The sequence below is a fragment of the Lytechinus pictus genome, chromosome 1 (genome assembly GCF_037042905.1).
Source record: "Lytechinus pictus isolate F3 Inbred chromosome 1, Lp3.0, whole genome shotgun sequence".
Taxonomy (NCBI): domain Eukaryota; kingdom Metazoa; phylum Echinodermata; class Echinoidea; order Temnopleuroida; family Toxopneustidae; genus Lytechinus; species Lytechinus pictus.
In genome coordinates, this window is record NC_087245.1 from 2,920,760 (window position 1) to 3,054,607 (window position 133,848).

The 133,848-nt window shown below is 35.8% G+C and overlaps 2 protein-coding genes and 1 long non-coding RNA gene across 6 annotated transcripts; all 3 read left to right on the top strand.

Moving 5' to 3' along the window:
* Positions 1 to 40,657: 40,657 nt before the first annotated feature.
* Positions 40,658 to 47,372, top strand: LOC135155888 (uncharacterized). Its single transcript, XR_010295008.1, has 2 exons — positions 40,658 to 40,960; positions 46,119 to 47,372. It is a non-coding gene; the product is annotated as an uncharacterized LOC135155888 (long non-coding RNA).
* Positions 47,373 to 52,868: 5,496 nt separating this feature from the next.
* On the top strand, positions 52,869 to 73,558 carry LOC129255800 (anion exchange protein 3-like). Of its 2 annotated transcripts, none has more exons than XM_064106155.1 (17): positions 52,869 to 52,932; positions 58,043 to 58,128; positions 58,846 to 59,044; positions 59,519 to 59,657; positions 62,423 to 62,603; positions 63,147 to 63,448; positions 63,922 to 64,214; positions 64,619 to 64,831; positions 65,661 to 65,809; positions 66,351 to 66,545; positions 67,611 to 68,012; positions 68,334 to 68,423; positions 69,393 to 69,559; positions 70,038 to 70,291; positions 70,684 to 70,853; positions 71,522 to 71,692; positions 72,257 to 73,558. In XM_064106155.1, exons 1-17 carry the CDS (start codon positions 52,917 to 52,919, stop codon positions 72,332 to 72,334), a joined length of 3,105 nt encoding a protein of 1,034 aa, XP_063962225.1. In that variant the 5' UTR covers positions 52,869 to 52,916; the 3' UTR covers positions 72,335 to 73,558. The 2 variants fall into 2 exon arrangements, with proteins under 2 accessions (XP_063962225.1, XP_063962191.1); XM_064106121.1 differs by lacking the exon at positions 52,869 to 52,932 and adding an exon at positions 53,730 to 53,936.
* An 11,441-nt stretch (positions 73,559 to 84,999) lies between these two features.
* LOC129255847 (band 3 anion transport protein-like) lies at positions 85,000 to 120,402 on the top strand. 3 transcript variants are annotated; one of them, XM_064106255.1, is made up of 24 exons: positions 85,000 to 85,310; positions 94,289 to 94,382; positions 94,748 to 94,883; positions 96,512 to 96,729; positions 99,440 to 99,543; positions 100,948 to 101,156; positions 101,881 to 102,041; positions 102,494 to 102,674; positions 103,159 to 103,294; positions 104,622 to 104,708; positions 105,901 to 105,979; positions 106,924 to 107,325; positions 107,652 to 107,865; positions 110,217 to 110,420; positions 110,928 to 111,076; positions 111,415 to 111,609; positions 112,320 to 112,476; positions 112,635 to 112,777; positions 113,146 to 113,235; positions 113,781 to 113,947; positions 114,495 to 114,748; positions 115,537 to 115,706; positions 116,355 to 116,525; positions 116,998 to 120,402. In XM_064106255.1, exons 2-24 carry the CDS (start codon positions 94,350 to 94,352, stop codon positions 117,067 to 117,069), a joined length of 3,732 nt encoding a protein of 1,243 aa, XP_063962325.1. In that variant the 5' UTR covers positions 85,000 to 85,310; positions 94,289 to 94,349; the 3' UTR covers positions 117,070 to 120,402. The 3 variants fall into 3 exon arrangements, with proteins under 3 accessions (XP_063962325.1, XP_063962425.1, XP_063962371.1); XM_064106301.1 differs by lacking the exon at positions 85,000 to 85,310 and adding an exon at positions 92,263 to 92,400; XM_064106355.1 differs by lacking the exon at positions 104,622 to 104,708 and having other exon boundaries at positions 85,084 to 85,310.
* Positions 120,403 to 133,848: the final 13,446 nt, after the last annotated feature.

The following is a 133,848-nucleotide window of genomic DNA, read 5'->3' on the forward strand; positions in this document are numbered from 1 at the left end:
CAGATATATGTTTATTACATGGAAAGATACACTACATATACAGGGCGTCCCAGAGAAAACAAAACCAAAATCTATTTATCATAACTTAATAAAATATCCTATCATTGTAAAGTTTAGAATCTCTTCTTTAATTTGATGATGTAATTCAAATGACTCCTTATTCACACATAAGTGAGTAAAAACAGTGTGAAGAAAGGATACAAAAAGTCACTTGGTAGGCGGTATCTGAGTTTCTTATATAAAATCACATAAAAGGTTGATCATCTGCTCTTTAACTTGATATCGATTACAAAAAATTACCAAGAAATAACAACATTCTGTTTATTTAAATCAAGGCTTTTTGGTAGCCTTTCTTCAAGTTTTTCCTCACTCATGAATTAGGAATAATATTGTTTATCAGATGAAAGAGAAGGCTCTAATCTTTACAGTGTGATACATGTATGTAATCTTCATTAATTCTCAGTTTTGTTTTTGTGGAACGCAGTGTATATAAGATTTACATTGTCTCTTCCTGTTCCTGTCAAGATCTTCTACTCAAGACTAGACTTTACCAACCCCATCCCATTATGGTTGCCCAATAAATCCACTGCTTACACAATTTCTTTTTTTCCAGTATTCTAAAATTTTCCCCAAATTGTTACAATACTGCAGGTGAAACCTCTTTGTTTTTCAGCCCTCAATACCATGATTCGTATGATCTCTGCAAATAGAATTCTGATAATTGTTGAAGGTCATGATCACAACATTATAATGAACATCCTGTCATTAATGGTTTATGATGTCACAATGGAATAACCAACTTGTAGTCTATGTGGGGAGGAAATTCATCATGTTCTATCCACATAATGCCATAGGTCACTGTGCTTAATAATGAGGTAATGTTATCTCCAGTCAGCAATAAAAGGTCAAATATTTGATAGAAGAAGTTGAGTTTTCTAAAGTAAATAAAGAATACTATTATTGATAACTGGCAGGATGATTGGTATTTAGCCATCAAAGTTCAAAGTCTGGTTTTACATGCATTCTTATTACCTTCACAATTGTTTTCCTTTCCTTCTATTCATCTTGTAACATTAATCAGTTAAGATTTTCATACATTTGCAGGTCTTTTACATTCAATAGGCATATGCTTTTTTTACTATCTGTCTTTCTGACTGTTTATATTTTTATCAGTAACTTCCTGGCACCTAATTTTTGTACATCTTTAAAAAAAATATTGTATTGAATAGTGTATTATGTAGGCCTACTGTAAATATTCAATATGATCTAATGGTGCACACCAAATACCTTTAAATAGCAGGGCTTCATGCTTACCTCATAAAATGGGAAATGACCTTTTTTGGCTTGTTAAATTTTGCCCAAGAGACAGAATTTCCTTTATTTTGGACCGATTCCTTTTTTTTTGCTTGTCAGATTTTGCAGGCAAATTCAAACCCTTCAAAGGCTGACTCTGGATCCGAACCTGTTATCATTTTTTGTGCACTCAGTTTAATCAGTTCACAATTAACATATAGCTTGAATATTGCTTTTTGTTGCCATATTGTAGGAGAAAATAAAGGGAAAGAAAAAATAACTGAATACATGTGTGTAGTTTACCGTACGTACGTACGAGAAGTGTGATTGCAAGGCAATATGTGTGCCAACTAGGAATAGTGCAATAACAGCAATGAATCATATCAAAATTCTCCATGGTGTGATGAATATGATACATGATGTAAATGGATGAGGTAACAACAACATTGAATGTAACTAAAACTAAATGATTTGAAAGAAAAACTGTATTACATTTCCCTACATGAACAAACACAAATAATGAAACTGTGTTCATTTGATATTGCATTGTGTCAGCCAGATTTAAGGCAGAATATACATATATATTGTGTGATAAACTTCTCTCTTTTAGGCAGTGAAGCAGTAGAAATTGACAATGAATGTTCTATTGTAGTTTTGTACAAGGACATGTTTTAAAACAGTTTAGAAAGGAATATTAAGTTGTGTGTCTGAGTCCGGTACACTAATCCTCCTTAATACCCCCCCCAAAAAAAAAAAAAACCTACTTCCTAAAAAAGAAATGGGAAAGAAAGAGAAAAATCCCATAAATATTAATAAAGTGGATGTAAAACGTAATGCATGCATCTATTAAAAGCAGAAGGAGCCCCGGGGGGGGCACTCGACCAAAAAAGTGGTAGGGGTGTGCCGCGGGCGAGACAAAAAACGGGGGCCTTGGAGCGGGCTTATTGTAAAAAGGAGGGTCCTCGGAACGGGCTTCGGAACTACAAATGTTTGTGAAAACGGGGGTCCTTGGAACGGGTCGCCTGCGTGTGCATCCCAATGGAACGAGCATACGTGCATGCAGCTAGCACGGCGCACGGGCGCCGGCTGCGCCAGCGCAGAGGCGATGGTCTGAGAGCGCTTTGCGGCCGCTTTTCACCAAAATTGCGGCTCATCGTAGCAGATCAATAGAACCGGAACGGCGTAACGGAAAATATGCGAAGCTTTGGAGCGGGTATTTTTCTTCTTTTTTTCTCGATAAGGAGAAAATGCTATGCCTTGGAGCGGCTTTCTTTGTTCTTTTTCTCAATAAGACAAAAATGCTATGCCTTGGAACGGAAATTTGAGTGTAAAAATGGGGGTCCCCTCCGCGGCACATACCCACTATGCATTATATACTGAGTGCCCCCCCCCCCCCCGGGGAAGGAGCTTAAGGAGGTAGATAGAGAGAGAGAGGGAGAGAGAGGGGGGGGGAGCAGAGGAGGAAGGAGGGGACAGAAGGAGGAGGGGTATGAGGATATTGAAGAATAGAAATTAAAGTGTACTTTCATACCCACCTGATCACAAAAATACTGTTAAATTTGGAAAAATTCCCCAGGCCTCAAAATACACCTGCCTGAACTGGAAAAATAACCTATTGTTATGAGCTTGTATTCATATACAAAGAATCTGCATTTCATCTCAAGTTCTTGCAACACTGCAAAGTTCTTGTAATTTAAAAAAGCATCTACATCTACTATACTGGTGGGTATTTGCTTTCTGCGATATTACAACTACTTCTCTTTTTTTTACTGGCACAAAACAATGTATCAGGGCTTATGTTAACATGAGGTGATGAAGGCAATTCAATTGGCTTGGGTGCCCATCTTGACTGCCTTGCTGCCCCCAAAAGAACATATTTGAAAATCTGATCTTATCAAAGCCGGGGTAATAATAATAATAACAACGTGCCTCGGAATAGAATATTTCTAGATAGATGGCGCTATATAAATGCCTATTATTATTATTATTATTATTATCAACAATGGTTCTTAGGCATTTTCCTCGGACTCTCAGGGCTTAATGTGAAGGCTGCTACAGTGGGTATGAGAGCACCTTTAGCAAACATGAAAGAATGGATAAGTTAAGTATGTTATACCCCTTTCTAACTGGCGGCTTCAATTTTCCCCCGGCGAACTTCTCCGGCGTGCATTCCTCACTTCTCCGGCGTGCATTCCTCACTTCCCCAGCGAAAGTCCTCATCAATGAGGTCAAAAGGATGGAACTAGAAGACAAACACACCCTCCTTGATACCAGTCATCAACACTCCTCAACTGTTTTGTTGCATCCTAGAAGAAGTTAAGTTGAAGTATCTTGAACCTTTCATTACAGTCTGACCATGGCGGCAATGTATAAGGGTTGTGTGCTTGAGCGTAATAATGGGTTCTAATTGTTATATTTTCCCTCCATATGATGAGAGCATTATAATATTGAAACATACATTTATGTCAACCTTCTGATACATCTTTCTCAGAATTAGAATTACCAATGATAAACTTTTCAATATGGTCTAATTGATTTAACAATTTTCACTTCAGGAATATTCTTAGGTTTAGTATGTAAATGGTGCATTTTTCATTTTGATTTTGACTGGGCAGTTGACCGAAATAATTTCTTAAGTAAAATCACAAAATTTATCTGGTTAAAAACATTTTTATTTTATATCATCCACACCATAACTGTTAAAGAGCAACACATTCAAATTATCAAGCAATGAATTAGAATGGTAACTTCCACTTTGGCCTATATATCTTATTCCAATCATTAAATTTGTAAGATAAATCCGTAACAGGCCTTTTTTTAAATTAAGACATTACCAAGAGAAGGGGCTTGATATCCCCCCCCCCAAAAAAAAAAAAAAAATCAAATTTTCACAGAGACTCGGCGCGTCCAAATAATCAATTTTTTTATTGTTCAAAATAGAAATGAGAAATTCAAATAGAAATGCTCCGAACATTCATTTTGCCCTAGATCTACATTTCTCTATCCCTTTAAATCATTGAAAGCCAAACAGGGTAGCAGCAGCTCCCATCTTTTAATACCTTTTGGTCTGATGCGGCTTGAACTCCTGACCTCATGATTGTGAGGCAGACGCTCTACCAACTGAGCCAACACACAAGTCCTGATTTAACAATATTTTGAATGATTAATTAAATATAGTTTCAATGATTCCAATAATTCCAACATTATGGAGTAAGGGGCATTGTCCTAAATTGGTTTACCAGTTATCTTTCAAATAGAAAAGACAATACACATGCTATAACTTCTTTAACTCTGGTATATCAGTTTTGAGGTGCGGTGTACCGCAAGGTTCTATATTGGGTCCATTGTTATTTCTGATTTATATCAATGATATTTGTTTGGTATCAAACACATTGAATTATATATTATTTGCTGATGACACAAGTGTTTTCCTATCACACCGTGATATTGATATCTTAGAAAACACCATTAATGTTGAACTTCCGAAACTATCTAAATGGTTTGGAAGTAATATGTTATCACTGAATGTTAAAAAGACTAATTATATACACTTTAAAGGCAGGAAGTCATGTGCTGACCATGATTTAAGATTGAAACTTGACAATGCTTTGTTGGAAAGAAAGACGTCTACGAGGTTCCTTGGGGTCTACATCAATGATCAACTTAACTGGAATGATCACTTGAAACACATCAGTAAACCAATTTCTCGAAATATAGGTATACTGTATAAAGTTAAGTACCTTGTACCTTATAAAATACTTTACATGTTGTACAATACTCTTATTCTACCTTATTTATCATATTGCAATATTCTTTGGGCAACATCAACGAGTGTCACAAACCCAATTCTTCTGTTGCAAAAGAAAGCAATTCGTATTTGTGCTGGAGTTGGTTACCGTGATCATACGCGCCCTCTCTTTATAAAGCTGCAATGTCTTACTGTTGATGATGTCCATTTTCTTCAAACTTCCCTTTTTATGTATCGATTTAATGCCAAAATGTTACCTACCTGCTTTTCCACTATGTTTCAACAAAATAATACTATCCATACCTACCACACAAGACAAGCATCTAATATGCATTTGTATAACCCTCGCACGCTGTTGGCTCACAAATCTATCAGACATTATGGTCCTGATGTTTGGAATTCCCTACCTACTAGTACTAGGAATATATTATCAGTGCATTCCTTCAAAAGGGCGGTAAAACGCATACTTGTCTCTAAGATGTAACTTTTTAGCAAGACACATTTTTGTTGTACTATACATCTTAAACTTAAAGATTGATATAATTTCAATTATTATTACGCCTCACACACTCCTTGTAAATATTTGTGGCACATATAATTTGTTTTTTGTTTTTTTTGTGCGCAATCATTAGTTTCTAATTTTTAGTATTCTTTTATATTTATGTATGTATTTTATATATCCAAAGGTGTGACAACAGCTCAAGCATCTGCTTATATTGTCATACCACTGCATGTCTGCAGCCTTGGTTTAATCAGTTGTTTAAATGATCATAATTATAAATTATTACTATGTAAAATCTAATGTATTTAATGTTGTGATGGTCACACTATGTACATTGTCATGACATGCAGAAACGAATAAATAAATAAATATCACAGATTCAAGCTGAGCAACATAAATTGTAGAAATGATCTATATAGACAAATTTGTTTTATGCCTTGAAAATACATTTTTAATTTAGAGCTTTGTGAAACAATTTTTGAAGTTATATGAAAACCAATTGACAGAAAATTAATTTGAAAAAAGGCTGAATGAATTGTTTGGTCACCAGCTGACCTGACCCTCTTATTCATCCACGTTTTATTATTGCTCCATGTCCCAAAATGTTAATGTGTATCAATTCTATGGTATTATTCCTTAAATTGGTTTGCTTTTATTGTGGTACTATGAAAAAAACAGTTATATATTCTCATCCTCCCAACCATGCTGTGAATATTATATAATCTGACAGCAAGCCAGTATGTCCTATTGATCTTTCCTTACTCCAGTGAATCATATACAATAGTCTCTCTTTAGATTCATCAATGGGAGTATTGATCAGGATAGGTGAATAACCAATGGTAAGAATGGCAATTAGAAAAGGGTTGAACCATTGAAGCAGTTGAATGCTGACACTTGCAAAGTAGGTCTCCCAAGTAGTCTAATTCTTGAGACTAAATATTAACAATATTAAAAGAAAACCAGTAATTTTTATGAATCTCATTTTAAGAGCAAGTAAAAAAGCTCCATGTAGGGAAGTGCGTGTGATGTAGATCAACCCCCTGTGATGCTATTTGCTATAGAATAGCGATGATGTTTGTAATAGTTTGAATTGCAGAAGAAGTTCTAGAAGTAGAACACCATTCAAGACATTGTGGTTTAACTTCCTCAGACTTAATTAGTACAAACCAATTGTCTACACATTTTTTTTCTTCAGATATTAAGAATTGTTATCAGCATCTTAATTCATTGCAGAATTGATGATTCAGAAACAGGGGACAGGAAAAGAGTAGTATCTTTGTAGTTTCAAGTATGTCTGTTGCATAGACTAATTAATGTCTTTGATATTCCCCGAATCAAATAGGAGGGGGGTCGGTGGTGTTGTACACTTCAAAACAAGAGTGAATGGCTATCACTCCTCTTCTATTGTGTTATGACTGTTGAATGCATTGGAACTATGCGAGACAGGTGCCTTAAAAATACGCTTTGCGTTCTTACGAAGGGATGCCAGCTCAATCAAGCTAAAGAAATACTATTTTAACCTGATAAAACTTGCAGGGACTCTGAAGACAGTCTCACAGACTTGAAGGCCATTTACAAGACTCTTCTGTTACTTTGGATTATGGAATTGCTGATTGCATTGTGATAAGATGTAAACATATGGATATTCTAATTGTCTACCCATTTCTGTTGTAAATGTGTCTATGAGGTGTTGACAGAAGGTGACTTGATCGCGGAAAATTAACAAGCAGATTGTTTTATTGGCACAGAGCTTTTGGAGGTACTCGTATTAAATTAACTCTTGCGATGTGTGTATAGAAACAAGAGCTAATATTTCTATTAAAGTGTTGGATCAAGTACTTGCAGCATTGACAAATTCTTTACTATTTGATAAAGAGCTACTTATTAATGTGATTACTGGTCTCCATGGTCTAGATTTTCATGTAATAGTCCTTGTTCTATTCATAGACATGCAGTCTAATCTTTAGATGAACATCATATTCTTCAAGATTACTTGAGATTTGAAAGGTTGACATTCGGTGGGATCACTGAGCTGTAATAATCCAACTTGGTGGCATTTCAAATGGGTCTCAATCATCCCACACTATTGATCCTTGGCATTTGTCTTTGTCTACATGGTGTGTGAAAGCTTTGTCCAAAAGGAAGAACCCATCTTCAAGAAGAAGCCAGTGTAGGAAATTGGTAGGCTGACAGGCATGGAGTAAAATATTCAAAGTTCATTATTCTCTAGGGTTCTGACTCTTGACAGGAACTTGATTATATTATCATCATGGATACAAAGAATGGTAATTTCAGAACGATGCAATGGGGTTGATAAAAACAGATTTACAGATGCTAGATGTCTCCTGGAGAAAATTGGACCAAAGATATTATTTGAACTTTAAGAAGGGTCCATCGGATGATGAATTGAAAGGATATTTTGCATTTCTGTATTTTACATTTGGATGGTGAAAACATCAAGATGAGTCTCCATTACAAAACTTTATCTCTGGTAAGTTGCACATGTATATATGGAAATGCCATGAAGTTGTTTCTTTCTGTCGATTACGATAATAAAGAAAACAAATTTTATATTCATTTCAAAAGCTGATACAAGTGCATGGGAAGACTTGCAAAGCTATATATATATATATACATTTTTTGATATTTTCATACTGCTGGCCTGCCAACTATTCCTTTTTCCCCAGGAGTCACACTGTTTTTAAGATCTTTTATCATCCAAAAAGAGGAGCACTCCAATTTTCCATTTATTTAAGATAAAATATAAATCAGCCCATTGGTATGGGTTTAAGAGTAATATAGTTTTTCAACACTTGTACTTTCTCAATGTTTAAATATAAGAATGCTAAAACATGTCTTGATTAAAAAAAGTGAGGGAGAGACACCTGACATCGAGCAGAAAAATTTGCACCGTGCGATTAGGACTCCTTTTTTTTTCATTTTCCAATGTTGGCAGGCCTGATATCATACTTGTATAAATAGTAGGCCTATACAAGTTCTGGTATTTGAATGGTTGTGAAAGGGGGCTCAGGGGGTAATGAAGAATGAGTGACTTGTATGTTTGATAATGATGTGAGATTTCCTATGGAATCTTGGAATACATGTTTTAATATTTCTAAAGTTCTTTGTATTGTGACTTTCCTCAAAGACTTCTGAGAAAGAATTTAAGGTGGTAAATCATGATAACTCATATTTAATTCATTGATTGATTGCAAATTTTAGGGGGCTTGATCCAGAAACAAACTATATTTTCTATGAAAATTATGTTTTCAACATCTTATTTGTATACAAAGCATGCTAACATTAATATTCTAGGAAATTAACAAGATCATATTCTCCATGTACGTCAACATTATACAGATAGAAAATTATTTTACCAGATTTTATTTTCTATGAAGATATTGATGATTTCAGTTGTTATTTACATGTATCTCTTCATCATCAATCACATTTATACTATAATATTCTTTTATATACTTCGTTCATACTAACACAAAACTGTTATGATGAACAAATTTGGACAAATAAAAAGTTGTGTCTTTATGTTGATGTAGCTAGCGATCACCTGCTTTTCAGACAGGCAAGTGTGGCTGTGTGCCTTCTCAATTTAATATCTAAATTATTCAAGTCATGTAATCTGAGTCTAATAAGAGAGGACTCTGCTCAAGTATTGCATAAATATTTACACAGATTGGAATGAGTCTGTAATTGATATCCTGGCAAGCTGAAGTTCAAGTGGTCAGAACTTGACCATTTTACTTATTAAAACTAAATCAGCCAACAGTTGTGCTAAAAAATATTCACCCCTCACATTTAACATAATTTTGCAACCTGCTTTTTGTGTGAAAGTTGCAATTTTTGAAGGACTTACCATTTGAATGATAAATCCTAGTGTTTATTCACCACAGAATGATCAAGTAATGTATTCATCTTGATCAAATGTTCTAAATGCGAGGGGATGGGGAGGGGTTGAATAATTTTGCATACAGGTGTATGTGTACCACAACTAGAAAACTACAAATAGGTGTACTGCATTATGATGGTGACTGCATATGTATAGGTTTATTTTAACACATTCATTTTTGAGGAGGTGGTTCCATTCATTACTTCAAAGATTGAAAAAGAAAACAATTTGAAAGAAACCCTTTGCAATACTTAATTTCTTTTGAGAAAGATTATTAAAAAGCAATATGGAAATTAGGCAATCACATCAATATTGTTGTTTTGCAATTATATAATCATTCTGAAGGATATATTCAAAATGGGTAGCCCTTCCCGTATAAAGATAGGAAAGGATTAATTAAATGAGAGATCGTTCTGTCCTGGAAGTGTGATAATGAGGGATAGGAGTCATTCCTTTTCTTATTCACACATAGGATAGGGCACCTAAAGCAATGTAACTTCTCATAATTAGGAAATCCTCAAGACACATGTTTGTGATTGGATGAAAGATATCATGTGCAAGAGCCATGGTCCAATGACATGAGGAATGGTAGGTAAAGGTGCTACCAGAAGCACATTTGCCTTCTGTCCATTCACTAGAGTCAAGCATGATTTGCAGACTATGCATTGCATGCATCCACTACCAGAGATACTACTATTGTCTCACTCATACGTAGGCCATTAGCAACTTTGGGATTCTTACTGCTGCCCACGGAGATGCGACGACTCCATTTTAGCTCTTCATTTCCCTGTGTGTCTAGTATTTAGAATTGATGACATTTGCATGGAGGATATCATAGTCATCTCAATTCTTAGATAAACATTGTCAACTTGCAAAAATGGACAGTAACTCTACCAGCTTGATGAGTTTCAGTGATTTTGAAGTAGGTTATTGGCTTTCCACCTCCATGTCTGAAGTATGTCTTCAGGAAATTAAAGATTTGTGTTCATGTTTCGTTTACAGAAGATCTTTGACGTCATGATGGGTGTTCAATGAAATTGTGAGGGCATTTAGCCAAGTTGGACGTCATTAGTGGATAACTGATTTATTATGTAATACTTTGATGGCCCATAGAACTGTCACATCTGTTTTCTTCCGCCTTTTCATGTCTAAACTTCAGGGATGATAGACCTTTTTATTCTTTCTTAAAATCCTCAGTGGGTGTAATTGCCTGTCTGAGTAACACTTGATTGGCTTTGTTGCATTCAGGATTTTCTGTTAGATGCTTTGATTTGGATGATTTATCCTCACCTTGACATCATGATCATTTCTACATGTAGATCTTCATTGGATAACAGAGTTAACACTTGCAGCCAGAGCCAAATGTAGATGTACCACTCTTACTTGCTTCCAGACGTATAATTAACAATATATTTAATTTGTTTTTGGTTTATAGGAGGATCTAGAGAGCCATGCTCCCCTTTTTGCTGACCATGAATCAATCAGTGAACTATTAGAAGGTTCCTCGCTAGGAGGTTCGTCTGCTTTTGGTGGATCAGGCGGGATGCAAGCGGAGCAACGAGATGTGCCAAGGCCCAGGACCCGGTTCATGTCCCTAGATGTTACAGGCTCTACCCCAAGTAATCTTCTTAAACGATCTCATAGCAATCCAAAGAGATCCAAACCCAAAGGTAAGAGTACTCCTGAAGACTTTATCTTTGAAAAATCTTACTATTGTATGATGAGGTGCATGTACTCCCTATTGTTTGCTCACATCTCTGTTCTAATAGGTGCTCCATCATTATTTGTATTTAAGAGAGAAAAAAAAAACATATTGTGTGCATGCTTCTATTTCAAAGTGATATTACGACATGTAGTTTTTGAGGGGCTCTTGAATTAGAGGTTTTATATAATATTTGTATTAAGGGAACCCTGCTGTAAATGTACAAGCAATTCACATTTCAAACATAACTGATGCAAAACACATATAGTTGAACAATGAATTAACTCACTTGGAATTTGTAAAAATTTTGTTAAAAAGAGGAAGTAAGACTGAGCATTAAGCAAGTACAGGTAATGAGTTAAATAATCTTACTGCAAGAAAATATTTGTTTGTACGCTCTCTTTGGTGGGATACAATTGATGCATTAAAACTGATCTTGTGGAATAAGGATTAGCTGTATGAGACATAGTTTGAACTAGGAGGACGTTTAAACTATGTTGACATTCATTCTTTTGTTTGAAGAAAGGTTTTTACCGAAGAATTAGTCTGATATCAATAACTCAATTTGCATTAGATATGAATAGAGTGCCTTTTGAATCATGCTCTTGTTTTGTCAATGGTTGCTCTTAAAAAATGCATAATATTGTTGGGGGTTTGAGGCAAGTAAGTTGCAAATCTCACCAGAAATTCATTAAGGGGTGGTGGGGGATCAACTTTTTAAAATGATATAAAGTTTTCTGAATTTGAGTGAGTAGTCACAAGTCATCGGTGGTTACCCATCTTTCTGAATGCATTGAGTGAGGAGCGTTGTGGCCCAGTGGATTAGTTTGAAACAGAGGGTCGTGGGTTCGAATCCCAGCCATGGGTAATTTCCTTCAGCAAGAAATTTTTCCACATTGTGCTGCACTCAAACCAGGTGAGATGATTGGGTACCCGGCAGGATTAATTCTTTGAATGCGTTAGCGCTGAAAGGCAGCTCCAGTTAAAGCCGGAGTAATAATGATAATAACAACGCACCTCAGAATAGAATATTTCTAAATAGATCAGGGAATACTTTTCCTGGTATCGCATCACAATTTGCCCCACTTTTTTTTATAGACTGCAAAGCATAAAGTCTTTTGTATAGCATATTTTTACATAGGACTGTACATTACTTTGATAGTTGAGAGCTTTTTTCTTATGACCAAAAATGCTATTCAAATTTGTAAAGCAAAATTATTCCCTGTAGATAGCGCTATATAAATGCCTATTATTACTGTGAAGAACAGGCATATGAACCAGATTTTATTTTACCTGATATTTAGGTAAAAATAATTTGTTTCGAGAAGGAAACTTGTCTCAATTTTCTTTCTTTTCCCCCATGCTGATAGATGTTTTTGTACTTATTTTCATTAATTTCATTTTAAGAAGTGACAATGATCATTCTATTTTTTTATTTCCTGTTATATTATACTTATTCATCTATTGCTAATTTGTTTATCAGTGATTTATTTTTTAGAATGTTTTACTTTATTATTTATTTATCTAATTTTTGTTTTTGGGGGGTCCCATTATGCAAGCGTCATGTTGGTGCAAATACATCCTTAACACCACACTTTCACTGATCGCGTGCCTGCAAAAATGTCCTTAGCAGCATGCATTTAAGTGTATTGTGTAAGTGTGTTTCTGCATTGATGAGGTGCGCAACAATGTTTTACTAAAAAGGGCGTTGTTGCACCCACATGACAACAGATAAAGACCTCCATTTGTATAATTTTCATGGATTTAGAATTTAATTATGCCCCCGCAGACGAAGTCCGGAGGGGGCAGTAAGCGTTGCCCCTGTCCGTCCGTCCGTCCACTTGGTTTCCGCGCAATAACTCGAAAACTATTTTAAAAGATTTAAAAAATTTGGGTGTGTAGGTAGATGACACCAAAATACAGGCTAAGTTCGAATTCGGAGTCTGCAGGTCAAAGGTCACAGCTCATTAAATATGCAAGTTGGTTCAATCATATTGAATGAATTTCTGATCGTGTTAAGCGGGGCCATCTGTGTCCTGTGAGATTATTCAATGTTTTATCTGATCTATGTAAGTAATTGTAAGTCTGTAGTTTATTTGTATATTTCTTTTTGAAATGTTGGAACATGAATCCCAAGTTTGAAATTTGTTTTCTTGGAGGGGTCTAATATATATGTAGGTCATTACGCTACATTGGATGAAAGACATTAGTGTATCAGTCTGATTTTCAGATACTCTGTAGTCTGTAGAGAAAAGAACATTTTCAAGTTTTGAGTAGAGTTTACCAAGTGTTCAAATCTTGGAGATGGACCGTAATCTGGTTAATGTTCTGCCATCATGCTGTGTAAAGCTTGATCATATCTCTCCAGGTGATAAAAAAAAGACTTTGAAATCTAAGATAGCCTGAAGCAAAGTGTTTAATCAGTGAAATCTGAGCCCCTTAGGCATCCATATTCTCTTCAAGCAATTCAGAGTGGATTAAGGGGAAACCCCAAGAAAATACAAACAAATTAAAGGGAGGAATGATCTCTTATCACATTCTGCAGTTGAACAAGTGATATGATAAACATTGTAAAGACATCCGATTATTAAGGTATCGGGAAAGATATTTTATTGGTTTCTTTCTATGTATTATAATTCTATCTATTTAAACTTGATTACAGTGTATATTTCTATTTCGTTCCTTTTTTGGGGGGGTCTAGTTCATGAATTGATATTGAATCCCTGAGGCTTGTGGTATCCACTACTATTTTTAACAAGTATATTCTGTACATCAATACCAAGTGTTTATCTCAATTTTTATTAAAGGTTCAATAAAGGAGTCCAGATTAAATTTACTTGAAAGAGTATGATTTCAGTATGCTACCAAATAAGATTCAATACCTCAAAATATAGTGATTCATAGAATGGTAACATGGACAACATCTGCAGTAGATATGGACTTACTGGAAATGATCATCTCCCAAAGTTTTGCTTTGAGATTATCATCCTTCCATCATCTTTTACATCTCTTAAATTCTTCACACACATATCTTTCCCTCTATAAGGCAATGCCAGTATATAATCTTGTCTGCCAATGTTGTCCCTTGTTAGTTTTTTCTTTAAAAAATGCATTAGAGATGTTTTCTATTGGGGATGTGCATCTTCCTCTCTCGTACACACATTGTTTTTCACTTCCCTATCTTGTTGTAGTGTGCCAGTATTATATGCATGATGTTACCATAATTGTAGTGCTATGTTACAGAAATAGCCGAGAGGCTACAAAAAATAGAGAACAATTGTAGAGATTGTAATTGCATTGTCCAGTCTATCATTCAATTCTGGTTAACAATTTCTGCTTTCAGACCACACCTCTTTCCGCATCAGAGGCATGCCAGAATGAAATCAGAATCAAGATTACTGAAAACCTATGTGTATTTTCAGAAATCATCTCCTTCTCTTGGGACTAATTGAAATTGGACAGTGCCATGATTGATCACATGATATCCTTATAAAACTTGTATGAAAATTCTCTGCAATGACTCATTTATGTGACTTGGCTGAAAAGCTTTTTTGTTGTTGTAAGTTTCAGCGGGAGATTAAAGTCTACTTGATCTCCTTTCTCAGAGAGATTTTGATCAGTATTCTTTTTTTGCTTGATCTGTTTGCCTTTTCTCAAGTGATAACGAATATTTTAAGGTTTTGTCTCGAGAAATTCATTTTTTGTTTTCCTATAAAAGCTGATACATCTTGCAGAATTTATGTTTTTATATCTTCCGTAATTTTTAGGTTTTTATGGTTTTTATGGTTTCATTTCTTAAATGTACTCTTTAATTTGCCTTTTGTTTGCATTGTAATAATGTAAGACCATTGAAAAAGTATCCCAGTATAAAATAAGACTTAATTAGTTAATTTGTCAATACAATTGATCAAACTTTGTATTGTTTTTGTAGAAGTTTTCACGATGGCCACTTTGTTTATTAATTTAATCCTTTGTTCAAACTAATTCACAAAACAATTTAATTGTGGATGTGGTATACATGTATTACATTACATAATATAGAAACAAAAGTTGTAAGGTACCGTATCTGAAATAAGTGTGATGAACAATAAATCAAGGTGGAGACTGCCACCATTAATGGCAAGGCTTGAACGGATAACAACTTCTGACATCGTAAATAATCTTGTTCTAGGTGTTGGTGCAGTTGGATCTGTTGATTAATATAATTTTTTCTAGAAGTATCAGACCATAACTTGATATCTATTTTTATATTTCTTCCCCTTTGAAACTTGTGTATTGCATGCTCTAATAATTTTCACATAAAGTAATCCTAGAAAATTGTTTTGATCTCTTTGAAATTGTGTGTTATAATATTCCTTACTTGCCAACTTCTTTATGCTCCCCTGAGTGCTTCCTTTTATATGCAACTAAGTTTAGATGAAATTTTGATGAGATATTATAGACCATTAGCATAATGGACTGGCTAATATAAATCGTCTGAGTGAGAGGTGTAGCATATACGTATAATCCGAGTGCTTTTAATGGAAATGTGAAGCATCAGATGATTAGGGATGTTTATCTTTGCAGCTGCTAACCTGTTGTCAATTTGTCAATTCCTTGTGATATAGCACTCTCTGATGATGTAAAAGTTATCTTGTATGACTTATTATTAACAGCAGCAGCAGTAGTGGAAGTAATAGAAGTGGTATATTTTGGAGATGAAAAACATGATTTTCATTCTAATTTATAATCATAGAAGAGAACAGCTCACAGAAAATCTGCAGATCTATGCAGTGTGGTTCAGGTGAAATAACAATCATTGTTTTGAAGCAAACCATTCTACCAATCAATAAATCAAGAATAAATGCCCCATTTCCTGAAGACTGTATAATTAGAACTTAATTAAGCATAGATGTCCATCAGGATTTACCTGTTGAAAAATAATCCCCCGCATTGAGATCGGCCTTGTGTTGATGTTTTAAAACAAGAACATGTGTATCTCTGGATATTCAGAAACTCAAAAGGATCAATTTTGTATTGTCTTGGATTCCGGTTTGGATGGTTACTTTGAGTGAAATTTTTCCCAATTGAACAATTTTGAAATGATGAGAAAAAGTTAATCCCCTAGCTAGACATCACATGTTCTTGATTCAGTCTTCTGTAATAATGTGCATTGTTTATCATGTATTGATTTCTTTGCTTTGGCTGGTGTCAAAGTTCTGGCAATATGGAATGCTCTTTTGGGGATCAAAGTAGATAATTCCTAGCCCACTAGTTGTATATGTATGCACATGAAACTTATAATTTTTTTCAAATCTTGGACTGTTCTCATGAAATCAATTTCATCTCGCATGATTACTTATTATTCCTCTCAAAGTAAAGTAAAAAATATTTTATTTATAGACTGGTAAATATTCCTTGAATGGACAGATGAACTGCTCTGAGGTATGCTAAGGAAAGGGACGAAAAAAACAAAATCCAGGAATATTGACTGTTTCATTCACGAGTTTAGAGTATAGAAATATCATTTTTCCATAGTGATAAGTGTTGCATCTCTAAGTTGAAATTTATCACATTTACTGGGTAACGTAATTGTGTCTTTCTTTTTTAAAGATAAATACCAGTTGTGGTATAAACAATTCCAAAATGAGTTCGAACAGAATCCAATCAATTTATCAGTAAAGTGTTTGTATGGTCTGTACCAAAAAGCTCTGAAAAAAAAGGTGTAATTTCTAAGAAATTAGCAAAATAAGCACAGAATTCCATCAAATTTTGGGTATTTTTTAATCAATATTTATGCACTGCCCCACATATGCTTTTCTGTGTACCCCAGTAAATGATCACCAGACCCAAGATTTTCATGACTTTACAAAGATAGGTTTACATTAATGTACCAGATCTAGATGTATGATAATATTTTGACAATCAACCTTGATTTTAAAGACTTTCTCTCGAAATACTTGCTTGCTACAACTACTGTCTTTAACCTTTAAAGCCATTGATTCAGTTTCACTTCATTGCTCTTCCTAATCAGCACCACATTGTCCGGGATGGGGGGGAACTAAACAGCCTGTTAACTGTACTGCAATCATTTAGCACTTTTAGAAACGTACGTCCACATAGACGACTGGTACGAGATGACATCATTTTTTGGCCTGCCATATGCCTCAGGTCCTCACACATGTCCACTATCAGAATAGAGAACCTCGCCACGTCCATTTTGCGGTTCTCCTAAATCATAGTCGACGTGCACGTGAGTGATGTCATTTTAACCGTTCAAGCTCAGCATGAAGATCAGTCTTTCCCTTTTAAAACACAGTTTTCAGTGACTTTTCACAAAATTAATATAAGTTGTACGATGCATTATGTTTATCATATTTGAAATTGCTTTCTTATCTCCAAAATATATATCCTAACTCGCGTAAAAAGGAATCAGCAAGTGAGAGGGCAAGTGTGCACAAGTTGCACCTTCGCATCACCCGACTCATGACCCGCTGGTTATCGCGCTGTTTCATGTGGACGTACATACGCGTACAAGTCGAGTGAAATCTAAAGCATTCGCATCTGTGTGAACAAGGGCAGACGACGACGTTGACTCTAACAATCAGATGACTGCTACGCCGTTCTCGTTCACTGGTCCTAAAACTCTCTATTAGCAATGTAAGCCTGCTATCATCAGCCTATATGCTGCTAATTTTGATTGGGGGGGGGGGGGTAAGTGGGAGGGGGGAACTAACCTGGGGGCTAGGGTATGTTTCACAAAGACATTTCCAACTAGCTGTACCATTATTGTAGGCCTACATGTGTTAGCTGGGCTCAGTAGCCAATTACAATCAAGGATTCCATGGACGTTACAATGAATTATAATGGCACAGTTGTAAGTCTTTGTGAAACGGGCACCAGATCGATTAATTATTGTGTAAGATCAATTGCAAAAAAAAAGGCCTCTTATGATCAATCGCTATATTGTGCCCCGATAGCAAAAGAAGTACTGTAGTGATTAACAGTTTATCTGTACAATTATGATTTATCATGGTTTGCATATGATTGCTCATACTGATCAAGCAATCAATCATTAAAATTTGCCCTTTCTTCCATTCTTGCAGCCTTGTATTAGTGACCCAAAAGAAGCTCTATAATTGATTTAAATGCTTTTCTTACATAGCTCACAGGAGTACAAGTACATGAATTTAATTTTTTTCTTCCAAGACTTTCCTCTGGATGTAGCAAACTCTTGCTATTCCTGTATACATGCAGGATCTGGCATAAGACTAGGTTGAGATGTTTGTGTATGTAATGGATAAATTCATTTTGCACAGCTGCTCCCAGTGCTATTTAGATGAAATAAGACGGTAGAATATTCAATGAAAAAAAAAATCTAGTTCTAATTAAGAGATAAGGGGCTTGTCTTTTGAAGGCTATGAAGGCAATTATGATGGAAACAGGCTTTTTTTTGCAGATTTTGTCAAGAATAAGCTTTGGAGCTTGGGCAATGCTCTCCAAATCCAAATACCTTTGGCTAATATGAAGATTTGATTGTTACCTATATTCTGTTTCATGTTTAATATTTATTAACCTCTTTTTTCTCCAGTTTAGCTGTATAAATCCCCTTTGAATTAGTTAAAAATAGGTATTTATGACTCAAAGCTTGCCACATTCTCTTGAATAATCAGTGTGAAAGTTACAAATATGTTTTGACATTTTTGGCAGTGACTACGAGACAGGGCCTTACATATAACAATATCAATCTTCAGCTTTAAATAGCATGTTGCCAGATAAAGATCCCTTCTGTTAGTACCTATCTTAGAGTCGAAAGTAAAATAAAGGAATGTTGCTTCCAATCACAAAGTATTCAAGTTTCATGCAAAAATCTGAAGAGTAAGTGTTGGAGAATATTAAATATATGTTTGAATTTGTCTGGGTTTTTTTTTTTTTTTTGGGGGGGGGGTTGTCAAGAAAGAAGAGGGAATTCAAATTTTATTCAGAAGAGAAGACAAGTATCTTGACATTACAGGATTGCAGTTGAAGTATTGGTCATTTCCTTTTTCAATCTTTCTCAATTTATTGTGCTTCTGAATAAGAGGTAGAGACATTCATGTTCAGTATCAAAAAGCACTTCAGTCTCCTTACACTCCACAGTAGAGACCTCAATCTTATACTAGGATGAAAGCCTTCCTCATTTTGTCTGTGTTTTTTTCTTCAGATTCAATTGTTAATGTTAAGAATTTCCAGTTAACTGAGAGTATCTTGTATTACAGTTACCATTGCCTAAAGTATTTGTCTATAATGACACTTCATTCTGTTAAACCCAATTCACAGTCAATTTCCTACACCAATTTACACTGCTTGACTATTAATGCTCGAAGCATTCCAGATTATATCAATTAAGATGTAATTAAAGAGATAAGTGCCCAACAAGATTCTGCCGCTAGTTTAGTCAGTCTATCTCCTTTAACTTCTTGATTTACAAAGAGGATGAAAGGGGTTCTAGAAGTATGTATTTGTGCAATCATAGAAGTGAGATGCGCTGAAACACTCTAACTCCACGTTCAGAGCAAGAGATGTCCTTGCACTGATATTACAAAAAGAATATTTGTTCATCATCTGTTATAAGAAACAAGTTCTCATCCATGTTTATAAAAACCTGTATGGTGTGGTGTGGTGAATCTATAAGGTTTTATTAAAACAGGGGGTGTTTCACAAAGATTTAAGTATGACTTAATTGCCTTGTTGCGTGCGGTATAAAAGGCGTGACCGCATTGGTCAGATAGTACCATGAGGACGTGCACTACTGCGTATCAATCAATAAGAAAGCGCGTTGCATTTCGTGTACGCGTCGGCCTTTAAGTGAGATTCTAAGTCATACTTAAATATTTGTGAAACACCCCCCAGGACATGCAACAAGTATATAATGCAGAGACGGATATTTATGAGAAAAGATGTGTAAATTGTAGTTTTATGCACAGCCAAAAGGCTCTAAATGCTATCTTAAAACCCCAGAGATGCATGTAAAATTAATGAACACACAGAATCTAAGCACCTTTGGTTTTTTATTTCAGTCTCAATGACATGGCTGCGATTTCTATTCGTTTTTTTTGCTTTGAATTAGATTATCTTCCTAGTACATTCACTCATAAGAACCCCAATAAAATCAAATATTTCTTTTGTAGAATAATAAAAATATTTAAAAAAATTATTAAATTTTAGGTGCACATAAATAGGGCTCTCCTTTCTACCTACTATGTATATGCCAAACATTATCCTCTTCATTTTGGACTATAAATACCATGAATTATTAAACTTCTTCCAATCTCTCTCCATATTGCTTCTCATTATTTCACCCATCTCCCTCACTTAAATCAGCAATGGGCATCGTGGGTTTTTTGTGACAGTGAAAGTCAGTGCTCCATCCCTGTGCTGGAATATGATACCAAATATTACTTTTACAGAAAAAATATGACAGCATGATAATAATGCAAAATGAGAAAGGCTCCGATTACAAATTATAACAACACAGAATATTTTCTTAGGAAGATGGTCTGTATCAAACTGTTGCGGACAGAGCTTGGGTATTTCGCAGGAGAGTTTATAGCAAAAAAAGCTTTGCACAGACTGCAGGGCTTTTCCCTATTCATTGCAAGAGTAGTGGAGTAGATCTTTCATAAATATGATATGGTTGTAAGAAATACCCAAATGTCAAGATACAATGAAATTTTTCAATATTAGTGTGATATTTTGTATTGTTACTGTTAAAGAATGCAAGACTTTTTTTATAATTTTGAGAGAAAGTATTAAAACAGCTCAGAAAGTAACATAGGACAAAAGGTAAAATATTTATTTCTGTTGTGACACAAAGTTGTTATATTGTTAAGTTAATGTTATTTCATTGCTTCCTCCATAATTTATACACTATACAATTTATGAAAAAATAGACCTATCTATTTTGATGTTAATTGGGAGAATTTTCCTTTTTCCTCAAGTCAAATTGATGCATCAAATATGAAATACTGCAAAGTGGACCGTGTATAAAATATGGATGAGAAAGCCTTGACAAACATACATTGAAAAGCCTTACATTGAAAAGCCTTAATAATAATAATAAACATAATAACGCAGTTCTTGTATAGCGCCTTGAAAGCCTTGAAATACAGATATTAATTACACAGATAGTGAAGTAGCAATATGTTATCCTGGACTTTATTTTATTTCCTGTCGAGATGTACAAGCAGTTTTAAGGGGGTTGATTTATTGTGTTTGGTGTGCATGATTTCAATAATGAGATGATTTCTATTATATTTGAATCAGTAGGGTATTATGGAAACTAAAAGGGGTAAAAAGATAAACACTTTCCATTTTAATTTTAAGTGAATTTCATTCAGGATCTAAAATACAAAAATCTCTTGTAGCTAATGCTGTAATCATAATTGCAAACCGGAATTGCAAACTGGTCAAACAGGAATCACCTGAGATTCTTAAGCTAATTATTCATTAGTCGTTTTGATAATTATGACTACAGTCATAGGCATCCATGTATGATTCTTACAAAATCAATTTCCAGGGTTGCACTGACAGCATAAAGTGTCCTGACAGCTCAGATGTGTCCTATGAGAATTATGGTCTGGATGACATTATTCCATCTCAGTGCCCATCTTGCCACTAAGTTGCTCATTCACTTTAAAACCCTTTTTTTGCTTACAACTAAACTTTGGTAGATATAAGTAATGCAGTGCTTGAAATAATGTTATAGGAGTAAAATCAAGTCTTGATTAATATGATTGTAAATTGTGTAAGAACTTTGAATTTTGTTTATGTTTTATGTATAAAAAAGTAGATTTGTTCTAGATTTGGCCGAGTTTCTTTGTTATGCTGTTGCATGGATTTTCCTTTATACTAACAAGTTTATGTGCCCTACGAGAATTATGGACTGGATGACATCATTCATTCTCTAAACTCTAAAGGTGGTTTCAGACTGCCTCGAAGTTTGTCAGTTCCAGGTATTTTCTGATCGGGAAATTTGCCCTGATCTACCCAATTAGAAAATACCAGGTAATTTTGGCAGTGTGAAAGTAAATTATGCGTAATATCCCCGAAAGAAAATACCAACTAAATAGTAGGTAATTGTTGGAAATACAAGAACCTTTGCTGGGCTTTTCCAATGTCGCAGGTATTTTGGCAGTGTGAATTACGGGAACTTTCTTAGCTAAGCGTGGAGTTGGTTGTGTGCGCTGTGGGTGGCTGCTAAGCTAACGATTTCAAATCTCGCACCTTTGGTGCTTATTGAACCTTACTGCACATGCTCACAACTTCAAGAACTGTCTTTAAGGGTATGTTTCTGGGCGGTGTGAATGCAGGAATAATTATCAAGTATTTTTTGCCTAAAAAAGTTTTTTTAATTTAACAGGGATTCTTGTGATCAAGGCGGTTTGAAACCACCTAATTGCCCATCTTGCTTCTGAGATGATGTATCTCCTGATACGTTAATTGGTTCTGAACTCAGAGGCATCGTTTGGTTTTAATGACTCTTGTTTGTCTTGCTCTTCTCATCACCTTCATAATCTATGGATATTGGGCAGAGAGATGTCAAAGCCATGAATTATGATCCCCTTAAACACTTCATAGGGGACGATACTCATTTATTTGTATTCTCTAGAGTAGACAGCGGCTCTTCTTTAATTGGGTAGGGAATCATAGCATGCTTGATTGTTCGCTGGGTGTATTAGACGTGAAACTCTTCTTTCACTCAGCGTATTGAATCAGTTTGGTAATCAAGAGACTTGCATTCAATACAGTGCTTTCTATATCTTACAAATTATATATTCGAAAGTCAAAAAGGGGCCTAAGCTTTCGATCCTAGCAGAATCTTCGTCGGAGGCAAAATGACAAACATATAAAGTGGAACAACCATAATATAGACCACAAACAAGCTACAGCAACACTAGAAACAAGGAGACAAAAGGGGCATTAGTGAGTAGAGAAGACCAATCAGGTTAGTGAATGGGATGAAAGAAAAGGAGTAGGCAGACACAAAGGGAAGTTAGTGTAAGTAAGGCCAGTAAAAGACCTCAAGCCAAGAGGGATTAAAATAATGAGGCAGGCAACATCAAACAGGATCTGGAACAAAACAGTGATAATGGGATGAAAAACAAGAGAATTAGTAAGAGGTGGGTCAAACAGGTTACAAAGAAAGGCTTAATAAACTGGTGCATAAGAGTGGGGAAAAAAAGAAAAAGAATGGGGAACAACTGATAATGTGCAAAAGACATATAAGTATATATGATAAAGCATTAAACAAACTAAGAGAAGAAGGTAAGTGTAAATATGTATCTATAAGTGATATGTATATAAATATATCAAAAAAAAGAAATGTATATGAAAAAATATATAAATACGCATATGGTGTAACTGATATTGTAATCCGCTAGGTGTGACGGGGAAAAAAAAAAAACATTAAACTATATAGTAGGGGGAAAAAAAAAAAAAAAAAAAAAAAAAAAAAAACCTGTATATGTGAAAAAGAGGAAGCAAATTGCCTAAAAAGGTAAAAGCAAATATAGAAGAGAGGGGGTGTATTATGAAGAAACCATAGTATACATGTAAATAAGCAAATGTGGTAAATCTAAAAGAGGTGAGTGGAGAAAAAACAAATATATATATATATATATATATAATAATTATTATATCGCCTGAATAAGGAAGGAAAAATTAGAGCTGAGCTTGTATGAGATATGGGAGGAAAGTAGAGTAAGAAACTATAATGTAACTATTCAAAAGAGCTGAGGGGAAAAATTATATGTATATATAAATTGAAAGTGGATAGGAAAGAAAAATCAGTCGTTCCCCTCTTGGATGTTCAGGCCATGAGGTTGGGTGGTGCGAAGTCGTCTCATCCAGAGCTTCTCCCTGCTAGTACGGACTGAGTCAGGACGGGTACCTAAAGATTCGATGCCCTGTAGCATCATGTCAGTGATGGAGTGGTTGGGGAGGTTAAAATGGCGGCCAACTGGAGTGTCCAGCTTTGCTGTGTTGACGGTGGATCTGTGCCCGTAGAATCGTTTCTTGAGTGTGGTCTTGGTTTCCCCTATGTATTGTACCCTACAAACTCTGCAAGTGATGAGATATACAACATTAGTGGTAGTGCATGTGATGTTGCCCTTGATTTGGTGAGACAGGCTGGTAGAGTTGCTGGTGAAAGTATCGCCCTCGTGAAGGTGTATTTCACATATGATGCACCTGTTGCTGGTGCATTTGAAGGTGCCATGCTGTATGGGAGAAGAATGGTTAGTGAGGGAGGGCACTTCAGCACGAACAATGAGGTCCCTGAGATTCGGTGGGCGTCGGTATGCTAGAAGGGGAGTATCGGGAACGGCCTGTTGGAGACGATCAGAAGTGTGTAAAATGTGGTGGTTATCAAACAGGATTTTGCGGAGAGGGGGTAGATTGGGATGGAAGGTGGTCACAAGCGGTATTCTGTCGGTGGTCTCCTTGTCACTTTTTGGTTTGAGAACTTCAGATCTGGGGAGAGAACGAACTTTGTTAATTGCCAGTTGGACTGCCCTGGCCCCGTGGCCCCTGGCACAGAGATGTTTCTGCAAATTCCTGGCATGGAAGGAAAAATCAGGGTCCTCGGAACAGATACGGCGAAGTCTGAGGGCTTGACTGTAAGCGATGCCGGTTTTGCAGTGACGGGGGTGGCAGCTGGATGAGTGGAGGTACTGGTGGGTATCTGTGGGTTTAGAGTATAGGGTAGTGGTGATACCATTAGACTTTTTCTGGACTGTAACATCAAGGAAGTGGGTTTCCTGTTGGGAGAAATCAGAAGTGAATTTGATGGTCCTGTGGAAGGAATTGATGTGGTCAATGAATGTATGGAGGCTGTCTTCATCCCTGGTCCAGATGAAGAAAATGTCGTCTATGTAACGCCACCAAATCCATGGGCGACAGGGGGCTGAATCTAACATCTGCTGTTCCAGCTTCGTCATGAAGAGACAGGCGAATGAAGGAGCCATCCGGGTGCCCATTGCTGTACCGAATATCTGTAGGTAGTGCTTGCCCATGAATGTGAAGTTGTTTTTTGTTAGTACATGAGACATCAGAGATTTGATATCGGATATGGGGGGACTGGAATGGCCACTGGCGGCCAAGGCTTCACATGATGCTTGGATACCTTCGTCGTGGGGAATGCTGGTGTACAGTGAAGAAACATCGAAAGTGCCGATGATCGCAGTCTCGGGTATCTGGTCCTTGATGTCATTTAGTTTCCTGAGAAAGTCTGGAGTGTCGTGGGTGTAAGAGGGTGCACGTGAGACAAGGGGCTTAATGTGGTAATCAACAAAAAGGGAGATGTTCTCTGTTGAGGAACCATTTCCTGAGAGGATGGGTCGACCGGGGTTGCCAGGTTTGTGGATCTTCGGGAGGAGATAGAAGCGGGCAGGTTTAGCATTAGTAGGGGAGAGAAATTTGTGGGCCTTCTCAGAGAGATGCTCGTGTTCTTTCATGTCATTCAGTGTCGATTGGATCTGTAGGGAGAAATTACAAGTAGGGTCAGAATCGAGGAGTGCATAGTGAGATCGATTATTGAGATGTTTCATGGCTTCATCGATGTACTGCTGGCGGTCCATAACAACGACGGCTGATCCTTTGTCTGCAGGCTTGATGATGATGTCGGACCTGTTTTTGAGTGATGAGAGAGCCTGGCGTTCTTCTCTAGGAAGGTTGTCATGTGCTCTGGTGTCGAGGGTATCTGTGGAGCGAACTTGGGATGAGACAGCTTGGATGTAAGTTTCAAGGGAAGGAACTCTATTCTTAGGTGGAATCCATGTGCTTTTCTTGTAGAAGGGCTCGGGATCAGAAGGGGGTGCATCTAAAAAGAACTCTTTGAGACGTATCCTGCGATAGAATGTAGAGAGGTCTTGGCTGAGAGCTATCTGTTCAACTTCTGGTGGCGTGGGGCAAAACTTGAGACCTTTAGAGAGAAGAGAGGTTTCTGCTTGGGAGAGAGGGGAGGATGAGAGATTAACAACCAAATGGGGGGATACATCATTGTTGTTGGTATGTCGTCTAAATCTGTTTGACCGTTGTCGCTTCTTTGTGAGGTTGCCTATTTTCTTGTTCCTGCGTTCAGTGAGGAGAGACCTGTGTTTAGAGAGATCAGATTCAATTTCATCATTATACTGAAGCCATTGGGTTTGGGTACAGCAAGAACGTAGTTCGTCTTCCAGGCTACTGATGTCAGCTGAAAAAGAATCAAGAGAAGCAATACACTGTTCAGAGAGGATGTTAATTAATCGAACTGAAGCTCCATGTAAGGTCTGGTTCCATCGTTTGCGAAGTTCAGGTGTGAGCGTACCGAGACCGGGAGTGCAATGAAGTTGGAGGCCTGTGGGTATAATGCGATTGAGGCAATAAAATCTGTAATTGTCCTGGTGAAAAGAGGTCTTGAGGGCCTTCAGCTTGATCTTCCTGAGCTGGTGAAATAAAGATAGATGGTTAGTCATGGTAGAAAAGAGACCTAGAATAAAAAAAAGTGTAAAACAAAGAAAATGGATATTCATAACAAATCAAAATATAAAGGAGAAAAGTCGAGTAGATTTGAACTGGACCTAAAACAGAATGATAATAAGAATACACAAAGTTAATTAAATCAAGCTGAAAGAGACCTAGAATAAAAAAAATAAAAAAAGGGTGTAAAACAAAGAAAATGGAAATTCAAAACAAATCAAATATAAAGAATGAGAAAAGTCGAGTAGATTTGAACTGGACCTAAAACAGAATGATGATAAGAATACACAAAGTTAATTAAATCAAGCTGAAAAGTAAAATCGACCAGACAAATTATATATTCATCATCTTTCATTCTATTCTTTCTCCTTTCACACCCTTTCTTGTTTCAATTTGTATGAGTTAATACCGAAGATTCTCTCTGATAAAATATGTCCCTTTTTCTTTTTTATTCTTTCCTGTCTGATTCTGATAAGTCCTCGCATGTTGTCTTCGAGGTTGTTTCCTAAATATTCTTTTTCAGTATGTCTTTCTCTTTCCTCTAACTCTTCTATGTGTGATTTCTTGTTTTATTTCATTGTGTCTTTTGTACCTACCCGTCCCTATTTCTCCTTGTGGCCATCCATCATCCTTTCGATCTCACGTTGCTGTCCCATTTAATATTTTTCTGATTCCCTTCTCACTACTCCTCTCTCTCTTCTGTCTCTTTCACAGAGTACATACCCAGGAATCCCACTAGAGAATTAGAGATGTTAAGCTGATTAGGAAAATGCATTGCTGTAATTTCGTGTCACAGATTGACTAGGATATGTGCAATATCTGTCAAGGTTTGACACCAACGAATAATTGGCTTTTGGCTCTGACATCATCAGTAAGCCCCAGACATTTGGTCATTTTTACAAAATTCTATCTTTTCTACAGGTGTTAGTCCTTTGGCAAGGTTCTCATCTCCACCGGAACAATCTGCGTCATCAGAGCAGGTCTGGGTTCTTGATGAGGAAAGGCGAAAGGCTGCTGATCAACCCCTTACAAGCAGCACTGAGAACAACCTAAACTACCCTTCAAAGCCTACTCCCTCGAATGTGGCTCAGCACCTATTGAACCGAGGAAGCAGTGAACGAATAAAGGGAGACCGGAGTGCCATGATGTACCCTCAGAATATCTCCAGGGGTACAAGTAGACCTCTCCGGAGCTGTTCTGCAGAGAATCTACCTGCAATCCCAAACAGAGGAATTGGTTCTGAGGCCAAGCCAGGTATGGAAGCTCGTAGCAGCTCAATGAATGACATTATAAGGATGGATCCAGCACTCCAGATTCCAGTGATTGGAGTCGAGGAACCTTCCGACCAAGAGGACCAAAAGATGTCATCTGACCGTGAAGATGACAAGATCCAATCCAAAGGGACCGAACAACAAAAATCTCCTGTCAGCTCTCCACCTCTACAGAGGTTCTTGAATCCGGAATTGGCAAAACGACTGTCACTTCCCAATGAAGGGAGTGGCAGTAGTCTATCTACTAGAACTGGAAGTGACAGTGATCTTAGTTACACTGGTAGTATTACACCAGATATTAATGAATGCAGGAGAAATGTTGGAGAGAGAGGTCAATTACGTAAAAGCAGGTAAGAATCCCAAGTTTGGCTTTTACTTTTCTTGCCTCTAAATTTAATATGTTTCTACATGATATTCATTGCTCGCTATATTTTCATCTTAAGTTTTATTTCAAGGTAGGAAATAAAGATTTAAAGTAAAAATAATTTTTTTCTTCAGGAGGTGAAGTTTGTTTAACAGGTCGCTTGTGAAAAAGCAGCTGGTGAAAAAGTCAAGTTCAGTTACTGTCCTTTCCTCACTTCACAGGTGCACATTATTATTAACAAATGTAATGTTTTACAGAATCTGTAGAAGTCAAAGGAAGCACTACTCGCCATTCATAATGTGATGTGTGTCTATTTAGTCTATTAAGATTAATCATGTCAGAACTGACTCAAGATGTATTTTTCTTCATAGCCTTTAATGCAGTTAAAGGTTCCCCTTAAGTGTCTGGTATTAGACCACGATGCAACACCAGTAATAATTTTTTTCCCATGACATCAGAGATTCAAGTCACAAAGGAATCGACCCTTCTAACTTACAGTGTTACTAATTATAACATAGAGCCTTATTTGCCATTAGCCATAAATTGGTAATCCACTCAATGCAAGTCCCCCAAGCTTACATTTTCAGAGTCGTTATTTAAGTACAGGTTCATGAGGGTCTATTCCCTTTACTCCGTTGTGTCTTGATGTGATGTGATGGAAATTTGATATTTTACATCTGTCAGAGATGAGAGATGCTATCCTGATAAGCATAAAGAAAGGTAAAAAAAAAAAGCATTTTATTGAAGTTCAAAAGGTTAGTTACATGTAGATGAAAAGATCAATGAAATACATCTTCTTGTGAATTGTTATAATGAAAATGACAATCATGGTGATGATAATGATGATGATGGATGCCATGGTGATGATGATGATGATGATGGATGCCATGGTGATGATGATGATAATGAGGATGGTGGTGGTGGTGGTGGTGATGATGATGGTGATACATTAATGCTAGAAAAAAGAAGCAAATTATTCAAGTTCCTTGAACATTAGTAGAATAACATGCAGATATCTATTTTCTTTCTGCAGAAAAATATTGAAAAAAAAATTATGATGACTCGTAGATACATGTTTGTTGAAGTTATCCACCCTCTTCGAAATTCCCCTTTTGCTGTTAGCAGGTAAATTGATGATATGTAATAGAAGTGGGTTATCCTCTAGGGAAGGAGATGTGTGGTATGAAGATGACGCTTGCTTGATATACTATTTATCCATGCCCGGAAGCATGAACACTCGTTTGTGTATCTTTAATTTGTAACTGCTCCATAACAAACAGTTGAGATGAGGGACATTCGTGTTTATCCATCAAATCATGCAATGCAAAAATTGATTCGTATCAAACTTGACTCTGCCTGACATATGCCATGACTTGAGTCATTGACAGACATTTTTTATGCCTCAATGATACAATGTTATTCATAGTTTTTAAATAGAAATTTAAGTACATGTATCATTCTGGGTTTTGGGGGATTTTTTTGTAGGGGTGAACATTTTAGAACAAACTTATCAGAAAATTGCTTAAAACAGATACACGTATAAGTTATGTCTTGAAAAATCCTATATTAAAAAAAAAATCTGTGATTTCTGTATCCAGTATCAACTTACAAGTAAAACTCAGATCAGAATATAGTTAATTCATTGAAACAAGAGAATGCTATCATGGTATACAATTTCAAATCACTTTCTTCATAATAGTCAATGTTATTTCCTTAAAAGTCCTTCTTTTCATTCTTGATATTAAAATGGATTTTTTTATTGCCATAATGCCCATTTGTTTGCCATGTTATCTTCAGGTAACACAGAGGAGGTGAAAGTGTATCTTATATCCTGTAATCTTAATATGTCAGCAGGTGGCTTGAAGCTTCTGATTGTCTGTTAGAGGGATCATCAAACCCAAAAGGCATATCAAAAATATGGATTTTCTTCATTGTCACTGCTCCTGACTGTGTCAAGTCCCCTTGTGATGACAAAAGGGGCTTAATTGGTTCATTCATCTGTAATATGTCAGGCAATACGCTGTAGCTGGTAATCTCATTTAACAATACTGAGTCAATGTTGATTGAGTTTCCCCTCGAGTCTATAGTCCTTTAGTAGATGTGAGGTTTATTTTTTGAAAGGGAAGGATTTATTCTTGATCTCTTTGATAATCTACAGAATTTTAAGATGATAATTGCTCTTTGACTGGTATTATCTGGTCATCAACCCTTTACTTGCCACTTAGTACCCATCCTAAAATAGACCTAATACACCTATCAAAGTTTTTTTGTTTGTTTGATGATTCAAACTTTTTTATATAGAATTAGAGAACAAAAGCCATTGATGATTCTTTGAAAGGTATTGAATATTGCAATTGTATCAATAACATTTGATTGATAAACAGGGATGCCACTTTTCCGTATTTATACGGGATTCCGGCTTTTTTCCTGCTATCTGTCTTATTTCCGTATTTCCGACTTTTCCTGTTTTCTGTGTATTAAAAAAAAACGAAAGTCCTCCTTTTTTCCCCCTATCTCTCCCGATTGCGATGCATGTCGATCGACCGAGTGAGAGATATTTCCCCGAGATATTTGCTTTTATACAGTACATAATTTATAAACGCGCGCACTGCCTACTACGTTCATTGAGTTATGCTTTTATCAAGGCTTTCTGATTAGAATTATCGATATCCTGGCCAATCAATGCGAGCGACAAGTTCCGAACGCACGCACATAGACAAGCGCAAAGTAGCGGCACGAATCGCGGTATAATAGCGACTGGTAAATACGTCTGTAAATATGATGACGTCATCCAAGATGGCAACTTACGATGACCAACGAAGGAATCGAGGATGACTAAGTTTTGATCATCATTTGAAAGGAATTAGCGGTAACTGCGGTCTAAGGTACGATGTTTCTGAATTTTATATATTTTCTCGTAAGTTTGGATGTAATTATTTTTTTATAATGTGACATTTTATGTACCAAAAACGATCCGAAAATCGGGTTTCCGCCGAATGTTAGATCTAACGTTACTGCTGCATGCCGATACGGAACCCAGGGAGCTCCGGGCCGGAAAGCGGGCCGGAGCTCCTTGGGTTACGTATCAGCTAGCCCTGGGTTAGCTGATACGTTGTCTTTATGTACGGGCCAACAACTCTTCAGTCTATGTATTGGTGAGTGGAGCCAACGCGGTTCAGCTGAACAACCAAAATACAGAGACTGAAGCTTTTGGTCTAGCGTTCTATGAGAAACACAACTATAACTACCGTCAGTTTTTCAAACCTAATTGACTTCAGAGTCATCGATCACAACAAGGTAAGAAGCCACTTGGTCCTCCCCCCTCCCCTAAATTTGAGGTGGGGGCGGACCCCCCCCCTCCTATTTTTTTTTTTTTTTTTTTTTTTTTTTTTTTTTTTGCTTGTCCAATTTTTACCTATGACATGTGTCCATCCCAAAATTAAAGGTGGACCCCCCCAAAAAAAAAATTTCTTGGACACTATCCCGGCCCGCGATAAGTTTCAGTATTTTTGGAGGACACCTAGTGGCATCCCTGGATAAATCAATATTGAAAATCAATAATTTTTCTAAAATGATATCAGTAGCTATGCACAAAGTGACTCCATTTTGCTAATATAGTCTTGCATCTTGAGCAATGCTAACGTAGTGTAATCCACAAATGCTGTAGGGCTCTGTTGCTGATGAAGACTGACTTAATATCAATATATGGATACCAGTGCTGGTTAGGATTAAAGGTATGAAGGATACATGCAGGTAATTATGCTGAATTATGGAGGAGGAATCAGTAGTAATCCTTAACAGAATATTCTCCAATCATATTCATTTAAAATAGGACTGAGCTACATGCTTGCTGGCAAAAATGAAAACCAAGTAGTGCCTTATACATAAAGCCAACCTTTTAGAATGACTCTGCATTCATGGTATCTTCCATTAAAACCTTGATTTTGGTTGACTGTTGAGTGATACTGTAATGGTAGAAGATCAATAGTACTACAGTTTTCTGCAATGATCCCTTAGAAGGGAGAGGGAGAGTCAAGTGAACATTGGTAACTTAAACATAAAATGTTAATGTAAGTACTCTGCATTAGACAGATAAACTTGGAAGAGAGGAGAGATAGACAGACAGAAAGAAACATAGAGAGAAATTAACTTACTAACAGACACACATAGATAAATAGGAAACTGTGCTTTCAGTCAGAGGTAGATATAAATGTAGAAAGAATAATTAAAAAGGAGAATTCATGGAATTCATTTCATAATTTAACATGGAGTTTAAGAGGAATATCATCCATGGTATGCTTTTACATGTATTTCTTTTTAGTACTGGATTGATGGTTCTGATGATAGCACAACAGTACATGAACTATATCTTGTTTTTAGAAAATTTTATGATTTTATGATCAAAGAGTTTATGAGAAAGAATTCAGTATGGTATTAAAGTTAATCATGTCATGCTTTAATAATGAAGGCTGAGATACCACCTCTGAAGCAGAAGATGACTAAAAATAAAAGTGATTATAGTTATCTTTTGAATCCAGGCAGCTGAAAATAAAATTTTGTCCGGATCAGAATGAATGATGTTGTGAAGGAAAAGTTTGATCACTACTTGGACTGGCATTTCATGATGGTTTAGATGTCTTCTTCACCTGATTTTCAGTAATCCCCAGAAAGATTCTCCATGATCATTGATTGCTGGTCTAATGTTTATCTTATTGATTACATTCATGAGGACCATTGCAGGGTATTTCGTGGTAGTTAACTACTGTTGCTGCTGATGTTATTTGTTTTTGCACCACTGCATTTAGAGGATTGATGCGTAAAAGACGTTTTTTGTTCATGTATTCTTCATTTTGGTTCCTGTATCAGAGTGTCTCGTAGAGGTAGTTTGTATTGATATTGAAAATTATGGCTGAAAAAATGGTCCAAAGAGTATCACATTCACTTCAGATTTAATAGTTTTATAGAATATTAAAGTAATTATAGTTTATATACCCAGTTTTAAGAATAGATTTTATTCAATCTCATTGTTTAATCATTGATTAAAGTTTAGATTTAGTATTGAAATTTCAGTATTATGATTCCACCGATAGTTGTCATCCAACTGTTTTTCATGTTGACTCTTAATACATGTAAATGGTATTTATTTAAATGGAACTAATTAACACAAACCTTTACCCATATTTCAGTTAGTCAATTGCTACCCTTCTTCAAGGCAGGCATTTTCAACCTATCTCACGTGCAGTGCACCAAAACACCTGGTGGCAGATTGATTGCGCTTCTTATATTTTCTTCTTTTTCTTATAGAGAGATGATCTTGAGTATTAAAGATTCTATCTTATATGCGGTAAAATCAGGCCAACTGCATCGGGTAAACCTTTGGGAACAGAAATGAGAGTTCGTAAATCTGCTGCTGCTTTGGAATTAATACTACTTTGATTGATCAAAGAGCCTCTATATTAGAGGATTTTGGTGCGGGGGGGGGGGGGGTGCGGAGTCTGAGGTGGAAGTTGGGGGAGATGTAAACCTGAAGATGACACCTTCGATGGAAGGGATTTTTTTTAAAAGATGAGATTACCTCTTCTTTAAAACTTTTGTGATCAATGAGTAAAAATTGGCCTCATTTGTAAAATTTTACAAGTGATAACAATATTATACTCTTGAATCATGGGAGGAACTAGTTGGTCATGACTCCCCCCCCCCCCTTCTTGGATTTTAATGTCTCATCTCATGAAATCACTTTGTTATGATGACACCCAGTATCTTGTCTTTTTGACTTGTCTTCATGTTGACAAAGTCCATTTCCTGATACCCAATATATCATCTTCTTGTCTATTAATGTTCACACTTTCTCATCCTGAAATATCATGCCGTCTTTTCAATTCATTACCAGCTTCCACATCTAGGAGTTAAAAGTAGAGCAAATCAGTATGATTTATGGCTATATTATCTTTGATGATGCCCATGAGTCATACATGAGTTATGGCCTGTTGCAAATCATAGAGGATGTTCTACAAACATTTCCATGACATAAACTGTCTATCCTACCATGTTAGAATAATAAAGAGTACCCTCTCCACCTACCATTTGTCTAAAATCATTGATGGAAGTGGGTTTGTTTCAAGGGGCCTGTTTCCTTTGTGCATATGTGTGTGTCTCCCCACTATATTCATTCCATGGTTACAAAAATACCAGTATATTGAATTTTTTCAGGCCTCAAATACCTGATGATTTATTTTGTGTATTCACACCTGCCTAGACCAGTTTTAAGTTGTTGAGATCTGAGTAGAAACAAGACTCTTGCATTCCAAGGATGTATATATTCTACTTGTCTCACAAGAGTCACAGCAAAAGTTCTTCCAATTTCCTTTTGCTCTCTGACAGTTTAGAGACATACCTACAGATATTCTCTAAATTTTGGAGGGGGTGGGGTTGATATTACAAGGATATCATACTGGCAGAATAACTGGTATTTCCATATTGGGTTGAACTCTTTATCAGATAATAACAAGTAATTTTGTTGTTTGGCTGGTGTGAAAGTAACTTCTGTGGTTTGGCAGGTGTGAAAGTAACTGTATGTATGAGCATGGAGCTATATAGCTCCATGGTGTTAGGGATTGAAAAGTGCTCCTTATGAAAAATGGCCCTTGTTGATAGTGAGCTTGGCATGTTTTCAAGCATGATATATGTTTTGCAAATTTAAATTCACTGTGGCAAAGATACTACAAGGGGAAGATCGGACAGTACATAGACTGCATAATGAAACGCTCGGGAAGAGCGCCCTACAGCGTTTAGTATTAAAGTAACGACCTTTTTTACCTTTGCTTATCGCGAGATGGATGTGTAAAAACATATGAGAGAAATGGTGAAGGGTTGAAGGAATAGACGATTTCTACATTGTAAATTTCTTTTCTTCAATTTTTCCCCCTTAAATTTGAGATGAATATATTTCAGAGGTTTCTTGGTAATAAATCGTGGAATTATTCCCATGTGCCACCCTTGAGCCCTCTCCAAACTCCCCTCTCATTTTCCCCATATGTTTTATACACAGTCGCACGCCGATATGCGAAGGTTTACTTAACGCTGTTGGGCGCCCTTCCCCATAAGCATTTATCAAGCCTTTTTCTACAAAAATCGTCGAAGTGTCCGATCTTCCCCTTGTAGTATCTTTGACTGTGGTAACTGAATACCTTCTTTAGAAATTCCTGAAATATATGAATAAAAATGAATACCAAGGAAATGAAAGTCAAAGACATGAAATGGCCAGTGATGCTTGCTTGGTTAATATCAATTTTCATTATTTTTTTTTCTTCAGAATTTCTCTGTATCCAGTAAATTCTACTTTCAAAACAATTTTTTCTAATTCACTTTTGGCCTTTGAGTAGGCCTATATGTTCAGTTGAATATTAGATATACAGGTGTATTGTATTAGAATATTCTTTTCTTTAAAAAATCATTCTGAGCAAGAAAAGCAAATGGAATACTTAATCCATTTTTCTAGTGACATGGGTTATAACAGCTATGCTTAAAAGTGTCTTCAAACCTTTTTTTTATTGATATTTACTTTCCCCCATCATATAAGAATAATAGGAATATGTTAAAAGTCCTGTCACCTGATATCCTCCAGATGCCTATTGCCCTCCCCCTGTCGAACGTCTCCACCTTTGCCTATTAGAGGCCACAGCTCTGGCTTCTGTCCACGTCCTCCATCCAGCTAGGGTCCTTTCTTTTTCTTCTGTTCGCCGCCAAGTTGTTTTGGGCCTGCCCCTTTTCTTATGCCCTCCCGGTGCCCAAGTCAATGCAGTGTTGCAGATGCTTGCAGGTTCCCCCAATAAATGCCTGTCTTCTTAATAATATGGTGCTCAGTTTTTCCAGTTTCTCAGAAACTGCTTGATATTGTAGCTCATGTCTATTTCTGTAATTTTGTAATAGGAAATTAAATGTTCAGCTCAAGTAAGCAGGTGGAAAGAAATCTCATTAGTGAATACCAAAATCATCAGCAGCTGTTATCCCTTCCTTTCTCATCCCTTGTTAAGTCATGAAATTAAGGGATGTGTTTTGACGTACATGATGTATTTTCTATATACTTGTGTTTACGTTTCATGATCTATTTGATGTCTTTTATCTCTTGTTCAACATTTAGAATATGAGAGTGAAAAATATAGTTTATCTCCCTTTTCTGATACTTATCAAAGGCTCTCTTTGTGCAAATCGATGTGATATTTTAGGTTGACGAAAATGATGTAGTTTAACAAAAATATTTATTTGAAGTCAGTACAAATTTGAACAAGTCCAAGAAGCGTAAGTTTACCATTACTCACCTTGTAATTTCTAGGTAAACACAGTCGTAATCCCTATTCCAGTTATTTATTCTGTCTGAGGAACCTGCCTTGACACCATGGCAACAGTTTTTTTAATACATTCAGGTAAAAATATGATAGTAAAGACTAAAGTCAATCAGAGTCTTATGGTTTCCAGATTTCTGGTGCTTTGATTATTGTTTTAATGCCAAGTTTGTTGGATATAGGAAGAATGGGGGCAACATATTGGAAAACACACTCTGAGTCAATATCCTAAATGTAATTTCATGAATTCTTTATTCTTTTTTATAAAAAAAGGTAATAATTTTGATAAAGAAGAGTGACTGATATCTTGTTTTTGTAATTGCTCTCGGTAACTTTTATGGAAATATTGTATCGTCAGGTGAATATATAAATCGCCTTGCTTGATATGATAAAGATGATGACTGATATCCAAAGAGCAAATAAATTAAGACTTGGGGGTGTATCCTTCCTTTAACTTTCCTTTCCCACTACCAAGGAAGTTATCATGTGACCTGCTAGTGGACAGGTCACTCCAGTCGGAAGTAAATTAGTCATAGAAGATATTACCAGTTTCATAAATTGTAATAAAAGTCAGTTTTTCAATTTTGTGCAGGTACCATCATAAATTCATTGTGCAACACTTCAGAAGTCATGGTATGACACTGTGCATGGTGTATTATCATGTTTACAGACATGTTGGACGTAATGTCTCCATTGTTTAACATTAAATATGGGTGGGCATGTTATAATCCAAGTCTATTCATTGATTATATTTCTAATTGTATTCAGCTGTATGTTTTGAGATGCTTGCTTTGACCAAGATTGAAGTGAAGGATAATAGGGGAGGGGATGTACCAAAGAAAGACCGGTATTGAGCCCTCCCAAAATAGACAAACTGAATATTTTAAGTTATGAGGATAAAATGATCATAGATCACTCCATAAACTATCTAATAAATCAACATAATTGAATCGCCTGTTTATTGTGTATTCATGCAAGTGTGCCAGCTAAATTTTAGTAATGAATAACATACTAGTGAATGTTATTATTATTATTAATTATTTGTTTGGCGTCATCTGAGCTAGGGAGGCATCTAGAGCGAACTGAATCACCATGACCTGCATCTCTATTATCCTGATATAACTGATTGGTGGAGTGCAGGTGGACCACTACACCGTTCGAAGGTGGTGACTCTCCTCTGCACAGGGCCTCCATTTAACATCCTATCCAAGGGACAGAATGTTTTTCACTGTAACATAGCCTGCGTCTGTGGAACAGGCGATGGGCACGTTTACAAACAGAAAATTAGCTTCAGTCATCTGCCCGGGGTAGAATCAAACCCACGACCGTTGATTTGGTTCGACGGGCAGATGCTTTACCGACTGAGCTAGTCGCTCGCTCTTATTATGTTGTTCCTCAGGTTTTATATACAATGTGAAGTTCATTGTTTATCCTCTGACATTTCTAGACATATAGCAATCAGGCATGTACTGACATTGCTCCCTGCCATAAAACTTGAGATGCTTGTAGCTTCCTGCACTGTTCATTCATTAAAATTTCAGTGCAAGGGTATTGGGAGAGGATGCTGCTTTATTATTTATTTATCATCATCATCATTGGGGTATTTGTTTTCTTTCTTTTTTTATTTTGATAAGAGTATATTACAGCTGAGTCATTACAGCTTTTATTTTTGGAACAGTATTCAAAGACTATAAATAACAACCCACTATAAGGTCTATACTTCCTTATCTAGATCAATATATCAAATTGGTCACATTATTTCCAAACATTTAATCTACCAAATAGAGCTACCAAAATAATAATACCAAGTAGGATTTCTCACTGAAGATTTTTTTTTATTTTTTTTAATTGCATTGATTATGATTGGTTTTGGAATCGGTAATTGGTTATAATAATGCATTATTGGTCACAAAAAATGTGTCTAAATATTCTTTTCCAAAGTATTGCCTCCATCTATATGATTTTAATAATGTTCAGCATCTTTCATTTACATTGTGGTTTTAAAATGCCTTTTCCTTATTGAGTAAAACCAGGATGTGATGGTTGACTTCAGATTCAATGAAGCCATTTTCAAGACTAAATTAGCCATGGTGTCATTTTCAATTCATTGCATCTCATAAGGGTGCTTTCATCAACATGCAATATTAAGCTCTGGTCATTTTCATTTTCAAGGTACATATATTTGACTCTGAATTTCCACCCCTATCCCTCTCTTCCTTTCTCCCTTTCTAGTTCCCCATCTCTTTTTTCCATCTCTCTGTTCTTTTCTCCTTTATTCCATCTTCTGGCTTTCTAGAGCAGTGGAAGATTTTGAACCAATTCTTTTCTTGCATTGCGTTGATGTTTCTTCATTTGAGCCCCATTTGATTGACTGTATTTCCATTTCCTTTAGTATTGCAGCACAGGCACTCACTTTATTTAGAGTGACTGCCTTTTTTTCTCTCAATCCCATTTAACTTGGATGATGTCTAGCGCCATCTGTAGACAGAAACATTATAATGAAGCTAATCATAATACTGGTAATTGCGCAGCATGATCAACACGACATACTCAGTACTGCTAGTGCCCATGCATGTGCATGTAAAGGTTATTATTAATTAAAAAAGAACTATTTGATGTTGGAGAATTTAATACTAGTTTACCAACATATTTCACAAATGGTGATGGATCTAAGCCCCTTTCTTAGTAAGATACATACATGTATATGTTGGTACCGTATATGTTGCAGATGTCAGAGTAGGCCCTACTGACTTCAGGTCCATTGCTGCAATAAGAGTAACAGCAGATATAACATGAAATCAGTATTAAGATGCATATATAGCAAGCACATAGCTCTAAGAGCTACACACTTTCTGAATGAGAGCCATTGTCAAGCAGTTATGTAATATTTTGTGTTGTATTAAAAAGAATCAGGCTTCTTCGTGTAAATACATGTAAGGTTCACTACCGAATGAGTATACTTCAGTGGATAAGTTGAATAGAATGTGAACACTGATTTGAACCTGTGTTAAAACATGGCTACTACTTACTATCTGGAAATGATGGCAGATAAAACTGGAATCACTTAGTACAGAAAAGTTAGAGAAGCATTCCACTTGAATCAGACAAGCACAATGCTGAAAATTTCATCAAAATCGGATGTAAAATAAGAAAGTTATGACATTTCAAAGTTTCACTTATTTTTAACAAAATAGTTAAATGAACGAGCCAGTTACATCCAAATGAGAGAGTCGATGATGTCATTCACTCACTATTTCTTTTGTTTTTTATTGTTTGAATTATACAATATTTCAATTTTTACGAATTTGATGATTAGGACTTCCTTGCCTGAAGCACAAAATGTTAAAATAATGGAATTCCACGTGTTCAGGGAGGAATGAAACTTCATTTCACATGACAATGACGAGAAAATCAAAATATTTCATATTTCATATAATAAAATACAAAAGAAATAGTGAGTGAGTGATGTCATCAGTTCCCTCATTTGCATACCGACCGAGATGTGCATATAACTGTTTTGTGAAATGAAGCGAAACTTTAGAATGTCATAACTTTCTTATTTTACATCCGATTTTGATGAAATTTTCAGTGTTATGCTTGTTTTTCTCTTTTTATTCAAATCAAGTTTTTGTTGGGGTGGACTTGTCCTTTAAAGAAGGAGAGAGCAAGAGTAGCTGTGATGTGCCCAAAACTCACTTGTATACAATTAAAAAGAAAACATAAAAAATGTACATTGTAAATATTTTTATATTACAGCCCCCATATGATAGGAAAGTGATAGACCCCCATATCGAATGTTGAGCAATTAGTTGTTCTCCAGCTAACACATAGGGCCGTACTGTGCTCAAGTATGATTGAATGCCAAATCATTGAAATAAATTTTATCGCAAACTTGACATTTTATGCATGAAAAAAAAAACAAGATGAGGGTTGGATTCAAGGTGAAGGCCATTATAGTTTGAAAATATCCTAAGTAAAGTCTGAAATGATCAGACTACACATTCCCTAGCCATTACAATGCAATGCCTGGGCTTGACCTTGTACTTATTGAACTGAGGAGAAACCCCCCCACAACAAGCACATCACCTGTGTACTGCTTCATGAATTTGACAATGCAAGCTGGGAACAGGAGCGCGGCGAGATGCACAATGCTTTATATACAGAGTCAAAGTCATATGTGTTTGTTTATACTGGTGGAAAAGAAATATTGCATGGAAACATGGAGGAATATGGTTGATAAAGATACCTTTTATGAGCTGTCTGGAAGAATATTGGACAAGGGCCAGGAGATAGTGAATGAATTTATCTTGGAATAGGCTTACTTGCTGACCTGGATGGTGATGGATGATACTGTTTAGTAAGTTTTACTTCTTGATTTCTCATGGTCTGGGAAGAGTAAATTGGTTGACAAACATAGAGCATGCATGTGCGTACTGGCACAATAGTGTAGGACATGCCCTCACAGCACAGATTGACCTCCGAGATTATGTGTGAACTACCACTACCAGTTGTGTGTCCATTCTTTTGGTCCATTTGTGAAAATGGGCTTGTGTCTTCATCCTATTCTTCTATTTTTTGTTCACCATAAAGGTCTGTTGTAGACCTGGCCATAGGCCTATAGACTTGTTTTTCAATGATCTGTCTTGTTTTATTGTATATCCAGTATCTAGAGCTGACTAGTCCCCCCCCCTTTCCCCTCCTTGTTCTGTTCTTCTCCTCCCCAATCTATTCTGCCATTCCTTTCTTTCTCTCTTTGTTCCCCTCCCCTTTCTTTCTTTTGCATGATTTACCCTTCCTTTTCTCTTTCACCCACTCACTATATGCATTAGCTTTTTAAAATTTTCACATTGCACTTGACTTTATGCCTACACATATTTTTTCCTTAATTGAAGAAGTATTCCCCTTCAAGTTCATGAGTTTTGGCTCATGAATTTAATCACAATTACATGTATTTTCAATGTCTACTTTCTAGTTCCTTGAAATAATGTGAAACTTTTGCCCTCTTTTGTTGATAATTAACTTGATGACACCACCACCATGGCCAGCATCTTGTACAGTCTGTATCTTGAAGACTACTTGCCAGATACTATAAATAGATGCAGAGATGATTTATGATTTGTGTATTTTACTGGAGTGTCTGAAGAGGAGAAAGTGTAAACAAGCAATAATCTGCCAGACAGACTTCAGCAAGGGAAATAGGAATTAAAGCATTTCATTTGTTAGATGCATGACCTATTTTTAGTCAACTTACCTGCCAGATATGCAAGACATACTATGTAGGCCTATAGTAGAAGTAAACATTTTCAATAATTGTTCAATATCAATGGATGCTACATGTAAATGAACTTGGAATATGGATTCTGATTTGAATCGTCAACAATTTTTGCTCTGGTTTTTACATCATATGCCATGTAGGTCCCACTAAACAAACTTTGATTATTTTTTTTAATGTGGAAAATATCAGCATACCTAGTACACTTGGCGGTACTGTAAGTTCATTATTTTTTTGTAGGACTGACTGGTAAAAATCATGGAAAATACCATTATAGACAATAATCCATTTTAAGCAGGAAGTTTAAGGCATTTGCAATAGACCAGAGCACTATATTTTGTTACCAAGTTTAGGCCTATATACTTTTTCTGTAGAAATCATACTGTACTCATGCCTGAATACAGTCATGTGACTTCATCCACTTTACATTGTGAACTGCTACAGCTGTGTATCCTGCACATCAGGAGAATGGATCAAATGATATATTTGACCTATATCCATGACCTTATTCATTGCACCATGGACCTATTTGTAATACTTGTAATGTAGGTCCATGATTAGTCTGCTGTGCAAACCCTTTACTTGAGTTAAGGGTCTGAATGTGCAGCCTACTCATTCCTTGAATTCTCGCCACCCCAAATAGCGATTTCGCCGAGATCCGGGAAAATCCCTGTAACGTGCATTGCATTATGGGATAGCTTTTTCGGTATTACAACTTCCTGTTCGGAAGTCCAACGCACTGTTTTGCCATTTAGATCAACAGTGCCGTCATGCACAACGTAGCTTTCGCTCGGAAAGTTCGTGATCACAACCCTCTCTTTCACTAACAGTTTTACAGCCTTTTCTGCTAAAGTCACTAATTCTGCCTGACGCTTTCCATTGCACGGTATTCATCTGTCAGTTAAGATTTTTTTAATTTCCGAAACTGATTTTTATCCATTTTGTGGTCGACGAAAAATTGAACGAAATGAATGCTGAATATATTTAGTGTCTAGTTGAATACGATCGTGATGTCAGGCCGGTCACTAAATGCAAAATTTTAAGATATTCATGATTTGTTTGATTTTTTTATAACCAAATAAAAACATGAATAAAAATTATTCTCACGTGAAATATATTTTTTATTTTTATTTATTATTCAAATGGAATCAAAACTGACCAAATGTAATAAAAATAAAAAAAATTATCTCGTCTCGCGCATTATGAGATTTTTGTTCCTATTCGGGGTAGCGAGAATTGAAACAGCAAGATTTGTATGTGCTAGTCTTTGCATGGAGACACACTTGTTGATCAAAGTTTCATTCAGGGTCTGTGTCTGCAGACTAGTCCATGATTGCACTAACTACTGATGATGCATTCACATGAAACTTTCAGACATTATAATGTCAGACTTTAGCCCTAGACATGTTTCCAATTTCTCAAATGCATATTAAAAATAAATGTAGGTCTATCTCTTTCAACTAATCATATTCGGGAACTATGACATGTGAGCTTCTCTTAAATCTTGATAAATTCCACAATAAGCGGTTGTCACTCTTCTAGTTTTCAGAGTGAAAAACGCTGATTGTTTTTTTATAGAACGCTGTCTATTATATACCTTTACCTTTACCCGAGATTCTGGAAGAATGCTGATGATCCCAGCAGTCGTGCTTCCAGTTCAAGTCCTTCATCCTTCTCGTTAGTTAGGTATCTTCATAGCAGTCTAGCTTGGAAATCTGCACCGTCCTCAATATTAGTGTGGTTTATACATCATAGGGTGAGCAGTATGAATCTTGTAGCAGTTTAAATGGTTTAAACAAGTGTTGAAACTCTTAAACAAAAAAAATTAATTGTGATATTCAATTTTTTAATAAATTAAGGATGACCGTATTAAACTGTTAAACGATTACTGCAAGGTTCATATACTGAACAGTGTTGTTTGAAATTTTGAACAGGTTTTTTTTATTATGGATTAGGAAAGTGTAGCCTATTTTGTTGTTCACTAGAGCTAGAAACTTCATCATCATTCTCTTCATCTTCAAAATCATCAATTTGGAAATCCAAATCTAGATAAACCTCTGGGTTATCTTTCATTTCGTGATCGAAGTATTCAGTGACAGTGTGGAGAAATCGTACCCTCGCAATAGGTTTTGCATGCAAGTGGAGCTTGACGTGGGAGAGCCAATCACGACTCTCGTACACTCGTGCACATCATCAAAAATCCCCAATTTCGCGGACGTAATTCTGCGTGTTTGAAGCATTCAGAGAGAGAACTCTAAAACTATCAATGAAATGACTTTCATAGGTCTTCATGATAAATGATGTACACCATCGTGTTCTTCTTATTTTCTCCTTTAATTTGATATATAATTCTCCATTTTTAGGATTTGCAATATATTTCTACTTTAAAGGAGAATGAAACTCTTGGAGCAAGTTAGCTTTTGTGAAAGCAGAAAAATCAAAGAATAAGATCAACAAAAGTTTGAGTAAAATAGGACTAGCAATAGAAGAGTTATGAGCATTTGAATGTCAAGATCACTAATGCTATGGAGATCCTCCCATTGGCAACGCAACCAAGATCTATGATATCACAGATGAACAACTCTCCCCTTTTGGACACTGAAAATATACCCCAAAACATCTCTTTTTGCTCATTCTAATCATATGACAAACGATTCATCAATGATATAATGTTGTGAAACCTCTGTACTTGTCCTCTCATAAAGATAGAACATCTCACCTTGTGACAGATTCTATAAAAGTGAGAATATAAGTGAAATAAGTACTAAAGCAATGAGGGAGTTGTACGTGTGTGACATCACAGATCTTGGTCGCATTGCCAATGGGAGGATCTACATGGCATTAGTGATCTCAATATTCAAATGCTCATAACTTTCTTATTATTCATTCAATCTTCCTCAAACTTTCAACAATGTGTTTCTTTGATTTTTCTCTTTGATATGGATTCAGCTGGTTTCAAGGGTTTCATTCTCCTTTAAGAAAAAAAATGATGTAAAATGCTCATTAAATATATACTACTAATATGTTACTTAAAACAGCATGGTGTCCTTAAAATGGTAGATGGTGGGTCATGGTAAGTTCATGATCAACAAAAGTCAATGTATACACTTGATTTATAGGGACAAGAAATACCATCATTAAATAAAAACTTTAGTGAATTAAATCATATGATTTTATTACCAGAATTGTATTGACCCAGAATGGTGCTGACCCAAATGCTATATTCACATTCAAATACTGTACTGTCTTGTTCCATATATTGTAAAATGGTACTAAAACATTGTGTATGATATTATGGGCAATTTGGGCATAATGAATTTGCATTTCAGTAATTGCAAAATGATAATGTATTGCTAATCTGATCATTATAGATAAATTATTCATTATAAATTCATTATCATCCTACTAACCCACACACTTACAAGGTCAAATGTAATCAGGTTGTAAAATATTAGCAAAGGGGCAACTTATTGCTCTCTATAAATCTACTCATTGGTCATTTATTTTATTGTTCCCATAATAAACTGAAATTAAGAGAGACAACATATAATTTGAACTCTTTCTGTCCTCATATATTGTCATCATAAATTTCAAAGTCCAAAGTCATTTACGAACTCGACTAGGGAATTTTTTTATAAACCCCAATAAAGATTTCACATATTATAAAATAGTGTTGAATTGCTGCTGTTTGTTTGAAATTTGTTTGTTTTCAAGATATGAAGCTCACGTAAGCACTTGTCTTTCCCAAACAGCCACATGAAGTGGCAAATTGTACATTGTTCTAGTAGAACTTTAATGGACATGAGATAATGTTTTCAACCCGTATTCAACATTTTATCTACTATATATAACAAGGAAGAAAGTGTGAAATCTTTGTGTTTAAAAAAGATTAGGCATCATGCATTTACTTCAGTCGCAAAAGAACAAATACTGTAAAGAAACATAAGTTATTTTTACTTTTTCAATGTCAATGAACACTGAAGATACATCAACTAATCCTGGTCATCTATTTGTATGATGTCGTACTCTGTAAGGTTATCTTCGTTATCGACTGAAACCAGAGGATGTTGGATCTATTATTTTACCTTATTCGAGGCCACTTGATGTGATGGGATTTTGGTGAATAATACAATTTAAGATTCTAGACTTATTCCAGAGACTTCTTCAGAATGTCAAGTGTTCTGATAGACTATTTCACCCCGGGACCTCTCCTCCCATCTCTTCTTTCTCTTCAACTTGACAGTTTACGGAAGAAATCAAGACCCCATGACCCCACCCGCCATGTCCAGCTGGCTCTGGATAGTGTGAAGGAGGAGGGAACTCCCCCAACGCCAAGGAAATACAAGAAGCGAGATGATGGGCGGCCAAGGGTCCAGATACGGATCGGGGATGATGAATCTGATGAGGAAGGAGACAAGGTGGACTGTGGAAGCGATGACCCGAACGAGAATGGTGAGTACAACACAATATTTGAAATAAAATGTGAGGTATCTGATGTTTTTGTAGAATTATTTCTTTGAGGAACAGGCATAAACTTCTTTTTTAACGAAGAAAAATTGGTTATTTGATAGGTACTAAATACAAAATATATAACAGTAAAGCAATTAAAATGTTTATGGGATAATGGGAGTTAGTCCTGCTGAGATATTGTCTTTGTATAATGTGGTAATGTTATTACTTCATTCATTTGGTGGTGGCAATACACCCCCTACCCATGTTAATTCGTCAAGAAATAATCTTTTGGCTATAGGAGGTTTGCCTATTTTCTTTTGCCTCTGAATGAATGCAGATACACAATGCACATCTGAATATGTGGGAAGCTTTGTTATGGTATTTTCCTTGAGCCAAGTGAACATGCAATGCCATTCAAAACCAGTGAAGTGAAACCCCAGAATGAAACCATTCCTAAATCTACAGTGAAGTTTAGTCTGTAAATCAGTACACAGTTCTCAATTGAATAAAAGGTCTCCAAGGAGCTTATCACCTCTGTATATACTGTATAGGATACTTACAATATTGTGATGCAGTAAAGCATATCAGTGGAGGTTTTTATCTCTTTGTGTTTGAGGGGATTTTGCAAAACTATGTAGTCACCTCTTTAATGGAACTTTTATCTGAGAGTTTCAATCAGTGGATATTTTTAGGTTTTGCAGAACTGGTGTTGAAAGTCCACCAGTTCTTCATTGAATTTGCTAATCAGCATTTGTTTGCACTTTAAATGGTTTGATGAACAAGTTGCTGGTACTCATGTGTTCTGTGAATGTTTTAGCCTGCGGAAGTAACTTGCTGTGTTGTTTGTGTACAATGTTTGATGGTTGGTTGTACAAATGAAGGACAAATCATGATTTTGTAATGTGACCAAATGCAGTGTTTGTAGTTAGCTTGCACTGGGATTTAACTGTGGACCAGAATCAGTGTACATCTAGATTTGAGTTCTGATCAAATTCTCATTGGAACTGATGTTTTCATCACAAGGAAGAAGCAAATACATCCTATATTAGCTCAATTAGATTTTCTTTTCTAATTGTCTATAGTATAGAAGGGATTTTCCAGTGATATTTGTTCCATTTCATCAGTTTTTAGTGGGATCCATCCAGGACTGATACAGAGAATATAATGGAACTACTCCACAGCCAATACCCGTAGCTGGATTTAATTTAGAATGCAAGGGGTATGAATTAGGTATAATCCCAATAACCTTGAACTGGTATCTTCAGGTATGAATTGAATATGCCAAAGAATTGATTCAGTAGTTTCCATGGGCTATGAGTTTGGATATATCTGCATATAGCTGCTTGAAGGATGCAAAGCTAAAAGTGGTGGTGAAAGAGATGATCAGAAACTGCTTGGAGCATTGAATAAATTACGCCTGACTCCTGAGTGTTAATACTCCTTTGACATCACAACAATAGTGTATCCTTGATGGACTACTACATGTAAATCCTCTGAATATGCATCAGTATGTATAACGTCTGAATTAAAATGAGCAAAGAGAAAAATAAAAGGAAACTTCCAGAGAAAGAAGACAGATATGGTTCCCAGTATCAGGAAGGGAATGATCTGAAGCAACGTAAGTGATATCGATTTCAGGCTAGGTTCTATATGATCGTCAAGGAGATAACATTGATGATTGTTTGTAATCATATGGAGTCTTATGGAATTTGCATCAGGCTTTAATACACTACTCAAAAAAAGTTAAGGACCACTTTTTAAAACGTACATAAAGATTTTATACAAGGTGTTTTATTTCTGGAAATACCTCAGTACAACTGTCCTAAATGTCCTTAAACACGCTGTAATCAATTTCACGCATGGGTGGTTTCAGTTGTTGCACAATGTCTCTCGCATCACTGCACATCCTGAAAAGTGGGCCCCGAGGGGTATCAGCTACCGACATGAAGTGGTAAAAACGAATGTCTGAGTGTCTTTCAGGCAGTTCAGTAACGAGTGTGACCACCTCCTGCAGCAATAACGGCTTCACAGCGCTGTCTCATGGAGCTGATGAGGCGATTGATGTCTCTGACGTCCAGTGCATCCCATGCAGCCTCCACAGCCACACCCAGCTGCTGCAGTCCAAGTGGATGGGCTTCGAGCTGCTCGAGACTCCTCCCCATCATGTCCCAGACGTGCTCTATCGGGTTTAAGTCCGGGGACCTCGCTGGCCACTCCATACGCTCAATCCCCTGGCCCTCAAGGAACTCGGTCACCACCCTAGCTCGGTGGGCACGGGCATTGTCATCCATGAAAATGATGTTTTGTCCCACATTTTCTGCAAATGGCACCACTATAGGTTCAAGGACCTCATCCCTGTACCTCACTCCTGTCATTGCTCCCCCTGGGACCACGTAGAGACGAGTACGGTTGGCGTAGGTGATGCCTCCCCACACCATGACGCTGCCTCCCCCATAACGGTCATGTTCTGCAATACAGGGGTCTGCAAATCTCTCTCCTGGTCGCCTCCAGACTCTCGAACATCCATCATTGTGGTCAAGGGAAAATCTGCTCTCATCTGTGAACAGAACTCTACGCCATTGCTGTCTGGTCCATCTGACATGCTCCCGGGCCCAGTTGAGACGAATTCTTCTGTGAGCAGGGGTGAGTGGGACACACTGAGCTGGCCGTCTGGCATGCATATTGGCTCTGTGAAGTCGGTTACGGATTGTTTGAGTGGAAACAATCACTCCAGTTGCTGCAGCGAAGTCATTGTTGAGGCGGCGTGCACTGTGAAAGCGGTTGCGGAGGCTGAGATTCGTCAAGTAGCGATCATCTCTAGGGGTTGTCGAAACTGGTCGGCCACTGCGGGGTCTCTCGGAGTATAGCCCTGTCTCTCGGTGTCTTTGATTTGCTCTGCTAATGACACTGTGTGACACGCCCATCATTCTGGCTACTCTTCGCTGACTGAGGCCAGCTTCCAGCATCCCTAGGGCTCTGGCTACATCTGTTTCACTTAGGTGGTGTCTTGGCATTGCTGTTGTAGGCAAGTTGTTGATTGTACAGACTAAAGACGGAAAATGCTTTGGAAGACACTTGTCTTATGGCCCACTGCAATGATGCCAGAGACATCATGAAAGAACTGCATGTGTGAAATTGATGTCATTGTGTTTGATGGCATTCTGGACAGCTGTATCTTGGCATTGCTATTGTCAGCAAGTTGTTGATTGTAGAGACTAAAGACAGAAAATGCTTTGGAAGCCACTTTTGTACGGGCACATTGCAATGATGCAAGAGACATGAAAGAACTGCATGTGTGAAATTGATTTCATTGTGTTTGATGGCATCCTGGACAGCTGGATAGCAATGCCAAGACACCACCTAAGTGAAACAGATGTAGCCAGAGCCCTAGGGATGCTGGAAGCTGGCCTCAGTCAGCGAAGAGTAGCCAGAATGATGGGCGTGTCACACAGTGTCATTAGCAGAGCAAATCAAAGACACCGAGAGACAGGGCTATACTCCGAGAGACCCCGCAGTGGCCGACCAGTTTCGACAACCCCTAGAGATGATCGCTACTTGACGAATCTCAGCCTCCGCAACCGCTTTCACAGTGCACGCCGCCTCAACAATGACTTCGCTGCAGCAACTGGAGTGATTGTTTCCACTCAAACAATCCGTAACCGACTTCACAGAGCCAATATGCATGCCAGACGGCCAGCTCAGTGTGTCCCACTCACCCCTGCTCACAGAAGAATTCGTCTCAACTGGGCCCGGGAGCATGTCAGATGGACCAGACAGCAATGGCGTAGAGTTCTGTTCACAGATGAGAGCAGATTTTCCCTTGACCACAATGATGGACGTTCGAGAGTCTGGAGGCGACCAGGAGAGAGATTTGCAGACCCCTGTATTGCAGAACATGACCGTTATGGGGGAGGCAGCGTCATGGTGTGGGGAGGCATCACCTACGCCAACCGTACTCGTCTCTACGTGGTCCCAGGGGGAGCAATGACAGGAGTGAGGTACAGGGATGAGGTCCTTGAACCTATAGTGGTGCCATTTGCAGAAAATGTGGGACAAAACATCATTTTCATGGATGACAATGCCCGTGCCCACCGAGCTAGGGTGGTGACCGAGTTCCTTGAGGGCCAGGGGATTGAGCGTATGGAGTGGCCAGCGAGGTCCCCGGACTTAAACCCGATAGAGCACGTCTGGGACATGATGGGGAGGAGTCTCGAGCAGCTCGAAGCCCATCCACTTGGACTGCAGCAGCTGGGTGTGGCTCTGGAGGCTGCATGGGATGCACTGGACGTCAGAGACATCAATCGCCTCATCAGCTCCATGAGACAGCGCTGTGAAGCCGTTATTGCTGCAGGAGGTGGTCACACTCGTTACTGAACTGCCTGAAAGACACTCAGACATTCGTTTTTACCACTTCATGTCGGTAGCTGATACCCCTCGGGGCCCACTTTTCAGGATGTGCAGTGATGCGAGAGACATTGTGCAACAACTGAAACCACCCATGCGTGAAATTGATTACAGCGTGTTTAAGGACATTTAGGACAGTTGTACTGAGGTATTTCCAGAAATAAAACACCTTGTATAAAATCTTTATGTACGTTTTAAAAAGTGGTCCTTAACTTTTTTTGAGTAGTGTATATTACCTCAATAATCTCAGATGTATCTGTCTACCTGTGCCATTTATCTTTCATGAATGTCCTGGAAGAAAGTACACCAATTTTAGCGCAATAGCGCCATCTCTTGGTGAACTTATGAGTTATGACCTTGCAACTGGGCGTTGTGGCGTGCGCCTGTAATCCAATCTATGTGGGGAAGTTACAAATTGATGCAGAGGTTCAAGCCCTGGTCACCTCTTTCGGATGGTGACGTTAAAGGTCGGTCCCAGACGTAAATAATCATATCTGATTGATACACGTCTGACAAAACTCAAATACACACACACACACTTCTGTTTGTATCAATCCCAAGCAAGCATGCGCACCAATTGTAACTTTTCTTTCTTCACCCTCGGAGCGTCAACACGTCTTTCGTCTGTGCTCCGAAAGCTAAGTGAAGTTGTATACTTTCCAAATTGTGTTTTGCGTTTTGGATATTTAGTTATGCTTCAAATTTTCCAGACTTTATCTTACTGTAGTTTAATTTATGACTGGTTTATAGTTTATACTTCTGTCCGCAGAGTGTGGCGTTAGCTTACATTTACATGTATAGCTAATTCTCTGTTGAGCTTGTGTTAGTTATACGTTGTCAATGTGAGGCTCTCCTTCATGCTTGCTGCTGCTGCATAGCTGTCGCTCTCTCTCTTTCGCGCTCCGTTGTTTAGCGTGATAGGGTTTTTAGAGACGACTTCTCCGTCTCCTTTTTTGTTTTCACAGTTCAGGCTGTTTGAATTTTTTCTGAATTCTTTCTTCATCTTCGGAGGTCTCTTTATTCTTATAAATTGTGCCTCTTATTTTCTTAGAATATTTTAAGATAGATTCTTGATAGCATCGCATTACATGCTTCTGTTTTGACAAGACATAGTATGTTCGCAAATCGGAACAACTCTTGTATTCTCGCACGAATCCTGCCTTTACCGCTTCTTCGTTTTGCAAGATCCAAGCGGCGGGTGCCGGCACGTGGCTATATTGATGCGAGGTCGGAGGCTCTTGATACTAAGAAGTATCCACTTGTCTTGAGCACTCTCCTTCAAGGTGTTCTCGACAACTTCAGACGCTCCTGGTGCTTTGCGTTTTCCTTACATCTTCTTTTAAGGTAAATTCCTCGGCTGAGGAGAGCTTGCGCCCTCAGCTTTGAAAGCAGCGGCCTCTGCATCTACATCTCCCTTGAACTTAGTTACTTCCTTTTTTTTTGACATACCTACCAAGGTTATCCTTGCCAGTCTAGCAAAGTAGATGGAACCATCAAGATTATTGAAGTAAATCATGAAAGTACTTGCCTGATTTTCTTATGTATGAGATAATTGGATGTATCTTTCTACTATCCTGCCCTCTGTCCCCTCACCTTGCGTGGCCACTTGTCACTTTTGCGAGTGCTCAGAGGAGGTTTAACATGTATGCTAATATGATATATGAATGTGAGCAGAAGTAGAAGTGGTCATGTGTTCACTGGGAGATGGTACGATTGCATAATAATCTGAGTACGTACATATATTCGAGGGTAGTCCATGAAACATGAACTAACAGGAGTAGAAGGATACATAAATAAGAAAATCAGGTAAGTATTGTCATGATTTCAGAGAGCATAGATATTAACCATGCAACAGTCACTTCAAGAGAAAGAGCTTATGAAATAAAAAGGAAATGGATTCTGTCTAACTTAGCTTTAACTTCCTTTTATCAGGCTTTATTGAGGAAGTAGGTAAATTATACAGAAATCAATTTTTAAAAATTGCATATTGGAAATGGACTTCATTAGTATGCTTTGCACACAGACACGGGCACAACGTGAGATTTATATTGTTCATGAAGCATCATGCTAGCATAGAGCTAATAGCTCCATGATGTACACAAGAAAAATCCTTTCATCTTTACAAGAAGAGAGCCCAGAATAATGTACATGTCCACAGGAAGAACATGTTTTTGTCTTTTCGGCAATGAGGGAATCGGAAGGTAGAGTATACTACAGAACATTCAAAGTGCATGTGATTATAAATTAATGGGTCTAGACAACATTTCATTCTTGGTACTGGTGAACAAAATGTGAATTACATGACTATCATATTCAACTAGAGGTTTTCTTTGGGCCTGCTGTACCTTATTTTGTTCGTACTTGTCCCCTTTATAGGTGTCATTTTTATATTTATGTATTTTACTTTGGGATCGAATATTATGTTTCATTTAGGTAGGAAGTGTCTTGTAACTCTGGATATCAAAGGTTACCTTACCAATGTTCACCCATGGTCTGCTACTATAATATGAAGGAACTAATTCAAAATATTGCCATGAATCTGGATTCTGGAGGGGGGGGGGCAAAGTTTGATGTAGTTGTGTGTTCATGTTCCATTCTCTATTCAATAGAGTTGTTTCAGTACAATTTCTTTTAATGCTGTATTTACAAGTAGATTCTATCAGACTCAGATTATATCAAACTCAAAGTAAAGTTTCAAATACAGTATTGTACTTCGGTGTTGTGTAAAAGAATGAATCAGAAAATCTATTATTGTTTCATGGTAAAGAGTATATTAGTCATTTTGAAGGGAGAAGGAAATGATGAAAAAGCATATCTATTGTGTGGGAGACGGTGTTTGTTATTTCATGGGCAGTTAGTTGTTTTTTATGCTATGCATGTTTGAAATCAGACTCAAATCGAAACCCCACCAGGACCGGTTTCCTGTGCGTCTCCTTGCTGAGAGGAAATCGTTATGCAACTTTGACAATAAAGCGAGTTTACAAATGATGGTCATTTTGACTTCTGTGGAAGGACAATAAACAGGCTAGTTCATTATTAGATGTTTTATTTCACCATTGGTTATCCAAAGAGCAATACATGATTTTAGGTATAAGATGGGTGTTTGACTGGAAGGAGACAAACAATTGTTAACAGTATAGATTATTCTCTCTTGGAACACTCTATAGGACGAGGATGAGACGACGCTTGCGCTCGGCCGAAGAAGGTATATTCTTGAAAAGATATTAACCTGTTGTGCACAGGAAGGGGTATTTCCCAGATTAAGCCTTAAGGATCAAGTGAACGACAAGTGTAGTCAGATCAAGTCGTTGGAAACCAAGTTCAACTGGCATGATCTGCAAGTGATACAACATGTCTTTGCTTTCTTTACTTGATGTGTTGTGTTGAATGCACATGTTGAATGCATTATTTATATCCAGACAAATTTGCCCTATTTTCAGTGGAAGCTTTTTGTAAAGAGGAAAAATGAACAAAAACTACAATGTTTGATTTTGATCTGCACCAGTGGCTCTTTTGTGTTGCGGGTGTTAACATGAGAAGTTAAATTATGAGGGGTGACTGCACTATTTCTGGTTGGAAGATTCTCAACACAAACAAATGTTTTTTTATGAATATGTAAAGGGAAAAAAAAATCTTGGATACCACACCATGGTTATGTAGGGTTACATGTAACTACCCTTACTAATCGGAAGCAGCTGTATTTGTTGTCCAAAAACAATAATTTGCACCCTTATATTAAATGACTTGTTCAACTGCATTGTAAAAAAATCTGTTTATAATCTGTGTTATTGAATTTTAAAAAGTCTGATAGATTCTTATTTTCTTATGTTTATTAAACAAGGACTATGATCAAACAGATCTTTATTTCATTGATATGATGGCACTAGGTGGTTTCAAACTGCCTCGATCACAAGAATCCCCGTTAAATTATGAGAACTTTTTCATGCTAAAAAATACCAGATATTTATTTCCGCATTCAGACCGCCCCGAAACACACTCTTCGGGGAAATTTCTCGAAGTTATGAGCATGTGCAGTACTGTCTGGTAGCAGACGAAGTAGCGCGCGCTTTTCAACAGCGGTACGTATCGCGATCGTGGGACGGCCGGCCGGGGCAGGAGATCCGCCTGCGGCCGGCCTAGCTCTAGCATGTACTAACTATACTTGATCGTATGCGCAAATCATTTGCTCCCATGATCATCATCTGCAATTGCACTAGATTTCTCTCCACATTGAATTAAGGCCTTGGTGGCCTCCTCACTCCAGTGCGATGTCATCTGGTATGAAAATGTAGAATACCGGTAAATATCACCCTTAATTCATAAGAATCAACCGCCGAGTCAGTCGAACCTCGAATCACGTCGCATAAAAAGTGTACGTATGTTTATCGCTGCATGCACTGGCGCTGGCTTGCTCGCTCGGTAGACCTCGCATATCCATGCATATCGAACAGCGCGTGCTATGCACCGGAAATTCACTTATCACGGTGATAGATAGGATACAAGTTCTTGTACTTTGCTTTCAGATTGCCAAAATACCCACGACCTTGGAAAAATCCCCGCGAAAGTTCTCGTAATTTCGCCAAGTACCTACTATTTAGCGGGTATTTTCTTTTGGGAAAATTACTCGTAGTTTGCTTTCACATTACCAAAATACCTGGAACTGACGAACTTCGAGGTGTTCTGAAACCACCTACTCAGACTCTGGTCCAGATTTAACTAATTAGAACTTGAGCAATTGAAATGTTTAACACAGACTCAGCAATCCATCTTCAAGCCAAATCCAATCTCTTTTGATTATGAGTGCTACCATGAATGAATACAATCAGAATCTGGTCATTTCTCAAATCATTTTTGCACGAACCTCTGCTTCTTCGCCCTAGCAGAGTGAAGACGTCTCCAAGAAAGTGTGCTTTTGAAAGAGCTATAATAAGTACACTTCCAAAATACAATTTTAGGCTGTATTGTGTTGCTTCTTTGCAACCAGATTCAATGCCAACCCTTTTTACTTCAGTATTGTATGGTTTGGCTCGTTTTGAATTCCCGGAGACTGACTTTTTAAGCGATTTTCTGAATTCTTCCTTTTTATCCCAGTGTTCTAAATATTTTTGTACATGTGCTTGTGCGAGGTCTTCCTCCCATGGCTTCCCTGCGCTCTCTCTTGCGTGATACTGTAGGTCTTTGTTTGATGCCCGGTCTTTATTATTCTCATCCTTTGTTACGCGAATAGTTCTCCTTGCTTCACAGCAGGAGTTTCGGGCATCGCCCCATATCTTAGGTTTGAAACGTGAATTCCTTCCTTTTCTTTCTTTTCAGTTTGCAGCCGGACTTGTTTTTATTCAGGTGTTATCCCTCCCTGCTCTATAGAAATTACTGAGCAGTTTTAGAAACACGTCCACATAGACGACTGGTATGAGATGACATCATTTTTTGGCCTGCCATATGCGTCAGGTACTCACCCTAGTCCACTACCAGAATTGAGAACCTCGCCACATCTATTCTGCGGTTCTCCTAAATCATAGTCGACGTGAGTGACGTCATTTTAATTGCTCAAGCTCAGCATGAAGATCAACCTTTCCCTATCAAAACACAGTTTTCAGTGTTCACAAAATTAATGTCAGTTGTACGATGCATTATGTTTATCATATTTGATATTGCTTTCTGATCTCCTCGATATATATCCTAACTCACGTAAAAAGTAATCAAAGCAAGTAAAAGGGCAAGTGTGCATAATTTGCACCTTCGCATCACCCGACCGGGTCGTCAAGCGATGGTTCGCCAGATCTTCCGGGTCGATCGGGCAGCGTGTCATGACTCACTTGTTATCAAGCTTTTTCACGTGGACGTACGTACACGTACAAGTCAAGTGAAATCTAAAATATTAGCATCTGTAGTGATCAAGGGCAGACGACGACATTGACTTGAACGATCAGACGACTGCGACGCCGTTCTCATTCACTGCTCCTAAAACTTTCTATTTATTCCTCATGAATGAAGTCCGAGAGTCTTCACGGCAATGAGCACCTACCCCAACATGATGGGTGGGAGCTAGAGTGGGTACCCGCTTCCCTGACAGAGAAAAGGAATATAAGCCCCGGCCAATCGGGCGATTCTGCCTCCTCTTGCTTGGAGACTCAGACACTAATGAATTTGATAACGCTCCCAAGGTCCAATCTGGACTAACACCCATAGTGAAAAGCACTTTCGGGGGAGCGATCGCCTCTCTCAAGAGGAGATTGAGGGTCCAAAACAGGCAAATGAGATTATGAACAATCCTCAAAGCCTCCCACCCACAGGTTTTTCCATTTGGAAACCGTCTCCCCTGAGCCACCTCTTGGCTGCCGCCCAGCAGCCTTGCGCTACTGCAATACTATAGACCAGGAACGTTTGTGGCCCAAGAAGAAGCGAAAAATGTTACGACGTGAACCCAGTGTTTACTGACAGTCATACATTTGAGGTACTGACAGAGCAATATCACAACTTTAATTTAAGGTGCTCTGTGCTCTCAAGCTCTGTGGTGTTTTACCACCAGCTCCATGCCTTCCTTATCCCTTGATTCTCTGTGGATAGAAAAATTAGAAGGCGAATCGTCGGCATCTTATACGGCTGGTGCAGAATTAAATTTCTACTACACATGGGTAACCAAATTATTTCCAAACAACCCCCTAAACGAGTTTTTCTCTGTGTGCAAAATAACCCCCTAAACAAGTTTCACAGGCTTTATTTACACATTTTGGCCCCGAAACAAGTTGTCGCCAGAATATGACCCCGGGGAAAAGCTTGGGGGAAAACAACCCGTCCTCTCATCACATGGTCTAATGCCATTCCATAAACAGCCATGTGGTCCAATAATCACTTTGTCTTATTACCAGTTCTCTGACCATTTTGTCTTAACACCAGTTGGTCTACCACCCATTTTCTTTTCATTCATTTTGCCCAATTAACACTTAGTCCAATTAGACCAAATGGTATATGGACTAATTGCTATTGGACCAAGTGGTTATTAGACAAAATGGTGAGTGGACGAAATGGCATTTAGACCATGAGGATAGTGGATGAACTGATTGTAGACCAAACGATAGTAGATGAGTTGGTAATTGGACGAATTGGCATTAGACCAATCTGAAATAAATGGGTTTACTGGTCAATTCGAAAAGATTTAAGAGAGTTTGTGTATTGTATTATTTAACTAGTATTAAGTCCATGTAATTGTTGCCTTTCGGAGGGCTGACATTGAAATAAGCCAGATTTATGTAGATGATATACTAAGTTTACTATACTTGTAATAATTTCACTGTTTGTTTTAACTTTTAGGCTACAGTGGAAGGAGGAAAGGGAATGTTAATGTTACTCAAGAGAAATTCCCCATCAATACCAAGAGAGCACATGAACCTCATGAGGTAAGAATTATGTCCTTCCAATCTGATGTTAGTTTTACATTTTGGAATGGAATGAAAGACCTGCATAATTCATACAGGTTAGTAGTTCCATATTGCATAATATATTAAATCAACAGTTATTTTAATTATTAGTTATTTAGATTTTATTTTTGTAGGTCTGTGATTAAGCACCACATTCAAAGACTTTTTTTAAAAGTAGAGACATTTCGGATTTGTATTGTCCTAACTCAAAGGCCCGAATTCACAAAGGTGGTTTTGAAAACCCACGGTTGAATCCATGATTTATGCAGATTTTCTGTATAAATTACGCTTAATTTAGCGCGTATCGGGCGCGTGAGTAGGAAATGTCCAATGCTGATGCGCGTTTTTGTCACAGTGCGCCAAATTGACGCCTGTTGCCATGGTTATCCACGCTATTTTATTCATGAGTCCAAGAGTTTCTGGTTCAGGGGCCGCGGAACCGGGGGGGGGGGGGGGCTTCAGCCCCCACTTTTTTTCTTAAACCGTGTACAAAAATGACCATATGATTGTGATTTTTTGCATGGTCAGCCCCCCCCCACTTTGAAAACCACTCCGCGGCCCCTGTGGTTGTCCACATTTCCTTTTACACATTTCATTTGAATCCAGTTTGATAAATAATCACAGACTTATCCCCAATAATAATGAATTTTGATCACATAACTGACATTGTAAATATATATATATTTTTCTTTGTAGCTCTTTGTACAGCTTGACTCATGGCAGTACAACCAGAATCAGTCTGAAGAAGGGTTTGTGGAGAAGATATGGAAGGAGACTGCAAGATGGATCAAGTTTGAGGAAGATTGGGAGGCTGGATCAGAGAGATGGGGTAAACCTCATGTAGCCTCACTTACATTCAATAGCTTGCCACAGCTAAGGAAGGGGCTTGAAAATGGTAGGTGCACACACCTTTGTTCACTTTGGTGTGGTGTGAAAGTGAATGGTGCCATGTTGTTATAGGCTGTTGAATAGACTTTTAAAACCCAACACTAACATCTTAGGAAGTTGTGTGTGCAATATGTACTACTGATTGAAACAACATCTCTTGGAAGAAAATTATATATATATCATACGGCTGTACACACTGTTCAAACAATCTTTTGCGCACATGTATGTAATTAATAGACTATCTTAACACTGCATTTTAAAAAAGAAATGCATACACTTCAATCGAATATTGATTGTGAATTGGCAACCCTAGAACAAGCAAGTTTGCAAGTTAATTTCTCTGTAGATTCTGGGGGATTACTCTGATTAATATCTTGAATAAAGTTTATAACGACTTAAATGGATGAAGGGGATTCTGCTACATGAAATGCCAAGTTCATATCCAATTAATGATTGGAGATCGATATTGTGTTTTGTTTAGGCCTGATGCTTCTTGATTGTCAGAGGACCACCTTACAAGGCATCTTTGATGCTATCCTAGATGGGCTTGAAGAGGAACATAACATGGGAAGGAATGATCGTATGCTTATCTCAAAGATGCTCAGGGCAAGCGCTGGAAGGTTAGTAAATCCATTAACTCTTTCCTATAGTAACCTGAAAAATTGAGTATTTGCTTGTCAGTGCAGTGTTTATGAATCTTGGAAATAGGAGAACATTGTACCAAATCAACACTCTTAAGTTGATCTGAGTATATGTTGTTTTATTTGTGAAAATTGATCATTTCATTTATTTCACCTCATTTAAACTGATCTTCCATTTGTTATAAAGTTTGGAATGTCCTCTGCAACGTTATATTAAGTGCATGATGATTTCCATTGGGATATATTCCATTCACTTGACTATAATTGATGGCATTGTCTTAACATCATTCAATATGGAGAAGGCTTATGTATATTATTCATATAGGCAAACACTAAAGTCTTTCAATCTAGATTATTCAAATTGCATTACTCATCATACCTATAAAATCACATTGGCTCTGTGAAAATTGAGTACCAAAGATATGTCTGATAACACAGGGAATACAGTACTTTGTGTAATTTTTACTTTTGATTGTATTTCAAACCTCATTGCCTACATGCATACGCATACATCAGCTCTAATATGCAACATAGATTGCTAAGAGGAAGTGTAAATAGGTAAGATAGCTCATCTGGTTAACATGTGATTTTTTGTTGATGGTGCCTAATTTCCTCTGGCTTCCGCAAAGAAAAATAAGTTGAGTTAATAATAGTAGTACATTGCTTTTATAACAAATACCACTGCTGGAATGTATCCAACTAACTTTCCTGACATACTGTTTTTAAAGAAATAATGTGTAATATTGATACAGTCTCAGGGAGGCTAGACACTGAAATCATCATGCAAAGTTCTACAAAACTACCCCAGAACCCCAATCCCCCCCAGAGGGGGGGAGGGGCACTCACATATATTGGTGGTATGAGGACGTGCCGCTTTGATGACCCCCTTTTTCAGACCTGATTTTCAGTTCCCTAGGTACTCGGAATGACAAAAGTTCCGTTCAGAAGCTGCGCACCCCGCACTCAAGACCTGTGTTACGGAACATCTCAGTTCCCAAGCCCTGTCTAAATTGTCTGGCGCGAGCATCGCAAAGCTTGCAGCTGTACGCACGGCTTCATACCAGTAGTATTTCCTCTATACCATGGTGCCATGCACGCTAGTTCCCACATGCACAGCGCTAGCCCGCACCCACTGTATACCTAGTAGTACCGTTCCGGGATCCCGCTCCTTAGACCCTGTTTTTCACACCACCCAGTATATATTTAGTTCCCAAGACCCCCATTTCAGGGTTTCGTCAGGCACACCTCCTTCAAAATGTAATATGAGTCCCCCCCCCCCCCCCCCCCCCCCGGGCCCAATCCTCAATTTATTAAAGAACTTTGGAAAGAGTCAATTTCCTTTCCCTTATAAAAGGTAGTATGATATTGATTTTAAAATGTTAAGCCATGATTAATTTATCCATGGTTGAATTCAAATCCAGAATTTCATACAGTAGCAAGTGGGAGCAATGTCATAGTTCAACCTGTTGTGGTATTTAACACGCTAACCCTAACTCTGCCTCACACAACCTTGTCATTCAAAGTCGGTTACGTGCAAACTTGTAAATATAGTTTACAAACATATATAGATATATACATTGATATACTCTTAATAATGCCTACAGACCACTACCCTGCCTTCACCATTACAACTGCTTCATAGAGCATGTTTTAGTCTCAGAAATGCTCATTGTTATCTGTATCTGTCCGTTGACGTACAATCACCAGCATCTGGTTGTCGCGTACGTTGTTCACATGCATGTTAATGTTAATAAATTTCTATTCATAGAGGAGTCTATCCTCAAAGCCTATTAAAAACAAATCACATATTTGTTTATGAAAATAGGTCTATTTGTGCTGACATCAGTAAGGAAATGTAAATTCTGTAAACAGTGTAAATTAATTTGATCACACCCCCACCTGTGTATAACCTAACCTTAAGCAATGACCATGACCACACAGTATCACCAGTGTGCACTTTTGATATCTTATCTCAATTTCTATTGTTGTGTTGTGAATTTATTCATTTCCAGTTCACTTTTGGGATTGCTATTTCCTCTTGTATTTTTCTATTCCCCTCTCCCTTAATTCTCGCTACCCCAAATAGGAACAAAAATCTCATAATGCGCGAGACGAGATAATTTTGACTTCGTCGGGTCGTCATCACCACTTCCGGTTCAGAGTTATGCTCGCGCGAGGTTCGCGATACTGAGTTTTCCACCACGCTGAAATCTAAGCCAATCAGCGTAATATGTACAGATTATAATACGTTTTATCTAATTTGGTCAGTTTTGATTCCATTTGAATTATAAATAGAAATAAAAAATATATTTCACGTGAAAATGTAAAAGAGAGGGTTGTGATCACGAACTTTCCGAGCGAAAGCGACGTTGTGTTGTTGTGCATGACGGCACTGTTGATCTGAATGGCAAAACAGTGCATTGGACTTCCGATCAGGAAGTTGTAATACCGAAAAGCTATCCCATAATGCAATGCGCGTTACAGGGATTTTCCCGGATCTCGGCGAAATCGCTATTTGGGGTAGCGAGAATTCTCCTACCCCTTCTACCCCCCCCTTTCTAAACACCACCAATGATTGGTAAATCTGTTCATCATAGAGCAATGACAAATGCAATGTATTTAAAAATATATATATTTTTGTATCATATTGTTCACTGTACCCATTTCAGTAGGGATTTTCTTTATTTTTTATAAAAATAAACTGTACTTGTACTTATTTTAATGACGTTTTCTATATCCCCTAGCTACCAAGATGAGCATACTGGTATTGTGAGAGCATCTATAAGACGTCTTTCTACCATTGCTGACTTCAGTCACCATCATCGTAGTTCACATCAGCATCAGAATCAGCTCAACTCCAACCACTTCCCTGTCAGTCGATCCATGAGTGCTATGGATGGTACAGGTCATATCAATGGCAATGGGGTATGTTATACGTACACTGGGTCAAAGTGAGGTTTACCTCCCTCCATGCTCAAAATAAAAACAGCCTTTATACATGTAGTTCATTGCTCACAGGATAGTAACTTTGAAATTAAAGGAGGAATTCAGGTGTGGAATTGAGAGATGCACATCAAATACCAAACTCTGACTCGCTCAGTCAGTGAGCTTTGTGAGATGTTTTGTTTAAATCAGATTCCTTTAAGTTTTATAATATACCAGGGTTCTAGCACACTCTGGAAGGGTAATTAAGAGATTCTTATTCATTATACGTCAGTTTATTTGAAGTGCACATCTCAAGGAATATTTTTATACATGTACACAAAGTTTTGATAATTTGTATGTACTACATGATTCAAGTGACTTCTGTATTCCTTACTGAAATGAAAATCACATCTTCCTTTGTTTTATTCATTTATATTTTAACATTCTTCTTTTGAAGTTAATCGATTTCATTGTATTAGTAGCTTTAAATAAGCTGCATCGTTCAACACAGTAGCTAAATCTTGTTAATTATTTGTCTTCCAGTTTGTTGATCCAGAATCCAAGACTCCGATGATTGAAGACATCCAACAGCAGGAGAAGATCACACACCTCAAGGTGAATAACGACAACGGGTCAGCTATCAACAGGAACCTCTCTGCTGCTACACTAAGTGCCCTTCAACAACACAGGACTGATGGCATCATTAAGAAGATCCCACCAGACTCTGAGGGAGCTCTGGTCCTTGTTGCCAAGGAAGAATACCTTGAACAACCATACATGGTCCTGGTCAGGCTGGATGAACCTATACTCTTTGAGAACTTATTGGAGGTCCCTATCCCATTGAGGTATGTTGATAGATGAATTGGTTGAGAGAAAAAAATTGGGTTGAACCCTCGGATATGATGTCAAATGAAAGCCCTTTTTTAGAGGAGAGTAACCACCTTGGCATTAAGAACCCTCTGCACTATTTGTATAACAGAATAAAGAAAGAATCTTCACCAGTGAATGAGGCATATCATTCCAGAGAAGAAGAGTGAAGCTGGGAAATGGGTTGTGAAACAGAAGCAAACGGTGTAAAAATGAAGAAAATAGTGAGAGGGGGTTTCAAAAGAGTGAGGGCAGTTTCGACATTATTTTGATATTTGAATTAAAAAGTCAAAGCTTTTTATTTTTTCTCAAGAAAATGTATGTTATGTCTTGTGAAAATATTGGTTATTTTGGGGGTATAAACATGACTGATACATGTAATGTCATAAGTGATTGATTACATTATGCTGACATCAAACTTAGTGATTTTTGTGTGTGTGTTTTCTATCAGGTATGTATTTGTGGTAACTGGTCCTCCCATGCCAACCCTCAACTACCATGAAGTGGGTCGAGCCCTTGCCACGCTCTTCTCCGATGAGGTGTTCAGGAATATTGCCTACTCCGCCCGTGAGAGGAAGGACATCCTAGTGGGAATCAATGAGTTTCTCAATGACACCATGGTGCTACCACCAGGAGATTGGGATAAGGAACTACTTATGCCAATCACTAGGTTACAGAAGAGAGAACAAGAGAAGGTGAACAAGAGAAGAAAGACATTGAAGTTGAAGGAAGAGGATACAGTGGGTAAGTTTGATGACTTACATTCTTTGATTTAAGAATAAGTGATGGTCAGGAGCCATGGCCAGATGAATATGAGAAATATAAACTATAGACCGGTAAATCAATGAAATAGTGTGTTTTGAGTATATTGGAAAGGAAGATCGAAGTGGAAAACATAAGAGAAAGAATCTTGAAAAGTAGGAAATCCTTCATTGTAATGAAGTATGATATATGAAGAGAGGGAAGGAAAATTCTCTGAAATGATCAGGACGGTGTCACCAGATATATGAACAAGTTCTCAGCCATTTCAATCAGTGTACATTGGAGGTGCTATTCACATGATTTAAAGGAAATCTAGAATTGATTCTATTCTCACCTTCTATATACATGTATTCTAATCCGTGTTTTTGTCTGTTTATATGCATCAGCCTTGCAGCATTTCCTTACAGTGGAGAAGGTGCATGGAGACCCCTTACAACGTACAGGATACTTGTTTGGTGGTCTCTTCAAAGATATCAGAAGAAGATATCCTCACTACCTCTCTGATGTCTTAGATTCCTTTAACATCACCTGTTTGGCTGCCTTCGTCTTTCTCTACTTCGCTTGTCTCTCACCAGCTATTACTTTTGGTGGTATCTTAGGTAGGTACATAGTGATCAGGGATTTGCAAGTACAAAGTCTGTTTAAACATTTAGAAATTGGGATGTTTAGGGTGTTCAGTTAAATAATGAAAATTTGGGCATCTTGTTTAGCACAAGGAAGGGTCACCGGTTGTGCATAAAATCATTCATATCTTGCAAACATCTTTATCTTATCTTTATGAAACGGTCTTTAGATAAAGTACCAACCATCAAGTAGCCCAGTCAAAAGACATTTTTGATACCACCAAAAATGTCTGTTCATTAAGAAAAATTTGCAAGAGGAGGGTTACTAGTGAAAAATATATACATATGTATGTATTTTCTTTTAGAGTTATTAATGATGAAGGCCCGTATTCTGAAAACCAGCATAATTTAGACCATGGTCTAACTCTGTGCTAAATTTGTGGGAAGCAAAAAGGTCAACTATTAGTTATAATTCCTAGACAGTTATGAATGATTTTAGTGTCAAATGAGCTGATGAATTGAAATTGTCCTGTTAGAGATTTATGTCACAATTGGCTATCCATAGTTAAACCACAACTTTAGACCAGAGTTTAAATAAAATCTGAATTCAGAATCCGGATGGGAGAGTTTAGTCCTGTGGTCAAATTTTGTTTCTTGTCTACCTGCTGCTTGACCATTCTTGAATAATTCTTCACTTCCTTTACTGCAGACCAGATTTGTTTAACAAGGGAAACTGGTACTTTGGGTATTCCCTGAGTGGAATACATGTATCCTAAATAAAAAAAATAGTCAAAAAATGTCTATCAAACTAGATCTGGATTTCACTTCCATTTGTCTGTTCTTGTCAATCATGATTTTCCTACAGGTGAAATGACGCAGGGTTATATGGGAGTGTCTGAGATGATCATCTCAACATCTCTCAATGGCATCATCTTCTCACTACTCTCAGGGCAACCTCTCATCATCATAGGTCCTACTGGTCCAGTGTTGGTCTTTGAAGAAAACCTATTACTGGTAAGGATGAAAATTGTTTTCTTATACCCTGGCATGAGCAGGACAGCTGTTTTACACTCTGCATTTTTTAGTTGAGAGCAGTGCAATGTAAATAAATTGGAAGATGACCAATGGTGTTGATCTTTTAAAGAAAGCATCGTGAGGATAATGGTGCATTGGTAATAGTCATGATTTTTGTTTAGAGCATCATGAATATCATTGTATCATATAGATTGTCAATTGCAAACTTTGAATGTCAAATATCAAGGAATCTTTTTTATTTGGAATATGTAAATGAATTTCTTCATTTTTTATATTTTAACATTAACTGATCCTTTGATTTTGGCAGTAAATAATGACATAAATGTATTCCATACCAAAACAATATTCTTTGTCAAAAAACATATCTACATCAGTTATACAGATGTTTTGCCGCACCACATGAAACAGGTATACAGTAATTTTGGGATGGTTTCCTTATTGGTTGAGTCAGCCAAATTATACAAAATTCTTCTTAATGAAACAAAAATGATGCCTGTATTTGTGTGTTATCCATTTCCAGTTTTCCAAGCAGATGAATATTGAGCTGTTACCATTCCGTGCATGGATTGGTATATGGACGTTTCTTATAGCAACCATCTGTGTAGCAGTAGAGGGCAGCGTTCTCGTCCGACATTTTACTAGATTTACTGAGGAGATATTTGCCCTTCTCATTTCTATCATCTTCATCTATGAGACCGTCAGTGGACTCAAATATGTAAGTTTTATTACTGCATTTTACATGTATTCAAGAAAACCTTTATAAGTGTACTGCGATCTATTGGTGCATTTCATTTTATTTGTTCATTTATTTCCATCAATTCAGTATAAGATATAAAGTAAAATAGTAATTTAAAGATAGAGGAGACTGCTATTTAAAGCATAATAGCTTTATATTAGGTTAAAACCAGCTATTATAACTTTTTATGAATACAGGTCCTTATTAGTATACAGTGCATCTCAAAAAAAGGAAACTGGGAATCCGACATCTGTTTTCTTCAAATGCAAACTAATTATGATATTTTATTTACATAATCATAAAATTCAATTATTCCTCTACATTTTGATACCTAATACATGACAAACACTTCACGCATTAATGAGCAAGAGGAGTTTGAAATTTTAATGTCAAAATCAGGTTGCGCGGAAAGATAGGACAAGATTGGTTCGTGAAACGACAACCGTGCCTATTCGACTATTGGCTCATTAGCATTTCTTTTGTATTCTTTGTTAAGTTTCTCTCACTGATCCCTGAAATGAGAGTGGATTCGGATTAACACTTGAGTTTCTGCGAAAATCGTTTTTGATAGGCCTGACTGAATATTCATTGTTTGTAATCTGCTGTGCGCAAATGATTTGCTAAGCTGTTGGTCTCAAATTAAATATGAGATTTCACTTTTACCATAAGTATCAAATTCATCATAAAAACATGTTTAACAACTGTGAAATCTATCTCTGAAAATGGGTTTCCTTTTTTGTGGGATGCACTGTAAGCCTATAGTGATAAATCTGAATATATTTTAGAATTTTTTGTCGTTAGATGTATGTAGTAACAAGGTTGAATGATTAATCCTAACGTACATTTCACATATTTCATATTTGTGAATATTGTTGTGGAAGCTTAAATCTATCATAATTTCATTTCATATTATCTGTCTGGTAGTTAATTGGTGTTTTTATGAAGTTAATAGTATTTGGATGGTTCCTAATAACCAGCAAGGGCCCTAGAGGATCAAAATAGATTTGTTGAAATAAATAATTTTTATTTCATCTCATTCTCTAGGTGGCTTGTCAGAACCCCTTTCAGGAGAACTACTGCCTGGCTGATCTGAACAGCACATACCCTCCCATATACAACTCATCTAGTATCTATGCACGGCCCACCGACATCATCCAGCAGTTCAACGTCACAACCTCCCCAATCCTGAGCTCTGTCACCAGCTCATCATTATCACACGGACTGGATGAACATGTGACATACTTTGACATTATGATGAATGCTACTGATCATTATGGAGATGATAAATACAGTGGGAAATCTGGAAAGAAAAAGAAATGTTATGTACCTTCTGGTTGGGATCCCAAGCCTAACACCACTCTCATGTCAATCATTCTTACATTTGGAACATTCTTTATAGCGTTCTTCATCAGGCAGTTCAGAAATAGCAGATTCTTGGGCAGAACGGTAGGAGGAATCATTCATAGTCTTTTTTTCCAGCAAATTAGATGTGATAAAATTATTTTTTCATTGTAATTTCAAATCCATAAATTATATGCATCAAGAAGTATAAGATCTCACTGTGATATTTGAATCATGCAATTGTTTTTATAGTCGATGATTTTATCAAATCTGACCAAAGTTTACAATTTATAAGTCTAGAGCCAACATTTTTAAGAATTTGTCATTTCATATTGATTGATATTCAATAGAATATATAGAAATAGTTATTGTGCTATATGAATATTTAATATTATTATTATCTACTTCCTTTTTTGTTACTTACAGTCAAGAAGAGCATTTGGTGACATTGGTATCGCTATAGCAATCACCGTCATGGTTACCATATCATACTTCACCAAGAATGTCTACCTTCAAGTGAGTTCAATAATTATCTCATTTAGTTCGTTCATAATTTTTTAGTTTCATAACATAATATTTATTAAACAATATTTTGTGTTTGTCGATTTTCACACACTTTTTTTCTGTGTCTGGACCCTGAATAATATTGATATTTTATCCATTTTGGGTTTTAGACCTTAAGACTTTTATGGAGGAAAAAGATATTTCCAGATAATACAGTCTAAGTGCAAAGGTATTGAGTATGTATTGTACTCAAAACAAGATTAAATGATAGCAATTTTTCATACAGAATGACACTAAAGGATATAAGTAAGATAATAAGTAAGAATCAATGTGAATGGTTTCATCTAGTCACTAATCAAAGAAAGACAAGAGAAATGTTTATTGTATTTGTGTTTTATATTTCTCTTACAGTAACACGACAAATGTATGTTAATATGTTAATATCCATTATTCTGCAGTTTGATTGAGTAGAACTTACAGATCTGTTTGTTTGATTTTTTTGTCAGATTGATGTATTATTATGAAGGTTGACTGTCCCTTGTTTGATGTACACAGTGGCAGGGATGGATCCAGGATTTTCCAAAAGGGGGGGGGGGGTTTGACAAGCCCCCCCCCCCAAAAAAAAAAAAGGTTTTCAACCAAAAATTAAGGATATCTCGTACCCGGGGGAAAAAAAGGTTTTCAACCACCAATAAGGATATTTCGTACCCGGTCTTCAATTTCAGAAGAGGTGGCACACCTCTGTTTTCATGGCATTTTTACATTACAAATTTTAATTTTGCTTCTCAAAAGGGGGGGGGGGCACGTGCCCCTGTGCCCCCCCCCCCCCTGGATCCGCGCCTGCTCAGTGGACACCCATTACTAATTCTGTTTCTTACTCCATATCAAATACAGCAATATTTCTCTAGGATATCCATTAGAATGAGCAGATCCTCACTTTTATTAATTTATCAATTTTATTATTACTATGTTCGATTGCAGAAACTAACCATAGGGACCGGTTTTGCTCCTACGAATCCATCCAAGAGAGGCTGGTTTATCAATCCTATGGGTGTAGATCAACCCATGCCAATGATAGCCATCCTGGGTGCTTCAGTACCAGCATTCCTTGTCTTCATCCTTCTCTACATGGAGACACTTCTTACAGGGTAAGTGTGTTGGTTTGGAGGTCGGTAAGAAGATGAGGATGGTAGTGGTTGGGATGGTTCTGTAGTGATGAACACTTTGATGGCATGGGTGATGGTAAATCATGAGGAGGGAGAGGGAGAGGCTGGTACATCTCTGGCTGTAATGATGATAATGGTAATTGTGATGATAGTTGATTGGTTTTGGTGATGGCTATGATAGAAAGAAGAGGATTGCAATGATGTCGATGATGACAATGATAACGATGGTGACCATGGCGACTATGCTGGCAATGTTAATAATTCAGATGATGATAATGATGATGACGACGATGATGACGACGATGATGGTGACGATGACGATGATGAAGGTGCTGTTATTGGATATTGATGATGATGACCATAATGGACATGATGAAGTTGATGATAGTGAAGATGATGATAATGAAAGTTATGACTTCTGGTAGTGACAATGTTCATTATGATCTATCTTTCTCCTCAGGGTTATTGTTAACAAGAAGGAACACAAGTTAAAGAAGGGCACTGGTTTTCATCTTGATATGTTTATCATGGGATTCTTGACAGCCCTATCAGGAATCTTAGGTCTACCTTGGATGTGTGCTGCTACAGTCAGAACAGTCTCTCATGTAGCTAGTCTAAGTGTCATGACTAGGACTGATGCTCCAGGTGTGAAACCAAGACTAGACCACATCAAAGACCAAAGGATGACCAATTTCTTTGTTAGTCTTGCCATAGGTCAGTTTCATCAATAATTATTCAGTTAGTTTCCTTGCATTACATTAAATTCCAGCTGCCTGTGAAAGTTATAAACCAGTGATGATATTAACAGTTGGCCTCAGATGTAAATAATCATATCTGATTAATACACCTTTGTAAAATCACACAGACACACAGAAAGCAATTATTTTAAAGTCATTATTGGCAAAACTATTATATATATATTTGGAAATGACATCATTGTGAATGATATGTTAAATTTTTATTGATCATTAGGCATGCATCTGAGCTTGGATTTTCTGTTCATAGTTTTAATGCTTGATTCATGAGATATAACATATGTACAGTGCTCTCCTTCAAAAGCACTAAATAAAGAACTACGATTGATTGTGTCTTGCTGCTTCACACAGGTTTATCATTATATATGGCACCATTGTTGAGAGAGGTGCCAATAGCTGTACTTCTAGGAGTCTTCTTATACCTTGGACTCTGTTCATTGAGTGGTCTCCAAATGATAGAAAGAATTAAAGTATTCTTTATGCCAAGCAAACATCATCCGGATGTCAAGTATATCAGAATGGTAAGTTAATTATTTGATGGAAGATGATAGAACAGAAAGATGGAGGGTGGATAGGAGTGATAGAAGAATGGATTGATGAAGATAGGAAGTGAAGAGATTGGAGGACGGAAGAAGATGGTACATACATGTTTGTATTATTAGACTGATGGTGGTTGAGTGCAATAATTAAAATAGGATTAATAGAATGAGGGAAAATATCTGAATACTGATCATTCAAAGACTGGATTGATGAATTGTTAAAGAATAGATGAATGGTTAAAGAATAGATGAATGCAAAATGTAAGTGGATGGATGATTTGTTGAGAAGATGGTCAAGCAGAAAAATGGAGTGTTGATGAATTGCAAATCGGAAATAAAAGAAAGTGTTTTGCTCATGAGGAATGGATATTATATGGGTGGATGGTAGAATGTTGAATGGGTGGATTGAGGGATGGATAGAGGAATGAATGGATACCAGATGGATGATAGAATTTATGGATGTAAACCTGGGGTTATTTGTGCATGAACTAAAATGTAATATGGTTTTTGTTCTGAAACAATTATATGCAGGCAAGTATATGATCATCTCCAAGAAGCTTTAATTCAGATATACCTTTCAATGTTTTCTAACCCTAGGCCACAATATTTTTGTGGATGAAATTTCTAATAATTGTTCAATCTTTTACCAGGTAAAAGCATGGAAGATCCACCTGTTTACATCTATTCAGCTTGTATGTCTCGTAGCCGTCTGGATGATCAAGACGTCCATCATTGCTATCTGTTTCCCATTCTTCTTCATCCTTCTTGTGGCAATCCGTAGGCTCATGAGGTTTATCTATACTGATCAAGAGCTGGAAGCTGTAAGCATACTTTATTATCACTATTGCAGTTGAATCTACTTCACTTTGATTATCAGATTATTTTAAAAATACATTGTCTTTGCTCATTACCATTTCAACATTTCATTGTCCATGAAATTTTCATTTGAAATCAATACACCTGTTCAACTCTTTTTTAAGTGTAGGATAAGATCTACAGATGCTGGATTATGCTATTTCAGCAAACTATACAAAAGATGGCAATTTACTTACTTGGAAATTAAACAATTAACAGAATGTTGTGGAGAATGACACAACTGGTTGACCAAAGCAATCCAGGGTAAAGTTGTCCATAGCTGGTAATAGTTTAATAAGTGATTTAAATTACTTGTTGCTATACCTGGAAAGCTGTCAGGTTTTTAAGAACAGTTATGATTCCTGGAGTATGCAATTGAAATAAAAACATTTAGTGAACAGACTTTTGGCAAATAAGGTGAACATCAAAGCTGTAGGGTAGTGTAATAGCAATATAGGTAGTAAAAGCAGTGATGATTTTAATGCATTTCCTTCTTTCTTTCTTTCTCTCTCTCTTTTATTCATAAACAGTTGGATGACGAAGAATCTGAAGAAGAAATTGATGGATCTATGGCTGATGAATACCAAGCCACTCATATGCCTGTTTAGATTTACACCAAGATACCAAAGCTGAAAGAATATTTGAAATTTCAAGCACCATACATTTGTGTTAACTGTATTGCAGTATTGATGGAGGAAGTGTGCAATGTCTTTGCTTGTTCCTGTACGTACCATTCAGAAGATGGAAGCTCTGCAGAATAACTGGGCCACTTAAGTTGCTTGAATATATAGTGTTGATTGTGCTGCTCAGGCGTAGCACATTACCATCAGAGTAAAGTGAAGGATTTTAGAATAATGAATAGGCAAAGAATATGAGCTTGAGTAGCACAACTTGCTGTCATCAATTAAATACACCAGGGAGTTGTTTTCTCGAAGTAAGAATGACTTAGAGACATGCTTCAATCTCAATGCACACATGTTATTCAAGGCTTAATCTAATTGATGGATACACTGTAATGATCTGACCAATGCGATGATGCATTGTATACCATACGCAACTGAAATTTAAGTGTGACTCTAAAAGTCCTGATCCCACTCCTTTTTTGTTATTCATAAATGATTTACCCCAATGTTCAAATATGCTCAACTTTGTGTAATTCACAGATGACACGTGTGTCTCTTATGTCTGGTAGCAATATTGGTTTTCTGTTTAGAGATATGAGTTTATAACTTAAAAAAGATTAATGAGTGGATGTCAGATTGTGAATACTTAAAAAACCAATTATATATTGTTTAAGTTATTTATGCAAGCGAATGACAGATAACTTGAAATTGCACTATAACAACATTAAAATTACTCAACTTCACAGTGTAAAATTTTAAAGTATTTTTATGGATGACAATTTGTCTTGGAACATTAATTTATGGTACGATTCACTACTAAAAGAAATATACAGAAAATTTTCATTTTACAAAACAAACAATCCGCCAGATAAATTGTTAAAACAAACATGCATTTTAGATATTGACATTGCTGGCCGTCCATAGTTGTGATTGATTGGATCAATCACAACTCTTTGTAAGACGGGCCCCAGTTGTGCTTCCTTTGACCCTCTCTACATGTAAAATATATTACTTATGTCAATGATTTGTATATATAGTTTTTAATTGTGGAAATAAAGTTGAATTGAATAGAGACACCAACAAAGCAGACATACAATGCCACAGTGACATAGAATAAATCTATGATGACCAAATAATTTAGTGCAGTATTGTTGTAACAATAATTGTACAATAATATGTGTCATTAAATGGCGATCAAAGATTTACCAAGTGATGGGTAGTACATGTGTGTATATATATATCCTAATCAAGGTGTGCTTGTAAAAGAATTATTGCAAATATTTGCAATCATGATTTTGTGCAGTATTTGGGTATAACATGTTGCTTTTTTCCTGAGGAATAATGATGACAACCCCCCCCCCCCAAATGCTCTAGTAACTGTGCAATTTGGTGATTTCCAAGTATTGAAATATCCACTCAATAGAAATAAAAGAAAAGGTAATCATTTAATGCAGGCGGTCCTTATATTAGCAGTAATGCAAAATTATATGAAAGGGGGCAAATATGTTGTGGACAGGTAATCCTTCGAGATTTGGTAAAGAGTGAAGAAGTTTTTATTGTAATAACATCCGGGATTTGCCATTTCAAAATAAAAATCATTGTATGCACATATTCAATGTAACCTTTCAAAATTGTTGCCATAAAGTTTGCATTGAAGCCTAGCTGATTACATAATGGCATTCCTTATTCACACCGAGACTGGTATGGCAAAAAATGCGGCAGGGAGTATGCCTGACCTTAAATGTTATTATTTGATTAGGGTGGGACTTTAAAAAATAAAACAAATATTTTGATGTGTCACAACAACAATTGGGCAAATAGGATTGTACTTTACTTTTTTTTGCAATAAGGAAAACCTTATTTTATTCAGTAATATTTGTTTGACAAGTCATTATACTTTTTAGTTTAAAATTCCACACAAAAATGTAAATATCTGTATGTTGTTGACACAATAATTGTTTTGAAAATATTTATCAGTTCTATATAAGTGTCATAATTGATTCTATATCATCATTTTTCTTTACATTTCAAATTTAGCCTGACCTATTGGATTTGAATAATAACATTGTTGATGATAACTATTGCTTTATTATTTATTTTGTATTATGTGACTTATTTGAGAATATGTAGGGCCATACTTGCTATCATTTTTATGATTGAATTGTGGGCTTCCACATTGCGGATATCATATTGAATTATTTGAAAACCCCAAACTCAGCTTAAAGTTTTCCTGTAAATAGTTATCAGAATGCAGTTTATATATTCCCTTTTTTAAGGAAAGCAAAATGAGCTCTAAAAATGCTCCAAAAATATCATACATGCTTAATTGTTTGGAAACCAAAAGAAATCAGCTTAATGTTTTTTTTAAACTAATCGAAACATTATATATGGTTTATTTCATTTCATTATTTCATGTATGAAATGAAATATTGAGAATGGAAATGACCAGGAGATAAAATGAATTTGTGTAATAATATGAATATTTTGATTCTCTCTCTCTCTCTATTGCTCCAATATTTAAACTTGGTAACATTTTTGTTGAGTGAAAATTTCCTTTGCATGTTTGTTTTTTGCAAAGTGCAATTACACCCACTCTTTGTCATATTAGATATTGATACTCATGCTTCCAGATATATACTTAATATATTTTTAGTGTGAGAAGTTATTCAAATTAATTTTATAATATTCAGGATTCAATGAAATGACATTAATATTTTTTATACGTCCTCTTATGAAAATTTGATATTTACTTTTTTTGGAAATCCATTCTATTATAAATATTGTAAATATAGTCAATCTCCGGAAAAGGGTATTTTAAATTGCAGGAAGTGGTTGAAAATGTATTTTTTCAATCATTTTTCATTAAAATGCCTTTAGAAATACTGCATGTAAATGATTGTATATACTCATATCATCCTTCATTAGATTGAGGCTGCTGTGGAACCATTAAATGAATATGTATTGAGAGAATGGATGTCATCCCTGTTTTTCCTCTCATAGCTTTCTTGGGAGTAATAAAGAATTTTATCACCATTTAAACGGAAATGGGTTTGGTTTGGATATATATTCTTTACCACATTGTTAAGTATTTTTAGCAACAGCTTATTTGCATAGATCATGACTTTTAAAACGATAATTTCTAACCCATCAGAGCTGATCTGTTACTTAATTAGGATGTCTCAATTTGCTGAGATTAAGCAGAATTATTAGGATTTTATACAATATTCATTTTCTTTCTTTAGTATCCTAGATCATGCCTCACAGGAAAGTTCCTTTATAATTAGTGTAATTTTTAGTCGTCAAATATTTTCATCCCCTTTGAATGCAACATTTTTTTCTCCCTCTGAATATTGAACACCCCTTGCCAGTTGGTATGTACTTGATTAATACTAATTTGTTTTATTGTGTTCTCTTTGTGTTATGTTCTATGTTTAACTTTGCCAAAGTAATTCTTATGAATGTATATAATGTATATATATATATATATACATACATATATATGATTTTCCATCATTATATACATACTATATATACTTCTTAGAGTGGGTGAGATGTAGAAGGGCACTTTGTGTTTGTGTACTGACTTCACAGCCTTTTGCTTCTCACTAAAACATATGATCTTCCAAGCAATATGTAAATAAGAGAGAATGTTTAATTTAGTGAGTACCAAGAACAAATTGTTTTTATGTCTTTCAAAATTTGAAGATTAATCAAACAAGGTAAACTGATGATTGTTTTGTTGAGGATGATTACGAGATTTGAGAAATAAAAGAGGAATGAGTATTCATATTTTATTTGTTACAAAATGACAGATTTGCTGAATGCTTTTCTTAAGCTGTTTTTATTTTAGTGTTGGGGAAACTGTGTGATTGCGAGTGTGTTATGTGTTGAATATGCAGCTTGAAAGAAATATTGAGTTTTGAGGTTTTAGAGTGCATACATGATAGAGATTGGAACCAATTGGACAAAAGAGAGACTTATAGACCTAAGAAAGGGTCCCAATAAGGAAATATGTTGAAAAAATAATGGTACGCATTGGATATCAATATTAATGTCTGTACATTATTACATCAATTGGATAATTACAAAACCTGTTTTTCACTTTGATGATCAAACGTATTACAAATGGCATTCACCAGCAACAACAAAAATAATGGAATGATAAACCAGATTGTAATAAGGGAATTAGTAAGATTATAAATACGACTGATGGAATTTATACAAGAGAGACTTATATGTGACAAGTGACATAAATGGTGCACAGAGAGAGGTGGGGCAGAGTGGGAGAGAAAGAGGTGGTGGGTTGAAAGCCAAATACAAAGAAAATAATTACAAACAATAGATGGGGATTATGTGAACCTAGTGAAGAAAGCAAGAGAGACAGAGAGTGGGCGGGATTTGATGAAAGAAGTTGTGAAGTTGAAAGAGGGTTCTTACATAGAATACACGGGAAGGCACACCACAAAGGCTTATTAATCTACCAACAAATAATTGTCCATCTACTACTCGATATACCCCATTAATACAAGTAAAATCCTTCCTTTGAAACGCTGGGTGTGAGGATAGATCCTGTTAAAACTTCAGTGAAAGAGAAAGAATAAAGAAGACAGTGAAATCATGTATTAAAAATTAGATGAAGAATGCTAGATGTTACATAACTGGTTTCATTCACTCAAACTCATTGATATCCATAGGTGCATGGATAGTGCTCCTACTCGCTCTTGTGAGATCACCGGAAAAATAGTCCATGGAGCTATGATTGTACCGTTCTCCAAAACGTCAACGCGCACAAAGTTCCACACTTTTTCTATGCGTGTGCGTATTTGAGCTGCAAAACTCGTGTCAGGTTTAACTTAGACCATGGTCTAACTCTGCTAAAATAATGGGAGCCAAAAACTAAAAAAAAATCAGTTAATATTGTTTATTTCTTATATTTACTATTTTGTTTTCCTTTGCTTTCATAATGAAAAAAAATATATATTTCAGTTATCATTCTGAGACAGTTATAAATGATTTGAGTGCCACAAGAATTAATAAATTGATCATGTATAATAGATTTGTGCCCCAATTGGCTCTCTATAGTTAAACTACAACTTTAAACCAAGGCCCAGAACACGGGCTCCGAGTTGGGCGTCAGGCATGGTTGATCTAATACATGTAAAGGTCTAATGTGGCTGGAAAATTAGCTTTATTTCTAATATTCTTTGTAGAACCTTTATGAGAAAGTCCAATTGCTTACATTCATCATGTTCACAATGCTTTTTTTAAATAGAAAATGTCGTAGTGCCGTATTTTTTAGTAGAGCTTACATTGTTTCTTCTTTCATAGGCCATGTGAACAAGATAGGTATATTCATCAAATAATCTACAATCGAAAGAAATGTATATTCACGATTGAATTGCCGCGTCATATTTCTGAACAAGAACAGGCAACCACAAAAAATCGTTAAAAATTCGCAACTAACTTGTGGAGTAGAGTAATAGTTTTCTTATTGATCCATCATCATATAACAATATTATATCATTAGGAAGAATTTTCCCTCTTTAGAGTGATGTGCATTTTCATGTTAATGTATTCATGGAATACACAGTCTTCATAAAATTGTATACAGCAAATTTAAGAATAAAATCCGTTATTTTCAGTAGTTATTCTAATGGACTGAGTTTGAATATGATATTAATCGTAACTTACAGTCTAATCATTGTGTATTATCATTTACATGATAAATTTAATATTTTGAATTGCGTTGAAACTTGACATTAAAAAAATAGATGTTAAACACGTCTTAGATGTTCATTTTGTGGTTTATTGAACATTTAAGATAAATTGAAGTTTTCGCTTCAAGCAAACACGAAGTCACCTGGGCAAATTTCAAAAGACAGTACACATTAAGAGAAATTGAGACATATACGAATTAAAAAAAAATAGCAAGTTGTTTAAGCTTGTCACTCTAACAACGAGTTGTTTGAACTTTCTTGTAATTGTTTAAACTTCATAACAGTTTAAACTTTTAAACAGTGAAATACACATTCACGAGGGCGACACTTTCACCAGAAACTCTACCAGCCTTTCTCACCAAACCAATGGCAACATCACATGCACTACCACTAATGTTTTATATCTCATCACTTGTAGAGTTTGTAGGGTACAATACATAAGGGAAACCAAGACCACACTCAAGAAACGATTCTACGGGCACAGAGCCACCGTCAACACATCAAAGCTGGACACTCCAGTTGGCCGCCATTTTAACCTTCCCAACCACTCCATCACTGACATGATGCTACAGGGCATTTATTTATTTATTTATTTATTTATTTATTTATTAATGTTTTATTTATAACAAATGATAAAATAAGGTGGAGGGTAGTTCGGTTCAGTTATAAAACTGCTTTACAACGAAGCCCTCCCCCTTTACAAACATAAAATAGAACATAAACATGATAATATATATAAATACAAGTGAAAATCAATATAAAAAGTTATAATCTATAAAATAAACATAAAAAAGAAAACAAATAAACAAAAAGGAAAGAATACTAGAAGATACTTTGTTATAATAAATGTTTGGCCAATAGGTAACCTCGTTTAAAAGAATTTATAGAATGTGTGGATTGAACTGAAAATGGGAGTTTATTAAATAGGGAGCTTGCTTTATAAGAGAATGACTTTCTTTTGAATTCAGTTTTGGGGAATGGAATGTCGAGGAGAGAATTTAGTGCATAGCGGGTACAATATTTACAGGTGCGATAGGTGATAAGCGATTTTAAATAGTTAGGGGCTTTTACATTAATTATTTTAAATACTAATAAACAGTAGTGATATTTAAGTCTTTGTTCAACGGATTGCCAATTTAGGGTTGTAAGAAGTGTACACTGCGGTGTGTTATAATCCTTATTTAATATTAATCTTGCATATCTATTTTGTAATTTTTGTAGTTTGGAAAGATTTGTTTTTGAACAACTTCCCCATGCAGTGCAGCAATAATCAATATGTGGTAAAATTAAAGCAAAATATAAGGTTACAAGAGTTTTATGGGGTATTAATTGCTTTATGCGGCGAATACATCCAATTGTACGTGATATTTTATTACATATATATCTTACATGGTCAGACCAGGTCAGTTGCGAGTCGAGTATAACCCCAAGATATTTCATTTTATCAACACACTGCAAGTAGTTATCGTATAATTTGATCTTGAATTGGTGATTATCTAGCTTTCTTTTAGTGCCGAAAGGCATGACCATGGTTTTCTGTGGATGAATATACATCTTATTAATATCAAACCACTTGCATATTAAATCAAAGTCATTTTGTAAATTCAATTGAACTTCAGAAAAGTTATGAGAATTGTTAAAAATAACGGTATCATCTGCATAGAGTGAAATCTTGGAATTTTTATGAATTCTTAAGTTGTTAATATCGTTAATATATAGACAAAAGATCAAGGGGCCAAGGATCGACCCCTGGGGCACCCCTGATTTCATAGTTAAAAACTCACTACAATAATCATCTATATTAACACATTGTTGTCTTCCGACCAAGTACGATTTAAACCATTCACGCACCTTATTATTCATACCATAGAAAATTAGTTTATCAAGTATTATTTCGTGTGGAATTACGTCAAATGCCTTTTTTAGATCATAAGTCCGTACTAGCAGAGAGAAGTTCTGGATGAAACGACTTCGCACCACCCAACCTCATGGCCTGAACATCCAAGAGGGGAACGACTGATTAGTCTTTTCTTTCCAGTTTATATATATATTTTTTTCCCCTCAGCTCTTTTTAGATTAGTTATATTATAGTTTCTTCCTCTACATTCCTCCCATATCTCATACAAGCTCAGCTCCAATTTTTGCTTTCCACATTCAGGCGATGTAATGTATTATTATTATTTTCATTTTATTTTTTTCTCCACTCACCTCTTTTAGATTGTCTACATATTTATTTTGCTTAGTTACATGTATACTATAAATACTTCATATACATTCCCCCTCTCTCATACAACCTCGGCTTCTATATTTACTCTACCCTTTTAGGCAATATGCTTCTCCCTTTTCATATATACATGTCTTATTTCTACCATATAGTATTATGTTTTTTTCCCCTCACCCCTAGCGGATTTACAATACTAGTTACACCATATAGTTATATATATATTTTTTCTTTTTTTTTCTTTATCATTTATGTCTTTTGCACATTATCAGTTGTTCCCCTTTCTTTCATTCCCCCCCCCCCCACTCTTATGCACCAGTTTATTATACCTTTCTTTGTTACCTGTTTGACCCACCTCCCACTAATTCTCTTGTTATTCATCTCTTCCTCACACCCCTATCACTGTTTTGTTCCAGATCCTGTTTGATGTTGCCTGCCCAATTATCTTAATCCCTCACAGCTTAAGGTCTTTTACTGGCCTTACTTACACTAATTCCCCTTTGCCTATACTCCTTTGCTTTCATCCCCTTCTCTAACCTGATTGGTCATCACAACTCTCTAATGCCCTTTTTGTCTCCTTGTTTTTAGTGTTGCTGTTGCATGTCTATCGTCTATATTATGTTTTGTTCCACTTTATATGTTTGTCAGTTTGCCTCCAACAAAGATTCTGCTAGAATCGAAAGCTTAGGCCCCTTTTGACTCTCCAAACAAACTTTTTAACAATTTTTAAACAATAGTTGTTAGAATTACGGGCTTAAACAACGTGCTCAAAGTTTTAAATTGCGTTTTTACAGTGAAAGTTAGAAAACAATGATTTTGCAACATATCTCTTCTGATTGCCCTCTTTCAATGCTCCAATGTAGCTGCAAATTCCATGATCAAAATAGATGAAACGTCTATGTAAAGAAGAATATTAAAACTTTCAATGATACCAGTTCCATTTTTCATATTTTGGTAATCAAAATATGTCATCGAGAATACGGACCTTTTTACAATGGGTTTATTAGTTCAAGCTGCTTTTCATTTCTAAATAAGCCCCGCCCTGTCTTTAGTGTCCCAAATGTAGGGACACCATATAGGGAAACTTTTTTTTAGGGGGGTGGTAAAAGATCTGTCACGAATATTCCAGCTTTTATTTCCTAAACTTGATTTTGAGTACAACCATTATAAAGATTCGACTGGCAATATAGCTATTTTTCCCTGGGAAGGATAGTAGTTGCCAGACCAACCTGGGATACATATATAATTCCCACTATATTTTCTCAAAGCCTGATATGTTTGTATAATAATAGTATATATAAAAGTCCCACAACTGAAATGTCCCCTCTCACTTTTTAGCTCTTGTCTGAATAATTATTTTGTTTGTGTCTATGAGAGGAGTACGAAGGGGCAAGGATGACTGTATAAAAATATATAATTCGTGATAGAAATAATGAAACATAATATCTCTTGGTTTACGTTTTACAACAAAAAGATCACTTGGATAATCATGCAAAAAGCATGCGCCCAAAACACATCGCCATTGGTCAAAGTTCTCACAATTGTGATTGCTCTGTTTATATGCGATAAGAAACTCGTTTTTATGATGAATGGGAATCCTAAGTCTTTTGCTGTAATGTACACTGAAGCGTGACAAAAGCCTTGGTGATGAGTTCAAGTTTGGGCTTCCTTGTTCATTCGCCTGTCAGTGGGTTTCATAGCTGGGTTCCCGGAGGTTGACTGGTTGACGTGTAATCAGAAACTCGAGTTATTAAAATCAGACGACTTCAAAGAAGGTAAGATGATTCGGTTTCCTTTGGCACATGCATTATATGAACATCCATCCTTCAATATTACATCTGTGTTGTTTTAAATGCAGCGCGCCGATCAGGAGGACCATTTCCTCTTCTTCTTTTTTCGTGTGTTGTCGAGATTAATGCAGTTACTTGGCTGAGGTCGAGTTTTGTACGATTCCATCTGTTTTCTATAATGTTCTTTAATTGGTAGATTCTATGTATTGTTGTAGTCAATATAATGTGTTAATAATGAATGAGAATATCGCTTTTGGTATTCTAAGAATAATATTGTTCGTCAGCATCAGAAACGTTGTCGATATTACTTTTTATCGAATTCCTTTCGAACAGATGTATATTTTAGAGAAAGTAGTTAATTTTCTTATAAACTCGATTGGACATGTTGGAGAGAGTCTGCAAAGGTCACTGTGTTTTCGACCCACTCCCTGGCTCCCAAAGCCCCGCTATAACCCATCCCAACATGTTTGTTTTTTATTTCCTCTGATCTCTCTCCCCCTCTCTCTCTCTCTCTCTCTCTCTCTCTCTCTCTCTCTCTGCCCCCCCCCCCCCCCCATTTCCCCCACCTGGCCCTCTATAATAGTCGATTTGACAGTCACAGGCTCAATACACGAACCTAGAAATGTTCTTTCCGATGAAGTTTTTTTTCTTGATTCGTGTTCCTATGGGGTCCTAGAACAAATTCAGCTTGGTTGCCCAAAGTTGCCGTTTGGGCAACCAAGCTGAATTTGTTCTAGGACCCCATACGAACATGAATCAAGAAAAAAACTTCATTGGAAAGAACATTTCTAGGTTCGGAAAATGTCAAATCGACTATAAGAGTAATCCAGCGTTGTTAACAAATGGGTTTTACTCTCCAAACGCATCAGACTATCCCCTCTCTATCCCTCACCCACTCATTCATTATTTCATGCACTTCACGCACACGCACCTCATAATCACCCCTTTCTGATCCCGTATTTCCATTTTATAGATCTTCATAGTCCCATGTCTTATTCGGAATATGTTTGATCTTAATGTTGATAAGTAAATGATATAGGAAAAAACTTCATTGGAAAGAACATTTCTAGGTTCGGAAAATGTCAAATATATTACTTTTGTTTTTGTTGTATTTTCTGTAAAATATTGTGTGAAATGGTATTCTTAACTGTGATGCATAACTTGTATATTTGTTATATGTTATGGACAATTGAGTACCTCAACTGGGGACAAATGGAAACATTCTTGCAAATATTCTTGCCTAATTGGCTCATCTATATAAATGTAATTCCACTGTTGCTATCTCCACCATTGCCCCAAAGCTGAACCCTTGAGCATACAATATGAAATAAATGATTCGTTATTATACCTCATAAAAACTTGTTCATTATATCATTACAAGATATTACAATCTGAGATTACAATTCAACCTTTGGACAATTATTAGTTACAACTGATTTAAAGTTTAAAAAGGAGGGGAAAGAAGAAAAACTATAAGCATTGAAAGTCAAATTTCCTTATCAAGTCCCAACCACTCCATTATAAAGGGAAAAGAAATGTTATTTGAGAGCAGCAGCGGAAATAATGAGCCAAACTTTTGAGGGGCCAGATTATGATGAGAAAATTTATATCCTTCCTAATACAAAACATTATTTTGGGACAGATTTTGTCATAATTGTCATTGTATATATTTTACACTTTTCCATTCCTTTTCTATCTTTTTCTCATTTTTTCCTGGTTGTAACACCGCCCCCCCCCCCCCCGATTTTAGAAAACTGCATGGTTACACCTAACATGGAAAATGTTGCTTATAGACATAATAAATTAATTATATCTGCATCATTGCCTTTTTGAACTTTGTCTCTAATCAGAACTGGTGTTAGTATTGTCTAAGTCAAAATCTTCATTTCTAAATTGCAAACAAAAAATGTTTATACGACTTGTCCATGTCCTATTGACCTTTGGTATATTAATTTATGGCAGAATCTTTTCTGAGTCTTGAAATGAAGCTTGTTCCCAAGCTACTTCTATTTTATGGTCACCTCACGTTATTTTTATACATTTTATGGTATTAAACTTTGAATTTAAAAGCTGGTATATTATTCAGTTGAACTTTATATCACCTTTGAGTTACGACGGCATTCACCTGAAAACTTGAGCCTATAGTTTTCATTATATGGTAATTTTCTTTCTCCAGTTATATGATTGAGAAACAGATTCTCACCTTCAAATGCCGCTATTTTAGGCCCCTTAAAGTAGAAGAAGACAGAAAATATTTAACGTCTGGCACAGATTTAAGCATGTAGATTGTTGTAAAAAGTTGAATTACGATCGAGGCAAATCATTCGGCTTCAAATTTAGGACTGGATGAAGGCTATTATTGCAGGGGGGGGGGTGGGAGGGGTGACTTTTCTTTACCATAGACCACTTTGGATTTATTTTTAGAATTCATTGACTGATAAATCTGATGAAGAGGTACGTGATATTTACGTGATAAAATCCGGCAGAAATATATTGTTTATTTGAAGAGAAGTGAATTGAGAAATAAAAACTATATGGCCGTAAGGTCTAGTCTACACCTTTTTTTCTGTAAGAATATATTTTAAGCTTTCATGTTATCCCTCGTCAAGAAAAAAAAATGGTAATGTAAAAAAACATTATTTGAACTTGTACTTCGAAATTTACCTTGATGGGGTAAGGAATTTTCAAATAATAATCATTCCGCGATTTTTACATTTCACTGAGTCAAACAAAAGGCCCCAAAAAAATAATGTTCAAGAAAGAGGGACGGGTCGTCCTTCCTTCAAACAAGGCATACATTGACGACCCTTTTATTGGGCTGGTCCGCCTTTACGAGGCGAAGGCAACTTGACTTTGTCTGAACATTAGGCAAGGGTGTGATGGATGTGCATGAATGAGGTGAGAAATGTTGGCCAACGGGATAAACAACACGCCCCATGCAGAATGACTGCTTGCGGAAGACGGATTCTGTGATGCGGACAACTTTACAACTTATTTATTTTTAGCGCCCTCTACTAGGCTATAAGTTATACGATTGACGTATTTTTCTTGGTGGTCCAGTTTGCATTCTCGATCTCTGATACGGTACTCGTTGGTCTGAAATTAATTGTTTACGTCTGGCCGCCTCGGGTCGTCCGCTATTGCTAATATAGAAAATTTTCTGTTCGTTATAAACAAGTGGTATTATTTGTAAAATCTTCATTTTATGTAGCGTCCATGTCGGGAAAACAAAGGTGAGTGACTTAAGCATTTTGTACAACCCTTACGCTGTATTAATTTAGGTTTGTTGAGTACAGTAGCGCGCCAGCGGGAAACACCAGGGGAAGTCATGAAGGTGGTGGTGGTCTTCTCATGGAGCGGGGAAGCGCGGGTGCTGATGTTGGTTGGTGGTTGGTGTGGTATCTTCGCACGTACACCAGCTACCACTGTACCAGTAGCCGAGTAGGTATGATGGGGGGACCTAAAGCTACGCACTTTGTTTTCAAACAATAAAAACTATCCCAATTTTAATATTTCAACAAATATCTTTCACTAATCTGTGGCAAACATTCTAAAGATCATTAACCAAGAAGAAAATATCGCAAAACTCACTAATACGAAAATCCCGCCATGTTTTCCGAACACCTCTTGATTTCGCCACCCGATGTAGAAGGGGTCCTAAAGCTACGCACTCGATTTATCATGCAAAAAAATAGTATTTCCTGTGCCTCAATTTCTAAAATATATTCATATTATTATAGGAAAAAATGAAATTTTAGCGAATATAACTCCAAAATTCCAAACAGTTGTTGGTTTCTCTGCATTTAGAGATTTACTGCAGCCTCTGTAGAAAAAATTGAATAGGAATCGTTCGTCACTCTGCAGTCACAGTTCCACACACAGAGTGCGCATTTGCCATAAAAAATGTATGCGCGATGAGTGGTGCGTAGCTTTAGGACCCGCGCAGCTTTAGGACCCCCTGCCATACAGTGTTGTTGTAGACGCGGTTTGCGGTGAATATCTAAGCCTAAACTAAGGCCTAACTTTAACCCTTTTTTTTATTACATGTCTCCACTCCAGACATGCCAACTCTAGGCCTACTCTCACTTAAACTAATCGTGGTCATTTTTATCGGAGTAATGGACCCCGTCATATATTTAGAACAAAAAGAAATAACATCAACAAAAAGCATGATTTTTTCCACCCAAACTTTTGTTCCACTGAGGTCAGAAGCCCATTTGTTTTGTGTGTGGATGACAACAAAAATCCTTACAAAGAGAAAAGTAGAATTTTTTAAAGTAGACGGTGAAAAGGGATAATTTTTCATGAGGAATCTGCTTATCACATTTTTATTTGCTCCCAAGGTAGGCCTAATCCTTTTGCAGCAAATGTAAACAAAGAAAATTGGTCTCCCAAACTGGAGACTGTCTCTGAAATTGGATACCCAAATTCTTTATAAAAGTCTCCGTGCGCCTCTACTGCTAATAAGTAATAGAGGGCCTACACAAAAATATGCCCAAAATTCAAGTTTTTGAGTGCTATGGTGAATACAAAAATGATCCCCAAGTTACTAATGACAAATAATTTGCAACTGTATAAAGGTGAGTATATTTTGTTACCATAACTTACAAAAGTGGTATTTTAATGATTTTTAAAATGAGTATTGTAGATCTATATCTACATCATTCCCCCACAGGCAGGGTGGTTGCAGTGCGCAGTGAACAAGTGTGTAAGACGGGGCTCTGCTCATCCCTATAGCATAACAATCTCTTTTTTAGTCTGACGATGTTAATGACATACATGTAGACTCTTGACTTTCTACTGCAAATCAATGTAATTACAATGCAAGTCTGTCTGTAGAATGGGCTGTGTATGTGACCCTTAATTTGAGCCAGCTGAATTTGAAATACAAATCTTTGAAATTACATACATGTACATCTCCTAATTAAACAATATGTAGTGTAAAGTTTGCGGAGTACAGCAACCGTGCATATGCAGACATATAAGTTATAGGTCTGCATATGCACGCTTGTTGTACTATAACCTTGTACATTGGATGAATGCCCAATAAGACAAGACAATACAAAACTGCCCAAGGCCAAGGTGTGACTGAGAGTTTTATTTTGTTTCTAAATAAATATTCTGCTTTAGAGATCTAATTTCACAAAAATATTATTTGTCAAGTCATCTATTTACCTATTTCAGAAAATCTTAAAATTTATCAGCAAGTTTCATTACCAGTGATCTGACATTCTCATCCAAAAGACGTCATTTGATACATATACATGAATGTAGCATCTTTTCCTAAATTGGCTACAAACTGCTGCAGACAGCACCAGGTTTTGAAGAAAAAAATGATTCCCCACCTGCTTATCTGCCACATCATTGGATGAGTGGAAATGACTCTAATTTTAGGCTTTTGAACTGATCTTTGTGCAGTCAATATTAATTCTTGCTCTCCCGAGACTTTATCCTTGAATAACTGAGAGGGTTAAATCTCAAAATTGACCAGTGAATTTACCTGAGTGACTTTTTTGGGGGGTAAATTTTTAGTGGTGGTGAATTTCCACTGAATATTGGACAAAGAATGGAAGGGGTATTTGTTTATCAACAACTAATACCTCATTGTAGGAGCTATACCTAATACCTCATGAAAAGTGTTCTCTAAAAATATTCTTGTTCAAAATGGATAAGGCAGTACATACATGTGCAGTATATTGATCCCGGGGGGGGGCCACTTACATTGACGAGTGGATACCATGCGCGACCCAAAAAAGATAGGGCACGTTACGTACATAACGTAATAAGGGTGTCAAAAACACTAAAATATTGAAAAAAGGGTATCTATTTTCGATAGGAAAACTACGTGTTTAGGGTCAAATTTGCGAGGGTATAAAAAAATTAAGACAAATGTTTTATATAGGATGTACTTTTTGCCCCAAGTGTCAACACTACGTGTTTAGAGTAGGTTTGCACGAGGTGTGGGGAGGTGGCCGGGCTGTACTAAACATGCTAAACCCAATGATGTATAGGTAAAACCGACGTCGTCCGTGGCATAACAATTTAAATATCGCTATACTTGTTTAGGGGTTCAATTCAGGGAATACTTGCCAAGAGTATCGTTTTGTTTACATACTTGTTAAGGGTAGGGTTTCGCACGCCAATACTTGTTAAGGGGTGCATTTTCATAATATGGAAAATACGTGTTTAGGGTGCTTTTCGAGACCCCATGGTCGCGCATGGTATCCACTCGTCAATGGAAGTGGCCCCCCGGGATATTGATTCACAGTTATGATATTAAATCATTCCTGTCTTCTTTAAAAGAAAAGACTGATAACTAACTTGGTTTATTGATTTTTATATCAAATAGTCCAGGTCACACGTACTTGAATACATATTTGGTTTGGTATTTTGGTTGAGTTACAGTAATTTCAAAACTACCATACATGTAAGGTGAAAGAAAATAATGGTGATTTTGTGACCCTGCAACCAAGGGGATCAAAAGTTCATTTTCTTCTTGATTTTGCAGAGCTATTGCTGTAAGATAGGACTGTTATGTGTTCTAATTTTAGGTATGATTGATAAATGGACAGTGTATTTCTTGTCTGTCCTGTTTTTAAGATGCTTTTACTGTACCCATTGTCAGGTGCCCATTGCTGATAAAAAAAGGGGAAAACCACAGGTAAATGCCCCCTATAATATTTCAAGCTGTGAAAAGAAGGAAGAAAGAAAAGGAACCCCCTCCCCCCCAAAAAGGGGGGGATTGAGCCGGTAACTAACCTTGTCATATCCTCTATTCAATTTCAAATGAAATTTGAGATGTTTAACATTTACACATCTTCCACCCCCCATCACCTTTCAAATTACTCTGGTTCTGCTCCTGTGCAAAACAGTATTGGGATAGGCCTACTGGAAGAGAAGATGCGTGTGTGAGAGGTCATGATCCCCCCTCTAAAACTGCCAAATTGATTTTAAATGCCAATGAACTGGATTTTAAGTCTTGAGAGGACGTGTATGGTGATATTGTATAATTTCTAGTGTAATTTGTATGTAATTACAATCTACTATTTCTTTAAAAATGTCCAAATTATTTGTAGGAAAAGGCAAATTACACAATGTATTCATTAGTCAAAGCAATAGGGAATTTCCCTCATGGAAAGTTGTACCACTAGTATCATGTGTATCTTCAACAAAAAACTTGTAAAGGAAACAGTTGTTAGCACAAGTTTTGAATAACAGGTTGGCTTGTGATTGACTAGGATATTCTATTAGTCTTTTTCTTTAGATTTTTTTTCTGAATCTGCTGACAAAATTTAAAATACCATGTACTGTAAGTTTAATTTATGTACTGTAATGATTATTTTGTTTTTATTTTTGGAGTGGGGGAAGTCTAAACTACATAACTTTGTTATACTTTGATTCTGAGCCATGTAGATGTGTTTGTATCCAGGGGGGGGGGGGGGGTGGGGGATTCAAATTATTTTTTGATGGGGGTGTGCCTCACGAAACTCTGAAATGGGGGTCTAATCATGGACCTATTACGAATGGACATTCAACGAGAGTATTTTATGACCACCACCTGTTTCCAGCTGTCAAAATCGCTGTCTAACCCTTAACTTTCTCTTTACGCGGTTTTTACGACCACCGCCCGGGGCGATTGTTTACACAAGCTCCTTTCGCCCACTGATCGTCACCGATCAATCACTGGCCCTCTTTCGACCAAAGGCAGTCATGTTTTAGCCCCGATTGCCAAAAGGGAAAGTCCCTACATTACCTAGAATGCAATGCGCAATTCATATCCGGTTTTTCAGTACATTATTTTAGGCTGTCTATAATGTGCGATTGTCGTCTGTCCATCAAAAAAAAATCCTGTTAAATTCCATCAATCCTGTGGAATTTCATGCCCAAATGAAAATCAACTTCTGACCGAAGGTAAGCGCTACTATCGACATCAATACTGTCCGAAAAAGATGAAATTTTAACGTTTTTCCGCAGATTTTTTCGTCGAATTTCAAATGCTTTTTTGCCATAGATATACGGATCTGCAAGGTGATGTCAATGCATTTCATTTCCGGTTGTTAGCGATGTACGTAAAAAATACGTTTATGCACGCCTGTTTTCTTGTTTCTGCTATCATTTTCATAGCGCTAACGTTCGCTGCTGTGCGTTGCTGTTGATAAAGTGAACGAACAACATCGCAATGTGTAGGAGCAGCGTACAATTGATTTCCGCTGTCCATCAGTGAGAGCATGGTGAGAGCGTTTTTTACGACCGGCTTGATGGGTGTCAGCTGCCAGCGCTCTGTTTATAAAAGGATTAGCGGCGACGGTCTTTGTGTCAAAGGAGGGGATTCGTTGAATGTCCATTCGTAATAGGTCCATGGTCTAATGAACTGACTAAAAGGGTAAAGTACGGGGTCTTGGGAACTAACTATATATGCGCGGTGTGAAAAATAGAGCCTACGGAACGGGATCGCGGCACTGTAGGTATAGCGCTGTGCATGTGCGGGCGCTAGCCATGCATGGAGCGGCTACTACATGTAGTTATATTTAGGGAGTTGCGAAGCCGTACATGCATCTTCTCGCATGAGGTGTTCACGCTTGACAATTTTGACAGGGCTGGGGAACTGAGATGTCTTGTAACGGGTCTTGCGAGCGGGGCTGGGCGGCTTCTGAACTGAGCTTTTGTCATTTGGAGTATCTAGAGACCTGAAAATAAGTCTGAAAAAGGGGGTCATCAAAGCGGCAGGTCCCCATACCACAAATATATGTGAGTGCCCCCATAGTGTATCTTCAGTTATGAGATATACACTGCACAGAGCTTGTATAATTAAGTATTTTACATATTTTGGCTCACTCCCTTAGCTCTCACTTCTACCCCTTTTTCTTCTTAAAAAGTAATTTAAAAATAACTCAATTTTTCATTGATTATTCTTTTTCTTTAATTTTCTCCTCCTTCTGCCATCTTGCCTCTTTCCCATGATAAACTGAAGGCATTAAGGATTATCATAACAAATCTGTTGTGACCACTCTTGGTAGTGGTTTGAGTCATCTGTTACCAATGGCTGATAAGAAACCAGATCATGATTAGGGAAGTTGACAAACCAGTTTAAATCTCCAAGTTTAAGGATGGCCATGTCTGATTCAGTCCTCAACTTCTTTGGTTTTAGATTTTATTTTTTGATAAATATCTATTGATCTATAAATCTAGGTATATATGAGTAATTATTTGTAATAATACCGGATGGATTGCACTTGTATGATAAATGTAATATATTTTGAAAATCTTTCAAAAATTTAGTTGCTAATCAACATATGTACATGTGAACCCTGGAAGTTGATAAGACCTTGCAAGAATATTAACTTTGTAATGTTACAGGAGTAGTGAGAAGAATCCCTTAGGCAGAATGCTGTATATATCCTGTATACAATAAATCTTAATGATAAAAGTGAGACAACTGGTTTGACCTCAAATCATACCTCTTAATACAGTAGTGAATGTTTGACCCCGTTCTCATTTCAATCCTAAAACTAGTTTAATGGAAATCGGTTCAGGGAACCAGTTTGGAAGATCGCTTTGCTGGTGTTCCCATCTAATCGCCTGAAAGTAGTTTTTAAAACCACTTCTTGTAACGGTAAAGTGGGAATTTGTACCCGCAGTGTATGCAGTAGAGCATCCGACATAGGCGAGGATCATTTGTGTTCTGACCTACGCTTAAGCTAGTTTTAAACGATTTAAAGCAGATTTGAAAACCAAATTGCAAGGTGGTTTTCCAAACTGGTTTGGAAGACCACTTCTCACTTCAAAGACTGCTCTGAGTGTTCCCATTCACATGTTAAACTAGTTTACACTATTGCTGGTTTCCACTAAACTAGTTGTAGGACTGAAATGAGAGCGGGTTTTAGGCATGATTGGGGGCCTGTTCTGTAATCATACACAAACTACATTCGCTTGTTTTTTTCTTCATTTGAACCAACCAGATAGTACACATTTATATATCTGGCTGTTGTGTTGTATACCTTTGGGTTGCGTCATGTCCAGATCTAACCATATGAATGGTTTCCTGTAAATGTTATCGCTCTTTTTTCTGGTTGGCAAGGATTCATTTGGTGATGACTGTTTTCTAGATTCTGGTTACCGGTGATGATTTCCTGTTAGTGTGGTTCATTATTATATAGACTAGGGGATTCACCTTTGCTCATTATTATACATAGGGATGCCTGGAAAGTAACGTGTATGCCCATTTTTGGAGGCAACAAGTTAATAGTCTGTTGGTTTTCTTTTTACTTCAAGGATCAGTTGCTTGAAAGACAAGCATTATCGGATCATTCATTGGCTGAATTTGTAAGATTGGATTTTTACTCAATACTCCTTTGTTATCTTAATGTATTATAAACTATTTTAATTGCATGCCTTGATAATGCATTCTCTTTTGGATGTTGTCTCTTGTTTTTTTCTTTACAGTCACTATTTTTTTCACTTTCCACATTGAATTTCATTTGTTTTACTGTTGTAACAGTTGCTGTCATTGAATGGAACTTTGAACAGCCCCATTATAACCAGGAATTTTGATTGAACATCCTGTATTTTAAAATCAAGTTCCTTTCCAACTTGGCACAACTTTCAGTATCCAGATTTATCACGAATTGTAGTTTTTGGAGGAGAGAAAAGCTTTTTAATTTTTCTTCAAATTTTATTTTTTTTAATCATGTGGTAATTCTTTGTTTTGAGTGCTATAAGGTTTTTATTTATTCTGTGTAAGAGGTGGATAGCATCACTAGTATAATAATAGTTGTTTCTTATAGATGCATAATACACTAATATGTCGGCCTAGGCTATAGTCTCTGCAAGGAGTTGGTAACTCCATGGTCTCTATGTGTGTGGAAAGTTTGTTTTTATGTTTTCTAGGGCTTATACAAGTGTTCTTAACAGATTTGAATCCTTGAAGTCTGTTCTTGATTTGATATCTTTAGGTAGATTTTACACAATTTTGGTGCAAATTAATTCAATTGATCTTAAAACTTTTTTTTCAAATTTTTTATTTATATTTATCAGGGCTTTATACATATTATTGATTTAAAAAAAAAAATAATTTGCAATTTGTACATTTAGGCTATCTCTTGTTTCCTGTGTACAAGAGTTAAAAAAAAACAATGTCACTGTTTAAGATGATAGTGTCATGATTGCACTTTCAACAGCCAAAGATATGTGTCTGTTTCAGAATCCCCAAACTTAGTTGAATGTATATTCTGTCTAATTTTATTTCTTTCTGTCTTTGAATAATTTCAAATCGGTTTGTAATGCAAATGATATCTTTACAAACTAGAGGTTGATGGTCATATCTAAACTGAGCCTTTCCTGCTAATTTGGTTTAGATTTGAATATGTTGGGTGTGAAGAAGTTGGTTGTGAATAGGATAGATTAAGTGGGAATAGACTGTACGTGTGCACAAGTGACTGGGTTTGAAATATGATTTAAGGAGTGTTTTAAAAGTTGAGTGTTCAAGTGTCTTGCTTGCCCAACTTTCCAGTATTGGGTATGTTACAGAAAGAAAATTAATGTCGCCTCTTGATGCAGATTAAGTATTCAGTAGTCTATTGTATGCTTGCTACCTTGTTTTCTTGCTTGCAGGTTGGCCTTTATAGAAATATTCAATTGTTTTAAAGTATGCATAGGATTTTGTTACTCTCCTAATATTGAATACTCACATTTTCTAAGCCAAATGCTTAGCAACCACAACCTTACAAGATTAATACCAGACATATCATCATGAGATACAGACCAGGGGCTCGTCTTAAGAAGAGTAACTATTGGCCCGATCAATCTCAATTATGGACGGCCAGCAACGTCTACATGTATTCTGCATTTTTGTTCACAATGTTTTTCAACTATGATGTATATTCATGCATTCCTTTTTTTTTTTAATTCACTTTGCTTCTCTTTTTTTACAAAGGAAATTGTGCCAATTTCCTATAGAAAAAATTACAACACTGATTTCCATAGAGTTACGATTGATTGGATCAATCGTAACTCTTTGTAAGACGGGGCCCAGGTTCAAAGTTTTAGGTTATTGATATGTGATACTTTGCTGTTTTGTAAAAAAGAAAAAAAAAACTTTTCCATTGATTTTTGTAATGAAATGTTTCATGTAGTTGATTTATTGCTTTTGTCAGCAAACATTGCATTGCATTTGGATATATCAGTTGTAGTCTATCTTTCATTCTGTTTGCAGATCAAAAGCTAATTTAATTCACGAGAGTTACAACCTTACATAGGCTGTAAGAAGCATCAAGATGTCTCAGGGTGGTGGTCCTACTTCATCAAAGGTATTTTTTTTCTTTAGTCAATTAATAATTGTATTGGATTCTGATGAAAAGATTAAACCCTTTGCTTGATACAGGTATGATTTAGACATCAAGGAGGATAAAGTTTGTGAATTATATTGACCAAAGAAAAAAAAGGAATAACATTAACTTAATCAAAGATGTGAAAATGATATGTATAGGGGGGGGGGGGTGGAGGGTAGGTAAAAATAATTGCTTGCTTTTTTTATGTATATACAAGAAGAATTTCTCATTCTTCAGCAGAAATGAAACAGGTAAACATACCTAGGGCTTATACTCACAAAATGAATAAAAAGTGTTTGAAATAAAGCCTTATGATGTTGTATTTGTATTATTCTTTTTTTTAGGAGAAGAGTGATGCCAGTCTTGACCTTCAGGTTGAGGAATTATTAAAACCACCTGAAAAGCTTCCTCTAACAAGCAGCCCCTTGGATGGGGAACCTGAGAATCACTTCCCTCAATTTGGAGAAAAGGATTATGAAAGTAAGATCATGTTCTTTGAAGTAATCTTTTATTTTATCATCACCAAATCTGATGTCAGTAATAACTACATGTAATATTTGTTCAACAAACTCTAATTATTTTGTCTCTCAAAGCTAGTGCAGTTTAAAATTTTTGGGAGTTACAAGAGTGAATTTCAGTCAAAACAATTAACATGCATAATATCAGAAAAAATTAATGCAGTGTTCTTTTCCAACTTTTAACTCCAATTTGGTAATTAAAAGGTGCTATGTACTAGTATAGCATCAAAATGTCACATTTTTGTGTAAAACATTGGTGCCAGACACAGAACTAGGATTTTTTCCCAATCTAACATGGTCTGTATGTTAAATACTTGAACTTGATGTCATGCATACATAGTTATTTGCAAACTGTCACTGGTAGGTACTCCATACTGCAGTAATGACTAAACAAATATTTGATAAGACATTTCTGTCATGCATATTGCTTCCATAAGCAAAAATCATATAAAGAACTTGGAGTATTGTTAAGTTTGTGATTTATTGATATGTGAATAAATTACCAGGGAATATAAAGGAGGAGGAAAGGTTTTCGCTGGCAAATGAGTAGGGTTAATGGGGGTGGGGGGGGGGGGTGTACTTACTGGTATTGAGAGTATAACCTTTTTAATGTTACCTTGTGTGATTTTAATGTCAGCACTTTGAAAGAAAAAAATATTGGTGACAAAATATTTTAATGGGCTTGTTCATACAAGTTTGTACAAACAAATCTTGAAACGTTAAACTAGTGAAGATAGAGTAATCATTATTTTCACAGCCTGTTGCCCAGAGGTCTTAATAAAAATGTTGGGAAAATTTCAGTCTCCCATCACAGGTAGATTATCTTCTTAGCCTGATTTTATTTTCTTGGAGGGGGTGAGGGAGGGTCACCCAAAGGTCTTCATATATATGATGTTAATATTAAACAGTGAAACATTACAAGGGAAACATGGGTCTTGTTTGATTTGCATTCTTTTAGGGACTGATTATTTATTCCTCTCAGATTCCATTCATATAGAAAAGTTATGTGAATCACATGTTACATGAAACCTATCTATCTGTCTTCTTCATATCAGGTTAACTTCAGATCAAGCTCTGTTTGTTTATGTCATATTACATGTATCTTGACATTCAAGAACAGTGTTTTATATCAAGGTAAAATAATAACATATACAGTGTTATTGTACCTTGGCCAGATGAAACTATCTATGATAAACTAAATTGTGATACTTAAAAAAATCATTTTGATATGTTCTACGTGTAACAGTTTCATCCACATGTCAGAGAAATTTTTATGATTAATTTCAGTCGGTGAAACAGTGAAATGCTCATAAAATTGTCTGACCAAACTAACTTGTTCTTGTTCATTTCATTTTACACTCTCAATTGAACTGTGGAGTGATGATTAATTGAATGCCATTTTTTCCTCCAACTCTTGTTCCACTCCCCATTTTCCCTATCACATTCTCTGTGCTTTTCTCTTTCTAAAACTGCTTCCTTGCATTTTCTCATCTTGTGGAAAATGTCCTATTCATCACTGTCATCATTATATATCTCCTCCCATCCAATCAACACCTCCTCCCCTGTTTCCTTCTTCCCCTCACCTCTCAGGTCATAGAAGTGACAATGTCTTGGTTCATCATCAGCTGGAACCATTACCAAAGAGAGGTTCTTCAAGGAGTTTAAGAGAGAGTGATGCCCAGCAGCAGAAGATACGCACTAGTCAGTCTAGTAAGAGCATTGCTGATGCTACAGAGGAACTCATTACAAGTATTGCTGAAGAGAATGTCACTGATAGTGTTGATGGGGGAGAGAAAAGTGCACCAAAGGTGAGCTCAATCCTTCATTCTTGCCATAATTTATCTCCTTTCTTCACTTCTGATATACATTTAAGAGTTCATCCAAATGTTAATAAAATATAAAGGCCTATACAGAACTCATTAGCTATTATGGTACTTAAAAGAATACTTGTTCCAAATTGTGATTTAAATGTACATTTTTGGCCCCACTTTGCTGTTGCTTCTTTAAAAAAGACATCAATTCATTACAAAGAAAACTAATGATATTCGAATCTTATTTTCCATATTGGACTTGTCGGATGAAGGTAAATGATTCAAATCTTAAAACTATCTAAAAATGGTTAACAAACAAAATATCCACTCGATAATTATTTACTGACATAATTTTTTGCTTTGATAAATCATTAGTGGTTAAAAATTATTGATAAAATAATGGGCAGTCATTGCATGATGAAATTTCCCCTTATAACACCAGTTCTGAGAATAGAAATTTTTACTATGACATTGATTGTAATTAGCCAGATTTATAATTTTTGTCAATATTTAAACTGGAGACTGCATTTTACCTTGTAAAAGCTTTAGTCAGCATGGTCAAATATTTATTTAAATCCCTACAAATTGATAGTGATGTGGTATTGATTGTGGTTTGTAAAACAAACAAGTGGACAAATGTGTGTAACCTTGGAAAAAAATAAAATCATAATCTGTCAAGGATTATTATTCTTTAAATAATCTACACGATTAGGCATTTAGCCAAATGGATTGATGTCCAAGATATACACCTATCCAGCTTAAATAGCACAGTAGTTATTCACTTGTCATTCAAGCAACACAATGCAATTAACACAATACACTGGGGAAAAATAACTTATAATGCTGTCTTAATATCTGCTTCCTATGCCTAGTGGAGTGGTTAAAGAGTATAGGTTGGATGACATCATAACGCATGGTATTATGAAAGATTACTTTCATTCATTGAGGGCAAGAAGTTGATCCTTATTCTTATATTGATTACTTCCTTGACTCCTTCCATCTAGGGGGTAGGGTTTAAAGAAAATGAAATTATACACAAATTTGGGCTACATCCTTCAATTTTCCAGGGAATGTAATTGGCTTGTTACGGCAAAACAATTTGCTATGCATTTTTCAATTGCATTTTCCTCCAATAACGAAAACTGCTAGTCACATTTTCAGGGTAATATAATTTATGGCTTCCATAGGATTACATATACGTTTGACAATGAGTTTTGTTTCTTTTAAACCTGTGTACATAAAATCTTTTCTTATTGCATATATGTAAACTTTGTTTCTTATCAATTGTACAAGTAGATAGTCTTTTAATTTTCAAACAGTCGATGAAGAACTATTAATTGCATGAAGTGTGGTTGTTTTGATGAAAAAATGATGACATTTCACAACTTCAGCTGCTGTGAATCCTATAGCTCAAAATCTATTTTCCTTCCAATCAGTTTAGAAGAGGACCGGTGTTTCTTTTCAAAAGAAGGAAGCATTATGCCTTACGGGTAGGGTGCATCGTAATGCATGGACTTGCCAGAAAGCACAATACTGTTTTGAATGAATTTTAAAACTCAGCAGTTTCTTTCTTGCATGTGAAGTATGAAATAAGAGAACAGTTGTTGCTGGGAAGGGGGGGGGGTGGTGTTCAGCTTCTCTCTATTATCAAAAGACCAAACCATTTTTAAAAACTGGTAGTTCATGTACATGAATTATGTATTTTGTCAATCATTAACATTTTGAAATTCAGCAACTTTTATTTCCTTTTCATATCAGTAGTGCACAGAGTGATAAATGTGGAAAATCATTATTATAATGAAATTCTTTATATCAATGACAATAAAATTCTTCATTGTCACTGTAATCAATACATTTTGAAACTTCAGCATTTTATTTCTTTCTTTGCTATAAAGAAGGGAGGAATAGCCAGAAGCAAAATGTGTTGAATAAAACCTGACTCTTTGTTAAACTTTTATATCTGTTCATCTACACAAAGATCCTCAAATTCTATTCAGTCTTTTGTGGATCATGAACAAGTGAAGGTCACTTTGTTATTATTTACAAAGATGAATGGATATCTATGGATACAAACCATTTTTCTGCAATTGAAATTTCAATGATTTTTGCAATATTTGCAATTTTCTCTTGAGCATGCATGTTTCAAATGAAGTATTTCACATTTGTGGTAATGTCATGTTTTATAGAAGTTGGGAAAATACATTTGTGCTATCCAAACATGTCAATGAACAGATTACTTGATAATGAGTTACTGATTGATTCAGATTAATCGTAAATCAAGTTTTCGTTGTACAAAATGAAAATTGACAACAAGGCACTTTTATTTTTTCTGATTATTTTGAGTTGAATGTTGCATGAAATCAGTAGCATTGTCCATGGATGGGACTGTAACATGCATGCATGTCATAATTTATACAAAGTTCATAAGCAATAAAAGGCATGCAGACAGCATCGACATTTGTTCTAAATATTTATATCCCCTATTGACATGTTTTTCATTTCATTGAATGATCTTTGATCATATCTGTAGACAAGTATTTTATAAACTAAAAAAGAAAGAAGAAATATGAGCCTTTGGTGTGCATGTACATACATATCAACATTTAGTATGCATTTTAAAAAGTATTTCATCCATCTCAGATTATTCATAATCATGATGCCATATGAGAATGGATCTCAATAAATATCTTATTATTCTCTTATTCAGTTTATAATTGGAGAAGAAGATGGAACTGAACCATTTGTCCAGTCTGAAAGTCAATCAGATGAAAAGAATCTTCATACTGATGCTAATGCTAAGCTCAATGAAAAGTAAGTCATTTGGAAAGGTAGTGAGAGACATAGATGGGGGGGGGGGTAGGGAGTTAGATGCTGGCAAAGCTTTTCAGCTTGTCTATTATAACAAGCAGTTATTGAGAATGGTAGGGGAGGGGATAACAGACCAGCTTGTCTATTATAACAAGCAGTTATTGAGAATGGTAGGGGAGGGGATAACAGACCAGCTTGTCTATTATAACAAGCAGTTATTGAGAATGGTAGGGGAGGGGATAACAGACCAGCTTGTCTATTACAACAAGCAGTTATTGAGAATGGTAGGGGAGGGGATAACAGACCAGCTTGTCTATTATAACAAGCAGTTATTGAGAATGGTAGGGGAGGGGATAACAGACCAGCTTGTCTATTATAACAAGCAGTTATTGAGAATGGTAGGGGAGGGGATAACAGACCAGCTTGTCTATTATAACAAGCAGTTATTGAGAATGGTAGGGGAGGGGATAACAGACCAGCTTGTCTATTATAACAAGCAGTTATTTAGAATGGTAGGGGAGGGGATAACAGACCAGCTTGTCTATTATAACAAGCAGTTATTGAGAATGGTAGGGGAGGGGATAACAGACCAGCTTGTCTATTATAACAAGCAGTTATTGAGAATGGTAGGGGAGGGGATAACAGACCAGCTTGTCTATTATAACAAGCAGTTATTGATAATGGTAGGGGAGGGGATAACAGACCAGCTTGTCTATTATAACAAGCAGTTATTGATAATGGTAGGGGAGGGGATAACAGACCAGCTTGTCTATTATAACAAGCAGTTATTGAGAATGGTAGGGGAGGGGATAACAGACCAGCTTGTCTATTATAACAAGCAGTTATTGAGAATGGTAGGGGAGGGGATAACAGACCAGCTTGTCTATTATAACAAGCAGTTATTGAGAATGGTAGGGGAGGGGATAACAGACCAGCTTGTCTATTATAACAAGCAGTTATTGAGAATGGTAGGGGAGGGGATAACAGACCAGCTTGTCTATTATAACAAGCAGTTATTGAGAATGGTAGGGTAGGGGATAACAGACTAGGTGTGTATACAGTACATATATGCAAACTTGTATTTTTAAGTATGCTCACTTCTTTTGGCTACCCTCAAAACTCAAAATTTGTATTGTGTCTATATTTTTTGTCAAGAAAATGTAATACTCCTGATTTTCCTACTAATATGCCTTTACAGGGCAAAGTTACAAAACCACCTTGTTTTCAACTTTGTATTGAAATTCCTTGAGAAGAGTAAATGTCTAAATGAATTAATGCAATACAATTCAATTAAATTTATTCAGTTTATTTCACTCCATTAATATTTCAGTATTTCAACTAATTTACTTCTTAGAAATAAAGGATACGTTTCTTGTATATCACACATAAATTACATTGTTTTAACAGGCCTGGATCCCACAAGCACCATCGTCACCACCACCACTCTCATAGCAAGAAGCAACGTAACTTGTCTGTGGACCCCAATGAACGTCTACGACAGGGTAGTGATGTTAATCTTAAGATGCATGATATATCTATCAAGATTGGTGGTGATGATGATGATGATGATGAGGAAGAAGGAGAGATGAATCCATCCATCAGAGAGACCATGGCTGGTAAGGCTACCTCATATTTGCTATTCGTTCACCTGTTGTCATATTTGAATTATCTAAACTAAGACTGAACTGTAACACCTCTTCCCATTTATCTGAGCTATGCCAATTATAATCGATTGCATTATCTAATTAGTTTCATTTATAGAAATCCATGCAAGAAAAAATTAACATTTTGAAAAGTGTTTTGGAGTAATAAAATTATTTATTATCAGAGCCTGCAATATAAACAAAATTGTATGTGGTACATAATAAAGATTTCCATCTTTTGGGTTGAGAATAAATTTGATATCAAGAAATTTCAGCATCTGTACTTCATAAAAAATCCTTCAGACGATGGATGTTCAGGTTTACTTTTGTGTGTGATGATGACGATGTTTCTTGGTAAGTGTGTCTGTGTGTGAATGTGCATACTTTGCTTTTCCCCCTCTTCATCTGATACGTACATATATTAATTACTGTATTTTTTGGAGGCTTCTTGCTTTCAAGTGTAAACTTTTTGTTGCCCTCCTTTTCTTGTAATGATATTTCTACCTGTATGTATGAATGTACAATTTGATGATGTTTTAATTATTATCAAGAATAAATTGAATTTGAATTGAATTGAATTCAGAAAGAGTGCATTTCTTGTATTACTGTGACCTAAGCAAAGTATGCTATTTGTCATTGAAAAGTGTTTGTTTATATCAGCATTCTAACTCCATATATGTCTATATCATCTTTCTAGTCCATCGTCTTGGTGATATGTCTGGAGGAGGACGCCATCACCATTCCTCTCACAGGCACAGTGTCAGCTCCTTTGTCCATGTGCGTGGTAGGAGAAATTCGGGGGAGAAGAAGAAGAAAAATTCACCAAGAAAGAAAGAGTTTGATCACAGGCCTCATGAGGTATGGAGAATTTTTCTTATTAATCCTGAGATTACGTATTTTATAAACTCTTTGTAATTAATACATAGTTTGAATAATGTAAGAACGCAATACTTTTGCTTTAATAATAATAATAATAATAGCGGTATATTTACCCAGGGTAGCCGCTTCAGTTCCGAAAACTGTTCTCCCAGCGGGCCCTGCTATTATTACCCCGGCTTTAGCTGGGCTGCCTAGGCGCTCAAGCATTCAAGGAATTAATCCTGCCGGGTACCCATTGACCACAACAATTTGATTACAAGATTTCTGAATTTACTTGCATTTTGAGAGATAAAGCGTAGGGTATCTACAGGTTTTTATATCTGTTCTTCATGATATATCTCTAACTACAGTGTTGAGTGGTTGTGCATAATACCATCTCCCCCCTCTCTTTATACTCTCTCTCTCTATCTTTTTCTTCTCTTTTGTACTAGGTCTTTGTTGAATTGGATGAGTTGTACAAAGAGGAAGGTCATGAGATGCAATGGAAGGAGAAAGCTCGTTGGATCAAGTATGAGGAAGATGTAGAAGAAGGTGCACAGCGCTGGGGTAAACCTCACGTTGCTTCTCTATCCTTTCACAGCCTGGTAGAGCTAAGACAATACTTAGAACATGGTGAGTTGACTTTATGCTTGCTCTAGGTCGACCTTCAATATCAATTAGGACAAATTATTTTTTCTTTCAATCATTTGTCTTTCAAAGGATTACAATTTCAGATCTTAAAATTAAAATTTAGATTACCCTATGATTGCAAGGACAGATTTAAACAACCCCTGCACTTGTCCAAAATCACTGAAAATCGATGACTTAGTTTTCGACAGACATTTGGCATTTGGCACAAGAATTTGCATTGAATGGCAGTATGCAGATATGTTGTCAATTATGGTGATGATTAAAACCTACCATTTGAGATGCAACACATTGTTGGCAAGAGATATAGCGTAATTTGCAGTCTCTCTCCATTGGTTTGTCGCAAGGTAACTAAATGATATGAATTAAAAAGTCATTTTATTACCTGGTCATAGTGCTTGTCCATTTCAACATTCAAAATTTTACTTTGATATGATTTTGAACCCATCTACCTTTTTTTTTATTCCAGCCACTGCCTTGTTTGATTTGGAAGAGACTAATCTCTCAACAATCTTTCATCGCATCGTTGACACCATGATCAACGCTGGTCAGATCAAAGAAGAGAATAGAGGAGATATCATGAGAGCACTCTTACTCAAACACAAGTAAGTTGCTATAGATAACACTATGCATTTTATGACCAACATGGGATACACTTTACTTCATTTTCATCAAAATATTAGATACTGATCATTCGCATCAAATACCCATAGATATAACTTATATTCTGTATCCATGTGGTGTTGATATTTGAATTTATCAAAGTATGTTACTCTCATTAAGAAAAAAAATTGTAAAGTACTTGTAAGTGCACTAAACGACCTTGCAGATTGTTCAGAATATACTAGCATCACAAGTGAAAAATGTGCCCAATAGCTTCTCTTGAGGACGCTTCCATCATGTGAAATTGTTGGCATGTATCTTGCAAGTAATTAAAACAAAACATTGCAGTGCTGTGATGCATTATCAAAGCATTTGCGCTTTTATTTGGTGTGCTGTATATTGTGGAACCTGATCAGCATTCTAGTTCATGTATAAATCCTCATTGTTTTTATTAAATGGCTGATGTTTGAAGGATACTTCACATTTTGCACAATACACGCTGAATTTTATAAACAGCATATTTATCTTTTAATGTGTATTTTATTTGATATTTTGAAGAGTTTGTTCTGTTCAATTTTCAAAAACTATTAAAGCTTTTACCCCAATGTTAATCAGTTTTGCATGTCTGTTTGTATTTGATATTGAAATTTTCAATCAAATTTGGTGTTGGTCATGTTTTATGTTTCATAAAATGATTTTTTTCAATGGAGTTCCTTTTGATATTTATGGATTTGCTTGTAAACATAACATTCAACATGGTTTTATAAAACTCTATGCACATACCCCCCACCTGCCCCATCACTCCCCCCCCCCCCAAAGAAAAAAAAAATCCCCCCTTCATGAATTGCAAGAGTATTATTATGAAGAAGCTTGGTATTTCCCAAACCTTGTTTTGCAATTACATACACAAGCTTAGGGTTTCACAAATCCCAAAGATGTATGTGGATAGTGCATCACTCTAAAAACACCAAGTATATCTTCTTCAATATTTGCTTCATTTTCACGTCACAAATTAAAATGAGATAAATTCAAAGTAAGCATTGAATCATTCAAGCATCTCATCAGATAGACATTAAAGAACCATATGATAGCAGCAAAATAATAAAAATAAAAAGAGAAAGTTGTATTAAAATAGAAAATCTCAAATCACCAAAAAAAATCCATGCCTATTTCCCTTTAAACTTTGATGCTGCTAAGATTGATGTAAAAGTGAAAAGCTTACCCCCTCCTGACTCCTTACACACCATGAATATCATAAACTATTAATTTGTATATATGCCAATAAAAATATTAGTCATCACCATCATCATACCTCCATCATAAATCTAGGCACGTGAATGATGGTGGCAACCACAATATTCTACGCAACTTCTCTACCATCTCCCTTGGTTCCATGGATGACAAGAAGGGTGAAAGGTATTCTAAAGATGAAATCATCTGTTATGTCATTGTTTGTTTGCATGGATTTTTGTTTTTGTTTCAATGTTTTCCCACTTCCCAGTCACTAATTCATCATGTTTCTGGAAAAAAGACAGCATTTTGCTACAGATTTCTCTCCTTTATAATACATGGTTGAGACTGCTGCAATGAAGACCAGAGAGAAGAAAAGTTGGTTCAAATCGGATTGAATGATTTTCCAGAGCAGATCTACTATCTGATATAAGAATTTTCCCCAAATTTTGTTTTTATCAATAACCAAGCATGTGTGGCTTATTAACAATTACATGCAATCATATGAATTCTTAAGAATGAAGCAATACATTCAGATGCTCAAGATATTAACCAGCACACAATCCCCCAAGGAATATAAAGTGTCAATATTTAATGATAAGCAATACCATGATAAAGGTCACAAATCCAAAAATTCCCCATAAACCATATTTGCATTCATAGTTATGAGAAAATTCTCAATTACCCACTCCCCCCTCCTTTACCCATAGTATCCCCTTCCTGTTTGTACATTCTATTTGTTTCCCTTACTACTACTAGTTTACAGTGGTGCTCAAAAGTAAGTGAACCCCACCACAAAATGAACATGTTCAAGTTCTACCATGTTTTAGACATTTAATTGTGAAGACAGGTGATAAAATATTAGATTCAATAAAGTATGTTTCTCCGGGCTCGCCGAACATTGATGTGTTGTTTACATTCAACACTCATTATGGAGGTGTGCATTTTGTGGTGGGGTTCATTAACTTTTGAGTACAACCTTATTTATAAAATGTATATTTTAATTTTTCTGAAGATGTCTTTTTATGCACCTAACATACATGTATACATTTTCATCCTATTATGTAAGCAATATATATATTTCAGATTCAATAATTTGCACATTTGCGCATGACAATTTGTAACCAATTCTCATATATTATTTGCTAAAGGAAAATAATCTCTGTTAATTACACTTTCATTTTGTATTCTGTTGACAATGGGCTGGTCCAAAGTTAGTCCAATGTGACTTTTAAGATGTTATTAAAATCTACTACAAACATCCTTAAGGTTCAGAACTAATACATGATAAAATATAGTGATAAATGGGTAAATTTGTGCCTATTCATAGATATGACTGTAATCTCATATAACTATTATATTATTTGATCACTCATAGGCATGAGAAACATCATCACCACTCTGGTATCTTTAAGAACCTGTCTTCAATCAGCCTTACTGGACATGGTCAAACAAAGGTAGTGAAAAGATCATTTTGACAATGTTTTTTTTAATTATTATTATTCCAGCTGTACTTCTGTTGAATAATGTACATCACAACTATTACAACATGAATCAAGGATCTGAAGAGCGTGATTTGTTGTGTTGTCGTTGGATCTAATGCTCTTTTATTTTCAACCAGACTTGAAATGAGACGAGTCGATGCAGGATGTACAGTTCATATATACATATATTAATTAAAGATGATTACTTGATGATAATGACAAATACATGAGTAAGTCTGATGGTGACTATACTCTGCAGATGAAGATAATATAAATGCTGCAAACTGATGTAGTATACTTTTCTGTAGCTCTAAACTCCAATCTCTATTCTGTAATCTATCTACAATCTCTAAAGTAATCTGATTTGGGTTCAGAAGTGGACCCCTATTATATTGGTCTGTTCAAGACTCTTTACAACCAAACAGGTGTTGGTCAACCTTGGACGCTTGACCAAAATAATCTGTATGTCATAACTTTACTCTGAATTGGGGGAGTTGACCTTTTAGGGAGAACATGAAATGTAGTGGATAAGAAACCCATAAAATGTGTGTGCGTCAGAAGTTTAGTTGGAAGAATAATGAGTAATACTTTCTTATGAAAGTTGGAGTTGGTATACTTCCTGTAGAAGTATTGAATAAGTATTGCTTATGTATTGATGTATTATTGAATATGTGAGATATGTCTTATCATCACATAACAATTATTAGACCTAGATCTTTAGAAGTAGATTTTTGCTGGTAAAATGTTAGCAGTATTAAGATAGTTTAATGATGTAGGTGATCGTTTATTAAAAATTTCATTACTTTCTCATCAGTTTGATCTGATGCGATCTAATCAAGCCAAATGTTCATAAGCACAAGCTTGTCTCTGTCCTGTCCTAAAGTCTCTTATTAATTTTTATTCTACCTCTACTGCAGCCGGAATCTGAAGTACGTATTCCTATGATCAGCATTGATGGCAAACCTAATACAAACGGCACGCCTAATGACAACCAGAATGCATCGTCCGGTGGATTTAACACCACACCCTCTTCAACCTCTCTCATGAAACTCGCCCATAAACTGGACAACAAGAAGATTGAAGGCATCATGCGAAAGATCCCACAGGATGCAGAAGTAACCTCTGCTTTGGTAGGTGAGGTTGACTTCCTCCAGACCCCAGCTGTCTCATTTGTACGTCTTGCAGAAGGTGCTATCCTAGATAACTTCTCTGAAGTACCCATCCCTGTCAGGTTCCTCTTTGTCATGCTGGTACCAACCGATTCTGACATCAACTACCATGAACTTGGAAGATCTTTCTCCACGCTCATGTCCAATGATGTAAGTCTCATTTCTGTCTTGGTACATGGTTGTGCATTCAGAAATTTAGTACATTTGATGTTGTCTAATAAAAGTTTAATTTCTTTATAGCAGTTACAGAAATTATATTGGAATGATCAATATCACAGTATCAGGTAGTGTTTTTGATTAGTGTAAGGTGCTGGATATACTGAAGACATGATATATGGATGAACAGGAGATTGTGTGAAAAATAAGTACATTATCAGATCATTATACTCTGTTCATGAATTCAAAAGTGAAGACCATTTTACAGATGATAGAATCCCATAAAATGATTAACATGAAAACATATGATATCCCTACAGCACTTCCATGAGACTGCATACCGTGCTGAATCAATGAGGGATCTTCTGACAGCCATGAACACTTTCATTGATCACACCATTGTACTACCACCCGGTGACTGGGATAGGGAACTTCTTCTTCCAGTACTACGAATGCAGAATGAGAAGATGAAGAAGTTGAGAGCTGAATCAATGGAAGATGAGTTTGATGGGGATTTGACGGTCACTGATATCAGTAAGTATTCTTGGATTTATGATGAAGAGTACCCTTATTATTTTTGCATTAATTAATACATTAATCTAATTTGTCTGTGTAGTGTTTTATGCCTTTGAAAGCAGTGATGTGATACAGAGCCTGAAGTGATCTTAATAACCTTTTGATTACACTGTCGAGATTTCTTTTCATTCCATTACTGCTGGCCATGGCCTACTTTACATTCTGATTAATATGGTTTTCCTTCATTTAAATGCCTACATTTCTTGGAAATCTATAATTCTGATGTTCTACCAAGAGCCATCAATGGTGCAGGCAATGAATCTTCAAACTGTGATATTGACTTTTATCATTCTTGATCTCTTGTGTCATAATGAAATTCACTTTGCAAACACATAGAGCTACCTGTTCCCACTAACTTGCAAACATGTAAGTTCTGTCACTTTCTCTTTTCTACCCGTTTTATATATATATATATATATATATATATATTCATTTACTTTGTGTTAAATTTTATAGTCTTTGACCTTTTCGTCCGTTTGTGCTTTTCTTAACTATTATTTATTTAGCATTTTTGTTTTGGTTGACGTTTAAGCCACCCAGGATTGTTACCTTCAGTTTAGGCATGTGACCTCCTTCTTTACCCTCGGTTGATATTCTATATTTTAGACTTTTTAAGTTGGTAAAATGGAGACATAAAAGGAAGATGTAGCTTTCTAATCGTATATATTAAGCATGAATGTGCATATCAATGTGGTGATGTCATAGTTTATGTTACAGTATATCAATGGTTACAAATAAGAATTTCTTGCACCTTGCATGTAATAATGGGTTGGAGTTGAGGGCTTGTATTGTATGTAAAGCAAACATATTTGCAGTTCAAAACTAATCTACACTGCTTGAATCTGTTTAGAGTCCGTTTTTATTGAGATGAATGGCTTTGAAACCATATTCACTCTGTATGGAATGAACGGTTTTTTAAACAGTTAACAGTGATTCTCCTGTTACTGTTTTAATGTGTATACTCCCTGATCTAGCATTCTACATGATTTTTTTTAAAGAAATGTAGTATTAACAATTAAAATAAATGTTGTATACAGTTTCCAGTTAACTTCCCTTCCTCCTCATTTCTGTCTCTAATAGTAGATTCCCATTTGTATACATGTATAGGGGAAGGCGGGGTAAGTTGAGCATAGGGGCAAGTTGAGCCACCACCCCCAGGCCAATAATGAATGAGTCAGACATTGTGGTGGTGTCATGTATTGATGACCCATTACATAACCCTTTACCCCACCACATTGTTTTCGACTTTGAAACAAAAAGTACTTTTTTAGAGGGAAAAATACAAATTTCAGCCAAAAAAGTAAAAAAAGGGTGTAAAATAGATAAGTGCTTTTTACCCACACACGTCTTTAAATATAATAAAGAAATAAGAACAATATTGTTAGTCCAGGTATGGATCTTCACTCTTGTCATAGTCTCTTACATGATGGATGGGTAAGAAATGTGCGGGTGCGAAATTTTCGCATTAAGTTTGGACAGGGGTACTTTGAGCCAGCCAACATGGGGCAAGTTGAGACATTGTAATTCTTGTGGTAATGTATAATAAAAATTAAAAAAACCTTGAAAAGCCATTGACATGCAGGCAGAAAGGTGCAAATTCACATGACAGTTCTTTTACTTTTAGAGGATGTTAGTATTTATATAGAATTAGCAAGTGAAAAGACTTGAAATAAAAAATTGACATTCTGGTTCTTCCCGCATACATTTTGTACGTAGTTTTTGTGGCTCAACTTACCCCAGAAGGTGGCACAACTTACCCCACAGATGGGGCAAGTTTAGCCATTTGACATCGTGTTTTTCAAAGGTCACAATGAATTTCAGTGTGGGGGTAGAAAGTTATATATATGTGAAAAATATTTCCCAAGAATCAAATTTAAAGGCAAGGTACCTATTTCTACATTATTATTAGTCATATCAATTCGAACATGCAAAATGCAAAAAGTGTCGCAACTTACCCCACCTTCCCCTACACTTTCTACTCCCCTTTCACTTACCAACTGTCCCGATCTTTTTTACCTTTCTATCACACATACTGATTACCTTGTACTCCACTCATTTATATTTCATAGACTCAATGGAATACAGTAATTCAAAATATTGGACGTGTTAGGACCAATATTGCATGACTCGATAGTGAATGCAATTTTGGTTTACAATGTAGGCCTATGGAAAATTTGTCAGATTTTGGTGTTCTTTGCAATAAACTCTAATTATGAACGTGGAAATACTGCAAACAAAATATGCCTTTTTGGATGCACTGCTGTTATGCCCTATTTAGATATTTAATGTCTAATAATTTTCTTTACCAGCTTCCAAGAAACGTTACCCAAGGTTCCCTGATCCTCTAAAGAGGACAGGTAAGATCTTTGGAGGTTTGATCAATGATGTCAGACGTCGTTACCCTCACTATTGGTCTGATATCAAGGATGCATTCAACTTTCAGTGTATCGCTGCTTTCTTCTTCATATTCTTTGCTGCCCTTTCTCCAGCCATCACTTTTGGTGGCTTGTTAGGTGAGAAGCATCTTTAATTCCATGACATCATAATATGTTCTGTCAAAAAAAGGAGGAATGTCAGTTCTCCCCCGTTCAGCTTCATGTCATATAAGTGATGCTGCCTTGTGAACAGAGCTACTCATATAATATTGTCAGACTCACTGATCAATTCTGTATTGTATTACTTGGTTATGTATAAATATTCCTTTATATTGAAACATATAATATTGCTCAATTCTAGAATATTGAAGAACTTTTTAGGATGTACATGTGGTCAAGTAAACATTCTCTGAATGCTTCTTCTTTTGTCTACATATATTTGCTTCTTTCCTTGGTGACACCAATCATTCCTTGTGCTATTCCATTATCCATTAATTAAAACATGAAATTGCAATAATTTAGCTGAACATGAACATGCTACATTATAATAATTATTGATTTTTTTTAAGGATGGGCTCATTGAAAGTCCAAATGGTCATTACCTTGAGATTTAATGTACTTCCAAATGTTTATATTTTCCTTTAGCTGACAAGACAGAGAACTGGGTTGGTGTATCAGAGACCATCATTGCCACAGCACTCAATGGATGTATCTTTGCATTGTTCTCTGCTCAGCCATTGACTATCGTGGGTGTGACTGGGCCTATTCTTGTCTTTGAAGAAAACCTGTATTCGGTGAGTTTCAAACTATATCATAATATTCTGATAAGAACTTGAAACTGTCTTCATCATATTACTGTTGTATAATACAAGGATTGTCAGGGTTTTTTTTTCACAAAGTAAAATGTATTTTGCCCTTTTATCCCCATTGGCATCAAATTTTCATCCATTTCTTAGGTTTGCTGAAAGACTTGATAAGGATATAAAATTTCAGTGTCAAAAGCTTACTAGACTCATCAGTCAATCTTGAATCTAGTTACAATACAGGCCAGGTTATATGATACTGTAGCATATATGAATATGTAGGTATATCTAATTTACTATATTTTTTCATATTTTTCTTACCAAAATAGTTCTGTAGTGACCGCAACATTGAGTACCTACCGTTCCGTGTTTGGGTCGGTATCTGGCTCTTTGTCATCATCACTGTCATGGTTGCATTTGAAGGGAGTGTTCTGGTTCAATACTTTACACGCTTTACTGAAGAGATCTTTGCGTTCCTCATTGGTCTCATCTTTATCTATGAAGTGTTTGCCAAGCTGTATAAGGTGAGTCTCTAGATACGTATTCATTGCAGATCAAAATTAAACCTTTTTCTTATCTTTTCTGTTTAACTAAAAAAGACAGCATGCCTTGAGGATTTCTATACAATGGCAACACCATCAACACTGAGTAAAGAGAAGAATTCAAATGAAATATTACAGATAATATTTTATTTCAGTCTTTTGATACAGCCAACAAAGTGTGAAAATTCATATGGTGGACTGGAATATAGAGATACTCTAAATATGCCTCATTGTATCTAGAGCACATACTCTCTTGTCTAAATATGCTTTTTTAGCATTCCATTAGTGTAACTCTCAAGATGATATTGTTCTTGCCCGTAATGTATGGTACCCTGCTCATATCAATGTTCTTCAAAGGAAAGACGTTGACTTGTGTTGTTTCCAAGTTTTGTTTCCTTGATTGCAAAATAAAGAAAATTCAGTTACTTAAACTGTAGTTGGAACTTGAATAAGATGTTATTCATTTCACCAGATTATCACAGTTTCTAAACCCATCCTTGAGCAAGCATCAATCTTGAAATAAAAAAAGAATAGATTAGAGTGTTCCTCACTTAATTTGTGAAAATTCTCAAAACAAAGATTTGATTTCTTAATAGATCATTTTAGCATGTCACATATCAATGCTTTCAACATTATTTCATCATTATTCATGTGATGATTGCACAGTAGATGATTTGATTACTCATCCTCAGATCTTCAATGCCCATCCTCTCCTTGAAGACTACTGTCTTATCCCTGGTACTGATGGATTCATGAACTATACAGAGGTCTGGACCAATTCCTATACAGAATACACCAATGAGAATGGAACTGTCATCTATAATCTTTCTGCTCCTGGCAACATGACAGGTAAATGATAGCTTGATTAGAAGAATAGTTTTCTTAATTGCAAAATATGTCATTGATAGTATGAAGAGGCAATATGAATTTGCAATCGATATTTACATAACACATTATTACTAGGATTTATTTTGATGCTATCCAATGTGTTCATATCATTTATTCAGTTATGGGTGATTGTTCTTCAAGCAAGAAGGTGATAGAGGGTCAACCAAACACTGCTCTCCTTTCTACCATTCTAACCCTTGGAACTTTCTTCTTAGCTTTCTTCCTTCGTAAATTCAGACAGGGACGTTTTCTCGGGAGGAGTGTAAGTGATCACAGATTCCTACTCTTCTTTTTTATTCATCATTTTCTACTTAATGTATTTTTGTCTATATGATTGTATTACAAAATTTAGGGGAAAAAATGAGAGAAAGGAAAAGATAAAAAAATTTAAGAAATAAAAATTGGTGTCTTTCTGTTTAATAGATGAGTTTAGAGTATAATTTCTTTTTTAATTTTAATTCTTACCTAACCTCTCAGTACTCATGCTATTAAAGTGTTCATCTAAATTGAGTAGGATATTTTTGCAGAGTGAATGTAATATTTGAAAATATCTTTATATCGTTATTGTTATATTATGTTGATGTTATATTGATAAAATTGGAAAATAATATTTTTTTTGTATTTTTTCAGGCAAGAAAAATGATTGGTGACTTTGGAATTCCCATTTCTATCCTGGTCTTTGTGATGGTTGACTTCTTCGTCAAGCCTACATACACACAGGTACAAATAAAGTTTGAAAACTTCAGCTGAGTCGTATAAAAGAACAAGTTCTTTCTACTTGTTCATGATCAGTTTTTCATGACAGCATATCATTTCAACCATTTCAGTTTGGTTTGAAGCCCTTGGGATAAGTGTCTGTATGATAATTTAGATGTTTGCATATCATATGATTGTAGAATTAACTATATCATTTCAATTGAGAATAGTACTGAAAAGAAATATAAAGTGGTTTGTAGAAAAGAGGCCCGCTGACAAGAGTTCATTTCGAAGCTAATCTAAACGAAGATGCAGTCAAATTAGTGCATGGCTAGCATATGGCGATGCAACAATTATCTGTCACCATTAGCTTTTTTCTGCTTTGTAACATTTCAGGACAGTAATCAAGTAAGGATTGGATTTAGCAATCAAGCCTTGCTTTTAGTTCGAAATGTCATTCCCCCCCCCCCTTTGAAAACTGTTTGATGCATATATTAATCAGTTGTTTGAGACCACATTCCCTCAAGCATACAATTTAGTGTGATCCCTTTCTTATCTTTGTCTTATAGAAACTTGATGTTCCTGATGGTCTGAAGCCATCTGATGTCTGCAAACGTGGTTGGTTTGTTAACCCTCTTGGTATCGACAAACCTCTTGGTATCGGTCTCATGTTTGCTGCTTGCATCCCCGCTCTTCTTGCTTTCATCCTCATGTACATGGAAACACTCATCACTGGGTATGCTCACCAAGTCATTGTTCTTTTCCTACTTTTTATGATTCTTTTTCTTTTGGCAAACCAGACTCTCTTGGTAATTTTAAAAGAGTTTTCCTTTTATCGATAGATTTTATGATGGCGTGTACAAAAAAATAAACTAGAAATTGCATTTTTTCGATTATTCTCGGATATAGGGTTACATTTTTCCCGAAAGAAATTTTTATGGCTTTACTATAATATGAGTTGAAGAACCAATAAAGTGGATCTAGGCTCTTTTGAACCAATAAAGTGGATCTAAGCTCTTTTTGTAAGCTCTTTTTTATGTACCAATTGAAAGCCATCCTGTTGTAGGAGAATTTTCTTACTAGCCCTTGTAAACATCACATATTTAGTGGTCATAAATTATATGTTCTCATTATCTTGATAACACAAATTCAAATCTGCAATTGCAAGATTTTGGAGGCATTCATTAGGATATATGATACATAGATGAATTTAACCTCATTGATGCCTGTAATACTTTGTAAAGGGTAACAATACTGACATAAACTCATCATTTTGTTTGCAGACTGATCATTAATAAGAAGGATAACAAGATGAAGAAGGGTTCTGGATATCATTTAGACACCTTCCTCATTGGTTGCATGGCTGTTTGGAATGGTCTGCTAGGATTACCTCTGGTATGGGCTGCTACTGTCAGGTCAGTCACCCACATTGGTGCTCTCTCTGTCTTCAGCAAGTCACATGCTCCAGGAGAAAAACCAAAACTTATCAAAGTCCTGGAACAGAGGCTCACCGCTCTATTCATCCACATTGTTATTGGTAAGCTTGCTCTTGATGCTAGATGAATGGAAGGATATATTAGGTAGTTAACATGAAAGTTCAACTTCTAGAAATTTGTGACTGTTGCGTAAAAGGCATAATGGTAGCACGATCTCCCTTTGAAATGTTCTTTTGAGCTATGTCATTGAAATATGTTCAGGGATTATTATTATTATTATTATTTATTTCGCCATAAAAAACATACAAAAATTGTACAATGTAATTACATAAATACAATTTGAAATTGAATAATTTAATATGGATAAAGTAGAAATGAAATAGAAGAAGAAAAGAGTAAGAAAATGGTTTTTCCATGGGCCAGGGCTCGCAAAAGTAAAATTCAGTACTATTGCCCAGAGGCATGCGAGCCCTCATGGAAAAACCGTTGAGAGAATATTGCACATTCAATATACAAAATTGCACATTATTAAAATTCAAATAAAACACATTGACAAACATTATTTTAAAAAGTATGTTATGCCAGGCAAGATAAAAGAAATAAAGAGGGGTATTGGGAAGAATTTGAATACGCATGCCGGACTGATTAAAGAATGTGTGTAATGCTTAACATAACATAGCACAAAAATAACTTAGTGATATGCAGCGAGGCTTGTTTTGTGTTGAATAAAACACTAGTTTGTGTAGTTTTTCTTAGAATAATGTGTGTCTAATATGAAAGTTTGACAATTATTACAAAAACTTTAAGCAATGGAGAGATTTATGGATAAGCATTTAGACCTACTGCACGTTTGTCCTTCAATACTTGTTTCTCTTTGACGCCCATACAGGTGCATCCATTGCCATCTCTCCCCTCCTTCGTAAAGTTCCTCTTGCTGTTCTCTTTGGTGTATTCCTCTACATGGGTGTTACATCACTCAATGGTATCCAGATGGTTGAGAGAGCCAGTCTTCTATTCATGCCTGTCAAACATCATCCAGATACACGCTATGTTAGGGAGGTAGGTACCCATCACAGTCCCTGTTTTGTCAAACACTTCATTGATTGCTCCTTGCCAAGCAGATAAATTGCTTTAAGAAAATGAGTGGAGATTTATATTGTATTGTTTATGAGGTCAGATAGAGATGAAACTAGTGTATGCTTGTTGGATTGATCCATCAAACCCATTCTTTGATCATTGTGAGAACGGAAATGGGTGGGTGGACGACAATAAAACAATAAACAATTTAGTGACTCAGCAATGGAAGGTAAGTGGTGCATATTAGGGAAGCTGTTGAGTACACATTTCATTTAATTTCAAAGAAAGAACACAACGGATTGGAATGGGGGTGTGAGGACCAGATCAATAATTCAAGGATAAAAAGTTTGCAAAAGTGAATTTGGTTTTGGTTGAGTAAGTGATAAAATAGTGATGAATTTTGTTCATCAGGGGAAGTCGAAGACTTGGTTTCAAAATGTAGTATGGAGTTTTCATAAGTTAGATGAATACTATGAATGAAGTATGTCTGCAAAATGGAAATTAAAGTTAATTTTGCTAATTTTTTTCATTAAGTATTTACAAAAAGTTACTTCATTTATGCTCAATTGTGAACCAACATAGTATGAGTTTTGAATGTAGATATGTTTGATCATTCCTTTCTCAACCTAGGTTCGTACATGGAGGATGCATGTCTTTACTATCATCCAGCTATCATGTCTAGCTATCCTTTGGATCATCAAACTCACCCCAGCTGCCCTTGCTTTCTCATTCTTCCTCATCCTCCTTGTTCCTATCCGTAGTCAGTTGAAGAGGATCTTTACTAAGCAGGAATTAGATGCGGTACGTATATTTTTGGCCTCTATTGTTTTGTATTCAGAAAGAATTCTTGTATAGAGTATATCATGTGCTTAAAATGTATCTTGTAACACTCCTTGTTTGTTGACTGGATTTCTCATGGGATAGTGTCCTTCACCGATCTTACTTCTAGGATAGCAAACTTGATAGGAATTGAATTTTTATTACCAGTGTAATAATAAAATTGCATGAACTTTCACTTAAAAATACAATATTAAGCGCTATACCAATGTAGATAATATATCCTGGTATATATTCACTTCATTTGGGTCAAAATGCGGAATGGAAAAATACCAAATGATATCATTGTTTTGTGTATTTGGGTATCAATTGCCAAATGGTGTGTGGGGGGTATAAAATGCCAAATGATATAGTGTATATGTCAAATGCAACATAAGGTTTCTTAATGAATGATCTATTTACATAAATCTTTTCATCCTTTTTTTTTTCTCAACAGCTTGATAGTGAAGAGGTAGATGCTAATGATGATGAAGACGATGAGTATCAGACCGTTCACATGCCTCAGTAGAGGTCAAAGGTAATTTGAGGGTCCATCAAAAAGCATATTGAATTTTTGCTGCCATTAACAGTACATAAGATATCCTTCCATGGGATTTCTTTTAAGAAATTAAATGCCATTGACCATTGTAAATCAACAGATGTTAAAGATTCAGAGGTTGTGTGAGGTTTAAAGGTCATAATAACCTTTGTAACGTCATTTGTAAGCAGGTGGTGTATCAAGATAGATTTGTACTATCAAGAGCTTCATGTCTACAACTGCCTTCTAGTCTTTTCCATGAAGAAGATATTTTGATTGTTTGAGGATTTATAACGTTAAAAATTTTGAGAAAATGAATGTTTGCTTGAGATGAATCAATGGAGTTGTGATGATAGTGATAGCATGGAGGATACATTCTCAAGGACTTTAATGTATATGAATAAATGAACAATTTATGAAACAGTATTTTTAATCTTTTTAATAATTACATCAAAATATGCCGTCCAATAGTCTTCACGGACATATAAGCTGTTACAAAGTCACTTAATGATGTACGTATTTTAAATTTATGATTTTTAAGGGCATATTCATGGCATTTAGTAAAATATAATATATGATGTGCTGGTACCTTGTACAAAGAAAAATATATTTCTCTTCATCTTGACATAAAACGTAGCAAACCACAAAATAAATATATTGTAAATGTATGTAGTACATATGATTTCTTGGCAGTATTGTTTGTGAAAAATTGATATCTGTTTCATATCACATTTCAACCAAATAATTGTGCAAGAAAACCCCAAACCTCCAATCATCTACCGTCTTCAAAACAGGGTCTTACAAACAATTTTATCACGGAAGGAAAGCCATATCCATGCAGCATTTCACTGTTGCAGATATCACTTTGCTTGACCATACTATCTATTGAGAGACAAAGAGATATAATTCTCTCGTGATTTGGTTTATCACCCTTTTGGTGCCAAAGAGATGATATGTATTGTGTGAGGAGAATTCCTCTCCAGCCCTCTGTTGATGGTGAAGTCTGGACCATCCAAATAAAATTACCCTATGATAAGTCTACAGACCATCAAACCTAAATACTGATTGGTATAAGCCTGTCGATTTTGTTACAGTCTTTAGAAGCACAATCTGATTCAATAAAGACTTGTCCGACAGAATTGTTTCATTTCGATATTCATGTTTGATTACATATCAAGCTGCGTTTCAGTGTTTGTATATTCTCGCACAAACTCCTAGTATCAGGCTTTGATAATAGTTACATGATATACGGTATATCTATGTATGCTTTGTAACAATTCTGTATTATGAATTACTACTTGTGACCGGAAATGTGCATACAGAACAGTATTATTCATAAATCTTCAACTCTTTCTTTTTAGTACTTCTTTTCTACTCAGTCTTCAGTACTACGCAATTCAAATATTAAAATTAAAAGAGCATTAGGTTCGTACAGAGGCTTGAATAAAAAAAAGTAGAGTAAATGTAACAAAATGTGGGTTTTTTTTTTCTTTGCATATATTGTATTTTAAAAGTGATGAAATAATGCTTATGTAGCAAAGTAATCTTTCTTAAAACATTCACACTTTGAATGAAATTTTGTCCCAAATTTCTTTGTTATTTGTTAAAACAATGATGACTTAAAAGTATAAAGAAACCTTAATGATGTGGAAGCTATTATTCATTTTACTGGATTTTACAATCTCACCAGAATACTCATTAAGCAATGTTAAGATAAAACAAATTACTTACAGTGAGTGTATATATGTCATTGCTTGCTTTCTTTCCACTGAAATTATAATGTTTGTAGAAGCCTTTTCTCTAGAAAACTTTTTTTAAGTGTGAAATTTTGCAAATTTATAATTTGATTTGTGACAGTGTGTTTAAGTAGTATTTTTTGTTGATAAATATTTTCATTTATTTTTTTTCTACAGACTCCCAATAAAACATTGTTCAAAAGGTGCTTTCATTAAATAAATTTATTTGATTTCATGTATATATAATTCAAATTATTTTTGTATCTATTAATTTACTGAAGCTTGTAAATTATATATTTATTGATATTTTACGCAACTATCTTTCACTTATTGTTTTCATTGTGAGTTGACCTAATAGTTTATGATAAATTAAAAATGTTAGTCGCAAAATTTAAAATGCTTTAACACCTAGTGCTTAAAACTGAAATAGGGATTTGAAATGAATTCAATATACATAAAATTGAACAAACAGGACTGAATTACTGAATATTTGCTGAAATTTCATTATTAGTATTATCTTTATGTCAATATTTTATTTCATCACATAACCCCATTTTTCCTTTCCAATATGTTTGTAGATTTATGTTTGTTGCACTACAATTTTTTTTTCATACTACACTACATCATATTTGTGTTGAAATGTGAGGATACTAAAGTAGGCCTGTACATACATATATACACAAAAAAAAATTTGCTAAAATTTGCATCGTGACATTAACTGATTTTGTTTGTTCTTATTTTTTTAGTTGACCTGATTCACATGTCTTCTAACATTAGAAAACATTATGTATATATTGCAATGAAGTCTTTTGAGGCTAAATGTGACATAGACACATATAGAGCATTTCTAAAATGAGACCACTTTACGTGTATCTATAATGGTCACATTTTCTGTCTGCTTTGAACTGCCATAATAGAGAAGTTTGACAAATCCTTGACTTTTAGTATACTATGGTTCTTTGAAGGCATTTGGGATGTAAAATATTTTGATAGGATATAAAAGGGGATTTAAAAGAGGTATAATGGTTTGTGTGTGATAAACAGGATGCCAAATTAGAGGAAGCATTGTTTGAATAGAGCAGAACTTTAAATTAAATTTAATCTTATTTATGAAAATGTACTACTCTACAATATTTATGTTAATAAATGTATATAGGAGCTCTCATCTTGCTTTTCATGTCCATGAGAAAAATACATCTTTTAAAATTGGAATTGTTTGTTTAGTAATGCATAGTTTCTTTTATTGGATGCCATCTTATTTTTTTTCTAGCTCTAATTACTCAGAATAATGTGCGACATTTTCTGGAAGAACAATCTAAAATATCTGCTTGATCTTTAATTATGTCTATGTTGATATTATGCATACATTTGAAATAATGCGATTCTATAGATGCTATTTTTGTATATTAAAGATTGTAATATTCTATATTTCATTTATTGATGCAAGCAGTATATTGTTTTGTTTACAAATTCAAATTGCTTGATCGGAGTTTGGTTTGGGAAATTTCATAAATTGTTCGCAATAAAGGTGTTTGTATGTGCTTTTTTTTTTTTTTTTGCACAAGATTATTAAATGAAATGGAAAATATTTAATGTGTTTTAGTATTAGTTTGTTGTAAAATAGTACAAGTTGAAATGTTGTTTATTAAAAAGACCAGGCAATATCTGTTATAGTATATAGTCTGTGGATTCGCAGTTAGAGATTGCATTCATCATCTGGCTCTCTGATTAACCCGAAATTCTTGCTGCAGCTCTGATCCATCTACGTCATAATAGAAAAATTTCGGAAAATACATAAAGCACGTTATTCATGCAATCGAGGCATTATTAAACACTAGTGCATACATCAAATACCTGATTACGCAACTTTTAAGCAGTGAGAGATGTCACCTTAGTGAATACAATGCCGCAATTGACAATACAACACAGTTATTTTCACTGAGGTGACGTCAAAACCTAGAATATAACAAATGTGATCCTCGTAGCTTTGGTCACGTGATGACGTATTGACCTATCACTGATTCGAATCTACATAACCTATGTAATAAAAAGCAAATATAAACTCCTCAAAAAAAGTCTGGAAATCTGACTTTGATCGATAATCCCTCCTCGGTTTTAGTAAATATCAATGTGTAATTAATATCAATGAATAGATCATTTAAATGTCTTTAAAATGATACCCTACATCATATGATTATGGTTCACATGGAGGTACAAATAATGCCTTGAATGTGGGGCAAGGTCAAAATTCAAAAGTTGCAAAATGACACAATATTGAAAGTCACTGTTCTTTTTTCTGTGGTGATGAGTGAGTTTCTCAGTGGTTTCTTTTGACTTTGATCAATAATCCCTCCTCGGTTTTGGTAAATATCAATGTTTCATTAATATTAATGAATAGATCATTTAATTCACTTTTAAATGATACCCTACAATGATTCACATGGAGGTGCAGTGCCTTGAAATGTGGGGCAAGATCAAAATTCAAAAGTTGCAAAATGACACAATATTGAAAGTCACTGTTCTTTTTTCCGTGGTGATGAGTGAGTTTCTCAGCGGTTTCTTTTAATTGTTTTCATGCACCTGAACATCAACATTAACATGGAATCAAACACACCTCTGCACGAGCAAACACATAAAAAACAAACAAACATGCATGGGTATTTCAAACCACGACTCAAACCATGTTATCTCACAGAACCATCACACATACAAAACATTAAAAAATGAAGAAGCAGGGGCTTGAATTGAATGGATTTTCATCTCTATTAACACAGACAAAAGAATCATGTTCTTTATTGACACTTCATGACTATTTCTGCTTGTTTTTGCAGCTTTTCAATTCAGACCTAATCCAACACCTTTGAATCCTGCTCTTTTCGTGATGGCATGATCATAGCAAACATGGTATCATTTTAAAGAGAATTAAATGATCTTTTGAATGATGTCAAATATGCATTGTGTAAAATTGGGAGTTAGAAGAAATTAATGGTCAAACTTTTTGAGGAGTTTATAATGGCCCATTCTCTGAACAAACTAAAACTACTCGTACTCATGAACACCAGTAGTCCCCTTCTTTCTCTGGCCCTTAGCCCTCTGGAGAAGCCTACTGGTCCAATTTGATGGGGTTTTTTTTCGATGTGAATAATTTTAGCCAGATCCTTGAGAATCTTTCTCCTACTTTTTCCCTTTTCTAAAATTGCATTTCAAGCATTTCAGTAGCTCGTAATTACAGTGCAGAAAAATATATGCACATAGTTTCTGTGCTATATAAATCAGTATATTATTTTTTTTTTCGTGGTATATGATATTCCTCATCACCAGTGGCAAATCGAGGGGGCACATCCAGCCTGTGCCCCCCCCCCCTTTGAGAGACATAGTGAATATTTTGAATGTAAAAATGTTGTTCATAAACAAGTGTACCCCCATTTGAGAGTCGCAGCTAATATTTTAAAAGGGAATATGTCCTTCATACACAAGTGAGGACCTTTTTTTGTTTGTCAATTTTTCCTAGGTAAAATATCCTTCCTCTTGGAAAATCCTGGATCCACACCTGGGTAAAGCTACAACTTTTGCTGTTATTGTATTGAACATGTAGACGGAGAGGGGTAGAAAACAAAACTAGTGAGATGAATAAAAGAAAGAGAACAGGCATGTTGCGTGAGAGAGGGGGGGGGGGGAGGGAAAGAGAGAGAGGAGAGTGAATCTGTTAAAATGGCCCATATATTTTTGGATCCTGTTGAATCATATAGGTCTAGAGTTATCTTTTTGAAATGTGTACACAAAACTCTTATACTAAACATTTTTCTTACTACAGAGAAAAAAGGATTGATGTGTACTGTATGATGCATATCCAAACTGATATTGATGTAAAATGTGGTTCCGTGACATTTGCTCCAGCGACAGTTGTTCGGCTGATAATTCCTAAAACTAATGGAATTACCAACTTCAACTCTTGATTTAACACCATACCCCAACTATTATACCCTATTCTATGCCTTGTCTTAAACCTAACTTAAACATGTTAAAACCCTATTGCAACCCTTACCCTAACCCTTTTAGACGAAATAAAGCCTGGGGCGATTGTCACTGAAGCAAATGTTGCGTTAAGTACAGTAAAATGAATACAATATTGGACCCAGATTTCGTAGGGTAGGGAAGGGATGGGGGCAAAATTTGACCTGATTTATGCGCCTCTGTGTACTTTTAAGGCCACCGCACACCTTACGACTGTTCGCGATCCGATTTTGGAACGAATCGCATTTTGCTCATTTTCTGAAAAGTGAATGGAACATATCATTTTATATGAGGTTAAAATTAATTGAAAGAATACTAATATAACCGTTTTGAAAGATTACAAGACTTTATTTTAGAGTAAAAGCAAAAATAGTTTTGAATCGTAGGCAATCATACGACTGCTATGACGTCATTACGACTAGATATTAAATTCGCTTTTATTCTAAGAAGGATGATATATATAGCACAGTTACATATTTTAACACAGGTATTCGTACGATGATTTAGAACATAACACAGTAAGATATTCCAAGTCTCAATTTAAGCATCAAATTCTGCATCCTTTGGGCATCCTCGCAACTCAGATCTACTGAAGTTGAACAACGGAATGAGGGAGGAAAGATAAGGTACATGGAACGTCTATACATCGTTAGTAGCACGGAAATAGAAAGGATGTAAGCGTAGGGGAAGGCGTGGTAAGTTGTGACACTTTTTGCATGTCAGAATTGATATGACTAATAATCTTGTAGAAATAAGTACCTTGTCTTTTAATTTAATTCTTGGGAAACATTTTTCACCTATATATAACTCTCTGCCCCCACACTGGAAGTCATTGACACCTTTGAAAAAAAAACAAGCATGCAATCGTTATTTTTATGGATTTATCAAAAGCGTTTGATACTTTGTCACACTCTATCTTGCTGTCTAAGCTTTCTTTTTATGGAATTAGAGGCTTGCCTCATGCCTGGTTTTGTAGTTATTTAAAAAATAGGAAACAATTTACTGTGTACAATGGCCAATCATCAAATTCCAAAATCATTTATTCAGGTGTTCCCCAAGGAAGTATTTTAGGCCCCCTTTTATTCTTAACTTACATAAATGATATAGTCAACTGTTCAAACTTCTTTAAAATTGTACAATTTGCAGATGATACTTCATTAATTGCCTCTCATATAAACTTTCAATCTTTAATCTACATGATCAATTTAGATCTTAATTTTGTTTATGACTGGCTTGTTTGTAATAAATTGTCATTGAATATTTTGAAAACAAAATTTGTGATTTTCAGAAATAAGCAAAATAAAAGATTAGACTACTCTAGTGTTAAACTGTTTCTGAACAGGTCCGAAATAGAACAATGTTCTACTTTCACATACCTGGGCGTACAATTAGATGAGTTTTTTTACATGGGATTCTCACATTAATACAATAAGTACGAAAATATCTAAAATCACTGGTATTATGAATAATGTTAAGCATATATTGCCACTCAAACTTTTATTTACAATGTATAATGCCTTTATATTGCCTCATATTTTGTATTGTAATGTGGTATGGGCTTCTCTACATGCTTCTAAGTTATTAAGAATATATCGCCTACAAAAGAAAGCCCTTCGCATATGTGCAAATGCCCATTACCTAGCTTCTTCCCTACCCTTATTTCGCCGTTTTTTAACATTGAATGTGTATGACTCTAACAAATTATCGGTTGCTTCATTGATGCAAAAGTTTTTTACCAAACGTCTCCCTCCCTATCTAACTCAAATGTTTTGTTTAAATGTGAATGTTCATTCTTATTCTACCCGACAGTCAACCAACTTTCACCTCTGGAAAACAGAAACCAATAATCTCTCAAAGTCAGTCCGTCATCTTGGCCCCATTATTTGGAATTCCTTGCCTCCTGAAGTTCAACACACACAATTCAATTCACTTTTTAAAAAACGATTGAAAAAATTCTTCCTCTCCAACCTAAATAACCGTTAAACAATTTTCCACTCGGCATTCTAGAGGACCGGAGTGTGGCGTCGCAACAGTATTCTTTTTCTTTATCCCTCTCAGACCGGTTGCTTGCATTTTTCAAACGCAGCCTCATTTTCTTGTTTGTTTTTTCTTAAAGGAGAATGAAACCCTTGAAACCAGCTGAATCCATATCAAAGAGAAAAATCAAAGAAACATATTGTTGAAAGTTTGAGGAAGATTGAATGAATAATAAGAAAGTTATGAGCATTTGAATATTGAGATCACTAATGCCATGTAGATCCTCCCATTGGCAATGCGACCAAGATCTGTGATGTCACACACGTACAACTCCCTCATTACTTTAGTACTTATTTCACTTATATTCTCACTTTTATAGAGTCTATCACAAGGTGAGGTGTTCTCTTTATGAGGGGACAAGTACAGAGGTTTCACAACATTATATCATTGATGAATCGTTTGTCATATGATTAGAATGAGCAAAAAGAGATGTTTTGGGGTATATTTTCAGTGTCCAAAAGGGGAGAGTTGTTCATCTGTGACATCATAGATCTTGGTCGCATTGCCAATGGGAGGCTCTCCATAGCATTAGTGATCTCGACATTCAAATGCTCATAACTCTTCTATTGCTAGTCCTATTTTACTCAAACTTTTGTTGATCTTATTCTTTGATTTTTCTGCTTTCACAAAAACTAACTTGCTCCAAGAGTTTCATTCTCCTTTAATGATTCACTTAGTGACCGGCTGGCATGTCGTCAGTGTCTTGGTTTGAAAGAAAGTACTGACGACGTGCCTGCCGATCATTGCAATCAAACTCTAATATTACTGTTGTGGCGACGCATTCCGGTACTCTGTTCTATTTGTAAATCATTTTCTATAACCACTCTTGTGTTTTTGTTCTTGGTTTCCCTTTTTGCAAGCCTTTGAGGCTTTTTGGGATACCATTTTCTTTCATTATTTTTTTTTTCAAATCTCATCTTAATGTTTCATGATTATATTTGTATATTTATGTTCAAAATAATGTATGATATTTGTATGTTTTTACATGTATATATTATTGAAAGAAATAAATGAGAGTATTTCCACTCTCCCTCAATACAAAAAAATATATATTCCTTGAAATCCTCTTGTTCAATTGTGCACATCAATATTCTCATTCTAACAAACATCTGAGTGTTGTGCTCACTTTTTAGACAGGGAAAGAAACGCTATTTAAAATAAGCTCAAATATGTAATAGGGCGATTCCATACGTGTCGTACGGGACATTTTGACAACAATTTCTCGTTTTCTAGCCGAATGCTTGAGCAATAAAATATTATTTTTTGTCATTGATAAAGCTATAGTGGGTAGTCATGTAAAAAAGTAATAACCAACACAAAAAATTTGATTATGGGTAAATTATAGGTGAAAATGTGTGTCGTACGGGACGCAGAAATGTCCCGTACGACACTCAACATTTTAAGCTCTAATTCACCTATGCACAGCATATTTTTGTTGGTTGTCAGTTTTTTACATGTCTACCAAGTAGTACTTTAATATTACCACAAAGCAAATTGAAGTTCTTCGTTCGTTTGGACAGCAGGTTGAAAAATATTGTGAAAATGGCTGATTTTTCTAGCATGGAATCGCCCAATAGTAGTACTTGAATGAAATGGAAGTGTTGCACAAGCATAATAATATTTTACAAATAGACTGTAAAACTGAACATTGTATTCTTAAGGTATCAAAAGCAGGTTAAACTTTGCGCTTCGTATAGATGAGGAAAAGTACTTTAATTCAGTATAAGATAGTCAGCTAGTAAACCTTACAGGACAAGTCCATCGCAAGAAAAATATATGCTGAAAATTTCGTCAAAATCGGATGTAAAATAACAAAGTTATGACATTTTAAAATTTTGCTTAATTTTGCAAAACAGTTATACATGCATGCCCATCTTGGTCGGTATGCAAATTAGGGGATTAATGACATCACTCACTCACTATTTATTTTGTATTTCGTTATTTTCTAATTGTCATGTGAAATAAAGTTTTATTCCTCCCTGAACATGTGGAACTACCATTGTTTAAAAAAAATTTGGTTCAGTCTAGTAGGTCATTATTATCAAATCTGTAAAAATTGAAATCGTATTGTTCAAAAAATAAAAAACAAAAGAAATGGAGAGTGAGGGACATCATCAAGTCTCTCATCTGCTTATCACTGAGATGTTATTACTGTTAAGTGAAAAATAAGCGAAATTTTAAAATGTCATTCATGTAACTTATTTTATATCTGATTTCGATTAAATTTTCAGCATCATGCTTGTTTGAATTTTCTCTACTGATTGAAATCAACATTTTTCTGGGGTGGACTTGACCTTTAACCCTAACAATCCCAGATGACCGTAATGGCCCCCTAAAAAAATTATATGATAAATCCATAAGCACGACAAGGTCACGCCATATTGTTCAAGACTATTTTGGGATGCATGCATGGGTATGCGATTATGATATTACACAAGTGCATGTCAGACCCCGAAATGCTCAATAACGTGATTTCATGTATAAAGCCAATGCGAATTTTTCGCCAACATTCGTATCTGTATCAATATTTGTACATGATTATAAAATTATTGCCAATAATTTTCATTGAAAAGCAAAAAAAAAAACTAACCCCAAAACTGTACATAAGAAATATTCAAACATTAAAAAACATTTTGAGAGCAGTTGGTATAAGTGATTAAAATGAAATAAAGCATATTGATTGAATGAAATTAAGCTTTGAAAGCCCATAGTCTATAGATCATGTCATTTTCTTACATTGTGCAAATTCTTCTCACCCCCTACAAGACTGAAAAGTATAAACTTATAAAATGTCAAATTACTTTTTTCCATTTAATTTCAATGATTTAGTAATTTTGGGGAAAATATGAACTTTTCTATTCGAAATTCAGTAACAAAAATTGTTATATCTTACTTTTTACTCCAAAAATGTATTTAAAACATCAAGAGCTTAAATTGTACTGTATTAAATGTATAGTTTTAATTAATTTACAGAATATTTCATCATTCATTCGAAAAAACGTTTTAAAACGATTTAAAACGTTTTAAAACAATAAAAAACGTTTTATTTGTTTTTTTATTTTTTTAAAAACGTTTTTTATTACAACCCTGCTTCTGGGGTAAGTTGAGCCACAAAATCTATGTACAAAATATATGCGGGAAGAACCAGTAAGTGAAATTTTAATTTAAGTCTTTTCACTTGCTAATTCTCTATAAATAATAACATCCTATAAAAGTAAAAGAACTGTCATGTGAATTTGCTCCTTTAATTTTACAACCTGAAAAGCGGACTTTCTGAGCACTTTTAAGAGGATCGATACCTAATTAACAATTTGTGCTAACTCTGAGGGATTTTGTTTTAGATTTTGAACCCAAAATGAGACATCCAATGCACTTTTTCTAACAATAGAATGGATGGGTATCTTTACTAAATGAATGAGGCAAGCGCGTAAAGCGAGCCATTTTTTTTTATATTTCGATAAAAAATATGACATTTTAATCGTCTTAAAAAAAAGAACTCACTGTGTAACCCCCCCAAAAAAAAATTTTAATAAATGCGAAGCACGAGCAGAATTTTTTATTTACTGACTCTTTAAGAAGAACTCTTTAAGCCCTGATTACTCTTCTAATTGTTTTTTCTCTCTCTCTTCTTCCTTTTTTTCTTTTTCTTTCTCCTGAATCCGCCTATGTATACTGACCCGAAAAAACAAAATTATAAATTACTTGGGATCAATGGAGAGGATACGTAATTCACTAATCAAATGTTGCGGGCGCGTAGCGCGAGCCGAGTTTTATATTCAGCCCTTTTTTGTGATCCTGAACAGGATTCCTATCATTCTAAACAGACTTGAATCGCGAGCATATATTTTTTTATTTGTATTTTTAGGAAAGAGAGATTTTGAGTTTGTAATAAAAATTGAAAGTCAAAATTATTTGCTTGCTCGCTTCGCTGGCTCACAACTTTATATTAATTTTGCCCGATATGCCATAGCCCCTCAAAATTGTCGGCTCATTTATGCCAATGTCAAGTATACTGGTATATGTTTATATTTATTTTAGTTTACTTGAAATATATACTTGATTCTATTCAATCAATTCCAACCTGATTCAGACTGAATTATGAAAATCTAGAAATAAAGATACATGTATTAAAAGTATTGCCATTCCAGGAAAAGTCTGAAGGCAAACTTTTCAAAGCCTTTGATTCCTGATATTGTGGGGGTAGTTTCACGAGGACAAAATAAGTCGCAATATCGATCGCACGCGAAGACTCAAACGCCACGCATCGTTTACAATACCAAAAAAATATCGTCGTGAAACTCGCCTCTTGTTTTCACCTTTGACCTCAAATCTAACGTGGCTGCTGTTGGTTCGTTCAGCAGAAGACTCGCCAAAATGGATTCCTTTAGGCTGCAAAGTTGCCGGTATTTCGTTTTTTCAGTAGTACTTTTGGTAAGTGTGGGTTGATTTCATAAGGAGGCATTGTAATTATCCCTTTATAATATGATTTGACGAATGATATGAATTAGATGTAAGGTAGATGTGATCCGAGAGTCTAATTTTGAGATGTCGCTAACTGTGTTTGTGTGTGTGTTCCCGTGTAGTGAGAGGGTGTAGTCTAGTCGCTTGATTAGCGAGGCCGACCCCGAGGCCTTCCCTGGCCCGGCCGCCCTACTACTCTAGTACTACCGTACTGTAGCTATGGACTGTTGACTGCCTGCCTAGCCAGGCGGCTTCTTGAGATAATGAGAGTAAAAATCATTTACTAACGTAGGCTTACTCTCAATGGGAGTCACCTACACGAAGGACCCAAAAACCTGAAACTTTCACCCCCAGACCCCCGAGATTTCTACTTCTAAAAAAAGATCTAGGCCTAGCTCTATATATACTCTATTCTAAATGATAAATCATGATGTTTATGGAATATGGGAATTGGGATAAAACTTCATTTCCGACATTTCTACGCTCTCGTTGTTATTTTAAAACAAGAATTCATCAAAAAAATTAGAAAAATATTGTGAAAAGACGGAAGAGACTTACGCCGCCATCTTGTTTCCTATTGTTTTTTGTACTTCCCCAACGTTACGTTCTGTGCAATTGTAGTATGATGGTGGGCCCTAAGTCTGCGCACCTAACAATTTGAGTTAAGATTTAACATGAATTTCTTCTTATTTCACAAAATCTTTTGGATAATAATGTTCCTTATATTATTGAGAGTAAGTATACCAAATTTCTCATTAAAAAATGAAAGAAAATATAGGATTTTCTTGAAAAAACCTTGAGCAGTCATTTTCAGATTGAAAAAAAAAATGGTACCCCATGTCTGCGCACTCATTCACTTTGCACACGATTCGGAGATTTTGATGAGAAAGGCTGTATTTTGAGGCCGTCACATGAAATGCCCTGAATTCATTATTTTTTCACCATTTTGAGTCAGATTTTTTTATGAATACCTGTCTATGTATTGCATGTGTAAAGTTCGTGCTCGTTGCGTATCTTCTTTTACTAGAATCGCGCAGATACGCGGGTGCGCAGACTTGGGAGACCGCGCAGACATGGGGGAACTGACCATAAAACAAGATTCGCAACGACCGTTAACTCATACTCATAGAAAGATATTCATTAAAAATCCGTTCAGAATGGTGGAAAAATAATGAATTTCAGGAATTCGATTTGACGGCCTCAAAATGCAGCCTTTCTAATAAAAATCCCCAAATCGTGTTTAAAGTGAGTGGGTGTGCAGACATGGGACACTTTTTTTAAATTTTGAAAATGACTGGCTGAGGTTTTTTCCAAGAAAATCATGTATCTCAAATTTTAATGAGATTTTTGGCACACTTATAAGAATATACAGTTTGGAACATTATCAACTGATTTTTTTTGTGGAATAAAAAGAAATTAATGTGTAGTCTTATCATGTATGACCCTCATTGACACGATGATCTATTCTGCTTCTTATTGCTATGAATGCTTTTGTTTCTTATGATTTTATAAAGATTAAATCAAATAGTTTTTAATTTGATAATAAATTCTCATTATACAAAAAGTAATCTCGAAGGAATGATCGGAAGCACTACAGGATCACCTTCTTCTTCCGTACAACGATGATGATGATGAAATACATGTACATTATGAAAATAGTAACTTCTAGTTGTGGAGTTTATACACATTAAGATAAAAACTATGGCATGCCTTACTCTTAATTTACAGCAGGCCTGATTCACACTGCTTAACTGACATTTAAACGACCGTTGAATAAAAAAATGTTTACAAATTTTGGTAAATGTTTAAAAAGTGACCCAAAATACTTTAAAACTGATAAAATATTCCCTTAATTCATATCATAATGCTCAGAAATAAATTAAGAATGTATATTTCACTAATGAATTATAGTGCTGCACTCAACCCAGGTGAGGTTAATGGGTACCGTCAGGAAGTAATTACTCAAAAAAGCTGTGCGCACCGGAAACGGTAGACTAGCTTATCTGGGGTAATACAGCAACGCCTTGAGCACCTACATTGTACAATTGTAGCAAGGTGGATATGTGCGCTATACAAATCCTTTGTTGTTATAATTATTATAAATGTTTCTAATTTGAATGGAAGTGAAACTAGACATGTAATGTTTCTGTCAAAAAGGATGGTAGATTTGCATTTCAAGTACTGGTAGTCCAGATCTAAAACTAAAATACACAAATTTGAGCATGTGGGGACATATAAAAGTCGCGTGGTTTCTTCTTTTGATCGTTCTACTACGTTCTATCATGAAAATTTAGATAAATTTGATTACCTGTCAATGTTTCCCTCTTTTGTGGCAACTGATGAACCCAAATAATGAAAAATATCATCAAAAATGTCGTTTGAAATCAACCTTTTTCATACGAGCAGCTATCTTGGAATCTAACTTTTAACCATTCAATTTCAAACTCTACTTTATAAAAAAAAAGATCCCCACATGCTCAAATTTGTGTATTGTAGATGTTGGATCTAGACTGTACTTGAAAATGTGAAATATTGATATTATATTGTTTCCATTCAAAATGGAATTGTTTATTACTGATACATTCTAAGTTCATGTCATGCAGGAGAGTAACTATTAAAGAGAACAAACAAAACAACAACAAAATGGCTGCGCCTATGCACAGGAATTATAATGCTTTTGGCCAATAACCTCAAGCAAGAAAAATTAGAAATCCTGCCTGTTACAAAATGTTTACATACTACATGTAGCTCTTCTAGGTTGATTAATGGTTTTGAATTGTAGTATCATATCAACAGATGTGTAAGTTTTGTAGATCCAGATATGAAATAAAGGCCTCAAAGTGATTGATATTTATACTTCATAGTCTTTGGTGACACTGAATTTCTTATGATTTTCTTTATTTTGGAGGAACACTATTTTTCACCGTGAAATTCTGGGTGGTAATTGGACACAAAAACAGGATGACTCAGGCCTAAACCCCTTCAGTATAAGTGGAGACAAGTCAGCCAATGTAGTTCACAGTGGAACAACAGATGGTACAGAGACTGATGCTTTCAGTCTATTCAGTCAGTTTATACATACCCCCGGTACATGCTTTTTATGTCCATCAACGTTTTCTTTGTCTATAAAGCTCCAAATAAGATCAGTCAGTGGGATAAATAAGCAATATATTATCTGTACACTACATGTACATCAATATTCTGTTCTTGGATTTATGTCAGAGCATCTGTGTAGCTTGTTCTAAAAATTAGTACAATCAATATGTCTTTCAATGATTAATGCTAAAATTGTTTTTATGCTTGTCTTGTTTTACAGCTATGTTCTGTGGTATGCCATACAAACCAGCAAGCTACTGTTGAGCTATCAGACTCTAACATGGACACAATTTTGCAGCACAATGATATTGTCTTTGTCAACTTTTATGCCAATTGGTAAGATCATTTTTTAAAACAAAATAACATTTCAACTCTGTAGGCTTAACATTGTTATACACTTTGAACGAATCCCATTCTCCATCCACCCTCTTTCTTAGGCTGCGTTTATGCGACCTCAAGCCAGGATCACGATTCAAAATACAAACATGAATCACAATACCACAGAATCAGCGTTTAGTTGACCTTCATTCCAATGCTGTTTCTCTTGGATTCGGGCCGATCATAGTACACGTTCCATGGGCCGATTCATTGCGGATACAGTGCGCAGTTTGACAGAGGAAGGTCAGCTTTTTCGCACGTGTTTCGGCTCTCAAAAAAATCAATCTTTTGCTTCCAGAATTCAGTCTATTATACTTCACTTTGTTTACTTCTATTCATCTTGTTGGTTTATCGAAAATGGTGTTCAGAAGATCCAATTTGATATTGACACTCTTAACTCAACAAAAACTGAGATTATTGTCTGTCCAGTTCAGTACTAGAACATGAAGTTGAAGACATGACAAAAAAAAAGCAGTGGACGGTTCGATGACAAACACAGAACTTGAAGATAAATGCATGTGACAAGAAATGCATGCATACATGTAGCACATGTACATACACTGAGCTTAGTTCACGCCTTGAGCTTGGCAATCAGTCAAACCAAAAGTAGCCCAACATAACGTCATAGAATCATGATTCAAATCACGATTGCATTTATAGATGTACATGTACGACCTTTTTCGTTCGTGATTCCACAGAAACGTCTTGCCAAAGGCCCCTTTTTCCGTGTTTCATGTTTGTGATTTGAAAGACGTTTATTTTCACTTTTGACTACCCGGTAAACGCAATTGTGATTCTGCAGAATCATGATTTGAATCATAATTCTAGGGTAAAAAAGTGGAGCATAAACGCATCCTTAGTTGATTATTTCATCTGCATGCCAATATTACTGTAGGAGAAGAAGTTTGATTATGCACTTACTACTAATTGGACACATCAAAGAATTAATACTACGCCAGGCTCTGCAATCTGATATGAGAGTTTGTAAATCATGAAACAAATTATTTGTATCCCTATATATGAAATCAACAAAATTTAAAGGACTCCA

Coding starts and splice junctions, on each gene's coding strand:
- LOC129255800 (XM_064106121.1), top strand. CDS start 53,906: ATGAGACGACGCTTGCGCTCGGCCGAAGAAG. Junction 63,449..63,921: donor GAGGTCCCTATCCCATTGAG/GTATGTTGATAG, acceptor GTTTTCTATCAG/GTATGTATTTGTGGTAACTG. Junction 65,810..66,350: donor TTGAAGAAAACCTATTACTG/GTAAGGATGAAA, acceptor ATCCATTTCCAG/TTTTCCAAGCAGATGAATAT.
- LOC129255847 (XM_064106255.1), top strand. CDS start 94,350: ATGTCTCAGGGTGGTGGTCCTACTTCATCAAAG. Junction 101,157..101,880: donor CATCAGAGAGACCATGGCTG/GTAAGGCTACCT, acceptor TCATCTTTCTAG/TCCATCGTCTTGGTGATATG. Junction 107,866..110,216: donor TTTGACGGTCACTGATATCA/GTAAGTATTCTT, acceptor TTTCTTTACCAG/CTTCCAAGAAACGTTACCCA.